Source organism: Malus sylvestris, chromosome 3, assembly GCF_916048215.2.
Source record: "Malus sylvestris chromosome 3, drMalSylv7.2, whole genome shotgun sequence".
Taxonomy (NCBI): Eukaryota; Viridiplantae; Streptophyta; class Magnoliopsida; order Rosales; family Rosaceae; genus Malus; species Malus sylvestris.
In genome coordinates, this window is record NC_062262.1 from 34,399,095 (window position 1) to 34,538,175 (window position 139,081).

Genomic DNA, 139,081 nt, shown 5'->3' on the forward strand with positions numbered 1-139,081 from the left:
ATGCAAGATCCTTCCTCCCATCAATGTGAGACTCATTCTCAACACGTCATCTCATATATGGCGAATTTTTAAGACTAACACGTGAACAACACAACGGGTTGACGTCGAGCGCATGTGGCTGTTTGACTTCTCATATGAGACAACTTGCTCTGATACCATGAAGAAAGTTTAGGTTTCACCATAAACCTAATTGGTAATATGGGGAGTAGCCCAACCTCTTAACAATGGTATCGGGCTTCACAAATTTCAACAACAGAAAATCAACATATATGTAGGATTGCCCCACTCTAACAACACTAACATTGTATTCAACTTTACCGCATGCCCAATTCGTCAAGTGTAGAGTTTTATCACAAAATGTCTCGGTATTAGTTAGAATGGGATAATTTTATTTAAAATCATTGCTTTTCTTTACCTCCACGAATGTGGGATTCTAATAGAAAGGGTGAAAGACAATAGCTCGGTGGAGGACATCGCTTCAGCTTGGACGATGTAAGCCTCAGTTTCCTTACTTTTATGTGCCTCCAAATGCACATGTCACAATCAAAATTTATTCTACATGTGATTAAAATATGTGTAATCTGTATTGAAATACAAAATTAAAAAAAAAAAGTGATCACGCTATGAACGGGTTGGATTTGGATGATTCATTAACTTAACAACCTGAATATTGAATGACCCGTTAGCTTAACAAGTTCGTTTAAAGTCGACCCTGACCCAATAAAACTGATCCGTTTATAGGTCTAGTTGTATGTAGATCCCTATGCTTTTATCGAAACCCAACCTGGTGGCAAGAGTGGGCTGTACCTTTTGGAATTTTTCATTAGTTTGGATTGAAAATTCCTACCCAAGTTATCGTCACAAAAAAAGGTTTCGGCCACTTGCATCAATCCACAGCCTTAATCTTAACCCACTAGGCCTAAAACAAGCTATGTGAAGCAAGTCCGTGCATTGCCATTGGGAGGGTGCATTTGGTACACACAAACCCTCGGTACACACAAACCCTCCCAATGCACTTTGGAAATCCGATTCATAGCTCAACATACTCCGTCAATAAGGGGCTAGCTTCTTCATCACCTCCGCTCGAAAACAATCCACATCATTGAGCCTGGCTTGCATATATTTTTCGTTTTAAGAAATGCTGGGCCTTGAGAACAATTTTTCAGTTTTCAAGCATAAGGGTATTGGGTACTAAATTGCAGGAGGAATGGCTAAAAGGCATGATCAAGGGCGAGACAGATAGTTGGCCAGCAAGATGTGGTCCTCCAAATAAAGGTTCATATGACATAAAATACCAAGCAAACTTGCACATCTTGATGCCCCTCTTTAAGTTTTAACCTTCATGTCTAGGGTCATGTGGTCCTTTGCGACAACCAAACCCATTTGCATAGAATTAATGTGTATTCAATTGACTATAATAAGTTCCTCTTCCTACAAGAAAGAACTCCATTGAAACGCATATTTCATTTATGCGCTGTATATCTCAAGTTACCATGAAGAACTTAGGTATGGACATTCCAGCCACATCATCAGTAGTGAACCTCTCATGAAAGTATGAGAATTCCCTTCCATTTTGGTCTCACCCGACCCCAAGCTGATCCCACCAATATATCGAATAGTGTAGCCCTACCGAAAAATTTTCTCCGAAGTATTCACTCATTGCCACGTGAGCCATGCATAGCGGCATCTCCAATTTAGCTAACTCTAAACCATATTGCGCAATTGACTTGAAATAGGTTCAATACAATCCTCAACCCTACTAGTTAAACTTTAAAACTTATTGTGTGATTGACTTAAAATACCTTTATGCAAAATAGTACCTTTAGGGTGCGTTTGTTGTACCGGACTGTCTCGGACTGGACTAGACTAGCCTCAGGAACTAAGTTTGACTAGCTTAGACTAGACTAAGCTGGACTAGCTTAGTGAAGCGTTTGGTGCAGTGTCGGACTAACAAGTAGGATAATTAACAAACTCTAATATTATATTATTTAATCCATAATTATTAATATTTTATTTTTATCCTATTTTTTATCCCTCTATTCCTCCCTTACAGTCCCATTTTGTCCCTCTTTTTCTCCTCTTTTTTTCTCCCTTTTTCGTTCCAATCTTTTCCTCCTAAATTAAACATCTCAATTCCAGCCTCTCTATCCTCCCTCCTTCTCGATTTCAGTCTATATATATATATATATCTCTCTCTCCTCCCTTTCTCTCTCTCTCTCTCTCTAGCTCTGCGCTAATCGAATGGAACCCTCACGGCTCCATTTTTTTCGATGAGTTGCAGGTTTCCCGACAAGTTTTCTGGCTAAACCTCGTCGGATTAGATGAGGTTTGCACCACTAACAAACTCTTCCCCATCTCTGGTCCCAGATTCGAGCTTTGCATGCTCGAATCTGTCATGGATTCGATAAAACCCAAACCGCCCGAGACTTCCAGGCCATTTTTCGGTCACCTCCGACCACCTTTTGGCCTCGATTCAGGTAGAATCGTAATCCCCTCACTCCCATCTTCAATTTGGTATTTTATATGAAAATTGGTTGTGAAAAGCATCTAGTCCAATGGTTTTCGAGGGTGAGTGGTCGAGGAGCAAGGCGAGGAGGAGAGAGGGGACAGTCTTAGCTAGTCTCATGATTTTCGAGGGGTCTCACTAAGACCAGCTAGTCCCTGATTTAGTCCAAGCGAGTGAGACTTAGTCTCATTAAATTTAGTCCCTGTCAGGAACAAACATGGGACTGGACTAACCCTTAGTCCAGTCCAGTCCAGTACACTTTAGTGAAGACAAACAAGCGCCCCCTCAGTGTACATATCCAAGTTTTTCTCTGTGCAAAGGAAGAAAGTCTTGGGTGTGGCATCCAGAGTGAGTGTGGTGAATGAGGGGGTGGAGACCAAAGTGAGGTACATGAGTATGTGAGTTTTATTATGTCTGGGGCCGCACAAACACGGTGTCATAATTTCTCGTGCGAATTGAAGCTTTATTTAACGTTTGAGCACGTTCAACTACCTACTCCATACTCCAATAATGGCCACTTCACTTATAATCATCCATCACGGTCATCATTGCAATCCTTATTTTTTTTCATTCCGTCTTTGGTATTTGACCAGGCTAGATTAGCTAGTTGTGACGTTGGTAGGAGCCAGCCACCGCCCCACAGCAAATAATTTGCAGTTGCGGATAGGCCATTTTCAACTCGATATCTCGCCGCATTCAACTTTGTTTTTTCTTTTCTTTGCACAGCTGAAATTATTGAAACGAAATCATAATTATAATTTATAAAAGCTTTTTCTGACTTTGATTTTATGTGAACACTCAACAGATCGATCGATGGGATGTCAATTTGATCGATGCAACAGTATCTGTACATGGAATCGAACTAATAAAGTTATATAGAAAGGTTTCTCATCCATGATGATTAAAAAGCTTTGCTTTTTTTTTTCAACTTCATCTCATCAACCCATTCCCAGCTGGCCGCGTGATCTGATTTACACCATTTTGGTACTCTTCGATGTGAAATGAGTACATGACATGTAAGATGTTCACACCCCTATATGATTGATCACATATATATCAATAATGAGTTGGGGGAGTTCATGCGCAGGTGTACAACTCTCAACCACTAATGCATGCGTAACTCACATGACTGATAATCGATTGCCCTAAACTCTAACCTCTAAACATTAAGCTCCAAATAGAATTCATATCACTTGCACGTACATGAATGATTGTTAGTGACAATATTCCTAATTTATTTAGTGCATATGATTGACCTATATTTCATATAAGGTTTATTAGTTGAAATGCCCCCTAAAACTGCAGTGAGTCTTAGTTTACCCTCTGAAACGGGTTTTGTCTCATTTTGACCTCTGAAATTGACATTTTCAACTTTTTTGTCTCATTTTACCCACTTCTGTTAATGGACTGTTAAACTTAAGGGTAGTTTAGACCTTTCAATTTTTACACATTTATTTACCTCTAGCATGCGCACTAAACAAATCTCAGTTTTATTTTTGACAACTCTAATTCAAACACATAAATTTTGGGCACTTTTAAAAATAAATTATTCAATCAATAGAAAATTTCCGAGCAGCAAAATCATTGTATCAACCAAAATACAGGTTACATTTGTTCGTAGAGTCATTTCACTTGCAAGACATCCATGTATTGGCTCGAAACTTTGCAAATGAAAAATATTCATTACAACAAAATCATTATACCACTAAGCTATCCTATCCAAATTAAGTACTCCCAAACCAAAAAAAAATCATTTAAAGCAAATGTGCATAGTTTGAACAAGCTCATGCCTAGTGGAATTAGTGTTCAACAATGTGAATTTTTTTTGTTTCAAACTATGCACATTTTGCTTTAAATGATTTTTTTGGTTTGGGAAATATTTTGGATAAGATAGCTTAATGGTATAATGATTTTGTTGTAATAAATAGTTTTCAATTGCAAAGTTTCGAGCCAATACATGGATGTCTTGCAAATGAAATGACTCTACAAACAAATGTAACCCTTATTTTGGTTGATACAATGATTTTGTTGCTTGAAATTTTTCTATTGATTGAATAATTTATTTTTAAAAATACCCAAAATTTATGCGTTTGAATTAGAGTTGTCAAAAATAAAATTGAGACTTATTTAGTGTGGGCACTAAATGTAAATAAAGGTGTAAAAACTGAAATGTCTAAAATACCCTTAAATTTAACAGTCCATTAATGGAAGTGGGTAAAGTGAGACAAAAGAGTTGAAAATGTCAGTTTTAGGGGGCAAAGTGAGACAAAATCAGTTTCAAGGGGTAAGCTGAGATGCAACCGCAATTTTAGGGGGCATTTCGACTAATAAGCCATCATATAATGATGAGTTGAGAGTCCATACGCAAGTTGAGAGTCCATATGCGAGTTGAGAAAAAAAAATTGTCCATACACGAGTGAACGACTTCAAGCCATTAATGCATGCGTAACACACATGACTAGAAATTGGGTTAAATAACCTAAATCCTAAGATCATCTCCAACCTATGGGATAAAACTTAAATTATAAACTTTAAAACCTCCCCCAAACCATCTCCAACCATGGCCTAAAATAAGCCATGGGGAGAAAATATATCTCTAGGCTAGATTTCCCCAAGGATTTAAGTCTGGCTTAAATTATGCTGGACCCACCAAACTGTCATATTTCAAAAAAAAAAATTCTGTTTTCACTTATAATCTAACGGCTATGATCAAATCTAATAGTAAAAAAAAAAGATTTTACGGTCCAAAATTAAATCTAATGTCTAAAATAATTTAAATTTAAGAAAATTATTTAAATCAAATTTAACATAAACTTTATAAATACCTATGTATTTGTATGATTTTTAATTACTTATCAGAATTTAAATATTTTTAGACTATAATGTTCATCAAAATAAATTAGGATAATCTATATAAATTTTATTTTCAAAAAAGTTACCGAAAAAATAAAGTTAGGCTAAAATCATTGTTTAATAATCTCGGACTAAAATTTTAAGCCATAATGGTTGGAAAAGAAAAACAGTTTCTAGGATATGGCGTAAATTGTATGGCTTAAATTTTTAAACTTTATCCCCAAGGGTTGAAGATGGTCTAAACTGTGAATACAATTCAGATCACTTGTGCGTGAATGATTATCCGTGACATTATTTCTCTTTATAATTATATTAGTCGATTTCTAGTGATTAAACTGTTATTGGCCTGTACTAATCAAGCATGACATAACCCAAAAATTCCATACCAAATCGTTTTCAGTTTCTCTTAGTGGAAACCAATCTAGCAAACCCTATCCTATATACTGATCATATATATGATTAGACAAATCATTTGAAATGCATGCCAAAGATCATAATTATCCTCACTAAACTTATCCTCACTATCCTGCAATCTGTTCATGTATATATGTTACATCATAATTAGAAAGTTCTACTAATCAAACATTCTACATGGCGAACCAAGTTAACAAGACTTTTTGTTTTTTGAGACTAAAGAGGGATCAAAACGCTCTAAACAGAATTTATTTAATGGAACCTAATGATCAATTAGCTACCCTTGTAATATTATATTTAACTTTTACAAGTTACTTTGTGATCGAAATACGACCAAGCTAGGTAGATTCAGTGGAGTCCCAAGAAAATTTTACAGAATAAAGTGAGTTATTCTATTACATCCCGAATGAGAAAAGTGACCATTGATTTGACCATCACTAAAACGACACTCTGATATTGGAAAACTTATTTAATTTAATTTGGTTCTTTTTATTCCGTTGTCAAATAAAATTCTTCCTTTCCTGTATATAATACATATATTTAATTAATTTTTAGGTGCCATATAAACCTAATTAGTAAGCCTTTGGGATTTAATCACATTGAAAATTACATTAGGTTTATTTTATTTTATTTTTCTATATTCGGATTCAAGGTGTTTTGTCAAATCCACTGTATGCGAAGAATCAGATCTTGCTTATTAAATTGCAAGCATTTACAGTTGAGTCCAATTAGCGTAACTATCAGATGTCGTTTTAAGAATCAAAATCTTGCTGCAATTGCAATGTCATGCAAGAACATTTTCAAGTTGAGGTTGAAATTTGAGGTGGTACTTACCTTACAGTACTACTACTACTACTCATGCACAAAACCATGGATCATGTTTGTTTTGTTTTTTGTTTTTTGTTTTGGCACAAACTGTTTTAATCAATAAAAGTGGCATCAAAGTCGGATATAAAGACATTGTTCGCACTATTTTATTCAACTAGCCTAACTCGTATATGCAACTCAATTATGCTTTCGTTATTGTTTGTTGTTTTCTTTCATGACTTTGATTACTATATATTCAACTCGAAAGCTATATTATATATGCAGCTAGCAATCAAATCAAATAAATAAATATATCAAACTTTTGTGGAGGGAATATATTGCAAGACCACTTCTTTTAATTTCCTTTTTTTTCTACCTCCACAGGTTTAAAGTTGACTACTTGTAATTCCAAATGCATAACCAATTGACCAACTTGCCAATTTTCCCAGGTATATAAACATTGAAAACCTCCCCTTTCCTACACGAGGTGTGAAGAAGTTGCTTCAACTTTTTGAGAAATTTTTTATTTCCTCGTAACTTTGGTTACTTATGACATCAGTTCTCTCTCTAGCTAGCTAGTTATATCAAAAGAGCCAAATAAGCGTGTGCCGTATTACCGTCTGCCAACTTTCCTCTAGCTTCTTCGTCTAGCTGCATCTCATAAACCAATTTACAGGTAAATATATTAAAACCAGACTCAAAAATTGGATCAAATTTGATTTGTTTTAAGTTTTGATTTCATAATTTTATGTTTTGCTTATGTTTCGTAACTTTTTGCAGATAAAGTATTTGATCATCACCAGCATGATGCCAATGTGCAAACAAATACAAACATTACTACATGTTCCATCTAGTGGCCATAATCATAAAATGGACGTGTTCAATCCTCACCGGCAGAAGGAGAAGGTGGTGATCGTAATGGGAGCAACAGGGACCGGAAAGTCAAGGCTCTCCATCGACCTAGCCACCTGTTTCCCGGCAGAAATCATAAACTCCGACAAAATGCAAGTCTACGAAGGCCTTGACATAGTCACCAACAAAATAACCAAAGAAGAGCAACGTGGTGTACCGCACCATTTGCTAGGGATGCTAGATCCTCATGAAGATTTTACTGCCAGGGATTTTTGTGACCTAACCTCAATTGCCATTGAATCCATTTTAGGCCGTGATCGGCTTCCAATCATCGTTGGAGGTTCCAACTCTTACATCGAGGCGTTGATCGATGATTATGACTATAAATTTCGGTCCAAGTATGACTGTTGCTTTTTATGGGTAGATGTGTCTACACCCGTTCTGCACTCTTTTGTGTCAAAACGGGTAGACCACATGGTTCAAAACGGAATGGTGGATGAGGCGAGAGAGTACTTTGATCCCAATGCAGATTACACGAAAGGGATTCGAAGAGCAATAGGGGTCCCTGAATTCGATAAGTACTTCAGGTATGGGCCATTTTTGGAAGAAGAAACTCGTGCTCGGTTACTACGACAAGCAGTGGACGAAATTAAGGACAATACGTGCAAATTGGCATGTCGACAACTGGAGAAGATTCATAGACTTAGAAATATCAAAGGGTGGAATCTGCACCCGTTGGATGCCACGGAGGTGTTCCGAAAGCGCGGCGAAGAGGCCGACGAGGCCTGGAAAAAGCTTGTGTCGGGGACAAGTGCTATGATCGTTGGCCAGTTTCTTTACAATATGACAGCTGAGGTTCCTCCACATCTTGGAAGCCTTAGGGTTCTTGAAGCACTTGCAGCTGCAACTCACTAGAAGCTTAGACATTAAAATTTTCTTATGCAGTAAGTTCTGGTTATCTAATTTATTCAGTGTAAAATAAAGAAATTAAGTCATGACACTTCTTAAGCATTAATTTATTGTATCGAATAATTCCATCTCATGCTTGATATGATTATATAGCTTTTTTAGCTTTGAGCACTTCCACCCCTAAGAAATATGCTAGCCCAAAGTCTATTTTTTAGGCCAGTCCTCTCAAAATCCCACTCCACCCCACCCAATAGGCTGGCCCAAAGTGGAGGGTAGCTTTGAGCCCAGCACATAATGGACTGAGCAAGGGATCGGCTTACATGATGTCAGTTATGTGAATTTCTTTTTTTTGTCGCTGGCACATGAGATACATGCGTGGTGAGCGCGCGTTCCAGCATAAAAAAAAAAGTTAGAATCTTACTGTGGACCACATATCCACTTTTGGACTATTAGATTTCATTATTTTGATATCCAACGGTCTAGATTAATTAACTTAATAAAAATTTATTTAAAAATACAGAAAAAAATAAAAGATTTATATATATAAATACCTAACCATCTTTCGCAAAAATTGTACTTTCGGAAAATGATACGTACCGTAACAAAATTGGTTAAAATTTTTATCTGAAATTAAAAATAAAATTATTTTTTATTATTTTATTAAAAAAATTAATAATATTTTAATACAAATTGACTAAACTCTTGTTCAACTTATCTTTTAGAGGTAGAGATGCACTTGATCAATTACTATTCATTTGAATGGATTAAATGGATATTGAGCCAATTCATTTTTTAGGAATTGAGTTGCTGGTATTGGTTCCATGAAAAAGTAGAGTTAATTATGATGATGATGATGGTGATGATGGTGATGAAGACAAGATAAAGTTTTTTATTTTCTAGTACAAAATAAGTGTGTGCTCCGTACATTCATGTCATACCATATCTCTGTAGTTTTTGTCATGCATTGCGTATGAATTTACTTTAAAGAATCAGAATCTTGAAATGATAAGGATATGGTTGAGATGGAGGGACCTGGCTTCTTTGACATTCCAGTTCTTATACTCTTATTTTCTTTTATTTGTGCGGTCATAATTAGGTTACGTTAATATTTTATATCATTATTTCTTTTTGTCTTATTATCTCTATAAAAAAATCAATAGAAAATGTTGACGTGGCTTAACCATAACCGTACAAAATAGAAAGGAATAAGAGTGTATGAGAACTGGGAGGGCAGAGAAGCCGGGTCCGAGATGGAGATGGATTAAGATAATTAAGTTTTTGATGCAAAACGGTAGTATTTATATTAGGGTAATGTTACGTAAATCAAATTTATAAATCATGTGATGTGTTACCAGTAGCCAGTAGGAATAAACACATTAATCAACACTTAAGTAATAATTTAATCGTTCACAACCAAGTCATATGGTTTAACAAATTTAATCTCTTTAGTAATACTCATCTTATTAATAATCAAAATTAAACAACATATTCATCAACTGATTAACGTGTTACGAATAATATATCATTCGGAGGCTCATCAAGCCAAGATAATTAAGTTATTATAATGGGTTTTTGGATATGATCATTGCTTAATAAGAAGTCAAAAGCATGGCTAGTTGGATGCGAATAGACGATATTTCTTCTCATAAAAAGCAACTATAGAAAAGAATTGAAACACTAATTGAAGTTTGTGATATGCAATCACCATGTATTATTAATATGCTTTGCTTTCTTTTCACGCATCACACACACACAAAACCCTTTTGTTGATTAATTTGCAAATATGCAATTAATGTGGAGCATGATATACAATGTCCAAATGATAAGACAGATGCAGCACCCCCATCCTCCACTTAATACATGTTCCAAATAAATAAGAAAGATGCTAGCAACCTTTTCATTTATATTTTCTCATTTTACTTTCTCGACTTTTTTTATTCTTAATATTGTTTGAGGATCGAAACCACCTAAATGTTAGGTTAGTCTTTATGATCAACTTTGCAAAAAATCATTCAAATTAGAAGTTGTCTAACTGTTCAATTAACATTATCAAAATTTAATATAAAATATATGGTTAAAAGGATCGAAGAACATGTGGGGAAAACATAGCAGGAGCAAGACCCAAATATTGTAGATTTAGACTTCAGTGTCCCATTTGAGCTCGGAGGCAGATTGTCTGCCCTCATGTTTGAATGTCTTTCTCATCTCTTCATATTTTGTGCGGTTACGGTTAAGTCACGTTAACATTTTATATTATTTTTTTATAGAGATAATAGGACAAAAAGTAATAAGAATATAAAATATTAACGTGGCTTAACCGTGATCGCACAAATAAGAATGGATGAGAAAAGCACCCAAACAGAAGAGCAGACAATCTGCCTCCTTTTGAGCTCATGACTCGCCGTAACAGCGAGACGAACCAAACTAAATGCTTTCCCCAAGCGTATGCCCCTTTTTTGCCAAATTTGTTTGTTTACTAGCTCAAATGAGATTTTGTAGATATGATATCTTTAAAGGCTTTTCTACACACAAAAAAAAAAAGAAAAAAAAAGAAAAAAGTTTTCAATCTTCTTGTGAAATTGCATGATGAAAATGAAATGAAAGTTGAAGATAAAATGAGGAAGTTATTTGAGAAGATGACTAGCATTCCCTAATAAATATGTAAAAATCTTATTCTGCAAACTAGTAGTTTGAAGTGAACGAGTCCAATTAAATTAAATGAAAACTAATAAAAAATGTTTGAAAATTTTGAGTTTTAATGATAAGAACAAAATAAAAGGTAAAATAAATAGTACCATGATTGACTTTTTAATGTAAAAAAATGATTTTTCGTTAAAATAAACAGTACCAAAAATTTTTCATTTAAATTCCCTTGAATTAAACAATAGTCATGGACGTCGGTGTTTGGTGCTTATCTAAAATAGGAGGGATACACATCACACACTGACTCAAGTTCGTACATAGATCATTACTGGATAATGACTCAATGCTAGCTCAATCTTGTTAGTTACCCTATTATTTACCCCCCCCCCCCCACCCCCAAAAAAAAAAAAAAATCCTCTATTCATTTCGGTCCAATACTCAAAACCCTAATGGATTGCTTTGGTAGACTTACTGTTTTTTTCCAAGACTCAAAGACCCTAATCTGGTTAATTAGTTCTCATTACTTACAGTTTTTGGTGAACGTCACGTACATAATACCTAACTAATTTACACAAAAACCCTAACAAAAGCAACTTAAAAAAGCTAATAACCAAAAGAGAAGATAACCTAAAATTCTTTTTCTGTGGCTTCATGCCGCTGCGCCAAAAGGCACATATCTGGGCAAGTGGGCAAATGGGCGAGCCTGTTGTGTTCTACAGTGAAGGTGCAAGAAGCATCAGAACAAAGTCCCACAAAGTGGCTTTGGGTTTTTTAGCTTTTCTTTTTGTGTGCCTATAGATACGATACAAGAGGAATGGGTTGTTAAGAGCATCAATCTCATTGTTGAGAGCATAACTATATCAAAGAAAAAAATGGATTTTACATGCATATAAGTAGTTGAGCTGCTCGCTATATTTGTAATGAATTTTATAGTGAAACCTCAACTTTTTTCAATTATATTATGTGTGTATACTGTTATTGTGACGTTCTATACCAATGATATAAATACATATAAAAAAATTATAAATATCGTTGTATTAACTTGTTGCCCTATATTTTTCCTAGGTTTCTGACCCAAAAAGGAAACCAAAAAACAACGAAAATGGAAACAAATTGTAGATGTTCGGAAACCACTCACTATGTACTGTTGTCATTTTCATGCACGGTGCATGATGCTATACATTATTCTGGTTCCTATTCATCTTCTCTTTTCTAGGATTTTTGTACCCTAATTTGAGAATGAAATCCATGAAGCATATCCAACCACCTGGAAAATGAAATGCTTAGGACCCACTTAGGAAAATACCCACAATCTATCACCCAAACCAAAAAATAAAAATAAAAACTGCATCGATCTATTTGTGAAGAAAACCTGCCATATAGCGGTGGTATATAATTAAGTGTTTATCTTTCTTATGCCGGTAACATCCATCATCCCCGTATTTCAGCCATAATAACTAGCTAGGTCCAATCGAAGTTAAAATGCCTATCACCAGTTTTATTTAAAGAAAACTAATGAAAATTGTTTCAAAAGTTTGCATTTTAACCAAAAACCACTCTATAATTTTATTTAATGATACTGACAACAAAAAGAAAATAATAAAAAAAAAAAAATAACCTCACAAAAGCGCGTGCATTGCAAATTCTGTGAACTTATCATATATATTGCAGCAACCCACACCTTTTATTATTATTTTCTTTAGTAGCTTCAAATCCTAACCTCATAGCCCCACGTGCCTCCTTTGTCTTTCTTTATTTCATGTTTAGGAGCTTTAATGATGATAGTTAGTACTTTCAATGCTCCCCTCATGTTCCCGCTCTCACCATTTTCAACAAAATTGTAATAAACTATCTCCCATAATAATCTTAACTGATGATTTCCTATTTGAACTTTTTGTGAGAATGTAATAGGCTCTCATCTTTCCTAAAATTAGAGAAAGACCTGCTCTCTTCAAACTTAAATGACTAATTGCTTTGGATTACACTTCATGAAGATATTCTACCATCATAATACTTTTGACGACATTCTCATGTATAGAATAATTATTTGGGTTTGCTATTCATTGTTAGAATCTTCACCACTCATCCATTAATCAGTATAACAACTAATCAGAAAACACAACTAATCATTTGTATCTAGTTAATGTTAAGGACATGCCTTTTCCAAGTTTATTTTTCAAACCATTGGCCACTAATTTCTTGGCCCCCAAAACCATAGATGCTAGTGTGCATTTTCCAGTTGAGCTTTGTCTGTTGTCCATTGTTTTCTATGCCATGGTTAATGAAATAGTGATAGTACTAGTGTTCAGTTTAAGAAATAGTGACACATCCCGACCCGGAATGTCCATTAGGACTTCAAATTGAGCTGTGCTGGCCGACACTTGGAAGGTGACGAAGCCATAAAGTGTAGTAATGTGGAAAATGTGAATAAATTTAAACCTAAAAGTGCCTAATCAAAAGAGTGCGCAGGTGAGCGGGATTGAACCCATTTCACACATGATGTCAGAGTATAAGACAATATAGTAAATAGGATGAAGGTTATACCACTAGAAATAACCATCTCCTGAGATTTTCCAGAATCCTCGTTTACACTTAAGCACAGCTACTAAACCTGGAGAGACAAAAAACAAAGTTGAGTGGGTCAGCAAAACAACGCTTGTAAGAAAACCCTTACTTTCGAACGTACTAACCCCTTACTATAAAACAAGTATAGTTTCCTTAAAATCATACTACGTATACGCATGAAGATTTAATGTATGCCAACAATATATATCAGAAATATGCCACAACAGGAATAATTCAACAACAATAAAAATATAGGCATGTGCTTGACAATATATTAGCACCCAAGTTGGAGTCACCTAATGTGACTTGTACAACTGCACCTATGGCTCATCAATCTATACTATCACACAAGTCGGAGTCACCTAATGTGACCTGTATGACAGGCTAGGTGTAATAATAATATACGCTATAGTGCTACGATCATGTGAAGCTTGCGCTAAGCGCAGTCACGTACAAGTCAAAGTCGCCTAACACGACATGTACGACAGGCTAGCACCTACTTGGATCCAAGACGAGCATGCGGTGCGAGAGGTGAACATACACGTGAAGGCTGGCCTTGGCCCCATGCAGGAGCACTAACACCGGGGTGTAGTAATGATGAGCCAACTATATGAATATATGTATGCCATACAATTCAATCAATATACTAAACTCACCTAAATTTACCTGCGCTTCCTATAGAATCATTTTAGGGGGGTGTATTCAATTGAGAACTTGAGAGACTTTAATGGATTTATAAATCCATGGACTTTTATGGAGTTTAATTGATTTGTAGATATTCCATATAAAATTTTGATTAAATTCCCTCGAAATCTCATGGGAAGAAGTGAGATTTGTAGATGCTTAAAATACACTACAAAATCTCTCCAATTCCCTCTAATTCCTCAACCTTCTCAAATTCTTTAAAATCAATTACTAATTGAATACACCTGGAATGTTATAAACTTCTTTAAAATCCTAATTGAATACACGTAGATTTCTAAGGATTTTAATAAACTATCTTAAAATTCTAATTGAATACACCTTGAATTTCAGAGAATCACTTAAAATCCTGATTGAATACCCCTAGATTCATTAAAAGAATTAAAATCCCTCAAAATCTCAATTGAATACACCCCCTTATTATTCTACCATTGTACTATATTATAAGCAGGTAAATCTGTGTATGAACATTCCATAGCCATTTTATAATTCCATACACAAGGCAATATTTACCAAACTAAATTAAAATTGTGGCATAATAGGCATAAATCCATTTAAACGCATTTGTGGAAACTATAAGCCATATAAATATATATATATATATATAAACTGCCCACTCACAGATACGCAGTTGAAACAAAGCCTCCGAGCCTTGCTTGACCCCGTACGTCCTCGGGATATGTTTATCCTATATGTGAAATTACTAATTAACTTAGTTTAATAACACATAAACAGAAATTTAAATAAAACCTCTGTAGATTGCTCAAACATAGAGTTTGAATATACGAAATCGATCTACTCGATGTCATGGACCTACAAAAAATTTCAGAATAATTTTTTGACACCGGACGCGCCCTCACGCACCGGCCACGTGCATGCAGAGCTGACAGAGGCATAACGGCCATTAGGAATATTCCTTTAAAAGGTAACAGAAGTTAATGGCGTTACCTGACGCCATTATAATATTTCGTCAGAGTTGAAAGAATATTCCGTCATCTTCTCCGGTGGTCCTCGCCGGCCGCCGCCATCTGAACTCGCTGGAATCTGGAAAATTTCACCGGTTTCTAGGTAAAATTTCAAACCTTCGTATCTTCTTCATTTATCAACCATTTTTCACAAAATTTATATGGAAATGAAGCTTATGAAGAATAGAATCGCGTTATACCTTTTTGAAGTCCAAAAAATGGACGGAGGTGGCTTGAAAAAAAGCATTGAAAGGTACGGCTAAACCTAGGACTTCTTGAAACCTTGCATTTCGAGGTTGTTTCTTCACCAAACATTTACTAAAGACCTCGGGGAGTTGTAAGAAAGCTTCCCCGACCTTTAAAACTCCTCGACTCAGCCTGAAAATGTCGATCCAAAACTCACCGAGTCGAAGCTTCCAAGTTGGTGAGTCAAACCTCAACCAAATCGAGATTTGGTTACACGGTTGTGATGATGGGGTTGAAGGGAGTTCAAAGGTGTAGGTTACAAGTCACGTTTGTAGGGTTTGGATGTCGTTAGAGAGAGTTAAAAAGAAAAGGTGAGAGAAAGGCCTTCGGGGAGAAAGAGAAGAAAGAGAGAAATAATGCTTTCTGATTGAGTGATGGGTTTGATGGTGATGATTTGATTGGTTGCTTTCAAAGGAAGGAAAGCAATTGATTGGTGAAGGAGAAAGTAGGGAAAAAGGAATGGTGGTGAAGGATTGGTGGAAAAAGTCAAATTGAATAATTTGATTGGTTGAAAGTGAGGGGACTGGATCCACTTTTAAGAATTGGATGGATTTTGAATTTCAGATTTTGTACAATTTTAAATGCACAAAATCAGCCTATTTGATAGTGTTTCCAACACTGTAAATTTGTACGCACATGTACAAAATTACCCATGATTAACGTACTTTAACGGAGCGTAACTTTGTCATTACAGATTTGATTCGAGTTTAACATGCGTTCACGCATTCGTAGCGACGAGTACTAATTAATTACGAAACCAGGAAAAAGAAACTGAAAGCCGAAAACCACATCCACGGCAGATTCCACTTTTATCCAAAAAGGGTAAAATCATCAACTCACACCAATGGAAAAGAAATTACAGTGAAAAATAGGGACGGGTTGTCACAAATAGTTAGTGTTTAGTTTATGAAATAATGATAATATTAGTATTTAGTTTAAGAAATAGTCAATGTCAGTTTACAAAATAGTGATAGTATTAGTGTTCAGTTTAAGAAGTAGCTAATTTTCAGTTTAAGAAATATTGATAATACTAGTGTTTGGTTTAAGAAATAGTTAAGAAATAGTGATAATACTAGTGTTTGGTTTAAGAAATAGTTAGTGTTTTGTTTACGAAATAGTGATAGTATAAGTGTTTGGTTTAAGAAATAGTTAGTGTTTAATTTATGAATTAGTGATAGCAAAAGTGTTCGGTTTAAGAAATAGTCAATGTTTAGTTTACGAAATAGTGATAGTATTAATGTTCAGTTTCAGAAATAGTCAGTATTCAATTTACGAAATAATCATCGTTCATTTTAAGAAATAATGATAGTACTAGTGTTCGGTTTAAGAGTTAGTCATTATTTGGTTTGAGAAATAGTTAGGGTTAAGTTCTAAATATAATCAGTGTTCGATTCTAGAAATAATCAATGTTCAATTGTAAAAATAACTAGTGTTAACATGACATGACACAAACTTAAAAAATTGTCCAAATTAAAGATAAAATCACACTATTTTGAAATTAAAATAAACATTGTTTATCAAATTGAAAAATGAAAATTTTTCTTTATTTTTTTTGTCTTATAATATTATTACTTAGTTTGTTCCAAACAAATTATGAAATAATGGTCAAATAAACATACAATAAAATAAAAAGTAAAAATTGTAATATTTATGAAGTGAGAGTAGAGTGATATGAGAGATGAGAGAAAAGAAAAAAAGTTGATGTGAATGGGTGAGATGAGAGGAGAGAGAAATTTGATGGGAATATGTGAAAGAGGGGAGAGGGAGAGAGGAGTTAATAATGGTGGAGGGAGAAAGCGGGAGGGAGGGAAAGTGTGTATGACTCAGTAATGTGACGCGCGCATCAGATTTTGTTTTTGATTTTTTTAATTATTATGTTAAACTTTTGCTATTTTTATTAAAACTTAAGTCATTTTTATTAAAATTTAAGTTTTTTTATTAAATAAAGTTAGTGGATGATTTTTTGTTAATAAAAAGTTTAAAGAAACTATTTTCATTAGTTTTCCTTTTATATAACCATATATGTATTATATATCTCAAGTCTCATCACGTAATTATACATCGGTGACATCTAAGCAAGTCTTTTATTTGAGATATAATACACGTAGCATCATATACTTGTGAACCTTTTTACAAATAAAAAAAAATAGTCTGTTCTTTCATATACCAAAATTATATCTTTGAGAACAATTTCAACTTTTTAATTACTATAAGAAAAATATATACATATATATGGGCAGGATTCGTGGCACCGCTTTTCTTAAACAGTTATTGACACACGTTTTTGTAGGGCCCATTTAGTATTATATTATAACGATTTGAACCATCTATATTTTAGAACATCATTCCTAATATTTGCAAAAAATTAGACAAATCTAAAACTATTAAAACATTCATTTGTAGAAAACAAAAAATGTTAAATACATTTCTACAAAGAAACACTAAACCCTTAATACAATGGTTATATAATTTCGAAGACTTAAAAGATAGACAATTTGAATAATTGAAATTATTACGAATGAGCTCTATTAAAACGTGTGTCAAATTGTATAAAAAATAGTGCCATAAATTCGTCTATATCTTTAGGTTCGCAAGGGGTCCTCCTCGTACGGAAGTTTTAAGTTTGTAAACTGTGGGTACATGGTCAAGATATAGATTTCAGTATTTAAGGGCAGAGAATAAATTCATAGCAAACAAAACAAAGAAATTAAAAACAGGGCAAATATCGAATAAAGTTTTGGGTGAAATGGGAGGATACCGATTGACCTGTACAACCAATTAGTTTATAGTCAATTATTCCTTTTGGAAAAAGTAAAGGTAAATTTCGATTAAACTCTCTTCAATCAAGTCACCATCTTTTAGATTGGAACATATTATTATTGGGGGTGTTATCAGCATATATACAATCTCCATTTTCCATTCATGTCGCATTTGCGGACACTTGGAAACTTATCATTCATGGAGCCAAAGATGTACGATAATATTATCTTACATTCTACCATACATTTTTCAATACCGAACATAAGGACACCTTATGTTATTGTACCATTTGAGAGACATTTGAAAAAAAAAATTCCTCCAATTAAATAATGACATGTAATATCCTACTCTGTATTTTGGTCAGAATGAAAAATCTCTCACGTTCTATAATTCTATGAGCAAGAAGATAACCCTAATTTTCTATACTTCAATGGGTGAACCACAGATATTACTTTATTTATAAACTCTTTGATTCATGATTATGTTACTATATGTATTGATAAATTATCAATCATCTATTCCAACAAAAAGAAAAAAAAATGCTAACGAGGATTGAGTTGGTAAGGATTGTTCTCTTCGCTATATCAAGACTGAAATCTGCTATTAACAATTTCTCTTGGTGAGAGATCTGTAAAAATAAAAAAAGGGGCTAAAATAAAAAAAGGGGCTAAGACCCTTCTGTGAGTCTTTAAAGAACCTAGTGGCATGCTCTGACCCTGGGATAGAGTAGTCTCTCCTCCCCTGAACTCTTTGCAAACAAACAAAAAGAAAAATAAACTGACAAGTAACCCTAGCTATCTTATGCAATGTGTAAAAGTTATGTAATGTGGCGAGTACGCATGAATCTGATATATCATGTTAAATTAGAAGCTTTATTTTCTTAGCGTAGGATTCATTTTTTAAACATGGAAAATTGTTGCATCACATCCCGTACAAAATATGTACGGTTTAGAAAAATCTAGCCATTCAAGATATGTACGGTTTTAATAAATGTTGCTTTGCATGGAGACGCTCAAAATCATTTAAACTGGCATGCGAAGCTTTACTTTCTTGGCATGAGATTTACGTTCTCAATGTAAAACATCATATTCAACACAGAAACTAAATCGATTACGAGTGCTCGTCGGTTTATAAAATCTAACGAATCCACATTTGATCCAATATATATTTTGGATTGTTGATTTTCAATCCAAACCAACCCAATTCCTTTTATTGGTTTGGATTGGATCTCCATTTTTAATAGTATGAAACATAAATACATCAAATGTGAAACAACTTTCGTCGAGTCTAATTCAATCACAAGTTCTAAAGAACAGTGTATTCGTTTCACATTATATTAAATATAGTTCTATCAAATAGTTTAAATTGTTCATTATTTATTAAATTTAATAAACATATAAGAGAAAATTTCATTGGATTCGATTGGATTCTCACAAAGCAAATGCGCCATCGGATCCAATTACGTTGGTTTGTTTTGGATTTGATTGGATTTGATCTCTTCGTTGAATTTATTTGATCACCTGGTTTCTTATTGTGGATTAGAATAACAACTTCGTCAAATGCAGTTCATATGAACATGTTTATCAAGAAGAAAAGCAAGTTATTGATTCTTTAGCTTCATTTCGAGCAGATAGTTAGACTATTTCCAACTGAAGGCTGGCCAGATAACTTGTTTTAGTCCTCTGACCCTTCAAGATATTAATATTTTAATGAACAGTACATGGTCATATTGGCCTCCATCTTCAACCGAGGGCCATAGGGCTTGTTTTAGTCGTGTCACAAAAAAACGTCTCCAACCGAGGGCTATAAGGCCAAACATAATTTATTATTTAAAAACTACAACTTAAATTCAAATCCAACGGCTAAGTGACGTCAGTATGATTTTTATGTTGTTAAATGTTTTAAAAAATATTGTTTAAGTTTCATGTTGTTAAATGTTTTTTTTTATGTTGTATAATTTTTATGTTGGTTAATGTTATTTAATGTTATTTCATAATGTTTAATGTTGTTTCATGTTACTTAATTTAATTTAATGTTGTATAATGGCTTAGGAAGTTATAGGAAAAAAATAGAATTTAAAAAATATATGAAACAAATTTTGTAAAATAAAAGTTATAGGAAAAAAAATATAATTTAGAAAAAATATAAAAGAAATTTTGTAAAATAGAAGTTATAGGAAAAAATATAAAAGAAATTTTGTAAAATAGAAGTTATAGAAAGAAAAAAATAGAAGTTATAGGAAAAAAATTGTGTAAAATAAATAAATAAAACTGTAAAAAAAAATAAAAAATAACGGCTAGCTGACGTCAGTTAGTCGTTGCATTTGAAATTTGGCCTAGAATTCCTGTCGGTTATATCTAATAGGAATGCTAGAATTTCTAGCCCAGCCGGTTGGCCCTTTGGCCCATTCAAATTTCGTGGGGCCCATGAGTCCTCTGGCCTAGCCCTCGGTTGAAGACTGTTTTCAGGTTATTTTCGGTCTTCTGGACCCTTCGGTTGGAGATGGCCTTATGCCTATTATTGGTTTTTTACGGTTCTAGATTTTCTTATCTCTACCCATGCTTGTGATATTTCACTTTGTCTTAATTATCAGTTTTGTTGATCATTTGGTCATTATAGAATTTAACTTAGTCCCCCGCTTGTATTTTTTTTTGTTTACTTTCCTTTGTCTTTAGAAAAATGATGGAGGAGGGACCCAGGGGGTTTGGGCATAATAGTCCTCATCCCTACATGTGAGAGGGTCGGTGCCTCATATGCGACCATTGCTGAAAAGCTAATCTCGTATAATCTTAGCTAATCTAGTCTAATATTTTTCGATTGAATTTTTATTTTTAAAAAAAAAAACAACCCTAAAAGTTGCAATCTGGGTAGGAAAAAAGTTGAATTTCAGGGTCAAAATCAAATATTATTAGAAATTATATTGATAGGTAAAGATCCTCGTCTCTTGTCCGTGCATAAACTTCAATTCTTTTACGTTGAAAGCTCGAAATTATTAGAAATATAATAAGCAGTTAAATAAACAACGCCAAATTTTAACAAGATTTTAAGTATTACAGTCATGCCACGAAAACCTCATATAACACCAAATATAAGCAAGCAGTGCAAATAAATTAATTTTCCGTACGTTGATGAGCAAGTAAATATGCTTTATTCTTCATATCTTTATCCTGATCGGAGTTCCGCACGTGTAGCTAACGGTGCAAGTTTCTCCGACAGCCACGGAGTACGCATGAGCAGGCCTAATGAGGAAGTTGGGCAGGTGAACCAGCAGCTCACACACACATTCATTGTCCAGCTGGTTCAACCACTTACAACAATTATCTTCGGCAGGAATGGCTTGATGATCATGATGCCTGTGCCTGTGATGGACATGTCTATGTCCGTGATTGTGTCCATGTCCGTGACTGTGTCCATGGTCGTGACCATGGTCCTCTTCCTGTCCTTCATCATCATCGGGGGGTGAAGGGGGAGGGGAGGGGGGTGTTGGTGGGGGTGTCGGAGTAAAGGGTAGCATCGAGCAAGCATAGTTAGCAAGTGCAAATTGCGATGCACAGAGGGGGCGCGCAGGCGGGAATAGATGCTGCGCCTTCATCTTCGGCAGGAAGAGCAGGGAAGCTGCAAACAAGGTTAAAGTAAGAATCTTGACTCTCTCCATGACCATTTCAGCTATCTTCTTCTTCGGCTAATTCGTCTATTTATACTCTGTTGTGGTTTCATAAGCTTTGTGTTTTCTTAGTTGTTAGGCTCTCTTTGTGGGTAATAATTATAAATAAAAGACTAATTAAAAAAGTAATGGAGATTACCAAGGGAATGAGGTTTAGGTTCCCATTCATTTGGTGTGATGACTCTGTTTGTGTTAGGTGACGTGCAAACTCTCCCAAATAGTGTTTCCACAACCGACCTTGCTCCTACCAAACTGCAAGAACAGAAATTACATTATATGTGTCATTTCCCTGTCAATTTAGCAGACATTACAAACACTACCATCCTGTCTGGTCACAACATAGAGATAATGAAATACACATGAATCCGATGCATGCCCCGTTTCCAGGATTGTTCAAAGAAATGAAACGGTTACAGCTAAAGCTCAAATGAAGATTGAGGGAGGTAGAACTTCCGGTTCATTACGGAAGGCTATACAGAAATGCAGAATAGGAAAGCTGAAAAGAGATGAATTCAGTTACGATTGGTAAATAGAATAGCATTCACTTCCAACGCAGTATAAACTAACTGATGCTCTAAACAGAAGCAAATTCATCATAACCATTTTCAGTGGATATTCCCTTTAGAAGTCAGAATGTGTTCATTGTCTAAGAAATCAATCGCCAGCATTAATACATCGATACTTAGTTGCACTTTGACCGCACAATAACAAGATCAAAATTTGCTAAAATTGTGTCATATTGCGAATACAATAAGTGTTGGGACGGAACTGAATGTGAGAAACACATTGAGCATGATTACAACAACTCCATGACAATGTCGCATCACATAGGTGAGCATGCATCCCAAAATGTCATAGTGCTTCCGTCAATAATTTCCATTTTCATGAACTTGTAGAATCAAATAAAAACAAACACGAATTTAATATGGCACCCCAAAAAAGCAGTTACATCCTCCATCAAAGATATTCAGGTACACCAAGAATCACTACAATATTTGAGACGAAATTGGTTAATTAAAAACAATAATCCGTCACAACCAAGATCATCCAATACTTTCAACACTATTTGCAGCTCAATGTCAATACATATGATTAAGAACTAATTCCTCGTTACCTGTCATCTAGTTGCAAATTTCACCGCTTCTGGATCACCAACCATGCACTTATCCTATTCTTCGTTCCTCATAGCAATCATTTCCTTGTTCTTCTCAACCTCTTCCCTTTGCAACCGCAAATGCTCTCGTCTCTCCCTCCATCCCTCCTCCAATAGCTCCGCAAACTTGTACTTTATCTCTAGCAGTGGATCCCGGTCAATCAACTGATCATCCTTGTACGCTTCCCTCAGCACCGCCGTCTTAATCCCTCCCTTCAACGACAGATAGAATATCCCAGCATGCCTTGTGAACACATTCGAGAACGCATTTGAAAACCTATACTCATCACTAAATTTACCCAATATCGGCACAGGAATCCTTTTAAACAAAGACAACGATAACAGTTCATGAAAAACTCCAACCGTCCTCTTCTCCATTTCCTGCGAAGCTTGATCCAATTTCGACGCATCTTCATACGGAGAAATATAATCCATTTCCACCCAATCCCTTACCCACTCTCTCATTTCCTTCTTCAAGAAAAACCCTGATGGCAGCCTATAGTTAAAATTAGGCCGAACCCGAATCCCTGTCAAATTCGACTCCTCTTCTGCCCTCCTCTCAATCACTGATTTCGCAAACTCGGGGTTCCATGAAACCAATTCCAGATAACAATTCTCCTCTCCGGGGCACCCAAGTATCCGAAAAGACTGCGGATACTTGGGCACCAAGCTAACCAAGAAATCGTTCGGAAACCCGAATTCCCTATTCACATGAACCAATTTATCAACACTAACAACCCTATCCTTACACATCATCAGCAATTTACACAATTTAGACACAATCAACGGCTCATTTTCCTTAAAAATCCTCTCTTCCTCCTCCAGAAACATCCTTAATCTATCGCTAAATCGAAGAAACTGAACCGGTTCCGATTTGGGTTTAATTCTATCATAGTAAACATCGAACAAACCTGGGTTTCTGCTAAGAAAGGTTTCGACTTTGATGTTGAGCCGCAGCCTTTCGCGCCGTTTTTGGAGGTATCGAAGCGGGATCACCCGACCCGGTTCGTTGTGCACCTCCTTGACGACGCGGGCGCAGAGCTTGTACGACTTGTCGTTTTCGATTGCCCGGTCGAGCTTCTGGTCCTTGCGCCAGACGACTTTGAGGCTCGAGATTGATTGGGATTGGAGGTGGGTCGCTGGGCGCGTGCTGGGTGTGAGAGCGGGCTTGTGGGTGCGCATATAGGAGGAGATTGGTCGGGTTTTGGAGAGCATAGCCGGAATCGGAGACCGAGCTGATTCAGTCACTGGGACACAGTGAGAGTGCGAGGAGAGAGAAGCAATTTCAGGGTTTCTGTGTAGCGGCAAAATTAAATTGGGCCTTGTTCACCAAAAAAAGTTAAATTGGGCTTGCAAAGCAACAAAGTTGAATGGGCTTGAACTGTGTGACTATTTATGGATTTGGGCTTGGAAGCTGGTCCATATGAATTACCTTGGGCTTGGCTGCTTGGCCCATATAAAGTCTATTAATATATAATAGCATTTGCCTACATACTTTGTATGTATGAACACATTTTTTTAGAAAATGAGAAGGAGAGAGAGAGAGAGAGAGAGAGAGAGAGAGAGAGAGAGATAGAACATGGGGGAGTGGAAGGTTTTTGTTTTTGTTTTTGTTTTTTCAATTTTTTATATATAAATATTGGAGGTATTTTAACATCACAAGTAGGTGAGATTTCAATAAAAAACAGTAAAATTTGGCCCTATGAAATTACATTATTGCCCATCATTTTTTTTTTGTGATAGAAGATTAATTTGTCTTTTCATCATCTTTTGTTTGACAAAGATAATTTTATTAATTAGTAGAGATTATAATGGTTAGGAAAATTTTTAAATTGCATCCTAAAAAAAATTAATATCAAACTCATCATCTATAAAATTTAAACTTTATATCTTTTACATATAAATATAAATAAAGAAAAATAACACTAAACCATACTAAGTTCTTCGTTTTTTAGTAACAAATTGCAACTTGAGCAAAAGTTAATGTGCTCATTTGAGAATATATACATAACGGGTTTGAATTCATGGACATTATTTTACACAGAGTTTTCAGGGGCTAGTCGATTCAAATCGATTATTTTTTATGTTTTCCTCAAATAGAGTAAATTGTAGTAATGATCCATCAACTTTAACTCAATTGAAGCAATGATCCTTCTACTAAAAATCAATTACCTTTGGTCCCTCAACTCATCAAAATGTGCAACTATAATTGTTCAACTAAAAATCCATTACCAATAGTCCTTTAACTTTAATCCAACTGGAGAAATGGTCCATCAACTTTAACCTAATTAAAAAAATGGTCCATCAACTTTAACCAAATTGTAGCAATAGTCTTTACAACATAACTTATTTTGACAAAATTCTAACGAAGTTGACGAAAAAGATTATAACTACACGTTTTGATGAGTTCAGAGACTAATGGTAATGAATTTTTAGTTGAGAGACCATTGCTTGAATTTGATTAAAATTGAGGGACCATTGCTACAATTTACTCTTTTGCTTTCCCTTCGGATAAAAAAAAAACTAATGAAATGACTTGAAAACTTTGAGTTTTTATTAAAATGACAAAAATGTGGTGTAAATGAATAATATCAGGAATGACTTTTTAGAGTAAAAATGAATTTTTTGTTGAAAGTGAACAGTACCGTAAGTGTTTGTTAAAACGGAGGCAGATTTTCTACCCTCCCACTTCCCGTGCCCTCTTGTTTTGTGTGGTCACGGTTAAGTCACGTCAACATTTTATATTACTATTTCAATATAAAATGTTGACGTGGCTTAACCGTGACCACACAAAACAGGAAGGCACATGAGGGCACGTGAAGTGGGAGGGCAGAGAATTTGCCTCTTGTTAAAACTCCCTATAAAAACAGATCTCCCGGATCCACATTTGGCACAACCTCGACCGTAGATCCTTTACGACTCCACTCTCTACGTCAACATTTTATATTACTATTTTAATATAAAATGTTGACATAATTTAACCGTGACCACACAAAACAAGGGCAGACACGTGAAGTGAGAGGGCAGAGAATCTGCCTCCTGTTAAAACTCCCTATAAAAACAGATCTGCCGGATCCACATTTGGCACAACCTCGACCGTAGATCCTTTACGCTCCACTCTCCACGTTTACATCACTCGCATCGTCAACGTCCTCATCACCTTCCCGCACTGCGACGAGTCAGGACACTCGAAAAAACGGCGTGCCACACTCTCTCACTCCCTCCCGATGCCGCTTCCGCCGACCGCCCAAACCAGCGCCCTAATCTCGCCGCCGAATACGACGTCGAAAATGATGTCGTGGAACGGCGCCAAGGACCTGGTGATGACGTTGGACGACATTCCTTTCGGGACGGGGTCGTGGTATCTCTACGCCGGCGTCTCGTGCCTGCTCGTCCTCTTCGCCGGGATCATGTCCGGCCTCACCTTGGGGTTGATGTCACTCAACCTCGTCGACCTCGAAATCCTCCAGCGCAGCGGTAGCCCCACTGAGAAGAAGCAAGCCGGTCTGTTTTTTGGAAAATTGAAATTTGATTAACGAATTTGTGTTTAATTATACTTAATTGAGCTTAATTATGTGATTAATTTTAGTGGTTTGATGTTGATCCGTCTGTGTTCGCAGCTAAGATACTGCCTGTTGTGCAAAAGCAGCACCAACTTTTGGTCACGTTGCTTCTCTGTAATGCTTGTGCCATGGAGGTACTTTTGACGATTAACGTTGAATTTTGAGATTTGTGTAATAGATTAAACATTGATTTTCGTTAGATAAGTTTAAATTTCGAGGTTTGTGAAATAGATGGATTAAATCACACTCATCTAACAGCAATTGATGCGGTTGTGATGCTGAACATTGATATGAACATGTTAATTGTTGTTACCAAAAAAAAAAAAGATATGAAAATGTTTAATTTACTTGTCTTGTTTTGTGTGTTGAATTTTGCTTGTGCAGGCGCTTCCTTTATACCTTGATAAACTCTTTCACCCAGTTGTTGCTGTTGTGCTGTCTGTAACTTTTGTTCTGTTATTCGGAGAGGTGCGGCATTTTCCGGGTTATAACTTATTATTGAAATGCAGCTGGATAGAGTGTTAGTATTAATGAAATCATGGGACTGTGACTGACTTGTGCCTTTCCATGTTGGATTAGATTATTCCGCAATCTATTTGCTCAAGATATGGGATTTCGGTGGGTGCCAATTTCGTTTGGCTTGTTCGCATTCTGATGATCATTTGTTATCCGATTGCATACCCAATTGGAAGGGTATGTACTTATAGTTTGTACTGGATCACTGAATTTCATTTTTTTTTTCTTCAAGTTATTGGCTTTTGTTAGTTTATAGCTCAGTCATCTGCTTAATGAGTTGCTTTTTGCGGCTATGAGACATTGAAGATATCACATCAACACTGAGATGAGTTCTTATTCGGCAGTGATGTTTTAATATTACACTCGTTATAATATTCATATTTGGATCACAAAGTATGTTTCCTGTTTTAGTAAAACATAGTATGGATGGAAGTCTAATATGTTTCAGATTCGGAAAGTGATATTATAGTGTAACCCATGGTTTCAGGTTCTTGATAAGGTACTTGGACATAGTGATGATTTGTTTAGGCGAGCTCAATTGAAGGCCCTAGTCTCTATTCATGGCCAAGAGGTAAGCTGCTTAGATTGGAAGTGTGTACGACTTCACTTGCATATGTCCAAAGTTTGTTCCTGACTACTAATTTATTTTGTTGAACAACGGTAGTGATAAATGATGCAACTAGTTCTGGGTGTTGAATGTGACTTTATGATTTGTGAATGGCTGCTGAAAATTCCAGAACAGTTACAGTTGTGCTGAATTCGGATTGTTTTCTGTTTTCCTTGACTTGCTATTTCTATCCATTTTAGGCTGGTAAGGGAGGTGAACTCACACATGATGAGACAACGATCATCAGTGGAGCCCTAGATTTAACTGAAAAGGTACCCAATTTTTTCAGATGTATTTAAGCTTTGCATTTGTCGTCGCAGCATATGACACAGGAAATTTAAGAGACATTACAGAGCAATTTGAGGGAAGATAATTTTACTATATACGGGCATTTCCAATATTTTATAGTGTTGCTTCATGTACATGTTCCTCAGTTCTATAATATATACCAATTTTCTCACTTTCTATGTGCATTCTTGATCTTCTTGCTATATTTCTGATGCTGGTTCCCAATCTATTTTGGTCCTTGTCTTCCTGGGTGTTTCATTTTAGTTGCAATTTTCAGGCTTCTGCATGCCTTCTAAGTATTGAGATAACATCACAATCCACTTCTGCGGGTTGCATTTTCTCTTTTCTTTGAAGGATTCATAATAGTAAAGTTTCTTTTGATGTCCAGACCGCAGAGGAGGCTATGACACCTATTGAATCAACATTTTCCTTGGATGTTAATTCAAACTTAGACTGGTGTGTTTGCCTTGGACTCTTCAACATATTCTTTATTTTGTGCTCTTTTTGTGTGGTTATATGGAAATAGCAGTTACATCTCTTGATCGTACTTTTTTTTGTTGTATCTGCTGCTATATTGAGCAGAATAGGGTAGAAACTAGATATTGAGAAGAACTTATGAGGATCATCTGGTAGTAATTGAGATGGGTCTTGGTCTTCTTTTTGTTTTCTGTTGTAGAGGGAAAGATTCGTTTTTAAACTGATATCTGTTTCCTCAGGGAAGCAATTGGGAAAATTCTTGCGCGAGGTCATAGTCGAGTCCCCATCTATTCTGAAAATCCAAAAAACATTATTGGCCTCCTTCTGGTGAGTGAAAACTTCTGGCCGTTGATTTCCTACCATTGATAACAGTTAATTGTAGAATTGGTATGTCACAGCTGATTGTAGGATTCGCAAGTCATTTTTTTAGTTATTTATTTATTTTGTAATGGACTTAGGTGAAAAGTCTTCTCACAGTACGAGCAGAAGCAGAGATTCCAGTTAGTGCTGTTTCGATTCGAAGAATGCCTAGGTGCGTCACTTCTTTCTCCGTATTATCCTTTATGTATATATCTACTTCTGTTGTACGTGGGAAAACTTTAAATACTTATGCATGGATTTCCCAGGGTTCCGGCAGATATGCCGCTGTATGATATACTTAATGAGTTTCAAAAAGGAAGCAGTCACCTGGCAGCTGTAGTGAGGAGCAAAGGAAAGAGCAACCTTCTGACAATTCCTAACGTAGAGAATTTCAAGGAGGATAAACTGGCACAGTTAAAATCTCAACTAGCTGCGTCCTTGCCAATCAAGCAAGATGACAAATCAGGGAGTGTTGCTCTCGACATAGATAAAGCTCCAAAGTCTCTGACAAACAAGCCAACTGTTCAATCGAATGGTGCTATAAATCCAAATTCATCAGAGGACATTGAAGACGGGGAGGTCATAGGAATCATCACCCTGGAGGATGTTTTTGAAGAACTTCTGCAAGTATGCTCTGCTTCTATCAATCTCCTACCCTTAAGTTCAATTTATATGGTTCAGTCAGTTTAATATTATGTGTTCAACGACAAAAAAAATGCCAATACTATTTATTTCTTTTCACGTGCGCTCTGTTTAATGATGAATTTTCCTAATCCTCTTTTCAATGCAGGAGGAAATTGTAGATGAGACAGATGTATATATCGATGTACATAGGAGGTATGATGGGATCTGAACTCTCTCTCTCTCTCTCTCTCTCTCTCTCTCACGGTCAAGTTCCTTGATTATATTGGAATGTGTGATTTGTATAGGATACGTGTGGCTGCTGCAGCAGCTGCTTCATCCATGGCACGAGCTCCATCAACTCGGAAGTTGCTTGTAGTAAGTTAACATCATTTACTTGTCAGTCTTTCGCTAAGTCATTGGAACATGAAGTCATCAACCAATATATCTTAAAAAGCACAAGCTTTTCCAGTAACTGAAGCTTTCACCAAATCTGTGATTTTCAAACATGCATCTCGCTGTAGTTCAACAGAGTTTATGTAAAAATACCCGCAAAGCTCTTCCAAGTCCTCGTTCTCTTGATGTGCATTCCTCATGCTTTAAGAAAAAGTTACAAATAGTGATAGAAGCATCAAACATTTTTGCTTCTTCCCCGAGTACGTATTTTGGATTGAGTAACAAGCTGTGTGTCATTTGTATGGCTGTTCTGAAGTTGAAAAGTTGTTTTGCCTAATTATATACTCGTTATCCTTCAGGGCGCTCTAAGTAAGCACGGGCAAACCCCGAAGAAGTCTGCGGAAGATGATGGACATTCGGTGAGGTTTTCAGGGTCTCCACGGGAGCCTCTTCTAGGCAGTAAGAGATGACAGACTTGAAAGTTGTTCCAGACTTCCGGTTGGAAAAACTAGCTACGAACTCCGGTGGCTCGATTCCTTCGTTACTTGTCATGCCACGGAGTTGCGATCAGCCGCGTGCGAATGTTACGGTTTTATGTATAAGCTAGGGTTTGTAGATTACAGTGCGTGCGTGTAATTTCTGTTTGTGTTTTGTCAAATCCATGTCCATTTCTAGAGCTAGAAAACTAGGTGTGTCCTACGACTACATTAAACCCAATTTGGGTTTAGTAAAGTATCATGAGGATTTAGATTTAATTATTGTAAATATATTACGATTATTCCCAAACCCCCCCCAACCTACCACCACCACCACCCCCCTCCAAAAAAGTAAATTGTAGCAATGGTTCTTTAACTTTAACTCAATTAGAGCAATGATCCCTCAACTAACAATTCATTACCATTGTTCCCTTAACTCATCAAAACGTGCAGCTATGATCCCTTAACTAAAAATTTATTACCATTGGTCTCTCAACTTTAATTCAACTGGAGAAATGACCCCTTAACTTTAACCTAATTGGAGAAATTGTCCCTCAAATTTAACTCAACAATAGTCCTTCCAACATAACTAATTTTGACAAAATTATGACGAAGTTGACGAAAATGGCCATATCTATACGTTTTGATGAGTTGAGGGACCCCAATTGTAGTAATGGTCATTCCAATATAACTTATTTTGACAAAATTCTAACGAAGTTGACGAAAATGACTATAACTACACATTTTGATGAGTTGAGGGACCAATAGTAATGAATTTTTAGTTGAATGATCATTACTCTAATTTGATTAAAAATAAGAGATCATTGTTACAATTTACTCAAAAAAAAAAAAAAAACTTGAGAGAAATCTCTCTTTTTTTACGTTGTTTGAAAATTTGAAGCCTCTTGCATTTTATTAAAAAAAAATTGGAAAGAATTTATTTCATATTTTCTTGATAAATGCGCTTTTCCATATGATAAGGAAGAATCTGAACTTGGATACAAGTGCGGATGTGTATTTTTAGGTCAGCTGCTTTTTTCCATGTCATGATGCCCAACCATTTGACAAGTCCAACCGATCAACATCTACAAGCGCATCGATTTTTGACATATTATTCATATTATCGATATTGTTAACCTTTAAATTAATATTCGTTGAAATTGTGTCAATATGCTTGCCGGCTTAAAAAAAAAAAAAAAAAAAAAAAAAAAAAAAAAGGAAAATTGATGGGGTGGCATCATTTTGTTCGTGTCAGTATGCTTATTAATGAAGTCTAAATAAAAAGTAACCGATGATGTGATATTATCTGGTGGGCTGGTTAGATTGTACGATCCGAAATTTTTCTCATTTTCCAAAAATTACCTACGCCCCAAAATGTGAATGTGACATCCATCCAGATCATAACGCGGTTACACTAAAGCAAATGTTAGCACATAACATCACATCATTAGTCTCAGCCGTCCATGCATCTACTGAATAGGTTTGTCTTTTTCTCCGTTTTCACTTTTCAGACATTGATTTTCACCATTTGGGGGCCACGCCCCAGGTGAACGAGGATCCTCTTTGCAAGATTTTTAAATCGTGATCGTGATCGTTCATTACATATTATGTGATTAAAAATTAATTTAAATATTTTTATTTAAAAAATTAAATATAAATAATATCTGACGAAAACTGACAGCACGATTTACAATAAACGAATACGAACGAAAGATTCTTAAGATTTCAGAAAGACGATCCTCAATTCCTCATGGACCCCAGGTCGCAAAACAAGTTGGCTAGTAAAAGCAGCGGGAAACTTCCCATATTCCACGTCAGCTAACCGTTCTAAACCCGGGCCCATCACAACGAGTAAAAACTCGTCTGGCAAGATTACCATTGGATGAATTGACGAAATTACCCTCGCACACCAGCTCGATTAACGAGTGTACCCGTTTCCTTAGCTGCATGGGTCAAGAGTCAAGACGACGCGGCCGAGTCATTGTTTTTCCCGAGAATCGAACACTACAAATACCGCACAAAAAACCACAAACCCTCTCCTCCTCCTCCTTCTACCTTTCCGAACGGTCAGTCTTTTCATCTTCCTCTTTTTTTTTTTTTTTTTTTTTTCTGTTTGGCTGCCGAGAAAAGGACGAGAAAGTGTTCAATTTTCGCAAATTTTGATCTTCATAATTCAAGGTTCTGAATTGTTAGTGAAAAAAATTGATCTTTTAGTTTTTAGTTTTTTTTTTTTTTTTTTTTTTTTTGGTGATTTTCTCGGCATCCAAACGCAGCGATTGTGATTTTCATTTCATCACATTTGTGTTTTTTGTATTGTGATTAATTTTGTATCATTGGCTCCGAATTTTTCGATGAAGATTCTGATTTTTAAGTTTGATCCGCGGCAGAGTGTTGGGTTTAGAATGTGAAGAAAAAATTTAATCTTAGAACTTGACCTAATTTTTCGTTTGAATTTTGCAATATAATTCTAGTTGCAGCTTTGGGGCTCTCAAATGGATGAATTTTTTTTTTTCTGTAATTTTGTATTCTGTTTTAAATATGCAGAATCGTAGCTCCTGGAGATGGGTTTCAATGCGGTTTTTGGTTGCTTAAAGGAAGTTTTTCCACAGGTATGATTCTTTAACATTTTGGGATTCAATTATAAATTGTTATCCTATATTATTATTGTGTAATTATGTTTCCATTTAAATCTTTCGGCTTTATAGTTTTTCTATGTATAAGTCTTGTCAAACTTGTATGGTATGAAGCTTAACAATTTGTCAAATGAGTGCATGTTTGTTTTCTTAAGTTATTATTCCAGTAGATTCTAATGATTCTGAGACTTCTAGTTTGCTTTTATGGAATATGCATTAATTGTCTTGCCTAAGATCATAGGTGAGAACATAGCCTTCTTTGATTTTCCATAAAGGTAAAAGCTGCAACTTAATTGAATCTGTACATTCTAGGGTGCTTGGGTTTTGTATTCGGTTAAAATGTTAATTTTTTGCTCTAACTGACCGTCCATATTCTTTCTTCTGATTCGCCTCAGGTTGATTTTCGCATTCTGAAGGCTATTGCTATTGAACATCCCTTCGATGCCGATGCAGCTGTGCTTGATGTTATTAATGAGTTCCCTAACTTGGCTACACAGTCATTTTTGTCGGCTGTCAGTCCCACTCAGGTTCAGAGTCCCAAGGCTCTCCCAGTTGCAGGTATTCTGTAGCTTCTCGCGAGAACCTTCTTTTGTTCCTGAAATTGTTCTGTTATTGCTGCTACATACTTTTGCCTCTTTCATGTCATTGCATATTGATAATTACCTGTAATACTAAAATGTTCCATTTTTTCAGTTTATTTTTTTATTTATTTCATCTGAGTATTTAATTCTATGCTGAACTTGCAGCTCAACACAAGGATAAGGGTAAATTATTGATGCACCAGCAGGTAATTAAGGAAGCAGAGTTTGAACCTCTTCCAGAACCAGAAAAGGCAGCTGTTGATGATGACAGCAAAAATGATCATACAAGTGGCATCTCTCATGACAATCCCACACTGCTAGAGCAAGTGAACTCATTGCCAAATGGTCCTGTTCCATCAGATGCTGATATAAGTACTGGAAGTGAAGAAGTGATTTCTGATGGAAAGGGTATGAATTTTGATGTCCAAGTTGGGCTGCAGCAGTCTGCATCTGGCATTACGACTCTTTCGATGCCTGGAAAGGATGTGATGAATGGCACCTTGGTTGATGCATTTCCTGAATGGAAAAGTTTTTATCTCCCTGTGAATTGTGATTCTGATTTGGTTCTCCATGACACACCTGATAAAGTGGAACCATTTGCAGTTGATTCTTCTATCATAGAACATTCACTAGATGCTCCTCAGTGTGACATTCCTTGTTCAGACCCTCTTCTTGCTGATGACAACTTACAGGCAACTGATCCTTCAGATCATACTTCTGAGAAAGAATGTTCTCCAAGGGAAATGGTTGATATTGAGGAGACCACCACAGACAGCGTATGCAATACTGATGTTCTTGAAGAGATCATTGAAGATGCTAAAAATAACAAGGTACTAATAGGTTTACGACTTGTTAGCTTTGGGGTTGCAATTCGCAATTCAGAAGTAGATGCCCTTCCTATAAAATTGAAATTTCACAGTTAGTCTTTTCCAATACTCTCAGACTCTAAATAAACCTGGCCCCATCTTGTCAGAGTAGTTATATCATCTTAAATCTTTTTTATGTGATGATATTCTGTATTTCATGGATGTTTTGAAGTGTGTTAATTCCTCTGTTTGATACAAGTACTATCCGATTTTGGGTTAGGATCCAATGATAGCATGTTTATGGATTTGGACCCTTGGTTTATGTGCTTCGTTTCAATTTTTTTTTACCTATAATATGCATTATCTTGGGATAATAAATCTTGTCTGATATTTGGGAGTGTATTCTTAATGTTTTGCATGTGTTCTTTTGCTGAACCACTATCGCCATGGAGTTATTTTTTCTTCTTTCTAATGATAAGCAAATTACAACCAAATAGGATATCGGGATGGCAGTGGAGACCGGCCATAGTGGGTCTCCTAAATCGGGTCTTCACAGAGTTCCTAATCGTTTAACAATGTTGCAGAAAACCCTGTTTTCAGCCATGCAGTCAGTCATCAGCATGATGAGAGAAGTGGAAGTGCAGGAGAAAGAAGTGGATATTGTTCAAGAGGAAGCTTCTAGGGGAGGTTTGGATATAATGGTCAAGGTGGAGGAATTTAAACAGATGTTGGCACATGCAAAAGACGGAAATGACATGGTAGTATTTTGCGAGATGTGATTAAAGTTCGAAGTTAATGGATTCTGAGTTGCTATTTTTAGTTAAGGGTGCATCATAACTGAGGTTATATTCTTTTTTCTGCAGCATGCTGGAGAAGTCTACGGGGAGAAAGCAATTTTAGCAACTGAAGCGAGGGAGCTTCAGTCTCGATTGCTCAACTTATCGGATGAGAGAGATAAATCACTAGCGATTCTTAATGAGGTTTTGACTCCACTTCATCAAGTTGCTTATTGCACTGCATTACTGTTGGTGCATGCTTTATTTCACTAATTTTATCTTTTGATTGCCTCATTTTTATGCTGTCTTTTTGATATTGTATTCTTCAAAAGCAACAATGGTATGATCTGTTTCACTATATGTGTTTATCAAACAATATCATCACAAAAGATGTTAAGTATTTGCACAGTAAAGATATTGGAAAATTTTATTCGTGACTACTTGCAACAATTATATTTGTCTTTGGTTGATGTAGGGCAAAGATGATCCTTTTTCTTGGCTCATTATTTGTTCTGTCACTGCAGATGCGAGAAACCCTTGAGGAACGGCTGGATGCGGCAGCAGAGGCAAGGAGACTGGCCGAGCAGGACAAGCTGGAAAAGGAAGAGTGTGCCTGGAAAGCTCTTGCTGAACAAGAAGCGGAGATGGAGAAAGTTGTTCAGGAATCGAAAATATTGCAACAAGAGGCGGGGGAAAATTCGAAGGTAACAACTATCTTCAGTGATCATGGACATACTAAAGTAAGCTAACAGATAAAATAATTCATTCAAATTTTTCTTTTTGCAGTTGCGGGAGTTTCTGATGGACCGTGGTCGCATTGTTGATATGCTACAGTAAGTAATTTTGTCTCCATTGTTTTAATATATAAGCTCTACAGTTTGGTTTACAGTTTATAGACCATCGAGGTCTCTATTACCTATGTAAAGTGGCTGATGCCAAGCAACTTCATTACCAATTGTGCATCCTCTCGATCCTCGTTTTGCATATTAGACTTGGAATTTGTGTCTGAGGAACTTCAGTTATGTTTTGAGATTGTTTTTGCAGTTTACCCTGGATAAAGTAAAGTTACCGCTTATATTTCATCTCGTCTTTTACATTTATTTCATAGGTCATTTGTCTCCTCCAGCAATAGTTTAAATCATCTATTTCTAAAATCAATTAGGTCCCCTTTCAAGCATTATCAATATAATCTCATCCGCTGGTTGTCTGTTACGTCACATTCTAGTTCGAACCTCAAATTCTTCGCTATCTGGTATTCTTTTTTTTGTTTTACTACAATTTTATTTCTTCCTCCAAACTTTTGTTTCCTTTCAATGCTTTTATTTGCAGTACGTATTTTTATGAGTTTGAGGAGATGATAATACAGTAATTTTCATACATGTGCAGAGGAGAAATTTCCGTCATTTGTCAGGACGTCAGGCTTCTGAAAGAGAAATTTGATGAGCGGGTTCCACTAAGCCAGTCAGTATCTTCGAGCCAGACAACCTGCATCCTAGCTTCTTCAGGCTCATCCATGAAAAGCATGGCACTCGATTTAGTTTCAGAACGACTCAAGTTACTGAAGTCGCCGGAGAAGGTAAGCCCCGCTTCTTCAGTTGACGGCCTATCACCAAAAAGCATACTCGAACAGGAAAGAAGCAAGGTCGATCGAAAGGAGCTTATGGACGACGGATGGGATGTCTTAGACAAAGAATTTGGTGTCTAAGCCTTGTACTACATTTCATAAGCTGTGAATATGAACAGTATCAACTTCGAAGACGGATGCAATTTTTGTTTCAAATTAAGTAGGATTTATATATTTTGATACAGAATTTTGTACAGTGGAGATTCAAAACAATAATAATTTAGACTTGCCGAATTTTGAATATATATATGTGTGTGTGTCAGATCTAATCCCTGGCCAGAAGTGTGCCGACAAGGACGTCGGGTCACTAAGGGAGGTGGATTGTTAGATCCTATATCGCTCAGGAGAGTGAATCCTTTATGGCTTATATGTATATGCCCACCTCCATATAACACGAGGCCTTTTGGGAGCTCATTGGCTTCGGGTTCCGTAGGAACTTCGAAGTTAAGTGAGAAAGGGGCCAAAACATTCCCAGGATAGGTGACCCACTGGAAAGTTCTGCTCGAGTGAGCTCCTAGAAACAAAACCGTGAGGGCGTAGTCGGGGCTCAAAGCGGATAATATCGTGCTACGGCAGAGTCGAGCCAGGATTGGGATGTGACAATTTGATATCAGAGCCAATCTCTGGCCGGAAGTGTGCCGAAGAGGACGTCGGACCCCTAAGGGAGTTGGATTGTTAGATCTCACATCATCCAGGGAAGTGGATCCTTTGTGCCTTATATGTACATGCCCACCTAATTTAGCACGAGACCTTGTGAGAACTCACTGACTTCGAATTCCATCGGAACTCCGAAATTAAGCGAGATCCCGCGAGAGCAATTCCAGGATGGGTGATTTATTGGAAAGTTCTCGTGTGAGTTCCAAAACCGTGAGGGTGTGGTCGGAGTCCAAAGCGGACAATATCGTGTTACGGTGAAGTTGAGACTGGGATGTGCCAGTGTTTGTGTGTGTGTATGTATATATTTGTTCTGTCATATTATATAATCCTGTGACAGTAAAAATGTTTCTGTACATGTTGCGTCTCGGTTTTAGGCTGTTCTTTATCCTATTGAGAGAATTTTGCTTCTAAAGCACCCAGTTTTAAAACTTACTAGCCAATGATATATATAGGTGTGTATTGTGTATGAGTTAGGATTCAAGGACACAATCTGACACGTTTTTATGGCTCACATCTGTAACTTTTTTTTAAGGATTTGAACAGTATATTTCAATAATTTTTTATAGATTAATCTTGCAAAAAAATTAGATAATTTCGAAAATCATAATATTTATTTGTAATGAAGAAAATATAAGAACATGGTTCTACGAATAATCACTAAATTCACAATCTAACACGTTTTTACAGCTCACATTTGTAACTTTTTTTAAGGATTCGAACTGTCTATATTTCAATTATTATTTTTTTATATAGATTATTCTTGCTAAAAAATTAGATGACTTCGAAATCATGATATTCATTTATAGTGAAGAAAATATAAGAACACTGTTCTACGAAGAAACACTAAATTCACAATCTAACACGTTTTTATAGCTCACATCTATAATTTTTTTCAACGATTCGAACTGTCTATATTTTAATTAATTTTTTATAGATTATTCTTGCAAAAAAAAATAGATAATTCTGAAATCATGATATTCATTTGTAATGAAGAAAATATAAGAACACGGTTCTATGAAAAACACTAAATTTAATCCAACGGTTATATAGCTTAGTGGTTGGGTGATTTTTGGTACAGCTGATATTTGAGGGAAGACATAAAAAATAAATAATTTGAATCGATAAAATATATTACATAGTTAGCTCTAAAAACTCTATAAAAAACATGTCCACGAATTCAAACCTGTTATGTATATAATTTTTTTGGTCATGTATATTCGAAATGTTATAAGCGATTTGGAGTTGTACAACCACTTATTGAGTCTGATACAGAATTTTATCCATTTTTCAGAAAATTTAAAATCAATAAAATAGGGTTAAAGAATCTTCTAAAACATATTAAAAATCGTGTGTAATAGCTCACAATTTGTACGAAAATGCGGTTATTTAATTTTTGCAGAATCTTTTACGTCCGCAACAGGTAAAATGTTACAGGCCCCCATTTGAAAATGGTCTTACTAGCAGTTTGAGTCATACACGAGAACATAGAAAAACTGGACTATTGTCAATGCGTTTATATCCAAAATATCCTACATGAATTTTAAGAAGCGCAACGCGAAAATGACACGAAAAATCTGTGTCCTAGTTCCCTTGACTATTTCTGTCATTGTGATTCTGGCGAACTCGATTCAGCCAAATGGTGGATGATGATGATGGTGAGCTAGTTGTTCAAAAACACGAGAGCTGGAAATCAAAATGTCCTGATGGTTTGGTTATTGACTAATGAATATACATGCATCCACTTAACCTTAAAAAATTGTCGAAGTCAAATGGCTTTTTCGGATAAGCCAATCAGTAAGTTTCTTACACGTTGAGCAAGCAGAAACATTTGCCAGACTGGTCAGTTTTGACCCAAGGCAAAGGCAGCAAGTTTAACATTTCAATTTGGGCACACGTAAGTAACATGGTTGTATTATCTATTTGTAAGTTTCAAGTTCGGCTGACATGGATGACCAGTTCAATACCGAGCATATTTTCTGAAGGAAAAATTCAAGCACAATGGCTTGTGTTTTTTGTGAAGGGTAATGTTAGAGAGACAATCTATTTGAACTACATTTTGTGAATCGCATTATATGGCGATTGACGATGGACTCTTTTAAATCATTAAAGAAAGAATTCAACCATCAATCTGTACATCATGTGGTCTATTGATTATGGTCTATAAACAGTCTCCCTAACATTTTGTTTTTGTAAAACTCTTGAATTTGGACTCAATTATTTGTGCTAGTAGTGGAAATTTAAGTAGAACATTGTTTGTCCCTTACCCTTATTAGTCCTTACATATAATTCGCACATGCTCAAACTTTCATTAAGGATACAAGTGCCACTTAGTATTACATTTTAATAGTATTTTGTTTCACTTGTAAATTATAAGTGAAATGTCTTAGTTTTATATTCAAATTTCATGAATGAAGAGTTTGTAACACATTTTATTCCCTCAACCTTTTAGCCTTTTAGTGCAAATATATCTTTGTATCAAAAACAATAAACCAAGTATATTTTTCACGCAAATGTATAGAATTTATTTCACTACTATAAGCAAACTAAGAAAACAAGAGTTACATTAAATTATCAGATATTTACAACGTCAAACAGACAGTTGGAGCTGTCACCTTTGCCTAATTAATTACTATACAGAGAAAACCACAGTACCCGTATGGTTAATTAGTCACCCTAGCTAATACTGATCAGTCTCAAACTTGATCAACCAGTGCTAATTAGGATGGTATTTAACCTCTTAATCACTCATGCCAGCATAAGAGCATCACGCTACATCTCCAGATGATGTAAAGCCGCGCCCGCTGCTCTCGTATGTGTTTCGAACACCGTCCCCATGACCGAAACTTCAAACTAGTACTCCTCCTCGTCCTCGTTGGGATCGCTTTGGCTTCCATTTCCATACAGAAAACGAAGAATAATATTGAAAAATAAAAACGAGATGGTTATCAATCAGACTCTTAAAGCGGTCGAGACTGAGAGAGTGGGAGTGATTGAAATTTGAAGAGACTTGGAAGAAGTTTGGAAGAGTTGTTGTGGTGGTGGGTCTGAATTTGATGGGGGTGGGTGGATGATTAGGGACAAAGGGTGTTTAAATAGAGAAAATGTAGAGGAGGAAGGAGGAAGGAGGAAGAAGAATATATGAGAGAGAGGGAACAAAAATATGAACAAAAATATGTGGTGGTGGTTGACAAATGTTGGACCCTGGTTGGGCCAATTAGACAGGGGGTGGGGTCCACCAATAGCTTGTCTGCTCGTTGCTTACAGCCTCTTCGAAAGGGACCTCTCATCGACTCTTCCTTCTATTGGAGGGTCATCCGACTCATCCCTGTCTGACCTTCATAAACCTGCATGCATGCATGTTCGTTTCAAATACCTAAAAAGATTATCAGAATCGTGATTAAGTTTATTAAAATATTAGAGAAAATTTACAAGAAATTGCAAATAAAAACAAAGAGATTTGATTTGAGATTATATATTGTTTCAAGACTCTATTAATTGTCTATTATATCCGAAAATAATACGCTTTAACAGTAGTTAAGGGGGCATATATCCTAAATTTTCATTGGTAAATTAGGGTTCCAGTGGTTAAGACTAAACATAGATTTCTATATTTTTATGGTGTAAAAGTCAACTAATAGAGAATTAGATATAAACATCTAAAAACCAAACGGATTTGGATCATCTCCTGAGCCAGGGTCGGCCCTGAGAGTAGCCCAAGTAGGTGCCCGCCTAAAGCCCCCACTTCGGAAGGGTCCCCAAAAAAATTTTATATCCTGTAATTAACATATAAATATAAAAAAAGTTAGAAATATCATAATTCATTTGTTAGTGCAGAGGAAATGTTGCATTTATTTTTTGTTGGGGTGTTGAGTTCGAAACACGAAGCTGCCTTTCCGTCACTAGATTTTTCTTAATTTTTCTTGTTTTTCAAATTTACTGTCATCTATCTGTCCAAATGCATATAAAGTTATAAAACTCAAGTCTCTTTGCAATCTTTTTTCTTTCAACTTCTTATTCTCTCTATTTCTATCGAATGTTTAAACGAACTTCTCATTCTCTCTATTTCTATTGAATGTTTAAACCAACTATCATATGATCTTAAAGATTGTACTTTAAGGTAATCAAAACTTTGAATTTTATATTTTTCTTTTCAATAACTTTTTATTCAATGGATTATTTTAATATTCAATTCGTTAGTGTGATGTTGATTTTAGAAGAAACAAAAAACACAAGATAAACAATTGGCGTTGAATTTATTATACTCATCAATCAAGTTTTATTGTTATTTACTCTCTTGATCATCAAATTTTATTGTTCTTCACTCTCAATCTTAAACTTTTGACTGCAAATATTTAGTACATTTGTGTCTAAAAACGTGAATTGTGTAATGTTTAAATAATGTTTGTATATTTATCTTCTTTTGATATTAATCATTAATGATATTTGATGTGAAAATAGAACTTTTTATATATTTAGCGAATTCTTTTTTATACAAATCAATATACAAAGAATCAGGGATAAGAGAATTTTAGGGCCCCTTCAAAGGATCGCCTAGGGCCCCCAAATTCTCAGGGCCGGCCCTGTCCTGAGCCTCCTGAGCAAATCACATGGGCCGTTGAATTTTAATCTAATAGCTACAATTATTATAACTTTTAGGGGGCCCCCTGTTTGTAGCCGTTTGATCAAAATCCAACGGCACATGTGCTTTGCTTAGGAGGCTTAGCCTCCGTTCAAGAGAGGATCCAAATCCAAACCAAACAAGCCTAAAAGCTGTCATGTTTGTTATTCGTAGGGGTGAATTTTTTTTGCCAAATTGTCAACCGTGCCATACCGATTTTGTGCTAACCAGTAATGGTACGGTATTGTACCGTACCAAAATTTCATGGTACGGTATTGATAATGGATACCATTATCACAATATTACTGTTCATAGCTTTGTGGGGGTGATGAGAACAAACTTGAAATGAAGGAGCTTATATAAGAAATGAGGGAGCAACGCTTTTTGGAGATATCCAATAAAGTTGATAAGTACTTCACCGCTCCTTATATTAGCATTATTGTTGACAGCTTTGATCTCTTGAGTTGGTGGAAATCAAACACAAAAGAGTTCCCAATTCTTTCACAAATAACCAAGGATATCTATGCAATCCTCACTTCTACCATTGCTAGTAAAAATGCATTCAGCCTAGGGAGGAGGGTTGTGGACCCTTTTAGGGCATCTTTGACTCCTAAAATGGTGAGGCACTAGTCTGTACTAGTGATTAGTTTATGACGGATGAAGTAAACTTCCACAAGGAACCTATGGAATATATGCTTCAATTTTACAAGGAAATGGAAGAAGTAGAAACAAATAAGATATACTTAATTTTTTTAGTAAATTTGTTATTAAATGCTTTTCAACTTTAATTCTTTTTACTACTAATATGTTTTCTTTGTTTGTAATGTAGACTTGACACAAGCTCAATCTTCTACAAGTTCAATGCCTCCTCCAAATGCTTCGACATCTCAAACTTGAAGAATTGATCAATGGATTTTACTTTTTGAAGTTTAGTTCCAATTTTCATTTGGTTTGAAACTTTTAAATTCTATTTGTTTTGGTTCGTAACTTCTATTTGGATTGTAAGCTTAATTTTCATCATGAATTTTGATGCATCATTTGAATTATTGTGTGTGTGAATTGTGAATTATGAATAATAGATGAATTTAGGCTACAATGCATGAGATAAAAGTACAAAAAAAAAAATTTGCCCTTGAATTGGGTTTAAAAAAAAAAAAAATAGATTTTGTCCCAAAACAAAGTGACAATTATATTGTCATACCATGTTAACCGAACTATTTGGCAATACCGAACTTCCGTATACCAAAAGTTTGGTACGGTAATGGTTATAAATTTTGCCAAACAAAAAATTTGGTATAATAATTGGTACAAGAATTTTGATATAATAACCGTACACTAACCCCACTTATTCATATCGATATTTCTTGCAACTAATCTATATTGCTGTTTTCTCATATTTTATTACATGAGCACTATTATTCTTTTAAAATCAATATTATATGGTTTTCCTTAAGAAATGGTCCAAATTAAAAAAAATATATATATAAATAATAATAATAATACCGCAATGGATAACGTTGATTACGAAAATATTGGACACGTGTTATACCTTGGTTAGTGGCATAAGAACTAATCTATTTACATGGTCAGATCATCACAATAACAATTCAATTTTTTGGTCGACTGGACAATATTTTTGTGGTGGGCTATCCATCCACTCATTTTTTTCTCATACATTTCTTTCAATTTTTAGTTTTTGAACAGAATGATTGGAAGAAAATCAATGAACAAAAATTAATAAGAATGTGGGAGTTAACATGAAGTGTTTGAATAGTACTACCCTATTTTTATTCATATAGAGATTTAAACGTCAAGGTAAGATGTTTTGCTTAATTTTTTGTCAAGGTAAGATGTTTAATATCATTTCAAATTATAATGTTTAAGGAAGTTTTAATGTATTCTAAGAGTATCAATTGCTTAGTTATGCTTTCTTTCTTTTTATTTTGACGATAAATCTTCATTGTAACTCCATATTCTCGAGTAACTCTTATGATTTGTTTGAAAGTGTTTTTAAAATAACTAAAAGTATTTTTGATGAAAATATTTTTGAATCTCAATACAATTTCTTTAAAATTACTTTCAGTCATTTTAAAAACACTTTCAAATGAATGTCGGCATCCAACATGAAAGTAATTGAAGGTGAGAGGAAACACTCCAAAATCGCTTAAACTATGTACCAGCACATGACATTCCAAAAATGCCAACGCCTGGCCTGGAGTGACGGAGTACTCGACGTCGGCGATGATATTGGTGTAGGGGAGGAAAACGGCGGCGAGCTTTGAGTAGAGCATCTCACTTCGTAGCTTGTTGGTGTTGGCGTCGTTAAGGACGGGCTTGTCGGCGAGGTCTTCGGTGAGATGGTCTAGGTGATTGCTATGCCGACGGTTCCAGTGCCGATGACAAAGATATTGGTCTGGCGTTTGGTGGTGGAGGGAGCGGCCGGGCTGAAGGAGTTTTGAGCATTGTGGAGTTGTTGAGTTGTGGGTATATGGCGGTTTCCTTCCTTTGCTTGTTGCAAAGAAGAGGAGGAGGAGGATGCAGTGCAGGTTTTCAGAAATTTTTATTTTATTTTTAAGTTTTAGTTAATTCCTTTAATTTGGATAGATTTTTCAATGTGCTGAAAAATGGGAGGTACGTCACTTATTTTATAAACGAAAAGTTCTTAATACTGTTCACTTTAACGAAAAAACACATTTTTTTACTAAAAAATCAATCATGATATTATTCATTTTACTCTTTATTTTTTCTTTATCGTTAAAACTCAAAGTTTTCAAACACTTTTTATTAGTTTTTCTACCAGAATACAAACTCCAAATCTCTGCCTCCCTAACTTGTCCCTGTCGCAAATTAGCAGAAAATCCCCTAGCCAATATAAGTAAAGGGACTTTTTTTATTTTCAAGTGTCATCCACTTGCATAATAACACATATAACGTATGTGCCGGTATTCTGGAGACACTAAAAATCTCTCCTTAACTTGCTGTTGAGTGATAGAACAGCTGTCGAAAAACCATGGTTGTCGCAAGCTGAACTCACAATAGCAGCATCCACATTTTACAACTACTACCAAAAGTCCACGTGTGGAATTACGACAAGTACAATGGGCCAGCCACACCCCACAGGGCTAAATATCACGTGCACCATGTCGTGCTATGTTCAACCCCAACTTGTTTTGGTCAAACCGACATGCCGTCCACTGTATCATTACCAGCCGTGGCAAAATCCATATACAAATACGTTCACATGTCACATTGTCTTCATTGATTTCGAGCTGGTTTGGTATTATTATGTTTTTAAAAAAAATTACTTCTGTTATACTATGAGAATAAGCTGTTGTGAAATAAAGTTATATTGATAAACTTTTTTGTAAAAATGTTTTTGAAAAAAAAAACAATATTATAGTGTTTGGTAAATTTTTATGTAAAACAGATGTGAAAAAAGCCGGTTTTTCAAAGCTGGGTTTTGCAGCCTCTTGTTTTTGGCTTTTTTTTCACCCAAAACTGTGAAAAAAAGCTGAAGCTGAATGTTTATCAAACACAAGCTTTTGTTTATACCAGTTTTTTTCAGAATCACATCAGTACCAAACCAGACCTTCATCTCATCAACAAGTTTTTAAACTTTTCACGAATATTGTTTTCACATATTTTTCGAGAGTTAGAGGGAGAGAGATTTGAGCCGTTCAAGGGTTTGATGTTATGTAAAATAAGCCTGTGAGATAAGCTATTGGGGTCGCGTGATTTAAATTAAATGGTCCGAATTCCTAAGTTCGTCAGCTCCGAATACGGAAATTAAAAAAAAATCTCAATTCATCAGCAACCACCACCTTACAAAACCTGCACTCCAAGTGTGAATGTGAACCCTGCAAATGGACAACTTGGGGGGCACCCCTTTGAATTAGTGGCTTTGGAGCACCAAACGTCGGTCTGAGAGAGATCCTTATTTTCTCAGGGAACATTCCTGCAGTGAGAGCTAACAAATCTAATGCCATAAAACATTTGCAATCTTATCTCTCAAAGGATGAAAAAAATCAAAGGGATAAGTATTGATACTTGACAACATTCCACATTAGGTTTTTATTATTTGACATGTTTTACTTATTTGAAATGGCAGAAACTATGAATCATGGAAGCGAAAAAATGAATGACTATGAGATCAACTAAGACAGACGATTAATTGATCCGATTCCTAATTTTCTAGCACCCATCGAGTGCAAGTGAACAAGTCACCAAAATCTTTCTCCACAGTTGGGATGATTCTTGCGTGCCACCAACGGTATATCAGTACACGAGTGCTAATACCCGCATGCGAGCATTAGCACTCGCACCGGGATACCGCCAGTCACACCCAAATCCTTTTTCCATAATATGATAAGTAGGAGACACGCGTGGGAAGGATCAAAGGGTCCTCAGAAGTCAGAACTATTGTACAAAACCTATGAGAATGTTTTTGCTCCCACAAAAACTTGAATAAAAATCCAACTTGTCGGATGAAGAAACGAAAGAACCTAAGCAAGTACATTATCAGCATTGTGATATTTTCCGACCAAAAAGACAAGAATCACACTTCCACAGTTCCACTCCAAGACACCTGATGGAACAACTCATACTGTTCATCTGGAGTGTACTCTGATTTCATATGATCTCTACAAAAAACACGAATTATACGGAAAAATAAACAGAAACACGAGAAGGGTTCTTACCGAAAACCAAAAAACGGAGAATGGTTACACAGACGGGAAGGAAGAGCTAGAGAAGACCGTAATATAGACACCGGGAATAAAGATAATTAAACATAAGAACTCCTATGCTCTTTCACTAATGTCTGGAGATGAACTGCCTGATAATGTCACACTTCCCCGAGCGCTTTCTTGATATCGGCCTGTGTCATAGATAAGGAAGTATAATTATTTCAGTTCATGATCAAAGTAAAGCTTCTCTGTGAATGCGTCCAGAGAGAGAGAGTACCTCAATGTTCAACGGGGAGGTGGTTGGGCCGTACCGTTCAATGACATGGCCATCCTTGTCAACTAAGAACTTGGTGAAGTTCCACTTTATCCTACTCCCCAGAAATCCAGATTTACTTGCTTTGAGGAATTTGTAAACAGGTTCGGTATCTGGCCCATTGACACGTACCTGGATACAGAAGAGTACAGAATTCCGTTGTAAGATATACTGCTCGGAAAGCAATCGACAAGATTAACGTTAGTATAGATATAGAATAAAGCAAACCACAATCGACTTCCGCTACTTTCTCCTGGGTGTAGGACAAGCCAAATTTAACACTGTTTCAGTTATTCTAGTTACTGGTTATATCTTACCATCACCAATTAGCTTGTTTGATTTCCGTACTTTTATTTCAAGTCAAGGGTTGCTCCTCGGTTTTTTACTCGGCTTCAAGCACATCGTCTTAGCACTCAAGAAATGAATCAAAGAAATAGGAACAAAAGGTTACCTAAGTTCCACAAAACTGAAGAACGAGAAAAATTGTTCCAGAAATCGTGAGCTTGAAGGGTGGTTTTTTCCCCTGTAATCTAATTAGTGCTAATTTTATACTTGTTTGAACCATACTTGACCAATCCCGAAACTACAAAGCACTGGTCAACGTTATACTGTAAAGGACCCAGAAGAGTTTCCCTCCAACCAGGAGGCCAATCACAGCGCAACACGTGTCAACACCAAGAGGCCAATCACAGGGCGACACGTGTCAACATCAAAGGCCAACCACAGCATGACACGTGTCAAGGCCAGAACAAAGCTAGAAACTCTCTTCTATAAAAGGAGATCATTCTCCCACAATAATCCCTAACGTCATTTGTACCAAGTCATTCACTAGTACACTAAAGGAGAGTTTGAACCTATGTACTTGTGTAAACCCTTCACAATTAATGAGAACTCCTATACTCCGTAGACGTAGCCAATCTGGGTGAACCACATACATCTTGTGTTTGCTTCCTTGTCTCTATCCATTTACATACTTATTCACACTAGTGACCGGAGCAATCTAGCGAAGGTCACAAACTTGACACTTTATGTTGTATCAAAGTCCTCACTGATTTTGTGCATCAACAATACTAAAAGAATGACGGCTTTTGGCTAGCCAACTGCAGCCTGGTCTATGACTTATGGGAAAAGGCAAAAGCCGCTATACTTTCATTCTCTCACAAATTGAAATAAGTGTGGATTAGCACCCAGCATGAGCAAGAGAATTATATATCACTATCAAGTTATCAATCATGCCATACTCGAACGGCTCTTAAAGTTAGAGAGCAGCTTCGATTACCCAATCTCTGCTAATTAGTAATTAACCATCCAGAATTCCAAAACGGACCTTTTTGAGGCTCAAAGAAAGCTTAGGACATCACGATTCACAAGGACCATATACGATTAAGATAATCTGATTGATTAGTAGATAGTAATGGTAAAAGTTACTCAGTTACCTTCTTGAATATTGGATATTCAGCCTTGTATCTTGTGCATGCGAATTGTTCAGCATCCTGGCTTGTGCCGGGCTCTTGCCTCAGAAACTGATTGCACGGAAATGCCAAGATCTCAAAACCTGCAATCACTCATGTCCAAACCAAATCAAAGACAAAACTAAACGAATATTTACTCACAGTCTTAACGGGCAAATGGCATCACCTAAACTTATAAGTACAAGGACAGCATGACGGGCGCAAATCACACGAACAATTTCAATGCAAAGATTTCTACAAGGACTTGACACTAGAAACACAAACAAAATATAACAGTGGGTTTACAAAACAGAAATACTTCCCAGAACCTCATTCAAGATTAAAGCTTCATCCCAAAACTCAATTCTAAAATGATTATCCCAACAATTTCGATACACAGATTTCGCACCAAAGTTGGAAATTAGCAATGGAATCATAACATTTAGTTTATGGAAAATTTACTGCCTCTTTGCAAAGCACCAAAGTTTCGATACACAGATAAAACACAGTTTTTTCCGTATAATTCGTAGGTCACAGATTCGAGTCGTGGAAACAGTGCAAAACAAAGCTAAAGATGCATACTCCAGAAGTTCACCCACAACCCTTGCAAAGCAGAGAGCCTTGTTGACTTGGGGTCGCCCCTTTTATTTAACCATAACTCAAACTCAATTCTAAATAACAAGTTCATACATATAGAGCTGTAGCAGTGAAAAAAGTAAATAAGGAAGGAAAAAAATTAACCTTTCTCCTTGTATTTGCTGTAAAGCTCAGTCAACTGGGTATAATTCGTATCAGTAAACCCACTGAAGAACAAAAATACGATAATTAATCAATTGAAATTAAACCAGAAATTAAAAACAAAAGAAAAAGAAGGAAAAAGGGAAGAAGAAGAAGAAGAACCATTTGGAAGCAACGTTGACAACGAGGACAACCTTCCCTTTGTAAACGCTGAGGTCCACCTCCTTCCCTCTGGTATCCTGCCACCATCACCAAATAAAAAATAAAAAAGAAGCAAAAAACCAAACTTTCTCAAGATTTTCTGAACCAAATGATTGGCTTGGAAGAGAAAAGCTATCATCTTTGAGATGGGGTTTTTACCTTTACAGTGAATTCATGGATGGATTTCTCAGAGACAGATTGGGAACCACCCATTTTCTCTGTTTCTCTCTCTAGACTCTCTCTCCAGCTGACTTTACAAGGAAAAAATTCTCTGTTTCTCTCTCTAGACTCTCTCTCTAGCTGACTTTATAAGGAAAAATACTAAACTGAGAAACTCTGGGAGGAAGAAGGAGGAGGAAAGGGTTGGACAGTTGCCTTATTTGTCATCAATCAATCACATGGAAGGAGGGTAAGAGTCTCAAAAGTTTCTTAATCCAGAGGCAATATAAATTTCAGTTTCCAGTTTCTTGTTGGGTGATGAATGATGAGTGGGTTCAGAGGTGGTCTGCTCTGTTTGCTGGCCCAGGCAGTAATGTCTTGTCTTTCTAGAATTCCCAGGAGGTTCTTCCTCGGATCATCTTTGTGAAGATTATAGGGATCTTTAAATTATATTCGTTCATCGTATATTGTGTGATCAGTTTTTATCAAATGCTATTCATATTTAATTTAAAATAATTTTTTACCACATAATATATATGATAAATGACATAATTTGAGAATCTTCAAATTCCTCACAAAAGGATCCTCATTCCTAGAATTCTAACCAGTTTTTTCTTCTCTAGGGGTCCACTCCTAGACTCTTGGTCATGTCATGCGTGTAATAATGCGTTTTTTGTTATTTGAAAAGCAATTTACGTCTTGTTTTGAACTGTTTTTGTAAGAAATGTCTTTTGGTTATAAACAAAATCGATTCTTTTTTCTTCAAATATGTTGGATTTTACTGAAAATTGGGAACTAGTTAAAATTAAATAGCGACGATATGTGAATCAAAAATCAAAGATGATGACATAGGATCACATATCGACAACAACATACTAAACACCGGTCATTTCAACAATTGAGATTAAAAAAATGATCTGATGAAAGTATTCAAAAAATGTTTTTATTAGTTATAAACATTTTTAATTTTATTTCGAAACACAATTAGAAACGTTGTTAACCATTCTCTAAGCAATCTCAATTTTTTTTAATTCATTTCATGTGATATTTATTTATTTTTTTTAATTCATTTCGAAATCATTTTGTCTATTTATCTCTATCCAACAAAGAGCAAATCTTTTTTTTTTCTTTTTGAAAGACAACAGCACATGAGACCAAAAACAGGTCATGAATGTCGGTGAGGGTCACACTTTAAACACGTAATTGGGAATTTATGCCGCATTCAGTTGCATAAATGAGATTTCAACCACCTTCCCTCATCAGTCACACAAAAAACGCCTAAACAACTATTTGGTTACTTCGAGGTTCTCTTTGTTCCGAACTACTGAACTATGGAATAGAATTCTATCCAAATTCTGTGGATTACTTCATCGTGTCATTTTATCTGTCATTCTGCGATCAGAAATCATTTGATTTTTTTTTAATTTAAAATTGAACATAAACATTGATCACATAATGTACGATAAACAAACACTATTAAGTGATCCCGGGAATCCTTACAAAGAAGATCCGAAGAGGATCCTCATCCCTATAATTGTATTTAGATGTGCAGGCACAGGAGAAGAGACATTATTTAGAAAGAAGATATCTGAAATAAAGTAGAAGTAACTGAAATTGAAGATAAGATGAAGAAAATCGGTTAAAGTAGTTTAAATATGTGAACCAGAAACTTACAGATGCTCTAGTTAAAAATGTGATTATGAGACAAAAACTCAGAGCAAAAGAGATAAAGGAAAACATAGGAAGACTTAGAAAGAGACTCCATGATAGAAAGTCCTTAAAGCGAAAGAAAAACTTGGGCATAAAATTGAGCGCAATTGCGTTCTAAAACTCCACTTAGCGAGATAGAGACTTTGTTGTACTAAGCTAGAAATACTATTAGAACAATCGAGCAAGAAGAAAGTTAACCGACGAGTTTATGTTAATAAAACAAACGTCCCATGCATATGTCACAAAATTCCTATGAAGGGCTATCAAGAAATAAATTATTCTAACATTTCGAGATAAAATTGGCAAAAAATGAAGGAAAATGGTACAATGCGAACCCTAGAGATAGTCACTCACGGCCTCTCATCGATTCAATCATCTCTACAAATGACCGTCTTCCCTGCTCTGCGTTTGCAGGAGGAAGGCTAATAGAATTACATATGTACAAAACTGAACGAAAGCATTATATTCCAACAGTCGATCTTCGGTGCCTTATCCTCCTCCTCATCTAAAGGTCTGTGCCTCGCGGCGTCAGGATGACCTGACGCTCTTGAATATGCGGGGCAGGACCAAGATCAAAAATGGATCATACCTAAAATTCATCAACTGTGGTAGAATTAGCATGAGTGTTTACTAACCACAATTAAAGAAAGGAAAATTGGAGTAAATTGGAGCTGCAACACACCAGTCCTGACGACAATGTGCTACATTTCGGTCATCTTGGCCGCCAATAGCTTGGACCTGAAGCACAAACAAGAGTTGCTTAGCCTACGATTTTAAAGTCCCCTATATTAGCATGAAAACTTTTAAACAGCAACTTTTCCCAGCCTAAAACCGATGAACACGAAAGTATGAATTAAATCATTTTTTCACGGCACAAGGAGACTTGTTACAGAAAATTCACGCACCTCTGCCTGTGATGGGTATGGGACCTTCAAAAGGTGGTCTAAAGGGCATAGAGTCTCTGTGGCTCATCGAGCGGGGAGGATATCTCCAATCTTGGCCAGGTCCTCTTGTTGGTTCACATGGAGGGCCACCATATGGACCAGTTCCATAAGACATCTTGCCTTTATCAGGATATCGAGGACCTATTGCAAAAAGAAAGCCAATAATTCTGAAATCAAAATATTGCAATAAAATACAAAGCGTGGCTATCTTAAAATTATTTTTACTCTAAAAACTTACCTGAAAAATAATGTGAAGGAAATCTCCAGCTATCGTGGGGCTCATACGGGCCAGGTTTCATTCTTTCATGATTATTGTAATAGCTTTCTCTGTCCCCATAGTCAAATCTGTTGTGATAGGGAGGCGGAGCCTCGTGTTGAGGATTTCCTTGTTGGTCTCCTTGAACATAAGAGAACTGATTGGAGGGTGCAGCATGAGGTGGTCGTAAAGAGTAACCTTCATTATGGAAGGTAGCACCATCAGAGTGTGGCACATTTCTTTCTAAATATGTAGGAAAACTACTATAAGAGCACGATGTAGAATCGGGCATCTCTCTCTGATGATCTCTGCATTCAGGGGCACGATAGTGCACGGCATCGGGAATTGTATGGTTGACTCTTGGTGAATTCAACTGCTGAGGTGGAGGTTGAACTCTGTTGCCGTGCACATTCTGCAAATGCACATCCAAAAGTTAGAAGAAAAGCAATATTAGGACAATTTTTTTTACAGATTTAAAGAAACAAGTAGAAAATACGCACATGTGCATCAGTGTAGGACTTTGAATCAACACCGCTCATATAGGCATCGGGCATAGCGCATGGAGGATGCACAACATGAGGTGGAGGCAGTGGTGGTGGAGGGGGCGGAGGTGGAGGTGGAGGAGAAGATGGTAGTGGAGGAGATGACGGTGGCACATCTCGAGGTAGTGGAGGGGCAAAGTACGGTTGACAATTCTGTTCAAACTGATTATGTGAAGCCTGCACACCATTGGCTCCGGCAACACCACAAGATGAACTCACGTCAACATCACAGGAAGGAGCCACATCCTCCATTTCAAGCTCTCCATCCACATCTTCCAAGATATGCCTATGTCTTTCAGTGGCAGGTGTGGTTTCTTGTTCTTCATGGGCCTGAGGATTGTGCTCAGGAGTGACAGCCTCAAAACTTTCCCCATCAGAATCACATCCATCATCTTCATCCTTGAGCATGCGGGGCATACAAAATCCCGGAAGTTGAAAACTTGAATTGCTGTAGCAAAAAAGAACTAAATAAACAATTTTTTTTTTTTTTTGAGAAGAAAGTAAACAATTTTATATGAGAACATGAGAAAATCTACAGGTGAGGTCCAGCCAATTCAAACCTTCCATATTCGTCAACAAGCATGCCCTCCATTTCTCTAAGAGGATCATCCAAAGACCTTTCCGTTCTCGCAGAGCGCCTACCATATGCACCAGAAGAAGACACACCATGAGTATCTAATTCTCGCATATGGCGATGAATTATGGACTCTGGAACAATCCTTCTCTCCGACCAAAGTTTCAAAACCTTATACAAAAGAAGAGGAACAGGTAAGGCATAGCACAATGCAGATAACACTGTAGTGTCAGAAATTTACGGAATACTAAACAATAATGAAGAGTGGCAAGAGGATGCTATTACAAAAAAAAAAAACCCTACATGGAAATAATAACTTGGCTTACCTTTAAACACTGTCTACGATTTTCATGTGCAGAACTTCCAGGAGGAGCAGCAGCTGACAATAACCGTGGCAGGATTGCTTGGATTGCAGAAGGGTACATACCACAACCATCACCTATTATTCAAAATCAATATCAACACAACAAAATCCAACACATGGTACAATCATAATTCCAACACCTTCAACCCCCTCCAACACCTTCAACACAGTATATTCATAATATCAAGACAAGCACCAACGATATTCTATTTGTGTGAGACAACTAGCTCTGATAAACAAAATAGATGTATTACCCTTCAACCCTCGGGTGCATTGAGCAATTGAATCCACCAGGAAGAACAAGTCCACTCTCCGGTGTAAGCTTGACTCAGTTTCCAAATAACGGGCAAGAATTTCCAACACCTGAGTTTTAAAGAAGAGAAATTATAAAAGGATGCAACCTTATTTTAAGTACTATGAGAAATAGCAAAATAAGTGTATATAACATTTACAACTACAAGAGTGATATTCCCGGTCTCCATCTAATCATCAAGAAAGCATTCATATATCTAGAATAGTTTACATAAATTTTTCCTCAAACCAAAGAATTTCTAACACCCGAGCTTTAAAGAATACAACTACAATGACGAGTTATTACCGGTCTCCATTTAGTTATTGCGAAAGCATTCATATATCTAAAAGGTTTTACAAAAAATTGATATAGAAATTTTTGTAACTTAAAAAAAAAAAGATCCAGGAGGGGAAATAAGGTACCATGTTTCGAACCTACATTAGAGGATAGATTTCACCTACCTTAGCAGCTACACCAAGCTTTCCACAGTCCATAGCAACACGAGTTGCTCGACCAATGCTCTCCTTGGTCCTTGTCAATGTTCCAAGCATTGTATCAAATGATAACAGAGTTGCATGTATTTCTGAGTACTTGCTCACAGATTTTGGTCTTTGACTGACAACTGATTCGGACTTTCCGTCCTCACCAAGTTGAATAGATGAAGTTCTCTTGTTCTGCAAATCACCATCTGGACTACAACTGCCATTGTTCTGAAGAATATTACTACTATCTGAAGTCGACATGCGACAGCCTGACGTATTGAGAGGTGATGCGTGTGCAATAGAATCTCCTCCATCTGTTAGGGATGGACTTGACCGGATGCCAGAGACATTTTTATCACCCAGGTATTCATTTGGATATGAAATTGAACTTGGATCATTCTCTGTTTGTTTATTTTGAACCTCTTTCACCACTTTCACCACATCAAAGCTAGACAAAGAAATACAAGGCAACAGAGATTTAGAAAAAGCACTTGCCTAAAAGTTCTTCAAGTAAAGTATAACAATGGGAGCAAAAATAATTACCAAAACGCCTCTGATAATGGAAGGGAAAAAAAGAGTACACAAATTAAGAACCAAGGCATTAACTTACATTAATTGGAAAGGTAGAGGGGACTTGTGAAATATGAACAAGAAAATAATGAACTATCAAATTCTATTGTAAAACTATACTACTGAACAGAAGCTTACATGTCATTGACTTCTCTGATATCTTGAACGTGGGATTCCAAACCCTCAACTTTCTCACCGGGGCCCTCTCCACCATAATGAAGTGGACTAGCCACATTTAAAGGTGGAAATTCAGAAATTCCATGGTTGGTGCCTGATACGGGAGGATCTATGCTCTTCAAAGTATGCTCTGAAGTATCACATTCAATATCAGGATTTTCTGCTTCACAATGGCTCAATTCATCTTTGTCTTTGTTTTTGTCCTTCATAGGCAACTCGTCAATTGAACTTTCATTAAGCCCAGTACCAGCCTCGCCTCTGTCCATATTAGGCAACAAATGCCCTAGACTTCCCATAATGTGACAATCAGAAGAACCACCACTAAGATCTTTACCACCAACATGGTCTCCAGAATCTGGTAACTCATTAATAGAGCATTCATGACTTTGGGTGTTCAGACTCTCAGTTTTTTTATCGGCATTCACTTCCACAACTGATTTACCATTTTCCTCCAAGACTACAGGGTTTAAACTGGTAGAGAATCCGAAAGCATCAACCCCTGAAGCATTAATGCCCAAAGAGTCTTCACTCTGCAGTCCCAATCCAGTCCCTGTATTACTTTCTACAGTCGTAGCAGGGCATGTGCTTGTGGAAGAATGATGACAACCAATAGTAGACGTCTTTGTGACTGAAGAATCATAATTACATCTATCATCTTCAGCAGCATTAGCTGACATGGCTTCTAGAGCGCGATGAAGACGCTTAGATGGAGGTAAAACAGCTTCACCATCAACCGAGCAACCAAATGATTGGTCTTTCTTGGTGTTCCAAAGCTGAGGTCTGTTTCCCAAAATGCTAGTGCAACCTCCGGATGGTGTAATATTATCCAAAACCTCATTTACCACAGACAGGTCCCTACCAGAAGGGCAATTTTCGTCACAATTTGATGATGTGCTGACTGGCCCCAATGGATTGAGTACAACTTCCTTGTGACTTTCTTCAGTGTGTGCAAAGCTATCTACTTCCTCGTGAGCAGAACATGGTTTGCCCATTCGCACCCTGGCTCGTTTCACCAATGGCAGGTGCTCATCTCCATCTTCCTTGGAGGAATTTCCATTCATCTTCCCACAATCATTCTGCATAGTTTGATTACTACTTTGCTTTACCTCCAAAACTGTCTCCTTGTCCACCATAGCAATAGGCTCAGCTGCATCATTAGTAATTCGCTTTCTGTTTGGCTTCCTTTTCTTCTTGATAACAACAGCCTTTATTTGGAGATCAAGTCCTTTGACCAACTCAGCATTGCCATCCAAGCATTCGGCAACAGCCTCTGAGTGTTCACCTTTACAACCAGAATCAACAGCACTGCCTTCATTCAGACTAAATGTGTCAGAATCAACTGTCGCAACTTCAGAACCGTTATCTTCAATACAACCATTTGAAACAAAAGCAGCTGAATTCACATCATCACACTCAGAGGCATCAGGTGATTTCCGTATTCGTTTATTCCTTCTTAGACATCTATTCCGAACTACATTACCAGATACTTCCCCAGCATTCTTGTCATCATCATCACATGACATTCTTGAGTTGCGTACTCTACGTGATTCCATCCTGGATGAACTTCTCGACCTACGAGCTGGTGCTTCCTCTTTCTGTGATCGCAAGTCTCTTGATCTCTTTCTTGAAGAGGAGGTCACTGGAAGAGGTGTTTCAGTAACTGTTGCTGTAGCACCAGGTTCCTCAATTAAGGCCTCCTTATCGTGCATAGCATCCACTTGTGCAGTTGCTGAAGCATCCTCGACAGAAACACTTGGCTCATTTCTATCAATTGTTGAATGTGAAGATTTAGAATGTGAATCCAGAATTGCTTCAGGAGCTTCTGACTGATCCTCTGAACGCAAGTTGGACAAAGAATCCACTGTATTCCTTCCATTTGCGGTGGATTTGAAGTCATCAACTTGGTCCTCTTTCTTCAGCTTATCATAACTATCAATAATCTCCTTGACTGCACGAACAAAATCAGCGCCTTTTCCATGACGCTTGCCCAGAAGAGACTGTTTTTTCTCCTCGGTAAATGCCTCAACGTCTGCAGGGTTGCAGAACGCTCTGCATAACAAGAATACACAATAGAATTAAGACAAACAGCGAGATAATATCCAATCGGACTCCTAGTGCACAGGTACAAAATCAGTTGGATTAGGTAGTCAATATCAACACAATCAAAGGGGCAAGTGATGCAATATAACAAAATAGAGATGTTTTTACACATTAGTATTGAAGATGATAGGACAAGAACTCGAAGGTGAATATATATCTATATTGGTGATGCACCCTCATATTAATCAATTATGTATTAGCTTATGATATTTATATTTCATTCTTGATTGGTTTAGCATTTATTAAAGCCTCATTCACAATTTCCATGTTTTAAAGATAATTTCCATCATTTCCATAATCTTTACTAGTATTCCCCTTTATATGTGACCAGATCATACGGGAGTTTTCAGGATCCACAACTTTAAAGGCCAGAATCTGGGCTTACAATCCTTCACCCACAATTCACAAAGCCCTCTGGGATGAAAAAAATATGCACACACGTACACAAATGTAAGGACACTCCTGTGCACATCCACATGAACAATACAAGTAAGGGGAAAGAAGAGATACTATTTTAGTGTGTCAAATATAATTCTATGCAACAAGTAGATAAGACAAACTAACTTGGCCTTCATCAACAAAGGCTATGGAAACATATTTAGGCAAGTCTTGCATGTTAAGCCGCAATTCAGATAGGAGAAAATGCACCAGTCTCAAAAATGCTTCAGAATTTATTACCAGAAGCCCAAGAGTGAACCCCGAATAGAGTATGTCTTAATACTCAAAACAGAACAGCATTCATCCTAACATCTCCCACAGATCAACCCACCCAAGTTATATACCTATAAACACATACAGGGAAATGTCCTCTTTCCAGAATGTCCGGCATGTTAGGCTGCTAGATTGTCAACAGGGACAACTGATCAGGTTGTTACTTGAATGTGTGGTTCAGATTAACAATCTTGCAACATAGGATATTTGGCACAATTACAATAGAAGAAAATACACCAGTCTCAAACATGCTTTACAATTTATTACCAGAAGTCCAAGAGTGAACCCTGGATAGAGTATGTCTTTATACCCAAAATGGAACAGCATTCATCCCTAACATCTCCCATAGATCAACCCACCCAAGTTATATACCTATAAACATATGGAGGAAAATGTCCTCTTTCCAGAATGTCCGGCATGTTAGGCTCCCAGATTGTCATCAGGGATAACTGATCAGGTTGTTACTTGAATATGCGGTTCAGATTAACAGTCTTGCAACATAGGATATTTGACAAGAGAACATTACCCTATATATGATGGAATAAAAATATATAAATTCTTCCTCCTTTATAAATTCAACTCAAAGCAAAGACAAATAAAACAATCAGGTCCCAAACCAATCCTCACTTATACTCTAATAAAGGGTACAGAATAATCACACCCACCATTCATCATTCAGTACCAAACAATAAAACTTACTACAGTTTTCAATTAAACCAATCAGAAACTAACAAGCATTCACAATGGAGAGCATCTTTCCCTAATCATAATGTAATAATTACTAGTAGATTCATTACGTTAGGCAGAGACAGCAATTTCAAGTGTGGTCCTTGTAACTGCTATTCAACCAATTCTACATGCATATTTCTACATTTGTGGAAAAATATGAAGTTTATCCCTTCAAAAGAACCCTTCAGTCAACTTCCCGAAAACCAAAACATAGTTCTCAGGAGCTTCTTTACCCCCATCACTTTAATTATAGTTCAATATACACAAAATGACCAGAAATAAGTTGTTAAAAAACTGTGTCATCCAAGAAACAAAAATTGTAAACAGAATGAAAAATTCTCAGTGGGAGAACTAAAACCAGTTAAGTAGATTCCTCAGTATTGATGCAACCTATATTGGAGTCCATCCAATAAAATATCACAATCAAATCTAGAATTCAACTCACAGCCTTGGACTATTCTCATAAGAACTATACTACTCATTTTAACTGACAAAATATATCCATAACCCACAATGTCAGTAAATAATATAGTCCTCCAAAAGCTTTGTTTCCCCAATGAGGGACTACTGAGTAAAGGTTTCTGCCTTTGGAGGGTGAAGATGAAACTTCCTCATTTTAGTCCCATATTTGCAAGTTTACCAGCTATTTGTATGATTCAGCATAGGGTACAAAAGACAAAGAAACTAGTAAGTTTCAGAAACTCTTCAACTTATTGGGGAGTAAACCAGCATAAGCAACCCGTCTTTGGATTTTGGCATAACTATAAAACTTTAGATCGCGAATAAAACCAACTACTAAATCCATCCCCATTCTATTGATATCTGTTAAATAATTCTTATTTTTAAGGTTTAAATATGATATGAAACCAAATGAAAACAAGAGAAAGAAACTATATGCTAAAGAGAGGAAGAGAGCAAATTCGAATCAAATAAATCACTTTACATATAATGTGTCAGCTTGATTAAATAATTATACTCTCTTCTCTTTTGCACAGCATTGTTGGTGCATTTAAAGGAATGAAGAACTAAAAGTTGCATATTGACATTGCCACTGTCCCTATCCAAATGGCCATGTTTGATCCCAACGTAATGGAATAGGATAAGGGCCATAACTAATAACAACAAATCATCAGTAACAGACAAGTTTTGGCTGTTATTACTTGCCACTACACTTTTGTAGTGCCATCCCTATTTTTCAGAGGCAATCTATAGAAAAATATCCACAACTAGAGTTTGGTGTACCATCTTCATGTACAGACAAGGAGGAACAAAATGAAGGACAGACGCAATAACAGTGGTAGCAATTTTAAATTGACCAAATACATATATACAGTCTAGTCTAGCAACACAAGTTAAGATACCAATTTTAAAAGACAAGAACGATGTAATCAGCTTCATTCTTCAAAACTCAGTACAATCATAGTAATCATACCTTACTCAAACAACATGACATCATATTATCATAAAGTACAAAGTTAACTTCCGTCAGTAAGTCTGATCTGAAAGGAAAGCCATAACTAATCAATTGTTGACTTGCACAACAGTGGAAACCACCACCGTTGATCTTAGTTAAAGTTAATCAAGAAAGCAATAAGTACTTACATCTGTTGGGTTCCAAAGAAGAAGACTAGTACTTTCTTCCAATCAGCAGGGTAGCCCCACTTCTCTGGTTCACTTACCTGCAGCCAGAAAACCAACTTAATAATCACTCACACTGAACATAAAAAGAGACAATTTTCTGCATTCACCGTTGGGAATCACGGAAAGCAAGTCTAGTACCAAAAGCATGTGAAGAATAAAAAATCAATGCAGTGGCTGCACTTTCATAGCCACTGTGCACGAGAATCACAAGTAAATAAGATTGGGAGTTTCAACCTCCTCGTAGGAAAAAAATAATCTATTTCCCTATCTAATTGCAGAAAAAGGAAGAGTCACATCGGACTCCCATTTCCACATGCATCGAAAAAGATTACGAGAATCCTAATTTCAAAAGGATAATACAGATATCTGAGGCACCTATGCATTTCCACTTTCATTTAACACTTCCAAATACCAAGATTAAAGTAAAATAACAAAATCTCAAACAACAGAAATTGCAAAGCCGAAATATTTACTCAATGAAATTAACCAAAGAAAGAAATTCAAAATTTCAGATCTAGAAAACCAAACCAACACAGTAACAAACTAACTAAGCTTGCAGAAAAACACAAAAACCCTAATTACAGCATATTCCTCAACTGGGTAGCCATCTTCACTCGGCATACAGCCTAAACAAACCGATAACAGTTCAATTTTCGGAGAAGAAGACTTACGGTAGCCGGCCATGCGGGGAAGCCTTTGACTTTAGCAAGAACAAGATCGCCGACCTTCCATTGGCGGCGAGCAGCGGCGGCCTGAGCGGCCTTGCTAACTCCCTTCCTCCGGCTGGGCGCCATCAAACAGCCACCGGACGCCGCTCCAATTCAATCGGAATCCGCTATTTAAACTGAAACGAATACACGACGAACTCCGGGCCGGCGTGCCGCAATCGCCCAAGGAATTGAACAATCTGGCACTTCGAGGAAAATCTCAGCCGGAGATTGGCAGGCATTGAAGCACGAAGATCGATCGGCAACTGAGAGAGAGAGAGGGAGTGACTGAGTCGAAACCCTAATTCTAGAGAGAGAAAGATGGGGTGGGGGAGGAGAGAGAAAGAGGTGGGGGGATGAGTATGATAGAGGAGAGTTTTTATGTGGAAGAAGCGCACACACAGAGATGATGCGTTGGTTAGGTGAAGCGGAGACTAATATGCGCTAGGGGTGCGTAGGGTAGTGCAAGTTTTGTTTGGGCCTAGTGGTGGTGTGTACGTACGCTGGGGTGGGCGATATCCAAAATCCAGGCCATGTTTCAAGTGGAAACTCGGAACTCGAAACTACAATTCTGTTCGGAAATGGGCCGTGGCCCAATATGTACGCAAAGGCCCAGTTCATATTTTTGTTTCAACAATATTGGGCTTGTTTAGAAAGTATTTTTAAAATTACTGAAAACGTTTTTTGTGAAAATATTTTTTTAACGAATTCTTAGTAAAAACGCAAGTGAATTCTAGGAAATCACTTAATTCAAATGCTTTTGGAAGAAAAAACATTCTATGTAAAAGCGCTTTTAGTCATTTTAAAAACACTTTCAAACGAGTCCATTATCTTTTATTTTATATGAATAAAAACTACAAAATAGTAATCTTCTCATATTCACCTTTAATGTGTCTAGTATTATTAGAGGGAAAAAAACTGAATCGAACTAAATTTTATTGGTTCAATTTTAAGAGTTCGGAAACCAAATTGAACCCAACCAAAACCCTTCAAAACGACGATGTTTTATGTTTAATATTTGACCTTAAGGTCTCTAACAAACCCTCCTCAGCTGCTCTCACTCATACCTCACCCCCGCGCCATCTAACTGACTCCTAATTCTTTCAAAACTTCTAAACGTGGTGAGAGTTATTGAATAAAGAGTTGTTTTAATCTACTTGGTTTAGTATTTTATTTGGACCGTGACTTTCATTTGATAATGAGATCAATAAAAAAGATGCACATCCGATGATATATCAAAGCTTTTGCAACCCCACATCAGTAGTCATAACTTCGTCCTTCTAAAAGGGCAACCCCAAGTCAATAAAGCTCTCCGGTTTGTTAGAGTTGGGGAAAATAGGAGAATGCTCATTATACGCATCATTACTCTTACTTTGCAAAGAGGTTGTTTCCACTGGTTTAACATCGTCCTTCTATGCTTTAAAAAATAAATGCTTTTATACACGTCTTTCATGCCTCTAGAGAGTAAACAAATAACGAAGCAATACTTTTTGCAAGCAAGGATCATGCATTCGCGAGCAAAGGATAGTAAACATAGATCTATCCTCGATTTCTAAATACCTGAACAAAAAATGCCACTCGAAAGACCTGAGAATATATAGCTACAACGCACTAGTCGCATTACTATGAACAGTAACGACAATCATATGGAGCATATTAACAACTAACAGGCAATGACATTGCTCAATAGAACAAAAAAAATCTTACCCACTAACATCAGGAACAACCCTAGAAATGTTCATCTTTTTGGTGGTTCTATTATACAAATCCTCCAAAAATCTTACATATTATATCATCTCTCTATTAAAGACAGAACCGACCAATACACACACGTAGTACCATTTCTACGTGATAAAATAGCATTTTTGAACTGAAGTACAGACACAGTTACATGCCGTTTTTGGAATGGACAAGGATTGTCTGCTCTCCTAGTTGTGGTGCCCTTCCATGCCCTCCTATTTTGTGCGGTCACGGTTAAGCCACGTTAATATTTTATATTTTTATTGTTTTTTGTCTTATTATCTCATTAAAAATTTAATATAAAATGTTGACGTGGCTTAACCGTGACCGTACAAAATAGAAGGGCATGAAAGGGCACCACAACTAGGAGGGCAGACAATCCTGGTCCTTTTGGAATACCATTTTAAGTCGTGCCCCTGACAAAGTGAATGGTAATTTTTGGTACTTTCCTCCGTAACTTGACCGCGTCACGACAAAAATATGGAACCGAAAGCCAAACAAACTTTAGGTAAATCGATTGAATCACACGTGGAAGCATATTATCCCAACACGTGTGAGGGAACGGGATAATCTAGTGGACTCGTGTTCGACATCCCGCGACAATCGACCAGGAAGAACACTCTCAGATATTTTTCGCCACCAAAAAGATATTTCCGATTCCGAAATACAAGCTGGTACGTGGCAGCTCCTCAATTATTCCCAATTCCTGGACTCGCTATCGCAATGATCTACGCAATCGCAAACCACCACGCGTCCGTACGCGAATAAATAGTCGACACGTACCCCCGACTGGCCAACCACTAAGAATAGGACGCGTGTCCAGATACTGTACTCACGGCGCCACTATATATCAGCTCGCGGCCCTAGCTGCATCTTGAAAGGGAGACGAAATTCAGTCCGGAATTTTTCGCGATGAATGCGAACCGGCGACTGAGACCGAACCCGCCGAGCGAGCGGTCCGACTCGGACGACAACGGGATCCTGAATGAGCGGATACTCTTCCTCGTCTTCCAGTCCATGGACTGGGACATCCAAGCGCTCTCCTCGACCGCGTCGGTGAACCACAAGCTCCGGGCGATCGTGAAGCGGCTGCTGTGGCGGGAGCTCTGCAAGTACCGCGCCCCGCGCATGGCGGCGGCGCTGGAGAACTGTGCGCCCAACGGCCGGATCGGCGGAGGATGGCACACGCTTGCGAAGCTCATGTTCTTCTGCGGCGGATGCGAGCCGACTCGGAATTTCAAGGTGAGTCAACCCACCCCGGGTCACCTAGTCAAATCGTCGCGATTCTCAAAGACGTCGGGGCAGAGCTTCCTCACGAAGAAGTGCCGCGGCGATCTGCTGTACGTCAGCGACCCCTGCGAGCATCCGATGGGGGAGAAGGAGGACGATCTGGGGATTTACAGAGGGGTATTTAAGGGATTTGACAAGTCGCGGACGAGGGCGTATTTGATTGGACGGCGGGTGAAGCTCGAGGAGCGGGTAAGGTGTCCTTATTGCGGGGCCCCCGTCTGGAGCATGACTACGGCTGGGCTCGTCCCGAAGAGCGCGGCGCGGCGGCTCGGCTCGCACCACGGCGCTTTGGAGTATTTTGTTTGTGTGAGCGGGCACATGCACGGCATGTGCTGGCTCGTGCCGCTGTCGGACGATGAGAATGGATTGAGCGAGATGAACGGCTGTGATGAATCGGATTTTGATGATGATCATTACGGTGGGGTCCGCAGAATCAGCTACGACGATCGGACGGCCACGAACGGAAGCATTGGGTCGATGGGGGAGGAAGTTGTGGTGGACGGGCCCGCAAAGTGACAGCCTGTCAGTCTGTTGCTTTTTCGTATTCCCGGTGATTCGCACCCTTGCGGTGTCGTTTTGCTGATGTGGAGATTTTTTGTTAGGTGTGTGATGATGTGGAGGTTTGGATAACATTAAGTTAGGCTGACGTGTAATTTCTTACTTGTTCGTTGGAATTATATTTGTGGAAAGTAGTGATGGGGGAATATGGGATTTTGTATCGCCACTTGGGTTTGTCGATTCTATCGAATATTCCACAAGTTCATGTTCTTTTGTTTCTTTCGTTGTACTGTTGAATCCCCTTTGTTTATTTTGTGGGTTTGATATTTATTAGTAAAAACCTACTATTGTGTAGTACACTACGCTATTTTTTATATAAAAGCGATGTCAGGATTTCGAGCGTGAAGTAAATATTCGTAACTATTTAAGTTATATTATTTTAAAATCGGACATAATATAGCTTATGTTAAATTAATAGGTCCATGGATGTTCATCAATAATATCATTGATCAATATTGTTTTAACTTAATCATAGATGTTGAGTTTTATTACAAAAGATATTGGTGATATTAAGAGGGGAAACTCACATATTAATTGTGTATTATTTTGCCATAAGATAAATAACATATTCTCCAATACACGCCCTTATAAATCGCCCAACACGAGGTCACAAGGGACGGGAATTGGTCAAGTCATTATGTCAGAATTAATGCCGATCTTTTCGAGAACCGGTTTAATTGGTTTCAATCTTTGGAGCCAACGCCAATCTTTTTGAATGTATATTCATTCAGTTGTCTTAAGTTGGAGCTAGCTCATTTTTTAAAAGCCCAACTTTAGGGGAAGCATGTTTGAGCCCAATAACTCAGGCACAAGATGTGCCGAAAGAATAGCCTGGTCTAATACTATGATAAACTTACATGCCTAAAAGGGTCAACCACCAATATCATTAATATTTTATCAACTTAACCAATTGTTACTAGTTGTTGAGTGTTATAACAAAATATCTCGGTGATATAAAGATCGATCGCAAATTAGATTGGTCTCATTTGAATGTGATTTATTACAAGTAGATTGTTTAGATTATCAAATTGAAAAGTATCTATTCTTTATTATACATTTACAATGTAATCAAGCAAATAACATCAAACACAAACAAAATAATTTTTTTTTTAACAAACTAATATTTGATGGAAGAAGAAAAACCACGAATAAGTAAGAGTATGTAGAAGAAGAAAAATTGTGTTCGATCAATCGGATGCGGATTGTTGTTTGGAATACACACTAAGGCTGCCACTTAGTAATACGATGTAATGGTATTCATCTTAACTTGCAAATGAGAAGTCTTAAGATATATATTGTATTCTTAGCATTACCATTTTTTCGATGTGCTTGGTTTGGCGAAAAACAGGAGGCAATGTTGAAGGATACAGTCGAGCGCGCAACGGAACCAAACCTGAACTTGATGACCTATCTGAAGGACGCTTACGTGCACCCCCTTCTTCAAGAGAGGGCAGATGCAGAAGCAGGAAGTAGAAGTTGATGAAGAAGAGAGCAGTCCTCTTGTTCGTACAAAGAGAACGCCTCAAATGGGTAGTAAACACGAATCTGATGCCAGTCCAGAAATTCGCAGTTAGTTTTTCCTTCCGGCAGACACATCTTTTTAGGATCAAAGCCTTCTTCTCGTTCTTGTAAATGCATAAGGATCATTGATTAGTACTATTTATTCTGTGGATATATAATAGGAGCCTAATTTGTAATATTAGAAAGCCAATGTAGTGATGGGTTCTAATTTCTAGGCCTGTGACAATTTTTTTTAATGATCCGTTAATACGACACGAAATGACATGAAAATAACAGATTTCGGATTAACCGGCTAACGAAATCGTTCTTGTAAATGGATTGAGGATCATACAAAATCGTTCTGTGGATATATAATAGGGGCTTAATTTGTAATATTAGAATGCCAATGTGGTGATGGGTTCTAATTTCTAGGCGTGACAATTTATTTTATTTTATTTTTATGACCATTAATACGACACGAAACAACATGAAAATAACAGGTTTCAAGATAATTAGTTAACGAGTCAGGTTATTATCGTGTCACCCCTTAAGAACACGTGAACGAATCGAATCGTTGCTGGATCACCTGTTAAGATAATGGATATGATATGTAATTGACGCAAACGCGATTGTTTGCAAGTTCTAGACATTAGACCAGACAACTTCTTGCATTACCGATTATCCTGACATGAAACGACACGATCAGTTAACGAGTCGGGCCATTATCGGATCCCCTGTTAAAAACCCATTAAGATAACGAGGTTAACACGATAGATTTATTAAGATAAAACGATACGAATTCGACAAACATGAGCCATTTGTCAGGTCTACTCATTTGTATATTTTAACATGAGTTTATTTTTTATTAACAAGTGTAATCAAGAATATGTTGAAATTTTAAAGACGGGCATGCAACCTACTACTAATTACATTAATATTATCCCTATTTAACATCTTGCATAACTCGACATGTGTTAAGTTTTATCAGAACTCGGCACAATTAATAGTAGAACGATTCAACATAAAGACGATTTAACTCTATAACTTTTTGACATGTATAGGTAATTTAGATAATTTCGTTAGAACTTTTGTCCTTTATTTTTCTCTCAAAATATTTTATTTTAGACGAAAGTTTTAACGGTATCAGTCAAAATGGTCATTTGCTATAATTTTTTTTTGTTAAAATATTATTATCTTTACAAAGTTTAAATTTTAGCAAAAATCGAACGGTCGAGCAATTTCATAGGAACAATTCAAGTTCACTCTTACCCATCTCGATCTCGATCGGCTTTGCTGCGCTCTGCGGTCAATAAAATCCTGACAACTTTCCAAAAACCGAAATCCCACGCCTCTCTGCTCTCTTGTCCTCTCTCTCTCACTCCCCTTCCTGCTGCTTCTGCATGAGTACGATGCTCACTGAGCAAGTCTAATTGTGTAAGTTAGTTCATATCTCCCGCTTTGTTGTAATCAAATCTCTCAATTTGTTAATGCTTATGATCTTCTTTCTGGTTGATTAGCTGCTGATGCAATTAATTATGAACACCCTTCTGGATTTTTTTATTGTTTTTACTTGAATTATGACCAACCCATCTTAGATTATCTCAAACCAAAATCTGGGTTTAGCTTCTTTTCTTGATTCACACAGTTTTTTTTTATTTTATTTTTTATCATTTGATAGTTTTTGATCATTTGTGACCACTCTCATGGATCCTGTTCTTTTTTATTTATCTGTAAAATGTTGTCATTGCAATTTGCAATTTCATGTTGCAGCATGAAAAATTGGAAATTATGCTTCTTTATCGAATGCCGGTGATTTAAGAAGTTTGTTCAGGAGATGATGATTTGCTAGGGTCCAAAATATTAGGGAGATTTGGAAAAAAATTGTTTGTTTTTAATGAAAAATTAATATGCTTTCTTTTGAACAGAATGCCTGTGCACATTTGACTAGGGAGACCTTCGTGTTTGAGGCTCTAGGATGGCAACTCTTCCGCTGTCAATCGCAATACAGGCCTCCTGTTGTTTGAATTGTGGAACCACTGAATTGCCTAAGCTGACAGCTACTGATCGTTATGGACACAGGAACAACGGTGTTCATGGTTATGTGAAATTGGGTACAGAAAGAAATCTAGTTTTACGAGAAGTTGTGCAAATTTTGAAGGAAAGGCCTCTAAGGGACCGTGAATGGAAAGTGTATGCTACATCCAGAGTTTCTGTTGAGCCAGTGGAGCAAAGAGTCTCCACCGGTACTGAAACTGAAGAAGTAGGCAAGGTATCAACTTATCTATTTAGGACAGACACTGGGGATCCGGTAAATGTCTTTGTTAGAAAGAGAAATGCCAAATACGCTGTGAATATCGAAGTTTCATTGTTGCACCTGTCCAGAAGTGATAGGAGACTAGTACTGAGTTGGGGAATGTATAGAGCTGATTCATCTAGTTTCGTGCCTTCGAATTTCAGAAGTTCGACCCCAGCTGACAGAACTACTGCCCTTGAAACTCCATTCACTGGGACTTCTTCTGGCAAGTTTACTCTCGAATTGGAGTTTGAGGCTAAACAAATCCCCTTCTACCTCTCGTTTGTTCTGAAATCTCCCGCAGACGCTGATTTGAGTGACTTGGAAATAAGAAGCCATAGGAAGACAAATTTCTGTTTTCCAGTTGGTTTTGGTCGAGGCTGTCCTGCTCCATTGGGTGTCTCTTTCTCTAATGACGGTTCTATGAACTTTGCCATCTTTTCAAGAAACGCAGAAAGTGTAGTTTTATGCTTGTATGCTGAGACCACAGCTGAAAAACCTGTGTTGGAGCTCGATCTAGATCCATATGTCAATCGATCAGGTGACATCTGGCATGCGTCATTTGAAAATGCATGGGATTTTGTGAGCTATGGTTATAGATTTGATGAAGGGAATGTCTTGCTGGATCCATATGCTAAGATCATTGCGAAATCAGTTCCACATGGGACAGGGTCGAAGTATCTTGGAAGACTATGTGAGGAACCTGCTTTTGAGTGGGCTGGTGATGTTCGGCCTGACTTAACGCTGGAAAAACTAGTGGTTTATCGGTTGAATGTGAAACGTTTCACCAAACACAAGTCTAGTAAGCTACCAACTAACATAGCAGGCACATTTTCGGGTTTGACAGAGAAGTTGGAGCATTTTAAAGCTCTCGGTGTGAATGCAGTTTTGTTAGAGCCGATTTTCCCATTTGATGAGCAAAAGGGTCCATATTTTCCTGTCCATTTCTTTTCACCAATGAATTGTTTCGGACCTCCTAGAGGGCCTGTATCAGCTGTCATTTCTATGAAAGAGATGGTGAAATTTTTTCATGCCGACGGAATAGAGGTCCTACTGGAAGTTGTTTTCACCCACACCTCTGAGGGTGAAGCTATGCAAGGAATTGATATCTCATCGTATTATCACGTAAACGGGGTTGAGGATTTGGAAGCCAGAAATGCTTTGAATTGTAACTATCCTGTTGTGCAACAAATGGTATTGGATAGTCTTCGGTACTGGGTGACTGAGTTTCACGTTGATGGCTTTTGTTTTATAAATGCATCATCTCTGTTGCGAGGGTCTAATGGTGAATACTTATCTCGTCCGCCTTTGGTCGAAGCAATTGCTTTTGATCCTCTACTCTCGAAGACCAAGATCATCGCAGACTGTTGGGATCCCCGTGGCTTGGTACCAAAGGAAACTCGCTTTCCTCACTGGAAGAGGTGGGCAGAAGTGAATACGAAATTCTCTAATGATGTGAGAAACTTTCTGAGGGGTGAGGGTCTTCTCAGTGACCTTGCTACACGGCTTTGTGGGAACGGGGACATCTTCTCAGATGGACGAGGGCCAGCATCCTCTTTCAACTTTATTTCCAGGAACTCCGGACTTTCTCTCGTGGACCTCGTTAGTTTCAGTGGTGTTGAGCTAGCTGCAGAACTGAGTTGCAATTGTGGGGAAGAAGGGCCTACAAATAAAACCGCTGTACTTGAAAGGCGACTTAAACAAATTCGGAACTTTCTCTTTATCTTGTTTGTTTCACTCGGCGTTCCTGTTCTTAACATGGGAGATGAGTACGGACAATCTGCAGGTGGTTCCCCTGCATACAGCGACAGAAAAGCTTTCGACTGGAACGCACTGGGAACAGGTTTTGCTACTCAAACCACACAATTCATCGCATTTTTAAGTTCGTTTAGGATAAGGCGGAGCGACCTACTTCAGAAGAGGAACTTCTTGAAAGAAGAAAATATAGACTGGTACGGGAGTGATCAATCTTCTCCCAAATGGGAAGATCCATCCAGCAAATTCCTTGCCATGAAGTTGAAAGCAGACGAAGAGGAAGCGTACAAATCAGCAGACGATTCTTCCCTTTCATGGGGTGACTTATTTGTTGCCTTCAGTGCAGCTGATCTTTCAGAAACTGTTATTCTGCCTCCACTGCCGGAAGGTATGGGATGGTTCCGTTTGGTCGACACGGCTCTTCCATTTCCAGGTTTTTTCTCAACTGACGGCGAGCCAGTTGCCGAACAACCGGCGGGTTTATTTGCTTACGAAATGAAGTCTCATAGTTGTGCTCTGTTTGAAGCCAGAAGCTTGTAGCTCCAGTATAGTAGCACATACGGCACTGCTGTAAATTCCATGTAAATTCAAGAGCCTTTTCCTGTAAGTTCGATGCCATTAATTTTCGATTAAAGCAATAAAATCATTAATTTTCATTGAATAATCTTTGATCTTTCTAGGCAACCAAAAACCCCTTCCCCTTCAGCAAGAAAAAAGAAAAGGCTACAAACTCCCCCCCCCCCCCTCTCCCTCTCTCTCTCTCTCTCTCTCTCTCTCTCTCTCTCTCTCTCTCTCTTTCTATATATATATATATATATATATATATAACATAATTTTGCTACCACTGCAAATTAATGGCCAGGTCTAGTATGGATTCTACTAAGCGTATGGCACGTTGCTTCTCCTGTTGCTTCAACCGACTAGCAATGGCTTCAGGATCAAGCCCTTGTGCATTTTGTACTTCACTTTGCTCAGCCCGAACCTCTTGCAGCAATGCATCGACCTCTCTAACAAAGTCCACCCTCAACAGAGCATCGTCAGCTTCAACTGGTAGCCTGAGTGGTCCTTCGTGCTGATAGAGGAAAAAGACAATCAAATAAAAAATGACGTAACAGTTACAAATTCGTTAGCATCACCATCTGTTATGAGTTGATCAATAATCTGATAATACTTAAAACTTGTTTTGGGACAAAAATTTGTTTCCAACAATGTTCATTTGCATTTTGAAGTGTAAACTGTCTTGTCCGTTTACAAGTTTCGATATTTTTCTTCACAGATTAAAACTTTTCTGCTGGAAATCTGGAAACAATCAATCATAATAAGTCTGCAATCTGCAAATTCGAATCATACCTTATCAATGTCAAATCCTGCTGGAACAAGAATGCTAAATGGATCCTCTCGTGGAAAAGTATCAATCATGCGCTTTTTGCATTCCTTCAGCCACCCTTCACCATCGAACCCATCATGCATATTCAAAAGATCGTTGAGCAGTCTCATGGCAGGAGTAGCCTCCCTTTTCAAAATCTCAGCCTAAAATGTTAAGTAGAACTCAAATTTTCTGATTGCCTTTGAAGAATATAAAATTGTACACAACGAGTTAGGGTGTATTATCGCTAATCTATACTAATTATGTAAGATATTCCACGCTGAAATCATTGAGTGATTGCAATAGCTCCAATTCTCCCACTTGGAATGGAATCAAAGTATAAAAAGGTTAACAGCTGATTCCAAAATACTAAAATCAACATTTCATGGCTAGAACATAGAATAGGATGAGAGCAGCTCGTACCTCGACCCTTCTGTATAGCAAATCGAGACTTCTAATAACATCCTTTTCATCCTGTAAAGAGATCATAAATACCCAAAATCAATAAGCTGGCGAGCGTGAGAGATAGAGAGAGATGACGACAGTTGAAGAGTCGCGAGGAAAATGTGATAGGTTATCTATAACATTAGACTGATCCAAGCTACTTATTAGGTTGAGTATGTTGATCTCAAGCAATCAGTAACCATTGCCCGTTTGTAGAGGGCAGCCACTGACTTTTAGGTTACAGAAAACTTCATTTCTATAGCTCTGAATCAGTTTATTTCAGAATCATATTCTACCAAGTTATGAAAAAATTAAAGGAAAAAAATTAAATTTTCTTGACCACAATTCTGATATCATGTCACCGCAAAAGTTTGAAATTTGAGCTAATGAAACCTTACAATTACAAATACTACTAAAGATAGGTCACTGTGTTGGTCATCAACAAACATCAGCACAACCACGAAATTGTCATAGTCCCATCAACTTACATCACGTCGAGCGAGATCAAGGCGATTCCATATGACCATCAAAACAAGTTCAGTCAGTTCCCCTTTCTCAGCAGCTTCCTCAATTTTCTGCATATAAATCATGAACATCAATTAAACATCAATTAACTCACAGTCCGAGTACAAGTACAAAACGCAATAAAACAAACTTAAGAAACTGAAAGTGATCACAGTGAAAACTGAATGTCTTCCTAAAAGACTAAAGCCAATTTTAGCACAACGGGTTTTCTGAAATCACCTCTTCCACTTCTTCAGCCGCTCTGATAAAGCTCGAAATCAGCTTCCGAGCATTTCGGACATCTTCTTCAGGATAATCCTTCAATCTCATGCCAATCTCCCTATACTCTTCAACCTTCCTCTCCTCCTCTTCGTCTTCCTCTTGGCGCCTTCGATTGAGCTCCTTCGTCTTCTCCCTTTGCTGAGCTTGCCATTCCTAATTCAGAAAAAGCTTACTTCCACTTCCAGCTTCCAAAACTAGAAAACATGCTAACAAATACCGCTACTGAATTCGGCAAAACCCATAAATAAAATACAAAACTTTACACGTACAATCACAGAAAAACAGGAAATTTGAGCACCCATTTGGCTAAATTAAAGGATAAAGGGCACTCACATCGTCGTAGTACTCTTTTGGAAGACCTTCTAATACTGGTTCTTCCTTTTTCACGCTCTTCCTCAAAACTGACCATCAAAAACCCAGAAAAAGCATACAAATTCAGAAAAGAAAAGGTTCAAAACTGCCATAAAAATCCAGAAAAGCATAAAAATTCAGAGAGAAAAGGTTCAAAAGCTCCAATTAAAACCCAGAAAGCGTACAAATTTAATAGAAAGAAAAAGTTCAAATTTCAAAAACCAACTGATGTGAGTAAATAGTGAGAGGTTGTGTTATGCACCTGAAACATATTTTGGCTTCAACTGAGAGGACCAGAGCCTTGCATGCGAGGAAGATGACGATGGCGTCGGCGAAAGTGGAGGCGCTGCGCACGTTAGCGGGAACACCCTCGCTTCCATTTCTCTTGTTTTCACTCGATGAGTGTTTACAGGACGAGACTGACTGTCAACTCTAAAAGTACTGATATTTTTTCATGTTAAGATTGTTCAATGATAAAATGATAAATTTATCCATAATTTTTTTTTAAAATTATTTTGCCCTCTTTTTTTATTTATTAACAATTTATATTATCTACACTAAAGAGCTGAAAAGTAAGTTAAGCTTCAGAATGGACGAGCCATAATAATATGGTTCTAATTCGATTTTGGCGAGAATCGAACTTAAGATATCTCGTTCATCGCTATTAGCCTCGACAATAGTTTCGCTTTTAAATTATTCCGAAATAGTAGGCAAAGTGTTGGCAAAATGTACATAAAAAAAAAAGATCTAGGAAAGAGTAGACCTTGGAACCTTAAATTTTTTTTTTTTGGAAATTACTACAACATAGTGGGCAATTATATAAAGGGTTCTTATCAGTAAGAACGCTTTCATTTATTGAGCTGAAAATTTACAAAGGTTATTACCGGTAATAACGCTTGTAAATTTTCAGTTCTACAAATGAACGTGTTCTTACCAATAAGAACACATGTAAATTCTCAACTCCATTAATGAATGTGTTCTCACTGGTAAGAACAAGTTCATATATGACTAGTGTCCTGTTTTGTACTAATTTATGAAGAAAAAACAATTTAGGCCCCATAATCTGCTTTCCTAGATCCTTTAAAAAAAAATTATTCCGAAATAATAGGTAAAGTGTTAGAAAAATGCATGTCATAACAAGTATCTCAAGTTATCGTTAGAATGCAGGGCATGACATGTCTTGACAAGCCATGACTTGTCTTAACACGCTAACCCTCCCATTGTGACACGTCATAATAAGCATTGTGAATTGTCAACAGAATGCATGGTGTGTCATGAAATGCATTCTGTCGACAATTTGCGATGCTTGTCATGTTGGGGTCACCAACGATGTTTTTGGCGTGCCACGATGTTAAGGTTAGCATGTCATGCCATGTATTTTTCTAACACTTTGACACACTAACTCTCGCATTGTGGCATGCCAAAACATCGATGTTGGCATACGATGACATGTCACATGTCTTTACAAGCCATGACTTGTCTTGACACGCCATAACAAGTGTCATGAATTATTGACAGAATGCATGGCGTGTCATGACATACATTATGCCTACAATTTGCGACGCTTGTCATGTTGAGACAAAGAACGACATTTTGGTGTGCCACGATGCAAGGGTTAGTGTGTCATACCATGTATTTTTCTAACGTTTTGATACGCTAATCTTCGCATCGTGGCACGCCAAAACATCACTATTAGCCCCGACACTAGCCTCGCTTCAAATGATTCCGAAATAGTAGGCAAAGTGTTAGCAAAATACATGTAAAAAAAAAGGATCTAGGAAATAGTAGACCCCGGAGCCTTAAATTATTTTTTTGGAAATTAGTACAACATAGTAGGCAATTATATATTAAGAGTTCTAACCTGTAAGAACACGTTAACTGATTGAGCTAAAAATTTACAAAGGTTATTACTGGTAAGAACACTTGTAAATTTTCAGCCAATAAACGTGTTCTTACTGGTAAGAACACGTTCATTATATGACTAGCGTCCTGTTTTGTTATTAATTTAAAAAATAATAATTTTAGGCCCAGTGTCTACTCATTCCTAGATTTTTTTTTTAAATTATTCCTAAATAGTAGACTAAGTGTTGCAAAAATGCATATCATAACAAGCCTCGTGAGTTGTGGCCAGAATGCAGAGCATTACATGTCTTAACAAGCCATGAATTGTCTGGAGTCACAAATGAAGAGGAATACTACTAAATCTAAGTTGATATTACTTTGCCTCCTATATACTAATTTATGTTTTTTTAATTATTTTTATATGAAAGCTAAAAATTAAATGTAAAAAGTAAAAAGAGTTGTGTGTAAATTGAACGTCTACCATATATTGAACTGAATACAACAACAAAGCCTTTTCCAACTAAGTGGGAACAATTATATGAATCCTAGAATGTCATTGCTCTCAGTTCTGTGTCACATCTTCTGTTAGATCCAAGTACTCTAAATCTTTTCTTAGAGTCTCTTCCAAAGTCTTTCTAGGTCTTCCTCTACCCCTTCGACCATGAATCTCTGTCACGTAATCGCATTTTCTAACCGGAGCGTCAGTAAGCCTTTGTTTCACATGTCCAAACCACCGTAACCGATTTTCTCTCATCTTTCCTTCAATTTCGGCTACTCATACTTTACCTCGGATATCCTCTTTCCTAATCTTATCCTTTCTTGTGTATCTATCCGTAAAACGAAGCATTTTCATCTCTGCTACACCCATTTTATGTACATGTTGATGTTTCACCACCCAACATTTCGTGCCATAAAGCATTGCCGGCCTTATTACCGTCCTATAAAAAATTTCCTTAAGCTTTAGTGACATACGACTGTCACACAACACATCGGATGCACTATTCCACTTCATCCATCCAGCTTGCATTCTATGGTTGAGATCTCCATCCAACTCTCCGTAAATTGAATTGAATAAATAAATAAAAACTCCTATCACTTTTTTTTCTTCCCAAATTATAGGATCAATTACATTTATAGAATAGATTATAGAACCGATGATACTTTTGCTATTCTATCGATCTTGTATTTGGTTGAGTAATTTTATTTCGTTATGACTTGTAAGGGCATGTTCAAAATAGATATCAAATATAATATGTCAAAATTTTATTTAATTGTTGATGTGACTCATTGAATATAAATGTTAAATCTTCTTTTTTCCTATAGGCGTGTCAAATATTTTTTTTATTAATATATCGGGCTCCATACTTAGTTACATTAACTATTAAAAATTAATTAAAAATGATTTAATTTTCATTCTATAGGTTGTCAATCAGACTCATACATTAAAAAATTAAATTAAAGGCATCTGACTCCATCTCGCTCTATAAAAGAACAACAACAAAAATAGGGTCAAATGACTGATCCACTACATCATATGTGACATCTCCCATTCGAGAACACTTTTGATGTCTTTTTGATCCACATGATAATGGGATATTAGAGGATCCTTTCTGCAATGTAGTTTAATCTTTTAAAAAGAAAATGCATCAGGTAAAATTGAGTTAAATAGTTTCCTTGTCATATTATTAACAGTCCAAAATCGTCATGTACTAATTACTTCACCTAATTCATTCATTTGGTTATTTTTCGCTTCAGAGTGTTAAATGTTGTTTTATTTTTTATTTTTGAAGAAAAAATACGATACTATTCTATTACAATCTCATTTCTTTTATAATATATTTGACTATCGGGTAATTCTCACTTTACTACTTGAAGTTCTGTTGTTTTTTAAATTGCATACATAAAGTTTTTTTCATTCTAGTTTCATAACTAAAGTGAGGATTGTGACACTTTTATACTTCTGTTACGCTTTTCGTCAAAAGAACCTCCATTAACATGTGACACGACCTCAACGCGGACAATGACTGTGAACCACGTGTCACTGTGACCCCAAAAAAATTAAAAAAACTTGATGAGAATTGCCCTTGTCTATTTTATTACAATCTCATTTTCCTTCAATCAAAATGTTGAACACAAAAACATTTTATTATTAAATAAAAGAATCACCTTTGTAATTTTCATGAATCTTCAGCACTCACTTGGTGTGTGGTCTCTCTGTCGTTTTTATCATTAATTGATACATGTTAAATTTATGATAACAAAATGGTGTAAAGATATGATTGTCAGTTATTTGGTCCAATTAGTATAAGAAAGCCTTATAGGAAGATGAATGTGAGTTCTTGTTGATAGAGGCATCTGTCATGGAGAAGAACCAACATACACTAGGAAACGTGAGTTGTTTCCTAATCGGATTGTAATAGGAAATCCTCATTGGTTTAGGAGAGGTATATGTATATATATATATGCTGTAATCTCTGCTCTCATGGACACGCTCAGTCAAGAACTAAGTCCTATTCTTAGTTAGAGCATTAAGAGTTCTACTAGAGAGGAGAAGAATTGCAGCATACAGAATTTGGACAGCTGCTGCAATGGCATATTCCAATGGAGGTTCATCAGGTTAGTGTAAATACATTAGTTCATATGTAAAAGGTTTTATGCTTTCTTGATTGTGTTTTCTATGGCTTAAATCTTGATCTTGGCTAATTGATTCTAACATGTGGTATCAGAGCCTTAGATTTAAGTTCTTAAAATCAATCAAGCACGGGTCAATGAAAATAGCCATTATCAGGTTTCGAAACCGGTTCTAAATCTCAAAATAATTTTCCTAAAAGGTGCGTTTTTGATAAAATTAGGTTAGATTAATATAACTGTTGGTATTCGAAATCGGCGCGGTTTTTCTTTTTGGGGTTTTCTGGGTTTTAAACTTCTGCAAAAGAGGACTTTAACTCGTCCCTCTTATTTTGACCCATTCACTTGCAATCCGAGTAAACCAAATCTTGTTATTGAGTGTTCAATACCTGTCCAAAATTGTTTCCGCTGCGCGGTATTGATGGTTGTCCCTTTAAAAGGTATGTGATCTTCAAAACTCGGATCAGAAAAATAAATATCATGAATCTTGCATAGAGATTTGTATAATGATTTTGATGAACATAAAAGCAGTCATTCTTAGCATATGATTTAGTTTCTTAAAATAATGCATATTAATGGTCTGTATAATGAAAGAAGCCATTCGTAAGATGATTATATCTGGTTAAATTTATGCAAATTTATTGTCATTATTAAGATCATAAACTGAGATATATGGAACAAATCAGTGTGATGGTTGATTCTTATTATACGGTGATCAGTTCATGATCTATTCTGAAATCAATAATCCTATATGCGCCTATCAACTGGTTGTTGTTAAGATTGTATATATGAATATTGGTTATAAAGCTTTGATGTGCAATAAACTGTGAAACGAAATCAGAACTTTGAATGTTCATATGGTGATTTCAGGTTCATCGATGTCTGCAAGATCAATGAAGACCTTAAACTTAGCAAACATTCCGATCCTTACTGGTGGTAGCAATTACAAGAAGTGGAGGAGGGATATCAACTTGTTATTGACTCTCAATGAGTTTGATATAGCAATTGAAAATCCCAAGCCTGTAATTAGTGATCAAAGCACCAGAGCTGAGAAGTCAGATTTTGAGAGGTGGTCAAGAGCTAACAAGGTAGCATTTTCCATCATAGAAGCTGGAATGACTGACACTATCAGGGGAGGAATTAAGAAACCAGAGCTTGCTATGGATTATTTGGCTGCAATTGAAAAGAAATTTAAGGAGTCCGAGAAGGCAGAAGTAAGCCAGTATATGTCTGTGTTGACTCAATACAAGATTGAAGATACTGGTTCAATAAGGGATCATATAATGAAAATGTCAGATGCTGCCGAGAAGCTAAACTCCATGGAGATAAACATTGGAGAGAAGCAGGTTGTGTTCATGATTTTTCAAGCCCTCCCTACCAAGTATAGTCAGTTAAAAGTCTCTTACAACACTCAGGACAAGAACTGGGGCATAGATGAATTGATTGCACAATGTGTGCAAGAGGAAACTCGGCAAAAGCAAGAGAAAGGCAAGGAGATCGAAGAAGCAAATTATGTGCAACCTGGACGAGAGAAGAGAGCATTCAATAAAGGCAGCTCTTCAGGTCCTGGTAAGAATTCTAAATTCACTAAGAATTCTAACAAATTCAATATATCTGCTAAAGTAAATGACTCCCCTAGAAAATCTATCAAATTTAAAGCTAAACCGAAAGATGTGTCTAAACTTAAGTGTTTTTGGTGCAAAACTAAAGGGCATTTAAAAGTTGATTGTGAGATTTTTAAAGATTTTGTGAAGAGCAAAGAAAAGGAACAAGTACTTGTCTGTGTTGAGTCAAATCTTTGTGAAGTACCTGTTGATTCTTGGTGGTTTGACACTGGATGCTCGGTTCACATAACTAATTCTTTGAAAGGTTTTCAAAAACAAAAGGAAATTGGAAATACTATGTATCATGTCTATGTGGGGGAAGGGACTAAGGTTGCAATGCATTCCATTGGAGTAGTAAACTTAAAACTGAATTCTGGTTTTGTGTTACAACTGAAAGATGTGCTATATGTGCCTAAAATGAGAAGAAACTTGCTCTCTGCTTCTAAAATAATAAAAGATGGTTATGCATTCTCTGCTGATGATGTATGTTTGAAAATTTTTAAGAAAAACAGTTTTCATAAAATTTTGGGCATTGCCCTCTTGTCTGAAAATCTCTGGAGACTAGAGTGTATAGTTGAGTTTGTTGATCAGTCTGTGTTTAATGTCAATTCAAAAAGAATGTTAGAACATAATTCATCTTATATTCTTTGGCATAAAAGGTTAGGGCACATCTCTAAAGAAAGGATTCTTCAACTTTGCAAAGCTGAACTAATTCCCAAACTAGATTCTGTCACTGTAACAGAATGTGTTGATTGTTTGAAAGGAAAAATGACCAACTTTAGAAAACTAGATGCCAAAAGAAGCAAAGGTTTACTTGAAATTATACACACTGACATCTGTGGTCCTTTTCCAGTCAAAACCATATGTGGAAACAAGTATTTTGTTAACTTTATCGATGACTTCTCTAGACTGGGATATACTTTTCTGATTAAAGAAAAATCTGATGCCCTTAAATGTTTTATTGTTTACAAAACTGAGGTTGAAAAACAGTTAGGTAAAGTTATTAAAATTGTTAGATCGGATAGGGGAGGAGAATACTTTGGCAGGTACACTGAATCAGGACAGCAAAAGGGACCATTTGCACTATATTTAGAGCAAAATGGTATTGTAGCTCAGTATACAACACCAGGGACACCTCAACAAAATGGAGTCTCGAAACGAAGGAATCGAACTCTTATAGGTATGGTGAGGAGCATGATGTCAAGATCCAAATTGCCTGGTTTCTTGTGGGGAGAAGCCTTGAAGACAGCAAATCATATTTTGAACAGAGTACTGAGCAAATCTGTTATCTCAACACCTTTTGAGTTATGGCATGGCAGAACACCTAATTTTGAATACTTTCACGTTTGGGGTTGCAAATCAGAAGCAAGGTTCTATAATCCTAATGAAAGAAAATTAGATTCAAGGACTCAATCTTGTTACTTCATTGGGTATCCTGAAAAGTCAAAGGGCTACAGATTCTATATTCCTCAACATCACACTCGGATCCAAGAAACGCATAATGCAGTATTCTTAGAGGATCAAGATGTTACAGATCTGTCGCGGGAAAATTTCATTTTTGAAGAGATGGATCAGCTACATGACATCCCAGAAGCCCTCAACTACTCTCAGGTTCCATTATTCAGTCAGCCATCAATTAATGAAAGAGAAGAAACACTTGCAGATTCGGATTCTCCCACTGACCACACCATGGAAATCGATGATCAACTTCCTGCACCTGCACCTGCACCTGCACCTGCTTCAAATTCTGACCAACCAGTGTTAAATGAACCCATAAAGTCCACAAGAGTCAGGAAATCAACTGCTACGAGTGATTATGTTTACTTGCAAGAAGCAGATTTTGACATTGGTGATTTGGATGACCCTATCTCTTACTTTCAGGCCATTGAAAGTTCACAGTCAACTCTATGGCAGAATGCTATGAAAGAAGAACTAGATTCCATGTATAAAAATAATGTATGGACACTTATGGAGTCTAGCCCTCAAATCAAGCCTATAGGTTGTAAGTGGGTGTACAAGACCAAAAGAGATGCTCTTGGTAAAATTGAGAGACACAAAGCACGATTAGTTGCAAAGGGCTTCACTCAACGAGAAGGTATTGATTACAACGATACTTTTTCCCCAGTCTCTTCTAAAGATTCAATGCGAGTTGTCATGGCATTGGTTGCATATTTTGACTTAGAGCTGCATCAAATGGATGTCAAAACAGCCTTTCTTAATGGCGACTTAGAGGAATGCATCTATATGAAACAACCACCTGGATTTGTTGAAAGGGGGAAGGAAAACATGGTTTGCCAGCTCTATAAGTCCATCTATGGGTTAAAACAAACCTCTAGACAATGGTATTTAAAGTTTGATCAGATTGTCTCTTCTCAGGGATTTGAAGAAAACAAATTGGACGATTGCATTTATCTTAAATTTTCTGGTTCTCAATTCATTTTTTTGGTACTTTACGTTGATGACATTCTTCTAGCAAGTTCTTGTCCACAGTTATTACAAAGAACTAAGAGGATGCTCAGTGAAAGTTTTGATATGAAGGATCTAGGAGAGGCACACTATGTGTTGGGGATTGAGATTGTACGCAATAGACAGAAAAGACTACTTGGCTTATCGCAAAAGGGTTACATTGATAGAGTATTACACCGGTTCAATATGGAGAATTGTAGTTGTGGACAAGTTCCAGTTAATAAAGGGGATAAGTTCTCCAAGAGTCAATGTCCGAGGACTGACTTGGAGACAGAGAAAATGCAGGGTAAGCCTTATGCTTCTCTGGTGGGAAGTCTCATGTATGCAACTATATGTACACGGCCTGACTTTGCTTTTATAACTGGAATGTTGGGAAGGTTTCAATCAAATCCAGGTGAAGCACATTGGATATCTGCCAAAAAGGTTCTAAGATATTTACAAAGAACCAAGAATTTCATGTTGGTTTATGGAAATGGCGAATCTTTGGAACTTGAAGGATATACTGACTCTGATTTGGCTGGTGATATAGATGATAGAAAATCGACCGGTGGCTATATCTTCATGTTAAATGGTGGTGCAGTTTCTTGGAAGAGTGCTAAGCAAACTGTGATAGCCACATCCACTATGGAGGCTGAGTTCGTAGCTTGTTTTGAAGGGATGAAACAAGCTGTGTGGTTGAAGAATTTTCTGACTGATTTAAAAATTGTAAAATTGATTCAGAAACCAGTAAGGATGTTTTGTGATAACAATTCTGCTGTGTTCTTTGCTAAAAATAATAGAAGAACTTCTGCCTCAAGGTTAATGGATGTAAAATTTCTTAAAGTAAGAGAGGAAGTGAAGAAGGGGATGATTGAAGTTCAGCACATCAGCACTGTTTTGATGGTTGCAGATCCTCTGACTAAAGCACTGCCTATTGGAGAGTTTCAGAAACATGTATCTCGGATGAGAGTGTTGGAAACTCTAGATCAGTGAGAGTAATTGATCTGTTTCAGAAAGTTTGAAGGTTGCTGCTATGTGAGTAATTCAATTTGGGACCTTGTTTACATTTTAGTCTGAGCTAGCTTACTTAGTTATGTTTAGTTTGTTAGTTTGTTTTATATTTTAATAAGAGTCTTTGCTTCGAAACCTAAGGCTTCCGTTTTGGAGTATTGTGGTTTTGATAATAGACTTGTTGGATTCATATGGTACTTTGCAAGGACAATTTGTTTGTTTTAAAAGTTTATATGTTTCATGAATTTTATTCAGTTATTGAAATGCTGTTTTTCATTGAAGATTGATATAGATTGTGATCTTTTGAAAAGTGGGAGCATGTTCTGGATTAGTGTTGTTAATCATGTGTCATAATTGCAGATTGGATACATGTGAGTCTTGAATCAATGATTGTTTTGGTAGTAATATGAGATTCTTGGCTTCTGTATTTTGAAATGCAATGGGACGTTGGTCATGATGATAAAATCTTGAATAAGGCTATGTGATCACTTCTTATAATTGGTAAAGGCTGTGCTTGTTCATGTCTCATGTTCAAGTGGGAGAATGTAAAGATATGAACATGAGTATTCGGTGAACAATTGTCAGTTATTTGGTCCAATTAGTATAAGAAAGCCTTATAGGAAGATGAATGTGAGTTCTTGTTGATAGAGGCATCTGTCATGGAGAAGAACCAACATACACTAGGAAACGTGAGTTGTTTCCTAATCGGATTGTAATAGGAAATCCTTGTTGGTTTAGGAGAGGTATATGTATATATATATATATGCTGTAATCTCTGCTCTCATGGACATGCTCAGTCAAGAACTAAGTCCTATTCTTAGTTAGAGCATTAAGAGTTCTACTAGAGAGGAGAAGAATTGCAGCATACAGAATTTGGACAGCTGCTGCAATGGCATATTCCAATGGAGGTTCATCAGGTTAGTGTAAATACATTAGTTCATATGTAAAAGGTTTTATGCTTTCTTGATTGTGTTTTCTATGGCTTAAATCTTGATCTTGGCTAATTGATTCTAACAAATGGATGCAAAAGGTTTGAACTCCCAATCTCTACCTCGCAACAAGGAATATCGTACAAGACATACATGGCCGTTAGTCGCCTTTTCAACGAGAAAGAACTTCTCTGCAACGGACAATGGCATCCCTGCTGTACGTAAGTTTCTCTCTGATGGATGCCTACATGCCTCCACGACGTTCAGACCTCACATTCACATGTCCGTAAGTTGCCTTTTCACCGGAAAGAACTTCTCTGCAACGGACAATGGCATCCCCGCTGTATGTAAGTTTCTCACTGATGGATGCCTACACGCGTCCACGACGTTCAGACCCCACATTCAACGACTAGTTCAGCTGCTGCGCCCATGGCCTCAACGCCACCGAGTCCCAGCAGGGCCAGAGCCAGTTCTTCCTCATTCCACCGTCTAAGTCCCTTGCTCAGCATCTTCAATATTTCCACATCAACTTCCAGCACCCACTTCTGCGTGCATGACACCATCAAACTGATAAATCCTGACACATATGCCCGCCACATAGCCCAATCACAACCCAGTGATATTTTCCCGTCCAACGCGCCTGCAATAAATCCCAAATGCCGCCCGAGAACCATTGGTCGCCGCTTTGATGCTGGTGATACTGAATCCACACCCCAAGCAAACGTCCCACAAAGTACTGCAAAGTATGCAAGGGCATAACCTCCCAACATGGCAACCATACCTCCAGGTTCTCTGCCTTCCTGATCCAAACCACGGGTCGATATAAACCAAGAAGGTAAAGTTTCTTTGATCAAGGATTGAACTAAACTCGATCCGCCAGATATCCAAACTAAAGTGGCCCCAAGTGTAGCTGCAATCTTGACGCGTGCCATTGCGGCAGCAAGAGAAACCTGTCCATACCTCGTCCCATGCTTGGTCTTCCTCAATTTCTCCACCCTCTCTCTTGGAAACCCGCAATTTGCAATATCTCTAACAGAATACATTAGAAGAGAGAGTACCTCTTCTGTCAGGAACATTACATCTCTGACAGACCGGTGCACACGCAAGTAAAGAATTCCGGGGGCAACAGGAGAAATCCCACCAGACAAATGGGAACCAAAGCCATGACCAAGGAGGGCACCCACACTGCCGTTGCTGTAAGCACGAGAGGAACTTAACCCGAGAGTAGATGTAAAGCAACTCTTAAGAAGCTGGACCACAGCATCACTGTTGTGGTGGAAGACAGTTTGAGAAGCAGAAAACACCAGGAAGTCACTCCAGCGCTTTACCTTCTGGGCCCACAATGAGGCTAGGATCGGCATGCATGGCCATGGGCAACCAGCAGCTAGGGAGTTCATGGCCGGTCCAATCAGATGAAGGGCACGTTCAGAGGCTCTATCAAGTTTATAAGTTATTGTGAGACTTATGAGGGCTGCAAATGGTAAGGGAAGCGTAGCTGGGGCGCTCCCACCTGCAAGCAATAAATTTATGGCCTAAAGTGTTAACATTACAACTATTAGAAGTTTACAGCATGAACTCAAAGCTCCAATTTCCCTAGTCTAAAATTTGTTGGTCAACTGAAATATTGACAGAACACATTCACTTTCAATCATGAGTGTACAACCGACAACAAGTTGGTCAATTGAACTATTAGAAGTTATCATGATTTTTTATATTACAACAATATAAGGCTTCTTGAAAAACAGAAACGTTCTTTCACAAAGCTATAGAATATAAAGGACATACCAACTGAGAGGCTAGGGACATCAACACCAGTGGCAGCTAGGATTTTCTTTATTTGCTGCTCAACAAGTAGTAAATTTGCGGCAGGGCTTGGCCAATCAGTTCCGTTCATACAAGCTGGCTTCCATATTCCCCGTGTTACTTCAGCTGAAAAATAGCTTACCATGGTTCCCAAAGTCGCTGGAAGATAATCAGCGAGATCTTTCAGTCCTGAGATGAAGCATGCAACAAAGTTAACAAACCTTAAACTACACCTTTCTCACAGGCGAGCTTTCAGTTCGGCTTTTCTATCAATGCATAAAGGGTATTCAACAAACCTGTAGCCAGTTCACGGGGAGATAGTCTTCCATGGGCGCATGCAGTAAGAGCAGCATCAAGGACAAATGGAGTTGCTTCAAGGATATCCCAGGCTGGTACCTTGAGTCTAATACAGGACTCATCAGTTCCCGATGCAGATGAATTACTATTACCTGACGTTGCTGGAGTCAACTGCTGACTACTATTTATTTTTCTAAACATCATGGTCAGGAGTGCATCAACAAGTTGATGAACGGGAGTCCCAGGTACAAGCCCAGACAGGGTAGAGCAAATACATTTTTGATGTTGCTGGTACCAGAGTTTCAGTCTCGGAAAGCAATCCATGGTAATGGTACCTGAAGGGAAGGTGATGAATTTTGAAACTCTTCTGCTTTTTATTCGATCCCTGACTGAATTACCCATGGATGCTAATCGACAGTTTCGCAGCAACAAGAGGTATTCTGGACCAGTTTGGATTCCCACAGTTGGGTAGTCGCCCATCATGTGTTCAAGAGGTGGATGATCAAATCTCCACAACCTCAATAGAAGTGTAAAAGCATTTGAGAACACTGCGTGGCATGAGAGTTCTTCCCCCGTTGTAGGAGTCCATGAGAAATTGGGAACACTTGAGCCAAAAACTTCACAAATAGGCATCAATGCAGCTGCAAGTAGTGGAACCTAGAAGTGAATGACAAATAACATTAGTTTTTGGAAAAGATGAAGGCCTCGAGAAACTTTCTTCATAACACAAGAACTTTTGCAATCTTAACTATTTCCATAAGGGATCCAACATACCAATCCCAATAAGGAGAAAATCTGTACAGTATCTATAGATGATATGCCAACCAGAAGGACATTAAAGAATGAAGCATAGCCGATCAAATGGCTATCACTCCCCGAGTAATCTGCAGGAACCGGAGGTGACAGCAATCTTATAATAAAAAGACAGGTGTGTTCCTGCAAAGGACAAAGAATTGAATAAGACTAACATGCGGTAGAGGCTAGCAGAAGGAGAGAGAGAGAGCCTACCTGTATATTCCATCCACGAACAAGAGAAGCCCCACAAAGAATGGTAGCAGCAGATATCTTCTCTTCATCTGAACCATTGACTGCAATCTCATATATTTTCTCAATTTCTGCTAAGCTTCCATCAAACCCATGAGCTTAAATTCAGTTGCCATACCACTGGGTAAATTTACAAAAAAGAGTATCTGATATACCTGGCTTCAGGAAAAGAAGGGGGTAACTGAAGGCCAGGTCATGATGCCAAGATAAATTATGGATGCTATAGTTATTATTTGGTACCTAAAGTTATGAGCTAAACAATGATACAAATTAAAAAAATCATTGACCCAAAATACATGATTCCCACTTAGAAATCATGTTTATGTAGTGTGACTATCACTGCCTATCAATCGCAACCCTGCTTCTTTGTTATGGCTAAACATGGTAGAATCAGATTACTTTGAAATAAGAAATAAAAAAATAAAAACACAAAAAATGTAGCAATGATACAATAGCATACCTAGAAGCTGGAGTGGCAACTAAAGCATTTCCCAGTGATGGAGTTAGAGGTGACCCCTTCATTATTGAAGACCAAGAAGGCACTTGGCTGGGCACATTGCGTAGCACTTGGTTGCTGCGTGCACTCACATAGCCTGGCCAATAATATGCTGATGTGTCTAGGATATTCCGCGCAATACAAGCTTCAACAATCAGATGCCGCAAGTTTCCCACTGGAAGAAAAATAAACAGGACCAAAAAGAGAATTATGGATGTTAAAACAGAACAAAACCCTCTTAAGCATAAGAAGGAAAAAACAATTGGTCTTGAAAGCAGAATTAGAGAAAAACCAAATAATAATGGTAGACAAATGAATACTCAAATCGAGAGCTATCTTATACCTTCTCAAAACTCCATCATAAATCAAATTGCTGGGCTGAAGGAAAAATTAATTTCTTACCACAATTTATTGGCATGTCGTTCACGCTAACAGATTCGTGGTATCCATTACTGACTGTAAGGCCTGATCTGAACATTATAGCCTTAGCTGCAGCTTGATTCACCACTGAACAAACAGACTGAGGTGGAGTCAACAAGGTCTCATAATCACCCAATCGCTGTAAGCAGCTAACTAAATCTTTGCGGCGCTTTCCAGGAGCCTGTTCCTTCCTTTGGTTAGTATGATCCCCCTCCGTTTCCTCCATCAATTCAGCTTCCTCTTCAATAATATTAGTAACTGCAAGCGTCGTAATACTCAACAACATGCATAAGCAGGTATCAAGACGAGGGACAGGTCCTTCTCTAGGATCCCTTTCCTACAAAACCAATCAAGATGGAAAATGTGATAAAAGGTCAGTTGGACTCACTATTTTGAGAATTTTCTTCCTAGCACATAACAAGATGTCAATCAATCATTAGATAGAAATTTCCAAATTGGTTCGCATCAATTCTTACCCTTTGAACCAGCCGAAGAGCTGAAATCCATAAACCTAAAAATGCATTGTGCCATGTGGTGGCATTAACTGCCTGCAGAGCCTTCACTAAACCTGCAACGTTAACTCAAATCAATATTGCTGGCTAGGAGTACTAGAATCTTATCAGCTCTAGGTATGCATGATAGAAGGATTATGATACAAAGAATTGGCCCGCACCAGTAAGGGATTCGACGGCACTAATTTCAGCTGCTTCTGATCCATCCATAGCATCTTCAAGAAACAGATCAATGGGAAGCCAAAAAGCAGATGAACTCATTCCGTGAGACTGACAGGCAGAGGACATTAAAGACCCAGAAGACAAGACTGCATGAAATTCTTGTCGTGAAATTGTTTTGCATTCCCGAGTCAGAAGTCGACGGGTATCAGATGTCAGCTGTAGAAGACCCTCTGGGTTTATATGTTTCATAGTCCTCAAAACTGATGAGTTGGCCGCAAGCACTTGCAATTTCTGAACGAAACCTCCCCAGTGTGATGGCCTGAAAAGAAGAGGTGATATGTTTGGTATCTACACCAACGATGCTTTTCAAACTCTGATATGAGATTTCAAACTAGTCAAATTGCATCACACCAGCAATTGGCCAAACTGCTGTTTTCCCACTTCTCCCTCATAAACATGGCATGACTAACAGAAATATGTGCAAGAATAAAAAAAGTAAACGGATATATTAAAAAAGAGAAAAGGTTAAGATCCTTACATATTTCGACGGGCTAAGTACAACATCCTTGAAGTTACTTTGTTCTGCAGAAACTCCACAATTATGTCAATAGCCATGGCAGTATTTGCTTTCTGCAAACCTTCATTTTGCTCACTTCTCGTCTCATTAAAGCAACCATGACCATCTATTTCCATATCTTGTGGCCTGGTAGGCCATCTAGGCTTCTTATCTGGGGCAAGTTCCAGCAAACCTTCATCATCTAAGGATGCATCAAGTAACTGCCATATGATTGAAAAGACAAACTCAACAATAAGAACTCCATGTTCAGACACTTGAAGGCCATACTGCCGGGAAAGATGTAGAACATCATCAATGGATTTTATAATCCTGCAATCGCATCAAAAGATATTATTAGAAACTATCACACAAGCATGAGACAGCAAAATGAAGAAATTACCGAGTAGACATAGACGGTGTTGAAAGACTTTGGTTGGTTTATGACATTAAGTTATACAAATAACTTCTCTACAAGTCACTGTTTCTTTCAAAGGGGCACGTGGGGGAAATGGAAAGGCAAAAGGGGCAAAATAGTTCATCAATAAAGAGCATTTCTTTAACAGAGGGAAGGAGGAATCTGAACGCCTCCGTGCAAACTGTCATGTTTAAATTACATTCTTGTACCTATCGAGAAACCAAATAAAATACACATTTTGCATTCTTATGTATAGGCAAGAGTGGAAGCACCTAAGAGTGCATACAAGATAAAATGTCAAGGAAGAACAACTAAGCACAATATTTCATTGTCACGGACTTGTTTGTTTCCCGAAAAGAAGCCTTGAATTAAGATTTTATTGTCAAGACTTTTTGCAATAATGGCTTGTAGTAACATAAGCACAAGTTCAAGGTAGGCTTATTGGGAAATAATATTGTACAACAAAAGGAGAAAATTTGAAACTTACTTCTGACTATTTGGTCCATTCAATTGAGAAGCAAATAAAAATGAATGTCTTTTAAGAAGTTCCAAGTAGAGCCTATATGCTGTAGGGTGAAGCTGTCGATTTGGAACAACCCTGTATGAAACAAGACAACACTGAAAGTAAGTTTTAACATGTAAAAGTACATTTTCATAACAACAGTTGATTAAGCATAATTGTAAGGAACATTATATTCTAAGAAAGACCATCCATCACACAAGACGGCACATGCATGAATTTCGTCCACCAACACCAACTCAATGAAGAAACTCTACGGGCATGAAGACCTTAACTACCTAAATAATTATTCATTCAATAATATCTTTCTGAACCATTATTAAAGCATTGTCCGCCATATGATGAAGCATAATTCAACCGCAAACTACCAACTGTAACGCCACAAAGCCTCATAATTTTCATTTGAACTTGTACAAAGATTACAACTTTACAAGTAACTCGGACATTTCGCACAAGCCGATCCCCTAGTGCAATCTTAGTTAGGTTAATCAATTCACATAATTTGTCAATCTACCTACCCCTGCACGCACATTTTAGTAACCATTCAAACCGAACAACCATACAGTCGAATATCGAAACTAATCAGATATTTCATCTACTAAAATCAACTTCCCACGAAAACGTAAATCGTAAATACTTCACAATCTCAGATTCTCTCACTCTCCATAAACAATAAACTAAAAATAGTAACTTTAACACAATAATTGTAATTAGAAACATAAAAACGAATGTTATGAGGGAGTGAGAGAGTACTTGGTGGAGAGCAGAGCAAGGACGAGCATGGGGGGGACGATCTTGAACGTCAGTGCCTTCTCGAGGAACTTCCACGTGATGGGCACGTGATTAGCCCAGCAGATGTGGGAGACGAGGAGGTGGGCGAGCTCGACGGAGGGCAGGGAGACGGCGGAGGAGGTGAGGCTGGAGCTGAGCTGGACCGCCCAGAGGAGCGGGTCACTGTTCTTGTCCTGGGCGGACTTGGTCAGCTGGAGCACCGAGTCCCACAGCTGACTCGGCGGCGCCTGCTGTACGGACCCGGCCATCGTCGTCATCGTCGGAGGAGGAAATTAGGGTTGCATTAAAGAGAGGGAGAATCTGAGGTTTTGCTTTATTGGATTGGAATATTTTCGGATTTTGAATTTGAGTAATATTTGGAATGAGGAAGGAGGAAAGAAAGCGGTAAAGTCAGTTTTGGAAGCAGGTAGTAATACGTTTCTCCGTTGCCTTGACTGGTAAACAATTAAACATATCAATTATGTCTTTTTTAAGGTAGGTGTTGAGAGTTAATACATTGACGAGACGAGGGATCTTGTATAGAAAGTAAGTTGTGCTATTTTTTACATTGTCGATTTATTTTTACGGTGTAATCTTAATTTTTTTTATGGTATCAGAGTAGGTTGTCGTTCAAACGACCATATGCGCACCACGTCATCTTGTTTGTGTTGTCCACGTTAGGCTTGAAAATTCTTCATATGTGACGAGTATGTTGAGAATGAATTTCACATTGATAGGAGGACGGACTTTGCATGGGTTTATAAGTAAGTTTTGCTACTTCCCATGTTACAATTGGTTTTATGGTGAAACTTCAACTTTCTAAGTGGAGTTTCTGCTTAAAATATTTCATGATATATTCACAAAATTTATGTTATGATCATAACTATTCATATTATAAATTACTCTGTAAAGTTTTTCTCAACAATAAAATCAATTGAAATTAAAATTATTTTATCAATCAATTATAACAAATAAATAAACCGTTCGTAATGCTTTCACTGAATCCTTTGGTTCATTTATGTAAGCTCTTCCTTCACTCACAGGTCTTTATCTAGTTGAAAAGCTAGAGAATGGTCCAGTTTGATTTGATTCTCTTCAGAAGATGTGTCCTTGTCTATTTGTGTTGGTCTAAGATTACCAGAAGATGTTATTCCCCACATTCAAACGCTACCTTATAACGTCACCAAACTTTATCTAACCAGGGATATGTGGAAAATCATTTAATATTTGTTTGGTACTGATATGCTTTTATAAAAAGTAGTATAAAAAAAAGCTAAGCTCAAAAATGTGTTTGATAAATACTTAAAAACAACTTATTTTCACAGTTTTGGGTGAAAAAAAGCTGAAAACGTGAAGCAGCAAAAATTAGCTTATTCGTACAACACATCAGAAGCATTTTTTTCTTCAAAACACAGCAATACCAAACCAGTTTTTCATGTTGGATTCACAAAGCTTATTAACTTATCAGTGGACCATTTCCGTCGCTTGAATGTGATCACCATAGAGGGGGTGATGCCAACATAACTGACACTTCTGGTCCTTGCTTGCAGGGCGTTAAGGCCATTACATGTCTCCAGCAATTATATTTTCTATGTGTTGTCATGAGCTCGTAGAGCAAACATGCTAAGACGGAGGCTTGGATTGTTCTAAGGCCTGATATAGCATTGCAGCTCATCTTGAAGCTTAGAGTTTAGGATTTAGGGTTTCTTGGTGTTCTCATGAGCTCATAGAGCAAATACGCTAAGGCGAAGGCTTGGATCGTTCCAGTGCCTGGTATATCATCGTTCCAAGGCCTAAATAGCACCGCAGCTCATCTTGAAGCTTAGGGGTTTTTTTTTTTTTTTTTTTTTTTTTTTTTTTTTTTTTGAGTAAGTGTAAAACATTTACCAACAAAACAAACTTACAAGAAAGAGGCCCAAAATACAATATACAAACAAAAGAGAAATGGACCCTTATAGAACAGTAAAAAAGCATAACAGAAAGCTAAGAGCCCAAAACAAACTAGCAACCAAAAAAACCCTAATAGCTTGTAGTTGCCTCCAACGTCGTCGAAAGGATCCCGACCGCTTAGCTCAAACCATTCACCAGAAACGTTGCCAAACAGAGTGCCATAAGTGGATAAAAAGAAGACGCCAACATCCTTCAAAGAGCACCACGCAGATTTGCAACATAAACTAAAAGAAGCTCGCAGGAAACAACCCATAAGCAACAGTGCCAACGAGGGCACACAGCAGGAAGAAGGTGGTGGGAACACCCGAGCAACAAGAAAACTCGAGGCTCTACGCACCTTCCCAGGAAATCGCAAAAAATCGCGGTGTTGATAAGTTGATGTAGACACAGATGGTATGTTCAATGAAGGACTGAGGCAAATGGAAAAGATTGGGAATAGAGGATGGGGAATCATGTAGGTGGAGAAAAGGGTAAAACAGAGTTGGGGCATTTGGGAAGCGAAATCAAAAGGTGGTGAAAAAGGTCGAACCAGCAAAAAGGCAGCAGAAAACGCAAGCAAGTTGAGACAAAAAGGAAAAGGAAAAAGGAAGAGAAGAAGTAAGAATCTAACACTGATCCTAGCCAGAGCTAGGATCGACGGCTGCGAAATTGACAATAGAGAAAGATGTACACTCACACCCCAACTTCGTCGAAAGGATCCTGACCGCTTAACTTAAACCATTCACCAGAAACGTTGCCAAATAGAGTCCCAGAAGTGGATAAAAAGAAGACGACAACATCCTTCAAAGATCACCACGCAGATTTGCAACATAAACTGAAAGAAGCTCGCAGGAAACAACCCATGAACAACAGTGCCAACAAGGGCACACAGCGGGAAGGAGGTGGTGGGAACACTCGAGCAACGAGAAAACTCAAGGCTCTACGCACCTTCCTAGGAAATCGCGAAAAATCGCAGTGTTGATAAGTTGATGTAGACACAGATGGTATGTTCAATGAAGGACTGAAGCAAATGGAGATGATTGGGAACAAATGATGGGGAATCATGTAGGTAGAGAAAAGGGTAAAGCAGAGTTGGGGCATCTGGGAAGCGAAATCAAAAGGTGGTGAAGAGGGTCGAACCAGCAAAATGGCAACTAAAAATGCAGGCAGGTTGAGACGGAAAGGGAAGGGAAAAAGGAAGACGAGAAGCAAGAATCTGACACCGATCCTAGTTAGAGCTAGGATCGACGGATGCGAGATTGACAACAGAGAAGGATGTACACTCACACCCCAGTGAGAAAGCTCTCAAGAAGAGACAAAGTCTCACACCCCGGTGAGAAAAAAGTTTTTGAAGCTTAGGGTTTAATGTCACATCTTAATCTTGACTCCGCCCTAACACGATATTGTCCGTTTTAGGCCCCGGGCACACCCTCACGGTTTTAATTCTGGGAACTCAAACGAGAACTTCCCCATGGGTCACCCATCCTAGGATTGCTCTCGCCTGAACTCGCTTAACTTCGGAGTTCCAATGTAACCCGAAGCCAGTGAGTTCCCAAAAGGCCTTGTGCTTTTGAAAATGTTATTTTCAGGCTCACCTACCCTTGTTTTTCGTCTTTCCAGGTTTTAGTAGCAGAGTTTTTGCACTGATGAGGATTATTGGCAAATGTTGGTGTAGACGATTACCATCGATCGATGATATAATTCTCACCATATTTTACTGTACTATACTTATACTCTATCATCACATGTGAAATGGGTTCATTCCTGCTCACCGCGCACTTTTGTATTTAGGCACTTTTAGGTTTAAATTTATTCACATTTTCCACATCACTACACTTTATGGTTTCGTCACCTTCTAGGTGTTGGCCATCACAACTCGATTCAGAGTTCTAGTGGACATCCCGAGTCGGGGTGTGTCATTTAAGGTTAGGGTTTTTAGAAGTTTTTTCTACCTCGTGTTTTGTCTAATTTAATGCATAAACAAGACGTCCACATAATAAACATGAAGACGTTGAGGTTCTACCATAAAATTAATTGGAATATGAAACGTAATTCATTTCCCTAGTGTGGGATTTACTATCAACCAGGGTCAGTCTAGAGATTTTGGAGGCCCTGTGTGAGACTCAAATTGTCACATCCCAGTCTCGACTCCGTCGTAGCACAATATTGTCCACTTTAGGCCCTGGCCACACCATCACGATTTTGTTTATAGAAACTCACACGAGAACTTCCCAGTGGGTCACCCATCCTGGGAATGCTCTCGCTCGAACTCGCTTAACTTCGGAGTTCCGATGGAATCCGAAGCCAGTGAGTTCTCAAAAAACCTCGTGCTAGAGAGAGGGGAATATGTACATATAAGGCACATCACCCCCTCTTCGTTGGTCAATGTGGGATCTTACAATCCATCCCACTTAAGGGGAACCCGCCATCCTCACTGGCACATTCGTACCGAACGACAGAGTGGCTCTGATACCATTTTGTCACATCCCAGTCTCGACTCCGCCGTAGCACGATATTGTTCGCTTTGGGCCCCGGCCACGCCCTCACGATTTTCTAGGAACTCACACGAGAACTTCCCAGTGGGTCACCCATCCTGGGAATGCTCTCGCCTGAACTTACTTAACTTCAGAGTTCCGATGGAATCCAAAACCAATGAGTTCCCAAAAGGCCTCGTGCTATAGGGAGGGGAACATGTACATATAAGGCACATCACCCCCTCTCCGTTGGTCGATGTAGAATCTTACACAAATGGAGGCCCTTGCATGGTCTAAAATTTTGTTTGCTCTATTTTCTTTTATATTTTATATTTTATATTGTGTGAAAATTGATATAATGCAAAAGAAAATAAATAAATAAATAAAAATGAAGCATAGTGTGGTAGTCATGTACCTATTTGCGTTCTCTATGCTTTTGGTTAGAATCTCCATACTTCTTAAATACAAAAAGCATGGTGATATGACTATGTACCTATCATATCACCGTACAAATACCATAATCAAAACCATTCATGCTCTTCTTATCATTTAGAGTTCATCTCAAGAAAATTTTTATGTGTTAAACGAATCACTGGTTATGATATTAATAGCATCTTATAATGAACCTTTTTCATTGCATTTTTCGTAACACCCTAAAGTGAGGATGGTTCTCACTCCCCCTCTCCCGTTGATTGCCATTAGATTAGTTAAAATTTTGAGATTCATGTCTTAAACAATTAAACCAACTTAATCTAACAATATAGGTGTAGTTGTACTATAATTTTCTTTTTGATATGGATGACTCAATAATCTTCAAATGGAACAAAAAATAGATGACTTTTAAACTGTGACCAAAAGAATAAACGATTCTAATTATGAAATGTATTTTATTAAATGATATCATATAAGGAATGGGGGCTTTTAAAGATTATATCAAATTTAAGAATTTTAATCTATTATGATATTCCTAACTACAAATTTATTAGCAAAATTATCTTGTATAATGAAAGAAATTAAACTACAAATATTTAAAAATAGAAAAAATAGTGTAGCTCAAAAATCCCAAAATAGAAAATAACAAATATGAGAAAGTAAGGAGTCAAACATGTGCACTACCACATGAAGGTACTAGCGCTTGACAACCATGCTAGGTAAACATCAGTAAATTATTTCCCTGCTTTTTTATATATAGAGAGTATTAAGAAGGATTTTAGAATTTGGGGGCCCTAGAAAATAGGGGGCCATGTGCAGTCGCACTCCTCGCACCCCCATCAAGATTGGCCCTGTTGTCAACACGTCATCTCACGTGTCACGAATTTTCAAGCCTAGCATGTGGACAACACAAATCAGATGACATGGAGTATGTATGCCTGATCGGCTTCACACATGGCCAACCTACTCCCAATAGCAATATAAGAAATAATCTAACTACTTATAAGCACATACAAAGTTCCTCCGTGAGATCCACTCTAACAAAACGTGCTATTTTACATACAAAGTTTATCTCTGCCATTCGATTCATCATTTCCTTGTTTTTATATGCAAATATTGTCTTTTGTATATGGATTTTTGGTCGACTTTATCAAAGTCCTTTTGACAAACTAAAGAACGTGACAAATGATCAACAACAAGAGAGAGTGTTTATATTAATCTCCATGTAATAGCCAAGAAATATCCAATTGGCAATTACAATGTCCCACGTCATACCCTAAAAGGGTAATGGCCAAGAAATATCCAATTGGCAAATACAATGTTCCACGTCATATCCTAAAATGGTAATGCTTCGATCAAAATTTTAAACTAAATTTGCAAGTTAAATGATGTGTTATCAATAAAAAATAAACACGTTAACCAAAGCTAGTAATCAATCAATTATCAACAACCACATCATTAGTGCTAAGCAAAAATAACGAATTTGGTTTAAAAAATATGAAATTGTTATTTTATTTTTCTTATCATTGAAGAAAAATCCAGAAATTTTAATATCAATAATCTGTTTACTAGTTGGTAACATAATTGGCTTTTTATTTAGGAAAATTAATGAAAAGGGCTTGAAAACTTTGAGTTTTAATAATAAGAACAAAATAAAGGGTAAAGTGAATAGTACCAGGATTGGCTTTTTAGTGTAAAAATGTGGTTTTTCGTTAAAGTGAACAGTACCGGGTGCTTTTCATTAAAGTTCCCTTTTTATTTTCACATGTAATGATGTAAGTAGCTTTGATAACACTTATTTGTTTAATTTTTTTAAGCAAACTAAAAGCACTTCTCAAGTGCAGCTTTTGTACAGCTTTTTCTTCTTCAAACAGTACTTGTATTAAAAATGGTTAAAGACGAACATCAACATTAGCATCTAACATCAACGACCGATGTATACTATGATCTTGACTTAGTTATTATCTCTAATTAAATAAAATTTGAGTTTAAAATTGAGAAGAAACCATCCCTATTTAATGTTAAGCCAACATTCAAGAAAACGCACAACCCTCTCGGTCCGACCTCAAAGATTCTTGCTTTCTTAAATTTCATATGGATCTTCACAAAAATTCAAGAGCCGTTCTGGGTTGTTTTCTGATTCTCTCCGCATTTTTTTCCAATGCGTCGGCAAACTTCGTGTTCTCCGTTAGCCACAAGTTCAACGGCCGTGACGGACGGTCGTTGAGCGAGCTCAAAGCTCACGATTCCCGCCGTCACGGCCGGATTCTTGCCGGGTCTGCTTCTGCTGTGGATGTACAGCTGGGCGGCAATGGCCGTCCGTCCGGCACCGGACTGTACTTCGCCAAGCTCGGGATTGGGACGCCGTCCAAGGACTATTTTGTCCAGGTGGATACAGGGAGTGACATCATGTGGGTCAATTGCATCACCTGCACAGACTGTCCCAAGAAAAATGACATTGGCGTGAAGCTCACATTGTATGATCCGAAAGGCTCTTCGAGTTCGAATGCTGTTACTTGTGATCAGGATTTTTGCACGTCGCAATTCAAAGATCAGCCTCCAGCCTGCCAGCCGAACATGCCCTGCTCGTACGACATGACCTATGGTGACGGAAGTGAGACGATGGGAAACTTTGTGAAGGACAATGTACAATTTGATAAGGGGACTGATGGCAATGTTGTGTTTGGTTGCGGAACTGCGCAATCCGGGCAGATAAGTAAGTCATCCAGCGCGCTTGATGGGATTATCGGATTCGGGCAGGCGAATTCGTCTGTGTTTTCCCAGCTGGCTGCTTCCGGGAAGGTGAAGAAACAATTTGCACACTGTCTGGACAATGTTCGCGGAGGCGGGATTTTCGCCATGGGCGAAGTGGTGGAGCCAAAGGTGAACGACACAACGCCGTTGGTGCCGGGGCAGGCGCATTACAATGTTGTACTGGAGACAATTGAGGTAGGAGGTGAGGTCGTGCAGCTCGCCTCCGATGTTTTCGACACGGGGTCAATCACAGGGACGATCATCGACAGCGGAACAACCCTGGCCTATCTCCCACAGGAGGTTTTCGACCCTATGATGCAGAAGATTTTAGCCAAGCAGCCTGACTTGAAAATTAGCACGGTTGACAACCACTTCACATGCTTCGAATTTTCCAACAATTTAGACGATGGATTTCCATTGGTTAAGTTCAACTTCAATAATTCGGCTTCCCTGACGGTTTATCCCCATGACTATCTGTTCAAGCTGAAGGGACATGTGTGGTGTTCCGGCTGGCAGAGCAGCGGGATGAAATCGGCAAGCGGAGAGTCCCTGACGCTTCTCGGAGATTTGGTGCTGTCGAACAAGCTGGTGATATACGATGTGGAGAATCAGATGATTGGATGGACCGATTACAACTGCTCATCAAGCATCAAAGTGAGGAATGAGAAGACTGGAACAATAGATACAATTAGTGCTCACAATCTTTCTTCAGCTTCAGTTTTTACGGTTGGGAGATTATTATTGACGTTCTTCTTGTTAATTTCTGCTGTGTTTTAGATTATGTTTGCATCATAAATTTTATCAAAGAAATTGTGGATTTTACATCCATAAATGTTATGCTGTTGGAATTTTCTGTGTGTATTTGTCGACTGTTATACAAATTGTTCTTGCGCAATGCCTTGCGTTTTAAGTTTCCTACATAGTAGTGTGTATTTGATTACGAATGTCCGCAGCAACTTTCATGACACATGACAGTACGTGTTTGGTTAGAAATGCCAAAGAATTTGAACATCAGGTCGTGTATTATGTTGGGGGGGGGGGGGGAGAGAGAGAGGAACTTTCACGTTACAAGCCAACGTGGACACCAACATCCTTCTGAATTACACAAGGCTAAAAGCACTCGCAGTTATTTCTAAACCTAGAATAATCTCTCACCTTTTTCGTTTCTTTTCAATTCGTTCTTTCCTTTTTTCGTTGTCAACGGAGAAAATATCTAGAAATAGACCTCTTATCCACTGTGAGATGTGCTCTCAATACGTTTTCTTACATGTAGTGAATTTTCAAGTCTAGCATATGAACAACACAAACCAGAGAACGTGAATCACGTGTGCCGTTGGGCTTCACACATAGGTCAACCTGCTTTGATATCATGAAGAAATTGATGTTTCACTATAAACTCAATTGGCAATATAAAATGTAACTCAACTACTTATAAACACATGCGAGATCTGTCATTCTCTCGATGTTGTTCACTCTCAACAAAACATGATAATTTTGCATACAGAAGTTCATCTCTGTCATCAGATTCATCATTTTCTTGTTTTTAGACGCAAATATTTCTCTTTTCTGAATTCATATGGATTTTTGGTCGGGTCCTTTTGACATCAAACAACGTTGCCGGCCAAATAAAGAGTATCACACAAACTAAAGAACGTGACAAATGATTAACAACAAGGGAGTGAGAGAGCGTTTGTAATAAACTCCATGTAATTGCCAAGAAATATCCAATTGGCAATTCCAATGTTTCACGTCTTATCCTAAAATAAAACCAATCCAATTGTTATTTTATTTTAGAAAATTTTACATAAGTACCACCCGAACTTGTAAGCATATACGTAAATACCACATGAATTTTTAATTATTACCATCAATTGACTTTCTAGGGCTCTCGATGAAATCAATTCGTCCAAATGCAATAGGCAATTTTTTTTTTATAGGGGCGTTGGAGTCAAGTCATGAAGAGAATCGAAAAGGTTGATTTCGGGTTTGATTTTGACAAGTGTTGTTGAAGAATTGAAGTGAAAAGTATGCAACTTACAATGAAGTTTAAAGATTTTTTTATAGGTCAGCCAGTGAGTATGTGGTTTACCTTAATTTATTTAAATATTATTTTTCAAACTCTTATGGAGGGAATTGTCGAACTGGGTCTGTACAAATCCCCAAATTTGGTGCCATATTGACTCCAGCAGTATTATTTTGGAGTCAATTTGATCCTAGTCAATCCCACAAAGTTAATTAACGAAAATATTCCTGCAAGTGACATGTTTTAACAACAACATAGAGGAAAAGTAACTTAGGTTCAAGTCGTAAAAAATAAAACTTGAAAGTTTAGGTGATATTATCTCACATGCTTACAAATTCAAGTGGTATTTGCTCAAAAAACTCTTTATCTTATATTGGAAACTAATAGTAACACTCTTTATAAGTGTATTTTTCTTTCTAATTATAGAAATTTTGGAAAGTAAAATGATTTTTTTTTTAAATGTCAATAACAATTCACTCTCTTTTTCTTATTATTGGAAAAAGAGTTTTAAGTTTTAAATTCAGACATTTTAATATCAATAGTCTAGTTACGTCGGTAACATAATTTCCTTTTTATTTTCACATGTAAGCAGATTTGATAACACTTTAAAGATTGGTAAATTTTTTTTTTTACTAAAAGCGTTTTTAATCATTTAAAAGCACATTTTATTATATATATATATATATATTTATTTTATTTTATGGAAAACTAACTAAAAGTTCAATTTTTTTTTAATTTTAATGAAAAATAACAAATACAGATGTAGTGAATAGTACCCATAAAAGGTAAAAATGTGGTTTTTTGTTAAAAGTAAACAATATAGGGAATGTTTCGTTAAAACTCCATTTTTTTTTATCCACGCAATGCTTATATATTAATATTAATTAAAGACAAATTGGTACATCAACATGAACAGCTAGTGTGTTGAACAACCAATCGGTGTACATATATATATATATATATATATATATATTTTTTTTTTTTTTTGAACAAACGATATTATTTATCTTTAATCTTTAAGATTAGAAAGCCAGAAGGCCAATTTGGTGTCTCAAGGCTTTACCAAAAAGAAATGGACTATAAAGCCCCTCAAACAAAAAAATCCACAACTACCTGAAAATAATAGAATACAAAATACATGGATAATTTTGTCATAAAAACAAAAAAAAAATAACAAAACATTAGAAGCAGTTTTCTTCCCACTTTCTTGCGAGAAGAATCCGCGTGATGGAAGCAAAAGAAAGCGTCGTCGTCCCGCACAAGAACCACATCCGGAGGAACTCTTTCACTCATCTCAAGTACCACACCCGGAGGAAAATAATCAGTTTTTTTTTTTTTTTTTCTGTCAGTTAATTTGGGAATGGTGACTATCTTAGAGCTCGTTTGGATGTGCTTTTAAAATGACTGAAAGCGCTTTTGGTGAAAATATTTTTGGAACCAATTCTTAGTAAAAATGCAAGTAAATTATGGAAAAGCACTTAAGGTGCTTCCGGGAAGAAGCACATAACTGGTGCTTCTTGTAGAAAACACTTTAAGTGCTTTTGGAACCAAAAAATATTTTCTCTAAAAGCGCTTTCAGTCATTTTAAAAGCACATCCAAACGAGCCATTACTCAATGGGTGAGATTGTGTGTGTTAAAAGAGATTGGGCATCTACAGAGCCATGAAAAATCCCCAAGTCGAGTTTTGATTTTCCACTCTTTTCATTTTTTTTTCTTCCATATTCGTGAAAAGGATTGGGAGTACAAAGTGAAGCTTTTCCGTAAGTTTTCGATTTTTTTTGTCACTGATCTTGATATAATTTTTTTTTTTTTTTTGAGGTTTTCAGAATATGGGATTTGATCGAAATGTGTGATTTATATCATAAGGCTATGAAATTTTACTAAATTATGTTTCAAGCTATGGAATTTACTTAACTGTGTGTTTTACTACTATGTTTACAGACTATATACAAGAGCAGGAGATGGAAATCGAAGTGTTGGGAGAAAATTTTGGCAGATGACTTCAAGGGTATCTGCTATGTGGTGCTTCTGCAGACCAGCATTTGTTATAAAATTTGTTATCTGTTTTCAATTTTTATTATTACCTATTCATTATTAATTTGTTAGATGGTAGACAATCGCACATGTTTCATATTTACTTTGAATGCCGTCAAAGGTATCACCTTTTTATGCCTACTTTAGAATAAAACTCTAATTAATAAAAGTACAAACAAGTTGATGAGAAAATATTATTTTTGACGGATGAAACATAAAATTGACGTTTTGGGAGGCTTCACATCACATGAGATAAGACTTTACACTTTTCGTATTTGAATGATTTCAACGCCATTGTGATCAATATTAAGCATGTACTTGATTTTGCTTTCCAAACGGTGTTTCCAAATAAAAGTATCTCCAATGGTAAGTATCTCCTTCTCTTTCATTTTTAGTTTCAGTTTGGATGCAAATTTTTCTTCTTTCTGTTAGATTATGTCATGGAAGCTTTAGGTGGAGTTTTTTTTTTCACGGTAAGTAGAATATAAAAGGAAGGTCATGCCCAAAGACTTACGAACTAAGGCAAAACACTAGAAACAGAGACGGGAAAGCATAGAAATGGTACAACAAAAATAATAGCAAAACGTGACTGCATGAAGGGTAAGTGACTTGAAGTAAACTTCAGTCTCGACCCCATTTCTAAAAACCAAGCCCCAGAGAAAGATAGGATAGGGTTAACAGTGCAAGTGCTAGCGATAGAATAGGTAGAACACTATGACACGATGACACGATTATGTATTCTGCCTCACCAAATGACACTGTCTGTTTTGTCCATGCATTTTTATGTCACCCATAAATGAAATAGGGATTATAGACTTGGACTATTATAGGGATTACAGACTTTGACTATTAATCGATTGTGGGTATATAATATATGTGTTTCATTTGGTGGTTTGCATTACTAATATCAATTCCATGTCTACATTCTCCTCATTTCTTTTTGGTTAAACAGGGTTCGGTGCAGTGAATTAGTGGAGCATTCAAAGAAAAATACAAACAGAAATACTGCATTACTAAGGTATTTCCCTCATTTCATTACTGAGGTATTCCTCTATTCATTCTTAATTTTGTTAGATGGTACACAATTGCACAGCATGTTTAATATTTACTTTGAATGTCGTCAAAGGCATCACCTTTTTATGCCTACTGTCTTAACTTTGGTTAGGGTCGTATATGTTTTCCTTTCAAGGAATGTTGTGTACAAAGATATTTCGCTTCCCTCGAATTCAACATAAGGTTATATTCTTTCTTTTAATGTTTAATTCCCGTTTTCAACTTTTAATGCAATTCAATTACAAATACTACTAATATTTAATTTTAACTGAACGCATTAAATTTTCAACAGGACGGCGATATAAGTTCATGATATGTTTTGCTATCAAGCGTATCAAGGTCAATTGAAGTTCTTGGATTGTTTTTATACTTTTTATTTAGCTTTTAGTTGCAACTAAATTATGATAATCTTCTTTGTTATTTATTACTTTTTTTTATTTACAAATTCTAGATAAATACTTTAAATTACTGCTTGTATTATTAGAGATGATAATCGTCTTTATTTTATGTTTCTATACATTGAACCAATCATCGCATATAAATACATCTAAAATGTGTAAGTCACACGTAGCGCGCCGTGATGAAAAAAATGTCTTTCGCACGCGCATGAGCGCGTGCAGAAAGGCTAGTACTAATAAAGGTGAAAATGGGTTTAACCTTACAATGATAAAACAATAATGTGGCTTAAATTCATTTTTTAGGAGAATCAAAACTTTCACTTACAAATGAAGAAAAATACAAGTAGACCAAAATATTAAGTCGCAACTCGTTACATATTTATATATGATCTTGACTTATTACCTCTCCTTTTGAGTTGGGTGGTTGACAATTTTAATTTGTTGGTTAAGTAATTAATTAATTAACATTTGAGTTTAAAGTTGAGAAGAACTCATTTCTAAATTCTAATTAGTGTTAAGCCAACGTTCAAGAAAACGCGCAACTCTCTCCGTCCGACATCCCAAGTCTTTCTTCTTCCTTTCCCTCTCTCTCTCTCTCTCTCTCTCTCTCTCTACACATGCCTTTCCCTCCTCCCTCGCCGACCTCCTTGTGCCTTCCCCCACCCAACTCGCCCATGAATTCTCCACAAAACTCACCTCTCTAAATCCCCAAAATCCAATCCAGGAATCGTTTTCGAATCCGGGTATTCTCCCCAAAAAAAGCTCCTTTCCCTGCGGGGTCCATATAATCCAGATCTCAGAAGCTTCAAATTTTCGGACCACCAATCCAAATTCCAAATTTTGAATCTTTGGGTTGTTTTCAATCTCGATTCCGACCTCAAAGATTCCTCCTTTCTTTAATTCCATATGGATCTTCACAAAAATCCAAGAGCCGTTCTGGGTTGTTTTCTGATTTTCTCCACATTTTTTCCAGATGCGTCGGCAAATTTCGTGTTCTCCGTCAGCCACAAGTTCAATGGCCGTGACGGGCGGTCGTTGAGCGAGCTCAAAGCCCACGATTCCCGCCGCCACGGCCGGATTCTCGCCGACTCTGCTTCTGCGGTGGATCTACAGCTGGGCGGCAATGGCCGTCCGTCAGAGACCGGATTATACTTCGCCAAGCTCAGGATTGGGTCGCCGTCCAAGGACTATTTTGTCCAGGTGGATACAGGGAGTGACATCCTGTGGGTCAATTGCATCGACTGCACAAACTGTCCTAAGAAAAGTGACATTGGCGTGAAGCTCACATTGTATGATCCGAAAGGCTCTTCGAGTTCGAAAGCTGTTACTTGTAATCAGGAGTTTTGCACGTCGAAATACAACGGTCAGCTTCCGGGCTGCCAGCCGGACTTGCTCTGCCAATACGACGTGACTTATGGCGACGGAAGTGCGACGGCGGGATACTTTGTGAAGGACACTATTCAATTTGATAAGGGGACTAATGGCAGTGTTGTGTTTGGTTGCGGAGCTAGGCAATCCGGGCAGCTGGACAAATCATCCGAGGCGCTTGATGGGATTCTAGGATTCGGGCAGGCGAATTCGTCTGTGTTTTCCCAGCTGGCTGCTTCCGGGAAGGTGAAGAAACAATTTGCACATTGTTTGGACAATGTTCGCGGAGGCGGGATTTTCGCCATTGGCCAAGTTGTGGAGCCAAAAGTGAAGAACACAACTCCGTTGGTGCGGGGGCAGGCGCATTACAATGTTGTAATGGAGGCAATTGAGGTGGGAGGTAATGTCCTGCAGCTCCCCTCTGATGTTTTCGACACGGGGTCAAACGCAGGGACGATCATCGACAGCGGAACAACCCTGGGCTATCTCCCAGAGGAGGTTTTCAACGCAGTGATGAAGAAGATTTTAGCCAAGCAGCCTGACTTGAAATTGCACACAGTTGACGACCAGTTCACATGCTTCCAATTTTCCAACAATGTTGACAATGGATTTCCATTGGTGAAGCTCCACTTCAAGAATTCGGCTTCCCTGACGGTTTATCCCCATGACTATCTGTTCCAGCTGAAGGAAGATGTGTGGTGTTCCGGCTGGCAGAGCAGCGGGATGAAATCGAAAAGCGGTGACTCCATGACGCTTCTCGGTGATTTGGTGCTGTCGAACAAGCTGGTGATTTATGATCTGGAGAATCAGATGATCGGATGGACCGACTACAACTGCTCATCAAGCATCAAGGTGCGGAATGAGAAGACAGGAGGGGTAGATACAATTGGTGCTCACAATCTTTCTTCAGCTTCCACTTTTACAACTGGGAGATTATTATTGACATTCTTCTTGTTAATATCTGCTGTGTTTTAGATTTTTACTGCAACAAAGTGGCCGGCATTCATTATTTTTTGTTGCATCATAAATTTTATCAATGAAATTGTGGGATTTTACATCCATATATGTAAAACACTGTTGGATTTTTTCTGTGTGTATTTGTTACTGTTATACAATTTGTACTCGCCGCAGTCCTTGCTCTTTAAGTTTTCCCAAATGGCACATGACAGTACGTGTTTGGCTGGGGATGTCATCGTAGTAACGTGGCATCCCTTTTTACTTAATTGCACCACTTTAAGAAGTCAAGGAATTTGACACATCAGGTCATATACTATGCAGGGGGGGGGGAGAGAGAGAGAGAGAGAGAGAGAGAGAGAGAGAGAGAGAGAGAGAGAGAGAGAGAGAGAGAGAGAGTTACAAAGCAAAAGAATTGAATTTTCATTCGATCAATCAAAACAGTAAGTACTACAACTTTCACATTACAAGCCAACGTCGACATCGACATCTTTCTGACTTACACAAGGCTAAAAACACTAGCAGTTATTTCTAAATCTAGAAATAATCTCTCCTTGCATTTTTTTTTTGTTTCTTTTCAATTCGTTCTTTCCTTTTATCGTTGTCTACAGAGAAAAGGTTTAGAAAGTTCACTTGCCTATAGCCTTTGCTTCACCCGCCTGCCATGGATGTCACTGCCATCGGGAATAGCTTCATTCCCTTGCCTGCATAAGGACGCAGAATGCTCATTAACACTAGCTACGTATTCCAAGAGATCGGTCAGAATGGACGGGCAGCTTTCCTTCAAGTGTTTGTAACCATCTGTTTGCATAACACCTGCAAAACAAAAACAGTATAACTAAGTATCAATTAATGAGTTACATAGCATTTCTATTCAGAACCCAATGATTAAACAAAGACTACACAAGGACCAAAGCGACATGAGAAGTAACACGAAAACATAAATTACATTTAATACCCTACTTTTACCAACTAATTTCAAAGGCTTACGTACGAAATTCACACGTAAAATAATTAACAAATGATGAATATGAATTTCTCCTACCAATTATCATCCACATATAACCAAATTATCATCCATAATCATCATCAACAATTCTACTTTCCAGAGTTTTGTGAAATAAAGCCTCAGAGAGAAATGGGTTACCTAGTAGATTTCCGGGAGTTGCAATGAATCTGAGACACACAGGTTTCAGCTGGGAGCAGTGATGTTGTTCTGCCAAAGCTAATGTCGTTGCCACATTGTTTATAGTGACATCCTGGCAAAGATTTGCCTCACACATCAACCTGAGCCTGTCTAAGCCATAGCGATCCGCTGCTGCAAGCAGATGCTGAGCCATCAAAGTGGAAGCCCCATTGGAGTTGATTCCAGTAAGCTCTTCCATGTCAGGCAGTGAATCCCAGTATATAAAATGAAGTAACGCCTGCACACGGACAAGATGAATCCCAAATTGGGATTTTTCCATGAAAACGAATCTTATTACTTCTTGCTAGGCCACATTATACCACTTAATACCAAACGACAAAAAATCACTACTGCAATACATATCAGAGTACCGACATCAATGATGCAATCTGCTAGTGACATTGCAGCTAAAGTAAATACGAGATCAAAGTCATGGATACCAAACAAATACCGTAATCAACTTATAACGTTAAGTGCAAAAGTTTATCGGCATCAGCAACCAAAGAAAAGAGGAAATGCAACAAACCTTGAAGACTGGAGCCTCTATGTCCTCAACTTTTATGCAACGAGTGTTCTGATCTTTCATGGGACCAAATAGTTGGGCCCGGAATACAGGTGATCGAGCTGCTAGGACCAACTTGTGAGCACAGAAAATTTCCTCGTCCACTTCGAAACTTACATCAGTTCCCTTTCCGGTTTCCAGTAGCTTGCCAAACTGATGAGCCATGCTGGATGGCGGTATCGGTATAGAGTAAATTTTTGGTCCCTGTGTATGTGACTTGACAACACCAACCATACAGTTAACTGATAGGCAATCATCTTTAAGGTAGTCTGATGTCTCCAAAGAAGTTCTTTTGAAAAAGCGTTTGTAACCCCTGCATTAAATAAAGCAATACACTTTCATCACAAAAGAAAGATACCCACGAATACGCAATCAATCAAAAACCCGAAAAAATTCGGAAACCCACCACATGCTTCCGCGATACTTGAGCGTGTAAGGGCCGCTATCCAATGTCCTCCCGAAATGGCTATGCACCTTGTGCCTCTCGTTCCCGCTCTGGTCCAAAAGCGTCAATTCGAACAGCGCTCTCACATCGGTTCCTTCGCTGGCGAGCGCGATGAAGAGCGAGACGTAGGCGGCATTGTCCTCAACGCTCTTGCCGTCCGGGTAGAAATAGATGGCCCACGAAAACCCACCCACATTAAACGTATCGGAAGCTATGTACTTGCCAATCCCAATCCCCTTGGACAGCGAATAGCCGTTGATCTTGAAATGGTGGGTCCCGTTGACGGTCTCGGTGATCGACGTCGACGCAGTGGTGGTCGGAGGCGGCGAAGAGGCTGGAGAAGACGAAGACGAGGAGGGCCTGGAGGTTTCTCTGAGAACTTTACCCATCACCCAAATGAATTACTCGGATTTGGGATCTAGGGTTTAATCGGAATGTTGGAATTCGGACAAAATTGGATGGGGAAATGAGGAAGTTAGGACCTTCGGAAAGAGAAAGATTCAATCTTTTCCTGGAGATTTTCTCGGGAAAGTGATAGAGAATCTAGGGTTTCGTTTCTCGAAGGTGAATTTGCAGGGCTTCAGAATGAGAGCGTAGAGAGAGAGAGAGAGAGGAGAGAGAGGGAACGGGAAGTGAAAGACGATGACTTGTGAAGGTGTATTTTTATAGTTGCCTTTTCTGACATGTGAATTATTGAAGGCGGAATGAATCCCCTCTGGACCTAAACGAACCGTGTTCACACCTGTTTGTAATTGTGGAATCAATCATTTCTGGACCTAAATCAACCGAGTCCATTCCTATTTGTAATCGTTGAATCAAATTCTAATAGTTCAAAACATTTGATGAGTAGGCTCAGTTTTTTTTTATTCGGAAAGTATCCGGTTCCATTGAAAGGAAAATGAATTAAGCAGCCCTTGCCGACCTACATAATCGTTAACCCACTCACGCTCCCATTAACCTACGTAACAAATAGAGTTTTCATCGTGGCTGTCCCTTTTTTTTATTTTTTTTATTCATGAATGATTACAACTTCTCTAAATTAATTGTTTCTTCGCATATATAATTTTTAAGTGATAAAAAAAATAAATGGTTGTGATTTTTGTACAAGTGAAATATGTTAATCGTAAATGAGATATAAATAAGTTTCTCATAGAAAAGATACAAGTATTGTCCTTCTTTTATTACACTTGATTCGTAGGACTTTAAAAGTTTATCTTTCTATGTATAAAAAACATGTAGCCTATTTGGAACACCAAGTTCACTTGGTATGACTTGATAAAAAAAAAAATGATGCAAATACAAATTTTAATTGCTACAATGATTACTCTTTTATGTTCAATATTATGAGAAACTATTAGATTTGACATTTCAATATTTGATCGTTTAAGTGATAAAGATTTGTAAAATTTCAATTGAACTCAGTTTTCATCTCAATTATTTTCAAAAAAAAAAAAAAATTACAAAAAGTGATTTAGCTATAATTATACATATTTAATATAATCATCATTTCGACAATCATATGATAATTATATCAGGTACACATTTTCATATGAATTATATTGGAGGGTCAGATAGTAGTTATATTAAATATATGCAACAATTGTAGCCATTTTATACAATTTGCTATTTGTTTTTTTCATTTATTTGTTGAGGTGAAAAGGCAACAAAACACAAAGATTAAATAGCCGTTGGTTTCTTGCTCAAATGGTGCGGGGGATTATGTTTGTCGTAACGCGCCACTTGGCGATGTGCCTCTCTGGAATCTGGATGATGGGCAGACAGGCAGCTGAGGGAGGTCACTCTACCGAGGACGGAGATTCTCGGATCAAATTATTCGGATCTTTTAAATTTCATCTAATAACTCATTTGTTTTGATTCTTTTAAAGTTATGATAATTTTTTATTGTTTGATGAAATTTGAAAAGTTTGAATCATTTGATCTGATATTCTTGGTAAAATATCCGAAAAGAATCTCTTTCCCTCTACGGAAAGGACCACGCTACGTCCTGGTGAGACCATGTCATTATGCCACGTGTTTAATAAGATAAACCTGATAGATTTCCTATCATCAGTTGTTCTCTGTCAGGTACAATAAGCTAGAAAAACAATAAAATGTGCTAAGATGTGTTGTGAGTGTTGTCACATGAGAAAAACTTAATGCTACATATTAAACAACATTGTGTCACAACTATCGTAATTCAGTTAGTTAAGAATATTTAATTTCATTAAATTTGATTTCGCTATTTTCATGCCACGTGAGAAAAGACAAGAAGATTTTGTTTTTAATTGTTTGTTAAGGGAGCTTTCATTGGCAAGTGTTTCATCACAATATGTATGTATCATGTATGAATGAACCAACTGGTAGGGAAGAGATCTCTTCCAAATTTCTTCCACCAAAGTCACACAATCAATTGATTCGGACCCTTGAAATTTAATCAAACGACTACAAACAGAAGATCTATTTAAAAGTTATAATAATTTTAACCGTTTAATCAAATTTTATGAATCCGAATTAATTGATTGTGTGGCATTGGTGGAAGAGATCCGGAAGGGATCTCTTCCCCAACTGGTAAGACGGTCTGCCACAAAATTGCCTAGTGCGACTATATGCTACGAACAAATATTTGTCCTTGTGGTTTAATATACAGTAGGTCGATGTTTGGTAGTCATATTTATTTCCTCCTACAAGTCAATTCTTCTTATTTTGTTGACCATATGATTATGTATGCATGCATGCAGCTGCAGCATACAGTTATGCATTTACTATAACAAGATAATCGATTAATGCCTTTACTATAAAGGAGGTTTCTTACCTAAAATGGTTTTTCGACATGATTCTTTTTTTTTGGTTTTTGACAAGTGGAAATTGTAGAAATGGTCCATCAACTTTAATTTAATTGGAGTAATGGTCATTCAACTAAAAATTCATGATCATTGGTCCCTTAACTTTTCAAAACGTGGAGTCATTTTCATCAACTCCGTTAGAAGTTCCATCACAATAAGTTATGCGCCACACACGTGAGGCTGAATCAAAGGGCAAACATAGAAAACGAAATGAGAAAATTTTCAGCAACAGTCTCTCAACTTTAACCCAATTTGAGAAATGATCCCTCAACTTTAATCCAATTGGAGCAATGATCCTTTAACCTTAACTTAATTGAAGCAATGATCCTTCCAACATAATTAATTTTGAAGGAATTATGACTGAGTTGTTGAAAATGACCATAATTGCACGTTTTGATGAGTTAAGGGACCAATGATCATGAATTTTTAGTTGATGTATCATTGCTCCAATTGGGTTAAAATTGAGGGATCACTACTACAATTTTCTCTTTTGACAATGAAAATTGATACAAGTGGTCCTTGTGTTTGTTCATTGTAAATTATTTTGGTCAATCTATAATAAATTTGTAATATCCTCGTTAAATTCTCACGTGAACGGTCATGTGACCCCCTTAAGGGTATTTTTGTCAAACCAACCCGTCCACTTAACAAGGATGTTGACAAATGTTTTACAAAATTACCAAAATGATTACAGTGAACAAATTCAGGAACCATTCTATCGATTTTCATTGTTAAGGACTAAAATAAGGAGTTATGTCAATCTTAGAGACAATTTTAGCTAAAAAGCTCTTTAAAGGTTTTAATCATCTTCCATTCTTAATAGCTTCTCCCTAATGGTGGAAAAATTATTGTCCAGGGTTGCTACATGGGGCAGAAGATTTTATGTTTGAGTTGGTAGAGTCAAGTGACCACAATAGTCGGGGGTCAAATATGTAGTAAATTTGAAGGTTGGCACCATTAATTCAGTAATCAAGATTCATCTCTCCATTTGATGAGTCTACCTGAATTTTATCATTACTTGATTGGAAGGTCAAATAAATGGAGTGGTGGGGAATGCCACTATAAATATAGACAACTAAGACAAGTCTAACACCACCACAAATACTAGAACATTGACTCACCTTATTTTATTTTATTTTTTCTTGAAAATGTACCGGTTGTTAGCTTCGTTATGGTAGTTCAACATTTTGAAAGTCAAAAAGACTCATAAAGGCGTTTCTTTGGCCATTTTCGTGTGATTCACCGGCCAATAATCAAATCTCGAACGATAAAATACGGGCATAAAATTCGTCTTTAACCACTGGATTACCTCATGGTTCTTGACTCACCTAATTTGATATACAAGTTCCAGCTTCAAATTGTGAAAATTTTCGAGTACACCTATCTATAGCATGCATTGTTGAGTTTAATGCATGCTACAAATATCAAGAAAAAATTAAAAAAATATCAATGTTTAGTTATCTGTAGTATAATGTCTTCTCAAACGAGAAAGATTTTTCAATATTTCTGGAACATGGAACGGAGCACTGAAAATTTTCTTACATTGTGGGTCAATTGTGAAGCAAAGATGTTTTTTTTTTGTCAAATTCGATTCTGGTACGTGTTATCACACGCTACAACATTCCTCATCACTCATCAGCAGTTACTTCTAATCAAAGGTCCAAAATATCCTAATCAACAAAAGGCCCTCAAACTCAATGGGATGCAAAACGAACGGCCAAGATGAAGAGAAAATTTTCATTGTGACAGCAACATAAATGGTACATTACGTGTTTTTATGTAAATGACGAAATTTTTTATTTTTTAAGTTATTAACTTTTTAACACACATATTTTACAATTTGTACAATGACACACGTTGTCGTGTGTACAATGAAAAATCTGTCCAAGATGACAACCAGAAAAACAAGAAACATATTGGTACGGTGCGTAAATTCACAAACAATGAAACCCAATATGTCAGAGAGTCCAAGTTGGCAGAAACAGACAACATTTTTATGTCCGATGTGAGAAATCCAACCTGGATTCTCAAGAGATCAGAAACCTCTCGATCAATCAAACAACTGGACGGCATAAATCCCACTTTGTTTTTTTGGTTTTTCGATTTAAATTATGTGGCTGCCACGCAAACAGAACAAAAAAAGACTCACCGGTTTCTGAAATCTTGGGTTTTTGAGGGTCGAGAGATGGATCAGTTTGTGGTGGTGTGAGGAGGCCACGACCCCAAATTAGCAGAGAAATTTGGTTTCCTGGAACTTGGTTTCTCTCGGCTATGGCGGATAAGGTTTGCCTGATGGCGTTTCATGTTTACCCTCACGGCCTCGTTCTGAACCAGGAGCAACCCATGAGCTCTATCAAGGTAAAAGCAGAAGGCTTTGAGTTCAGCTTATGACTTCTTTTTTTCTGAAAAAAAAGGTTTCATCTTTGTGTTTATTTTGGAATAATATTCATTTGGTTTGCTTTTTCTTGATTGGTGTTATGTGATTGTTTGTGTTCTTCTGGGATTCATGTTTGATTTGTGATTTGGGTTTGTTCATGTATTAATCAGTTCAGTTTATCCGAATGTTTTGGCTTTTGACTTGCAGATAGAAGTTTCCATTTTTGCTTTTGTTTTATAAGGAGATTCATTGGGTTTGTTTTTCTTGCTTGATATCATGTTGTTGTTTGGGGTTCTTTTGGAATTCATTTTTGATTTGTGATTTGGGTTTGTTCATGTATTAATCAGTTCAGTTTGTCCGAAAGTTTTAGCTTTTGACTTTCAGCTAGAAGTTTCCATGTTTGCTTTTGTTTTATAAGGAGATTCATTGGGTTTGTTTTTCTTACTTGATATCATGTTGTTGTTTGGGGTTCTTTTGGGATTCATGTTTGATTTATGATTTGGGTTTGTTTGGACTCGTTCGGTTGCTTGAGGCCATGTTTGGTGTCTGGTATTGGATTCGTTTGGACTGGATGGTTCATTAGTTTTATGGTATGTTGATGGAAGCAATAGTGGCCAACTTTCAAATTTTGTCTAAGTTGAAGGTGGAGGATGGATTAGTCATGAAGGAAATTTTGTCGGAAGAGATAAGTTTCGCTCCTAACTAATCCATCTAATCTTGTGTTGACAAACAAAATTGGGAAGATTACCTTCATTTCTTACTTCAGCATACCTTGGATGTGGTGAGTTGTTCAATCATGTCTTAGGTACCAAACGTGGCTTGGTTTATCTTGCACGTTTAGCTTTACTTTCAATTTTCTTGTTTCGTTCATAACGAATCCATCTAACCCCTACAAACAACAACAACCAAGCCTTATCCCACTAAGTGGGGTCGGCTGTATGAATCCTAGAACGACACTGTGCTTGGTTTCTCCTTTCCAATCCCTGCAATGCAAGTTTTTTTTGGAAGTGGACCTTCATTTCTTCAACATACTTTCGATGTAGTGAGTTATTCAATCCAATTGCAGGTACCAAATGTGGCTTGATTTTATCTTGTAGTTTAGTTCTAATTGGGGTTTCAATTTCTTGTTTTGTTTTATTTTTCGGAAGGAATTGCATGTCTGTTGGTATTTTCCTTTTTCTTTTAAAGCTGTTGCTAGTAAGTTCATAAAGAATTTGCTGTAGTTGTTTGGTGGTTATCTGTCCTGGTCCCAGGCTCCCTGCCAGTAGTTAGTTTTTCCAAAAGAAACTAATCCTTGATTAACACAGGATTTCCAATCATTTATGCCAAGTTTTGGAGCAAAGGAGGAAATCACAAAGTTAGGATCTTTGAAATTGATGTCACAGCAATGCGAGGAGCCATGGAAACTCAAAAGTGGAGTGCCGGAGGCCAACTGGTTTGTAAAGACTGTCTCAGAAATTGAAAGACCTGCTCTGAATGTGCAAGGTATGCACCTCGTGAGCTTTTTGTTGTATGCAGCTATTGCTTGAAAATATGAGCTTAGTAATGATCAACTTATTTTGGTTCCATTTCTGTTTGTTTCGGTGAAGTTGAACTTTGGCTATCGTGTTCTATTGCATTTATAGCATGTAAAATTAAGAAATTTTGTATTTTTGCTATCTGATTTATTCTTATTCATGTGTGGTGTGACTTTCTATAAATGATGGACTCCTGCATCCTAAACAAATGCAAAATAGTTGAATAACTGTAGTGGCAATAAAGACATCGTATGCTCACCATGTTGGGGTTAGACTATTGGGCCTCGAGTGGCGTTAGCATAATTTTGTTTGTTGCATAGTTATCGCCCTCAATACATGTTCATGCGTACGTGCATGCATGATAGACCACATGCACTTGTTGAAAAAATGGCTCGATTGAGTATAAGATTGCCCATGAGAATAAAGGAGAATTATAATGGCGTGTGTTTTTATCAATTCATGCATAGTTACTGGGATGCAATGAAGGCTGAGGGGAGTGACCGAAATGCTGCTATATCCTTGTTGAATTTGTAAGACTGAAAGATTCTTTCATTGCAGTATGTTGAATTATCACTTTTTCGTGCTGATTGCAGATGTTCATCCGGACTCATTGCTGTTCAGCTGTGGAATTGCCGAACATTTCATAAGACGTGAAAAAATGTTGCAGTTCCTCAGATCAGGAGAAAGTGAAGTGGAAAGAGGCGGAGTAGATATAACCTTACTATATGACTTGATGGGGTTACATGAAATGGGCCAACAACCATCAATGCCTTCTCTTATCTACCCGAGTAGGGAGTTGAATACCCAGAAGCCCCTGTTGGACTTTGTAGGCAGCCCTCACTGGAGTTCAAAAGTTACAGTTCAGCCAGATGGTCGAGTCTTATTCACAGGTTCCGAGGCTGAGATGAAGCATCTTCTTTCTGTTGTTGCTGAATTTTACTCCTTGAGAAATACGGTTGTTTGGAAAAAGCAGTCTGTGTTGGTTCCGCACTTTAAGAGGTACGCATGGACTTGAACCTGTTTTCACTCAAATATGGCACTACCTGTTTTACAGGATCAAATACGTATATTACTGCTCAAAATGAATATTTTCTTAAAATGAAGGTGTTTGGATATACAATTATACATACATGGGTTTCTCTTACCAGTACGGCATAGGTAGATCTCGTGGGCCGAGTTTAAAATGAATATTTCCTTAATAATTCTTGCTTAGAAAATTACTCACCGATTTGATGAATACTCTACTTTCCAACTATAATCTAAATGTTCTCGATTTTTCTGTTCCTATTCTTTTCTCCTATAACACACACAACCTGACAATGAATTTATGGACCAGTGTGGGGAGCCGGGAAGCAGGAGTTATTATTGATGGAACTTCGTTCAATATGCAAGCGACTACCCTTGCTCCCTTAAAGAGGTATTTTTTTTTTCATTTTCTGGCTCTTGCTTTGATACTGTATTCCCTTTCTTTCTCCTTTTTAATGACATCAACTTATATCTTTCAATATCTTCGTATCTACCTGCTTTAAGTGATATCAGTTTCAATACCGAACGAGATATTATCGGTTTCTGCACTTGTACGCCTATTATTCCACCAAATGTTCGATCAGGGCATGATTCTTATTGAATTTACGTCTGTTTTACTTAACAGTCCTGAAAAAGTTAAGACAAAGGCGAAGCCAAAGCAGAAGAGTGGTAAAAAAGCGGGCAAAGATAGAGATCTCTACAAGAGGAACTATTTCCACGCCTGTGAGAGCCTTCTATCCATAATGATGAGCAGAAAGCAGAATGGGAAATTGGCAATCCTCTCACTTAAAAGATCTGGCCCCGAGCTTCCGGATCTCCTGACCCAGTTTTCTGCCGCTATTGCTGGAACTGGCTTGGCTGTCCTCTTCTCTGTCCTCTGTAAAGTAGCTTCTGGGAGGGTACCCTTTTGTGCGTCCAAACTCTTGAATACTGGAGTTGCATTGGCATTAGTTTGGCTCTCTTGGGGGGTGCACAAACTGAGGGACACAATCGTTGAAACCAGCAAGAATTCAAAGAAGCGGGCTTTAAAAGAAGAGGAAATCATGGAAAGGGTAGATAGAAGCGTGAAGGAGATTTACTTGAGAGCGGGAACATTGATGGCAGTGGCGGTGTTGAGGCTTGCTTGAGCATGAAATGAGAAGAGGAAAGAGAAAACGTAAAGATGGTTTGAAGAGCATCTGACCGGATGGTGAGTATAAATGTACATATGGTGTCCGATTTGGGTGATCGTCGGACAGATGAAGCTTGATGGGCATGAGGTGAAGGATCCTTCTTCGAAAGACATTGAATTCTGATTCCGAATCACTCCACTCCACGGCTGACGGGAACCGGAGCTCCCCTGAGCTCTGGCTAATGACCAGTCTGCCGGTAATAGTAGTTTAGTAGCAATAGTTAATGTAGAATGTAAATTCATATGAGGGTAACATTGTGGTCTGTAACACAATACAATTTTGTGCATCCAATGTAGGTTCAACTTTTTATTCATTCGTGTTATCCAGGCGGTCCGGGAGGGACCACCACGGCTCCTCTCTTCTTGAGAATCCATAGATCCTTTATCAGTTATGGACTATCTCTCGAGCATAGGTTTAGGTTCGGCCTCAATGGGAAAATAAAACGGAGGATCTAACAACGTATCTTCATAGACCAAGAACTACGACATCGCCCCTTTCATTCTTGGGTGACAGACGAATCGTACCATTCGAGTCTGTTTTTTCATGCTTTTCCCGGAGGTCTGGAGAAAGCTGCAATCCCACTTGTTCAACTGTTGCTGAGCAATTTTTGGATCAACAGACCTCCCCAAAAGGTAATTTTAATGTGGCCAATTTCTTCTCTTTTGCAATCAGTTTTGCAACAGCACATGCTGCTTTAGCTAATTGTCCACCCTTTTCAAGTATGATTTGTATGTTATGTATGGCCGTGCCTCACCATATTGGTTGAAGTAGATTCTTTTTTTTGATCAATCAAAACCCCTTTCCAAACTGTACAAGCTTCTTCGAAAGCATACAGCTTTCTAGATGTAGATGATGATATCTATGCAGATGGATCTTATATATGTCTTATAATTCTTATCTATAGCATATAATGAAGTACCACAAGAGTGGATATATAGGAATCAAAATCTGCCGAATAACTCATGTTATGTTCTACATCTTAGGTCTTCTGGTTCCTGCATTTGGCTTATGTTTTTCATGTAGCATTCAGACCAAATGACTATGAAATTATGTCGATACTTCCCTATATTACGGGTAACGTAGGAGACCTCTATCTTTCCATGGAGAGAATCCTTAGAATTACCACTGCTTGACTTTCAATTCGCCTCTGACCATCAAATGAAATGTGAATAACTCGTCCTTCTCTTTTGAAACAAGGGGCGCTTCTGGTTTTGTAGGTGCTTGAAACAATTGTCTTCCCCATATTACTATATCTCTAGAGTTTTTATTTTCTCGAAATATTTTCGGTGAGCATTAAGGAAATCTTTAAAGTGTACTAGTAAGCTGATTTTACAATTTATTGAGTAACAAATGTATATTTAGTAGAATATTTAAGCCGAAAAGTAAAAAAAAAAAAAGTTAAAATCACCTGTAGGTGAGGCTTAAACAAAAAATAACAAAATTTTCTTTGGTTAAATAGTCTTTCATCATCTTTTGGTTGACAAAGAGGGTTTTATTAATATGTAGTTTAGATTTTGATAAAAGAAAAATTAGCAAAAAAAAGGGTTCAAATACCTTTAAATTTAGGTTTTAAATCATTGATTACAAGTGTTTAAACACGAATTATAATAGATTTTGCGCGGAAAAGTAAATTGAGAAGAGTATGAATATGATAGTTTGTTGTAGTGGGAAGAAATAAAAAAAGTAAAAATTGACAAAAGTAATTCAAATTCTTAGGGTGGCATAAAGTAACGCGTGACTTTCTGCCACCCCAAGAATTTGAATCATTTTTGTCAATTTTTTTTTTATTTTTCTTCCCATTACAACAAACTATCATATTCATGTTCTTCAAAATATTTTATCCGTGCGTGGAGCTCGACTTTTTTTTTGAGCATCCGAGAGTTCACATTGTTCTGTATGCGTAGAGCCCACCTCGTCTTGTGTGGGTTCGCCGTGCGTGGAGCTCGACTTTTTTTTTCGTGTGCGAGCTCGTCTCGTTTTGCGTGCCAAAAACCCATCCCATTTTCTATGAACAGAGCCCGCCTTGTATTATTGCGTGCCATGTTTCACCCCGTTTTTCATGTGCAAAGTCCACCTCATTTTGCGTGCATTGAGCTCACCTAACACCCATGTTTTTTTGACAAAAATGCAAATTTTTTACTTTCGAAAAATAATTTTCCTGAGCATTAACTTTTTAAGAAATTTGGAAGCAGTTTTACAGTTTATTGACCAACAAATGTATATTTAGTAGAATATTTTGGCCGAAAACTAAAAAAAAAGTAAAAAACATAGTAGTGAGTCCCAGAACACTGTCAAATGGGGTTTGTCACTCAAGAATCTTAATGGAAAGTCTCAGCTTAATTTTCAAAACTTCACAATGAGGCAAAGGTGAAAATAAATAGATTGAATGGTGATTTATGTACGAATTTGCAAAACCGACTAAAAACTATGAGTATTAATCCACGTTTTTTTTTGTAAAATATTCAATTTTTTTATTTTCTCGAAATATTTTACATGAGCATTAAGGAAATCTTTATAATGTATTTGAATGTTGATTTGTCCAAAACTCTCTCGCTTTCTGTCTTTTCCCCTGTATTGTTATCCCTATTCTAAAAATCCCATATTTTCCTAAATCTCCTTTAACAGAAGAAATAGAAGCTTGAGAAGGAATACTTGGCGCTAGGTGGTTAGCCACAACATCGATTAATGCCGAGGCGTTTGAAAATTAAGAAAGGGCGCCTAAACCTGCTCAGGCACCTACCTAAACTACCTAGGCACCCGCCTAGCCCGCCCAAACCAGCCTAGGCCCCGACTAGGTTGCGACTCATTTAGACATAAAATAGATAGCTTTCATTTTACTTTTTTTTTTCTTTTCAATAAATTGTAAAGACTTGTTGAATACTTAAATGAGTACACATTATATGCTTGTTCCCCATGTTTTCATATGTCCAATACTTCATAATATATATGTTATTCTATTTTGTAATTTATGATGAAATTATATATATTTTAAGTATAAACAGACACTTATTTATACGAAATATTTGTAATTTATGATGAAATTATGTATATTTTAAGTATAAATAGACACTTATTTACACGAAATATAATAAATTTACTTGAATCCGCCTAGTCCACCTAGGCGCCTAGCTACGCCAGGCCCCAGCTTGCCGCCCAACTAACTCCTAGCAGCTTTTAAAACCCTGATTGTTATCGTCTCTATGACTAAATATGACTAAATAAGCTATTTGCATTGGTTACTTGTATTCTTGTTTCAATTTAACACCTCTGATACCAACGGGAGCAATTTCTTCGGTCAAGGAGCGAACCAGAAAACAAACCATACAAAACAATTAGGTCTTTGGCTCCGAGGAAGGCGAAATGGAATAGCGAGGAATGGGAAAATGCCGTATTGTACATAGGAAAGAATGTAAACTGCTTGAACAAACTAACCCTGTTGAAATTATTGCCAGCCTTGGGAACAAAGAAACTAATGGGAAATCTTCATTCTCAAAGTACCTTGGAAACAACTCCTGCACCAACTGTTCTTCCTCCCTCCCTCAAGGCAAATCTTTGTCCTGCCAAATGAATATAGGGAATCTTTATCCTTAAAAAATTCACAATTCAAACTCGGACAACTAGTCACAAGTCGTATTAACTATTTAGCAATAACAAGCAAATTCTTAGTTTTCTGTCACACAGAAGATGTGAACAAACCTTGTTCAAGAGGAACCGGCTGAATCAGCTCAAAAACTGCAGTCACGTTGTCTCCTGGCATAACCATCTTAACATTTTCGGGCAATTCTACCTTTCCAGTAATATCTGCTGTCCTCAAATAAAACTGAGGCCTGTAGTTTGAGAAAAAGGCAGTGTGGCGTCCACCTTCATCCTTTGTGAGGACGTATATCTCTGCTTCAAACCTCTTGTGTGTCTTCACGGTTCCTGGCTTGGCAATTACCTGTGCAATGGGAACAAATAAGTGAGGCGGAGTCATCCCACATTTACAGCAGTTGGTGCCGAAACATAGTTGCCAGAATAAAGATAAAGATTTATGGCATTCCCATAAACAATAACCAATAGAAGAATAGCTTCCACATGGTATAACCTATAGTTATGCAATCTACAAGGGTTAAATATGTGTTTTAATAGAATTTCCACACGTTGTATAAAGTAATATGAAACCAAGACCTCTACAATTGAAACCACATACCTGTCCTCGTTGGATATCTTCCCTCTTTAGACCTCTAAGAAGAAGACCGACATTATCACCAGCCTAGTCAAGTGCACAAACCCATCAATGAGATATATTTCCTGCTATTAAGAGCCGTGGTATCTTGAAGAGTATTCAGAATAAGTCACTTACTTGCCCATGATCCAAGATTTTCTTGAACATCTCAACACCGGTCACCACTGTTTTCAAAGGAGCACCCTGAAAAAGAACACAAACTTAGGACCAGCCATTCGTACACTGGTATTTTGCCCTCAAGCTATCAAAGACACCTATATTCAAGGTCCACCTAAGGCCAATGGCAACTCATAGAATGAGTTACATACACTAAATCATCAGCTAAAGATGTAAAAGGGGAAGAAGTGCATAAGGAAGCTCTGCAGCACAATAAAACATAAAAAACTTGTGTCACACGGACCTGATGTAACCCCAGAATCTCAACTTCCTCACCAACTTTAATGGTCCCTTGTTCAACACGGCCAGTGGCAACAGTTCCACGACCCTTTAAGGCATAAAAAGAGATTAATAAATAAATTGACTGCTGCAATGAGGCTACTGTAACACCGAAAGAGAAAAAAGGAGAAAATCAAGTGAAAATAAGGAGCAGAACAAAGCAAGGCAAAAATAACCGTGCAACATGAGAATATGGATGATTCAAATAAAGCACGTCATATTTCTACAAAAGCTTATAACAATAGTTTCGTGATCAATACAATAGTAATAGGATATTACAGTGGAACTGTACTTAGATATTATGAAACAAAATTACATGCCAAATTTAAGACAATTCTTGCAATGAAATAACAAATGTCTGAGTGTACCTAAATGCATGGCCAACTTACTTGAATTGAGAAAACATCTTCAATTGGCATCAGGAAGGGTTTGTCAAGCTGGCGTACAGGGTCAGGAATGTACTCATCCACAGATTCCATTAATTTTAAGATTGCTTTTTTGCCAATCTCATCATTTGTGCCTTGTAAAGCTGATAGAGCCGAACCCCGGACGATAGGGATTTCATCCCCAGGGAACTTGTAGAAGCTAAGAAGCTCTGCCAGAAATATAAAGCAAATTTATAAGAACTTATATTGAATATAAAGCTATCTGCTAATAATATGATCTCTTAAATCTACTAACCACGGAGCTCCATTTCAACCAGCTCTATCAACTCTGGATCATCAACAGCATCAACTTTATTGAGAAAACAAACAAGTGATGGCACGCCAACCTGGGCAATACACCCAACAAGAAAAATATACACATCATTATACACCGCAAATGCGCAAGAAAAAACACATAAGTTTGAATTTCTTAAAATCTAACAACAATAAAATACCCACTTGGCGGGCGAGTAGAATGTGTTCCTTAGTTTGTGGCATAGGCCCATCAGGAGCAGATACGACCAGAATACCTCCATCCATTTGGGCAGCTCCAGTAATCATGTTCTACATATTAACCATTCGTATTAGACGACAATCCATGCACGAAACTACTTAATAATTTTCCCTCGAATTCAAAGCTTACTTTGACATAATCTGCATGTCCGGGGCAGTCCACGTGTGCATAATGGCGCTTAACAGTCTCGTATTCTACATGAGCCTACAAAATGAAGGCAAACCTAAGTTAGGCAGAATAATATTTTGGAGAATGAGTCAGAAACAAATGGAAGATAAACCATTCCAAGAATATAAAATGCAAAGCTGATCATAAAGAAAAACATCTAACCGTTGCAATTGTAATTCCTCTCTTTTTCTCCTCAGGGGCCTTATCAATTTCGTCAAAGGCCACGGCCTTAGCTTTCCCTTCTTCTGCCAGTACCTGAGAAAAACTCGAAAAGTTATATTATGATAAAAAAAATTCCATTTTCCCCCTTTCTGTCATATGAACTGGGTCCATCACATGGACCGGACTAGAGTTGGGAAAGCAGTTATCTTTAGCAACATCCTTTCATGCTACATTGTATGAAGCAAATACAGAGATCCAAATACAGCACACAAATTATGCACATAGAAATGCAATCAATACATTGAAATGACCGACCTTTGTAATTGCTGCAGTCAGCGTCGTTTTTCCATGATCTACGTGTCCAATTGTTCCAACATTTACATGAGGTTTTCTACGTATGCATAAACAATGCGATTACAATTCACAAACCAAAAAACTCACATCACATCCATAGATATTCAACTTCAATGACGCAACACCCAATTCAGATAAAAGCAATTAAACAGGCCAATTAAATCCAGCACCAAAAAAAAAAACTAAAACGGTGCAAATCTCTCAATTAATTCGCTTCTAAAAATCCTAATTTTTTATGAAAACTGAAATATTCAAACTTTAAAGCAACACAGAGGCAACGAGTGAATACTAACGTGCGTGTGAAGGTGGCCATGGATCGCCACCAAGGACAAGGGCTACAAGATCGGTCATTTCCGAAGGCGGAGTCGGAGATTGGAGAACCGGCGGCGGCGATCGATCCTCGGCTGCACAAGTAGACTTGCGAGGAGTAGGGGAGGATGCGCTTGGAGCTAGGGTTTCTGAGAGCGACCGCAGCCATTGAAATGCAGAGGAGGAAGAAGAAGAAGAAAGAGATCAGAGGCCTTCACTACTCGCAGTGTGGCGGGGAGACCTGAGCGTTGGGGTTTTAGGCTTTTTTTAGGGCTTTTGGGATTTCTCGAGGGTTTTTGCTGACGGGCTTTAGCCAAAACGCACCGTTTCAATCAAACCCGGCCCGTCTTTTCAACACCTTGGTTTAACAACACGAGTGGTTTAAATGAGGGTTCATACTATGCCACGTAGGCACTCACTACATAGGGAGAATTTTCGTGCCGATAACACGGTCCGGTATAGTAAAGTGTAATAATAATACAGTTGGTTGTACACTTGAGAAACAAATTTCCAACCAATTATATTATGACATTTAGTGTACTGAGCTGTGTTTCCGGCATACTAAAAATTTTCTTAACTACAACATGTATGCTCATTTCAAACTCACAAAGTACATCATAACAATAATTTACGTTAGTGTGATGCCAATATTGTTACATTTCTATATGTTACTATTGTTCTTTTAATTTCACCAATTTCTTTGAAGCGAACTTTTAAGTTTCTATAATTTTCATATTGTTATACTAAAATAAAATTAGAGTTAGTTTCAATATCCTTTAATTTTATATAACAATGTGACGGTCACATACAAAATCTCTCGTCCAAGTGGACGTAAACGAACTGATATGAGCGGATCGAGTATTAGAATATTCAAACTTGACACACAAGGCAGGGATTGTTGTGGTGCAAAACGGGAAAAAAAGTTTGAAGGGAAAGGACTTGGATTCTTCCCCAAGAACGAGCTATAACATGCTGCAAACACTATATAACCCTAAATCAAGTGGAACTTGGATTATCTCCCAAACAAGAACTCCTTTATAACTAGAGGGCCTCTTGTTGCGTAAATAATCATCAGTTGAATTACAATAAGAGAGAGAGAGAGAGAGAGAGAGAGAGGAGAAAAGAAGATGGTTTGGAAGGGATTAGGATATTGCTTGGGCGGAGCTGTTCTTTCCTCCACCGGCTGGTTCCTCAACGAGTAATTCTTTTGCTCCATTTTTCGATTTCGCCTCCTTTCGGAGAAAGAAGAATTGCAGTTTTGGTACATTTTAGAAGTTAAATTTCTTTTGGGGGAGTTGGTTCTTAATTTAGTTTTGTTTTTGTATTATTGCAGTGATGCAGATAAGCTTGACTCAGTCCCTCGGATCAGCCAGTTGAAGGATTTGGGTGCGTTCCTCTTTCGAAATCTGTCTCTTTTCGATTTCCACAGTGCCGTCACACGCACGTTATAACGCTTGTATCAACTTTTTCTAATTTTATCTGTCCATAACATATCAATCTTGTTGTCTTTCCTAAATAATAATATATGTCTTCTTTCGCTTTGCAGAAAATCATGGATCGGGCACGGTGGTTGCGATTTCGGGGGAAGTTGGCTCTGAAACACCCATCGACTGTGAGCTTGGTGGTTTGCAAGGGGTAATTGTTCGAAAGGTACCGAAATCATAACTCCATACTGACGCAGCGGAATGTATAGGTTAGGACTTAGGGTTCACAAACGATTCCTAAAAAGGTTCCTGTAACTCCGGTAACTCTTACAAGCTTTGCTTATATATTTCCACAAAACCTAAGGACAAAGAAAAGAAATGCGAAACAGCAAAAAAAATGCAAAATTAACAAAACAACCCAAAACTAAAAAAACCGTGGTTTTGACCCTCTAAACGACTCCGACCGCCCCTAAACTGCCAACATCGTCAAGCAACTTTTTTATTCCTAAGTCACACACATATATACAAAGGCCGGGATTCCATTTTAGTGTTCATGGAATGAGATGCTCATTATGTATGTGGTCGATGTGTCTTCTATATTATTAATATCATGTCGATATTGTGTTGGTAACTTGATATGAAATATTGATATAGAAAATGTTGATTTAGGAATGGAGTACATGTCCTTACGACATGTTCTCAATATATTGTCAATATGTTGTAGTATAAGTCTCTCCTATTTTTATTTAGTGTTGAAAAGGTTCATGTAACTTCATCGAGCCGTTTCTGACCTCAACCCCCTAAATAGGAAGAGGGGTACTTTACAAAGAGGGGGTAATTGCTTCGCACTTGACTGTGATAGCCCTCTCGATTTTACAGATGACTTGAAATTACATGTCTGATATAGTAATTAATTTGGCAGAACTTTAATTTTATGGTTCGTTCTAATTTGGCAAAAGTTTAATTCGATGGTCCTATAGGACCGTGGAAAAGCATTAATCGAACGCGTACTTCCAATTGGTACTTCATTCAATGTTGTTGGTGATGTACGCAAGTACATCTATGCTTCTGCATACATTGTAGAAAGGTCATATTTTGTATAAGGATACTTAAGGCCTAAAGGATTCTTAATTGTTCTGTATTGAAACTTGTTTGCTTTAAAATGCCTTTTGCTTTTGTGGGTGGAACGATGTTATTAACTCGGAACTCATGCATTAACGGTCAGAAATCGTTGACACAATTACTAACTGCAACACAGTTTTTGTATATGATGTTACACTTCCATGATGTTAACCATCCCTTTTCATTATCATTGTTGTTAAAAAGAAAATTTATGGTTTGTCGGAAACACGGCTTAGTACATCAAGTGTCATAATACAAGCGGTTGATATTTTTTTTTTAAAGTATCTAACCACTTGCTATGACACATGTGTACTAGACCGTGTTCTCTGCTCACTGAAAACCCTCTTGCTATTAAGGGTTTTTATCCTTCCAATGTTTTATGCTCAGTTTTTCAGCTCAAGCAAAAGTATGATGACCATAAACCTTTTTGCCATTACATTTTCTATGTAGTTTAAAAAGGCTCCAAGAAGGAGCCGAGCATGCTCGAGTCAAACTCAAACTGTATTATAATGAGATTTACGTGAATTGGTAATGAGTTAGGATTAAGATAAATAAGTTATGCATCATTATCATTTGACACGAGAGCAAAAATTAGGCAACCACAATTGATAAGCGAGGATTAGTTCGCGTTTTGGACCAAAAACCTAGTCTTGATGAAAATAGTGTTTGGACTCGAAATGGTTCGGCTTAAACCCAACCTGAACTTGTAAATCTACGACTAGGTAGTCATAGCCGCTTAGTACTACAGTTTAGTGATATTTTTCTTCACTTGTAAGTGAGAGGTCTGAGGTTCGATTCTCGCCAAATGTGAATTTGGACCATATTATTGCTAGCTCATTGTGAGGTTTAGCCTACTTCGCCACCTTTTTAGCGTAGATAATATCTTTTGTTAAAAAAAAAAATAGCAACACAAATCATCTTTTCACGCAACTATTGAAGAGAAACTTTTTAGTGTGCCGGGAATACAGCCTAATACATTGAGTATCATAATACAATTAATTAAATTTTTTTTAACTTTCAATTAATTATATTATTACACTTAATATACCGAATTGCCCGCGCTAAAAAATCGCTTGATGTTAGAAGATGCAGTAGAAGTTTAGAACGACTTACATCTAAAGAGGACGCTCAATGTCGCCGTATCTCAACCGAATAATGTCGTAGGCACCAACTAACATTAACTGACGTAGGACCGACCAATTACTCCTCTCTTTGCACACCATTCCTATCCCCAAGCCGAAAACTGTGTCACCCTCTCTCTCTCTCTCTCTCTCCACACACTCTTCCTCCCTCCACTTCCTCCGCTCTTTCCAACACTCCTTGTATCCGATTCCGTCCCCCCTAATCCCCCTTCCCAATTTCCTTCCTTTTCAACTTTCCCGGAAAACAAACAGAAAATTTCGACAACCCTTTTCTCTGCGACTTCCTATTTCCCTAGAATCTCCCTCCTCTCTTTCCCTTCTCTCTCTCTCTCTCTCCCAAAATCCCTAATTTCCATTCGGTTCGATATCTTTCCATCAAATTCGCCTTAAAGGATCAGTCTTTCGTGTATGATTTCTGTCTGGGTCCCCTTTTTGAGCTCTGACGCTTCCGGTATTGGCGTAACAATGGCGGAGAGCAATAGCGCAAGGGTTTGGAATTAGGATATCGATCTTTGCGGTGGTTAAAAATGCTACCTTGGGGTGGATTGAGTTGTTGTCTGAGTGGAGCTGCTCTTTACCTTCTTGGCAGGAGCAGTGGCAGGTCAGTGTGTGCTCCGTTTTTTCGAAATCGAATCGGCTTTAATGATGACCAAATTACAGATTTTTCAATCGTGAATCACCTTTTTTTTGTTGGTAATTTGAAATTTGGTCTTTTGTGATTACACAGGGATGCAGAGATTCTTAAATCCGCCACTCGAATTAATCAGTTGAAGGAATTGGGTATGCGCCTTTTTTCGAAAGCGAAAGATTAGTTTTTGCTTCAATTTTTTGTTTTGGTGCCTTGTTTGAATCAAATGCATTTTCATGTGGTACATCTTCTGGAAAAGATTTACTTATTTTTATTTTTCGGGTGATGACGTTAGTGTGCCTGGATTTGTTCCCTGAATTAGAGTTCTTGTGTTCTTTCACTTTTCAGCAAAATTGTTGGATTCCGAATATGTATTGCCATTGGTGGTTGCGGTCTCGGGGAGAGTTAGCTCTGAAACCCCCATCAGCTGTGAGTTTACTGGTTTACGAGGCGTAGTTGTGGAGGAAACGGTACACAAATTTATAACTCTAAAGAACATATTTTGACGCCTTCGCTGGTGTTGTTTTTGTTTTCTTACGTGTGATTGGTAATTAACCATGTTATTGATCTTCTTCAGGCAGAACAACATTTTTTGAAGCACAATGATGCTGGCTCATGGATACAGGATTCTGCTTTGATGCTTTCAATGAGTAAAGAAGTCCCCTGGTACTTGGTGAGAATTTGTGCTCTCCCCCCCCCCCCCCAAAAAAAAAAAACAAACAAACGCTTTTTCCTCTCTCTACATGTCCAGTCTGGTGCTTATTGAGTAAAAAAAAATTTGGTTCACTTGGAGCTGAAAGTTGGCCAACCCCACGTAGTGGGATAAGGCTTTGTTGTTGTTGTTGTTTGTTGGATTTGAAAGTTGACTAACTGGATATGATGGTGGTTCCTGGATTCTTTATATCAGGATGATGGAACTGGTCGCGTGTTTGTGGTGGGAGCTCGAGCTGCCACAGGATTTGTATTGCCGGTTGCAAGCGAGGTATTTGAAGAGTCAGGACGATCCCTCGTACGTGGGACATTAGATTATCTCCAAGGCCTCAAGGTTTGCTTAGTTTAGTAAATGTTGGATCGTATCTGGAAAACTTCAATGGTTGAACTAATACAATGGCTATTTTGTCTTAGATGCTTGGAGTCAAACGAATTGAGAGGGTACTTCCAACTGGTACTTCTATGAGTGTTGTTGGTGAGGTATGTTCAAGTTTAATATGATACTGTGTCCTGTTTAATACAAATACTCATATGACTTAAAGCTAAAATATAGAAAGTAATAATCCGATACTCAAATAGACTTAAAGCTAAAATATAGAAAATAATAATCCGATACTCAAATAGACTTAAAGCTAAAATATAGAAAGTAATAATCCGATAATATACACGTTATAAAATTACGGGTTATGCATAGTGATTAGTTTAGTATGGTCTCAAAATATACTGAAGTTGGATGATCCTTGTTCCAAAAAATGATCTGTGTCCCATAGAAGAACTTGCATTCGTTTCATAATTAGCATTTTATTTGCAGGATGTTATTTTATGGAAACATTTGTGCATTGCAATGTTATGATGTACACACTCATTTGATGCTCTCTCTTGTTGCTTGACTTCTGTCAGGCTGTCAAAGATGACATTGGTACAATTCGGATTCAACGACCTCAGAAAGGGCCATTTTATGTCTCTCCCAAAACCATTGATCAGCTTATTTCAAACCTTGGAAAATGGGCAAGGTTGTTTATAACTTAATAGGAATGCCACGATGTATATTGACATTTTGTGTGCATGTGTATGTCATGCGCTGGTGTTTCTGCACTCATGCGCTGCTCATTTGCTTTAATGGTGTGCTTTTTCTGTTGTCTAATTAATATAGACGTCTTTTTCAGGTGGTACAAATATGCATCTATGGGTTTGACCGTGTTTGGTGTTTATTTGGTTGCAAAGCATTCTATCCAATACTTCATGGAGAGAAAGCGGCGTAGGGAATTGCAGAAAAGGTATGTAGCCAAGTTTGTCTGTTCATTTGGAACTTGCAAGTGAAAGTCGCTGCTTGTATGATTAATTAAAAGGAAAAACAGCATGTTTTGATATTGGCTTTATATATATATTTTTCCCGTTGTTTCTTCTGTCTATCTGAGACAAATGGATACTGAAATTCATGTGCATGCAGGGTTCTTGCTGCAGCTGCTAAAAGATCTGGGGAAGATAGTGAAGGTATACTGCTGAGCGACCCCATTACAATATTATTTGCAATATACGCTCGAAAATGTACTAAGGGGCTTTACGTTTTTCTCCCAGGTTCAAACGAAAAAGATGACAATGCATCAGATGGAAGCAAGAGAGACCGTATGATGCCAAATTTATGTGTGATATGCCTTGAGCAGGAGTACAATGCGGTTTTTGTCCCGTAAGAACTGCCTTTTCAGTGTATGGTACATTAGCAGTCTAATTCATCGCCTTACGAATTTAGCACATCACTGATTCATTTATTTTATCAGGTGCGGTCATATGTGCTGTTGTACAACTTGCTCCTTACACCTGACCAGTTGCCCTCTCTGCCGGAGACGAATTGATCAGGCTGTGAAGACTTTCCGTCATTAAGGTTCTGCTTCAAATGTATTGAGCTGCTGTACTCGATGAAGAAATCTGGATGCTTTGAGCACAAGTGCTATCCAGAGAAGCACTTCCAAACAAGCCCGCGATTAAACGAAGACTTTGTTATCCGGTGCAAACCTGCCAATGCCCCCCCGTAAACTTTCGCTTATGAGTAAATTTGCAGTTTTTATATATTTTTCTTTCCGGAAATCTTACTGGCATGGTGATTTCTATCCAATTACTGAAATTTCTCTTTGTATCGAAAATTGTAAATGATTTAAGCGGTAGACATTCTTGTAAATTGATGCGATCTGTAAATGTTATGGCCTTTTTTTCTTGTCAGGTTTCGGTCTGCCTTTACATTTTTTTGACCGAGTGTTTATTTGTCGGGTGATGCTGTCCATACGCTCCTTTTAACTTTCGACACAACACTCTTAATTTTTGGTCGTCAGGATGAGGATCCTCTCCGGATTCTCTTTGTGAGGATCATTTTATTGTGTCCGTTCATTTTACATTATGCGATCAATTTTTGTCAGGGATCCTCACAAAGAGAATCAGGATAGGATCCTATTCCGTATGGAATGAATTAAAGAGGATAAAAGAAAAGAAATTAACATGGGGTGTAAAAGGTAAAAACGGGTGTATGGATAGCATCATCATATTTATCTTCTTATTTTGGTTTTTTAGCCAGAAAGATATTTGAGAATTGCATAACTTCTCACTTTGGTCCTTAAGATTTAAAATTAATAGAAGTTGTCCTTGTGCATCATAAAATAATGAAAATACTCTCAATTTTTGTCAAATCATTTTACTCATTGTTTATTAAATAGAGGGTATATTTGTCATTTTGGTCCTTATTTAATATAATTTTTCAAAGAACGATAAAAATGATTGATGATGGATAAATTCATGGATCACTTCTATTAATTTCAAATCCCATGAACCAAAGTGACTAGTTATGCAAATCTTAGGGACCACTTCTATTTAGCTGAAAAACCTCTTATTTTTGGTGGAACAATTTTCATGCTCGAACTATGAGATGAGAATAGAAATTAACAGGGACGTGTGGAAACAAAAGGATCCCCTCTATGTCCTTCGAATGTGATGAGAATAGAGATGTAGATACAAAAGGATATGGATCGAAACTTTTAAATCCATGATTCAATTAGATAATCTGATTATAAATAGATTCAAATATTTTGTCAAAAAAAAAAAAGATTCAAATATAAAATAAGAGTTGATACGATCTGATATAATCTTATTCGACTTAATAAAAAATATTATTATTTTATAATATTATAATTTATACTTGTGTGTAATATTAATTTAAATTTTTTAACTTAGAATTTACACTGTTTTCTTTGGATACAACACGAAAATTTCTAATTACAAGTAGATAAATAAATTAAATTAAGGAAGTTACTAATGATATTTCAATCATTTTTAGGTTTTAAATTAGAATCAATAACTCAGCCTACTTCATCACTCTCTTAGTGTAAATAATATTGTTTGTTAAAAAAAATTAGAATCAATAATCTGATTTGAATTCGAATCCCACGCTTATAGGATATGGATCAACAAGTCAAATCCAAAACTGGATCTGAGGGAAGCCGAAGTAGGCGTTCTCCTAGGCCCCTAATTTTATTTTTTTAATATATATTTAAATTTTTACAATTTAAACGTAATAATTTCCACATAATTTTTTTTTCTTTTCCCTCACCCACATATAAATATTGTTTTACCCTTTCAAATCTAATTAAAATTTAAAAACAAAAAGGCAGTTTTTTTTCCTCTATACAACCCTACTCAGTTTCTTTCTTTGTTTTAATAATAACTATCGCTCCTCTCTTTCAGTTTTCACATGGTGAGCATTTTGATATTGATGGGAAAGACTTATTTCTAAAACTAAGAATCTTAAGAGAAACTTTACCAAAGGAAATAAATTGGGCAATGAAATTGTTGAAACATGAGACAAATGGATGGTTGATTCCCGAATGCATAAGTTGCTTATAGAATTTTGTTTGCCTTTGCAAAAAGAAGTTTTTCAAAATTAAAGTTGATCAAATCCTATCTTCAATCAACCATGTCACCAAAAAGATTGCATGGGTTAACTATTTTCAAAATTGAAAAAGAATTGGTTGAAAAATTAGACTATGTAAACTTAATTAATACATACATCTAAAAACGAGATATGTGTAATATTTAAGTAATGTTTGTATATATTTCTTCTTTGATTTTAATTTTTAATTGTATTTGAGATAGAAATAGACTTTTTCATGTATTTAGTTATTTTTTTTATACATATCAATGTACAAAGTGTCGGAGGTCAAAAAACTCTAGGTCCTCACTTTGAAAGCTCGCCTAAGGCTTCCAAATTCTTAGAGCCGGTCCTGGTCAGATCCAATGCTTATTGAATATGGATACAAATCCGATCAGTCTACAAGTCTAGTTGACTGCTAGTCTTCATTGGCTGGCTTAACCACCAATTAGAGCATAAACATAAAACTTTCCTAGAAGTTAGATGACATAAGCATGCTGACCCCATGGGAAAAGGATAACAAAAAGGAAGTAATTTTTTCTTCCTTTGTATAACTTGATTCTTACATCTAGATGGAATACAATCGGAACGAATATAACCCTACAACCCTAGCCTTTCATTCCATGTTGTCCCCACATAACACGTCAAATGTGAAGAGGAAGTTCGTTCACATTAACGAAACTACAAACTTTATAGGTCCTTCTCAATAAACTACTTAATCCCGAAATATTCGTAAATTTTGTTTCAACAATTGGTGTTAAGTTTATCCGTGATCTGGTTTGTCACCTCTCACGGCTCACGAGGCAGAAAACAATATGATTCCTATAGTTACAGAGGGTTAGTTTCTTCATTGGTCATATTTCGACACTCAAATCGAATCCAATCCCACATATACTCTGATGTTTGTGTTTTCGGATGTCTCATTTTCTTCTCAGAGTCTTTAATAACTTTTTGGTGTCTTCATCTATCACTACGTCGATGTTACAAATTCACTATGGTTGAACACATAAGTACCATTCATAGTGCCCACCGTATCATAACATGAGGGACGCGGTGTGACGAGTTTCTCCGGAATCTCAAACTAATTTGTCAAAAGTTGCTGTGGAAACCAGATACAAGTTTATACATTGGTCGCTTGCTATATCCATACGCTTTGTTATAGTGGTACTTTTTAGATTCTAATTTCCTCATAACATAGGGTGCCTAAAAAGGACGCCAACAAGACTCTCATCTTTGCAAAGGTCGGGGAGGGGAGACGCCTATCGTACGCAGTCTTACTTTTGCTTTGTAAAGAGGTTGTTTCCACGACTCGAATCCGTGACCTTTCTGTCACAAATGAAGAAATTTTTCGTTGCGCCAAGACTCGTCCTCATAGAGTACCTAAAATGATCCCTTAAAAAAGTACCTAAAGTGATTGAGAATATGATCCCAAAATTTGACAAAGTAGTTTTCTCTTTAGATAAAAAAAGACGGAACAATAGGGTAAAGATGTCTGAAAAATGACTAGGTATCTAGGATTCTTACTCCAACCATGACTCCTTTATAGAATGCATATAAATACCACCTTCTATGTTCTTTAGAAAATCGCTCTCAATTTTCAAAACTTGATCACGTATTCATATTACTTGATGGAAAAGAATGGAAATAATTCTGCTGCATCAGATTCAAAGGGAGTGTATGAGAAAATCTTCAGCGCCATCGCAGTTTCTCCTTCATTTCAAGCAATTCGCCAAGCCAAGCATTTTCCACAAGAACCTAAAGCTGCCTCCACTGCTAGAAGCGGGGATGCTCCACAACCACAACCCAAGAAGTCAGCTGAATTAGCACCGGTAGTGATTCAGATTCCAATCACGTCTGCAAAACAGAACTCTCAAGTTAAGGAGGAAAAGCATGAAGCACAGAACTCTGAAGTTAGGAATATTGAAATTCAAGGAGGATTGGATATTAACGACATATTTTCGGAGTATATTCGTCGTACGAAGAAGAAGTTCAATTCGACGCAATCGAATCCTGGTAGTTGAAAGAATGCTTCCTTTAAGCGTGAGCAGGTTTCCCAAATGTGTGTGCATGATGCATGCATTAGGATTTTGCTAGTTTCACGACTTAAGTTAGCATTTCTCTTAATTTTAATGTCCAACAAACTTACTTTGTTTAAGTTGTCCTCTCTATGTGCTCTCTTTATCTATCATTAAATCTGATCACATATGTAATGCTTGAGTTGGTGTCGTTTGCCATTGAATAAGATTGCAAGTTGCTGTTTCTGTTTGATTACTCCGCACGTTTGCTTTGGCTATCAATACGAATTGTAGTTGGAAAGCGATGATGAAGCTTGTAGTGTTAGCCTTATAAGGTTATACAATTAAAACACAAACGAAGGAGTGACTGACCTGATTCCAATGGTAGTTATCGAAGATGCAATAGCCATGCAAGCAAGACGTGATCGATAAAACTCCAATCTTTATGTTTGCCATGACAAACAGAAAACACCAACTCTTCTGTAAACTCCTAGCTTTATGACAATGCTCTGTGGGAAGCCTTAGTTGTCGTTTTTAGGGTTAGCAGGGACCAGTGTTTATATACTAGCCAAAAAGTCTTAGATTCCGTCTATAAGGGAAAACTAAAACTCTCCTTTCTTGGCTCTCAAGTAAAATATCATAATCATATATTATTAAGGATTCCATCAATCCTATTTCCAATATAAGACACCTTATATAGAATTAATATCTTTATGAGATTAAATCACAATTAACATTATTCTCCAATATTACATTCCTATTACATGTAGTAGACCACTTAAGGTTGATTTATATTGGATAAATCCAACATTCTCCCACTTGGTCTACAAAATGTAATATTCACGTTTATACTTGAGATTGAAGACTAATGTCACTTTAGTGGCCATGTAATAGTGATTACATCTCGTCCTTAATGTAGCTTCTGTCAAATGCATTTCTTAACATGGAACTAACAAGGTTGTAGGATTGACACAACCCAAAACCTTCATAATCACACATGCTAAGATCCTCATTCACATGAAACACAAATTATGATCAAGAGATGAAACTTTAAATAAACTTTAAATTAACTTAAATGTCTTACTTTATATTATCTCAGGTCCACCTTATTGTAACTCACAAGTTACATTTTATGCTTCTTCGAAGCCTTAAATCTGCCAATGCAGATATCCTTCATCTAATGAAACCACCATAACCTGCAGGTGTGAATACATCTCCAAAACAATCATGCATCAGTTTCATTAGACCGATAACAATACAAACAATGTTTGTAACCAACGGACACAACTGAAAATACCAAATAGGCACATGTCCAAGTAAAATATCCCAAAACTTCATAAAACAAATTAATTCAACACTTGTGAGCAAGATGAATTAATATGTTTTTGACACTGATCTATGCACCATACCAGTTACTTTCATAGTGATTTCCAACACCTGCGGGCAAGATGGAAATCCTCACAATTGAGCCAGTGCACAAATCATGCCATGCCATTTAATATGTAATTTGATAACAACTTGATATCTGATATATTTTATCAGATTATTGACTAGCACACGAAAAATGTGACTTAATGAATCCAACTGGAGATTAAAATGAATACAAGGATTATATTCATACCTTATAGGTCATCTGCAACTGTAAGGCATTACTAACACGAAACTCAAACTCCCACTGATCTGCAACATCGTTACTTAATTTGCAAATCAATACTTAAATCATACTTTTGAAAATATGCCTTTGGGAGTAGCCTTACTTAGTCAATGAATGCATATTACCTCAATGAAAGGTACAACTAAGCTTGAAAGCATTCACCACTGTTACACAAAACTTGCATCCAACAACCATCTTATATGTATTAATAAGTCCACATTTATGCTAAGTCCTTATGAGCCTCAAAACAAATGATCAACCAAAAAATCCAAATGATTGCAAATAACAGGAAAAACGTACGCATATACCAAGTATCCATTCGTGCAACTTAAACATAGTTTATCCATGATCTCGTTTGTCACCACTCGCGGCTCACGAGGCAGAAAACAGTATGATTCCTATAGTTACAGAGGCTTAGTTTCTTCATTGGTCATCTTTCGACACTCAAATCGAATCCAATCCCACATATACTCTGATGTTCGTGTTTTCGGATGTCTCGTTTTCTTCTCAGAGTCTTTAATAACTTTTTGGTGTCTCCGTCTATCACTACGTCGATGTTACAAATTTACTATGGTTGAACACATAAATCCGTAAAGTACCATTCATGTTGCCCACCGTATCATAACATGAGGGTTAGTGCACGCGGTGTGACAAGTTTCTCCGGAATCTCAATCTAATTTGTCAAAAGTTGCTGTGGAAACCAGATACAAGTTTATACATTGGTCGCTTGCTATATCCATACGCTTTGTTATAGTGGTACTTTTTAGATTCTAATTTCCTCATAACATAGGGTGCCTAAAAAGGACACCAACAAGATTCCCATCTTTGCAAAGGTCGGGGGGGGGGGGGGAGACGTCTATCGTACGCAGTCTTACTTTTGCTTTGTAAAGAGATTGTTTCCACGACTCGAATTTGTAAATTTTGGAAGGTAGTAATTCACTGATTCTTATTGAATGAATAATCTCTTTACAATACTACTATATGTAGTCATATATTTACAATCAATTCCTACAAACTAGCTACTAATAGACAGCTCATAATACAAAATAGGAATATAATTAATTACAATATATGGCAAGTATCTTGATGATGATCCTTGACTTTCTCAACACTCCCCCTCAAGTTGGTGAGTGAATGTTTCGAACTCCCAACTTGCCTAGCAAAGAATGAAATCTTTCCTTCCCAAGAGCTTTAGTGAACAAATCAGCAAGTTGTGATATGGAAGGAACAAATCCCGTCACAATTTTTCCTTCCATAATCTTATCTCGAACAAAATGACAATCAATCTCAATGTGCCTTGTTCGCTCGTGAAATACCGGGTTTGCCGCAATATGAAGAGCGGCTTGATTGTCGCATAATAAGGTAGTCGGCCCTTGGTCTTGAACTTGAAGATCTCGAAAAAGGCTTTGGAGCCATGCAAGCTCACAACATGCTGCTGCCATGGATCTATATTCTGCTTCAGCAGAAGATAAGGATACAGTTTTATGTCGTTTGCTTTTCCATGAAATAAGGCTATTTCCAAGGAAAACGCAATAACCAGTAGTGGAACGTCGAGTGGTAGGACATCCTGCCCAATCGGAATCACAATATGCCTTTAACTTCAATGAATTTTGAGATGGAAACATCATGCCTTGCCCTGGTGTGCCTTTCAAATACTTCAAGATGCGTAAAGCAGCTTCATAATGAGACTTTTGAGGTGATTGCATGAATCTACTCAATAAATGAACTGAATATGTAATATCCGGTCGGGTTATAGTGAGATATATCAACCGACCAATCAATCTTCTGTACTTGACTGGATCATCCAATGCATGCCCATCATCAGGGAGTAATTTGAGATTTTGTTCCATAGGAAAGCTTGCAGGCCGTGATCCTAGAAAACCAACATCATTTAGGATATCCAATAAATACTTTCTTTGTGAAATGAAAATACCTTGTTTCGATCGTGCCACCTCAATTCCCAAAAAATATTTCAAATTACCAAGATCTTTGATACGAAACTTGGTATTCAAAAAAGATTTGAGATCATCAATTGCTTTCAAGTCATTCCCCGTTATCAGTATGTCATCCACATAGATGAGAAGCACAGTAAATGACTTCCCTCTTCTCTTAGTGAAAAGTGAGTAGTCTGCTTTAGATTGAACATAACCAGCTGATCGAATAGCTTGTGAGAACTTGAAAAACCATTGCCGAGAAGCTTGCTTCAACCCATAAATTGACTTATGAAGGCGACACACCAAATTCTCCCCCTGTCGCCGAAGACCAGGCGGGGGAAGCATGTAGATTTCTTCCATGAGATCACCATGAAGGAATGCGTTATGGACATCAAGTTGATGAAGTGACCAGGAGTGAGTAGCAGCAAGAGCAAGTAAGCAGCGGAAAGTGACAAGTTTAGCAGTGGGAGAAAAGG

General features: G+C 37.3%; 18 protein-coding genes and 1 long non-coding RNA gene across 27 annotated transcripts; 10 read left to right on the forward strand and 9 right to left on the reverse strand.

The window, feature by feature from the left end:
* Positions 1–6,896: 6,896 nt before the first annotated feature.
* LOC126614325 (adenylate isopentenyltransferase 3, chloroplastic-like) lies at positions 6,897–8,502 on the forward strand. The gene is made up of 2 exons (XM_050281918.1): positions 6,897–7,256; positions 7,361–8,502. The coding sequence occupies exon 2, from the start codon at positions 7,385–7,387 to the stop codon at positions 8,345–8,347; it is 963 nt and encodes a 320-aa protein (XP_050137875.1). The 5' UTR covers positions 6,897–7,256; positions 7,361–7,384; the 3' UTR covers positions 8,348–8,502.
* Positions 8,503–10,873: 2,371 nt separating this feature from the next.
* Positions 10,874–15,828, reverse strand: LOC126614326 (uncharacterized). Of its 3 annotated transcripts, none has more exons than XR_007620344.1 (5): positions 15,417–15,828; positions 15,200–15,295; positions 13,529–13,595; positions 12,123–12,251; positions 10,874–11,776 (listed from the first exon to the last, which is right to left on the reverse strand). It is a non-coding gene; the product is annotated as an uncharacterized LOC126614326 (long non-coding RNA). The 3 variants fall into 3 exon arrangements; XR_007620345.1 differs by lacking the exon at positions 10,874–11,776 and adding an exon at positions 14,873–14,939 and having other exon boundaries at positions 11,995–12,251; XR_007620343.1 differs by lacking the exon at positions 10,874–11,776 and having other exon boundaries at positions 11,995–12,251.
* A 5,405-nt stretch (positions 15,829–21,233) lies between these two features.
* On the reverse strand, positions 21,234–21,998 carry LOC126614191 (uncharacterized). Its single transcript, XM_050281771.1, has one exon. The coding sequence runs from the start codon at positions 21,881–21,883 to the stop codon at positions 21,377–21,379; it is 507 nt and encodes a 168-aa protein (XP_050137728.1). The 5' UTR covers positions 21,884–21,998; the 3' UTR covers positions 21,234–21,376.
* Positions 21,999–22,025: 27 nt separating this feature from the next.
* On the reverse strand, positions 22,026–24,338 carry LOC126614190 (protein WHAT'S THIS FACTOR 1 homolog, chloroplastic-like). Of its 2 annotated transcripts, none has more exons than XM_050281769.1 (2): positions 23,001–24,337; positions 22,026–22,138 (listed from the first exon to the last, which is right to left on the reverse strand). In XM_050281769.1, exon 1 carries the CDS (start codon positions 24,252–24,254, stop codon positions 23,055–23,057), a length of 1,200 nt encoding a protein of 399 aa, XP_050137726.1. In that variant the 5' UTR covers positions 24,255–24,337; the 3' UTR covers positions 22,026–22,138; positions 23,001–23,054. The 2 variants fall into 2 exon arrangements, with proteins under 2 accessions (XP_050137726.1, XP_050137727.1); XM_050281770.1 differs by lacking the exon at positions 22,026–22,138 and adding an exon at positions 22,476–22,872 and having other exon boundaries at positions 23,001–24,338.
* Positions 24,339–26,133: 1,795 nt separating this feature from the next.
* Positions 26,134–30,653, forward strand: LOC126617299 (DUF21 domain-containing protein At4g14240-like). Its single transcript, XM_050285322.1, has 13 exons — positions 26,134–26,543; positions 26,660–26,736; positions 26,987–27,070; positions 27,182–27,295; positions 27,606–27,689; positions 27,926–27,997; positions 28,402–28,469; positions 28,730–28,817; positions 28,949–29,022; positions 29,117–29,477; positions 29,641–29,687; positions 29,780–29,849; positions 30,227–30,653. Exons 1-13 carry the CDS (start codon positions 26,267–26,269, stop codon positions 30,335–30,337), a joined length of 1,527 nt encoding a protein of 508 aa, XP_050141279.1. The 5' UTR covers positions 26,134–26,266; the 3' UTR covers positions 30,338–30,653.
* A 1,658-nt stretch (positions 30,654–32,311) lies between these two features.
* LOC126615621 (uncharacterized) lies at positions 32,312–36,997 on the forward strand. 2 transcript variants are annotated; one of them, XM_050283473.1, is made up of 10 exons: positions 32,312–32,409; positions 32,888–32,952; positions 33,372–33,534; positions 33,723–34,387; positions 34,948–35,121; positions 35,227–35,343; positions 35,664–35,843; positions 35,926–35,972; positions 36,302–36,391; positions 36,526–36,776. In XM_050283473.1, coding segments are annotated over exons 2-10 (1,485 nt in total). In that variant the 5' UTR covers positions 32,312–32,409; positions 32,888–32,904; the 3' UTR covers positions 36,527–36,776. The 2 variants fall into 2 exon arrangements, with proteins under 2 accessions (XP_050139430.1, XP_050139429.1); XM_050283472.1 differs by lacking the exon at positions 36,302–36,391 and having other exon boundaries at positions 32,313–32,409; positions 36,526–36,997.
* A 2,921-nt stretch (positions 36,998–39,918) lies between these two features.
* On the reverse strand, positions 39,919–40,870 carry LOC126615845 (small polypeptide DEVIL 14-like). Its single transcript, XM_050283757.1, has one exon. The coding sequence runs from the start codon at positions 40,318–40,320 to the stop codon at positions 40,162–40,164; it is 159 nt and encodes a 52-aa protein (XP_050139714.1). The 5' UTR covers positions 40,321–40,870; the 3' UTR covers positions 39,919–40,161.
* Positions 40,871–46,523: 5,653 nt separating this feature from the next.
* On the reverse strand, positions 46,524–61,778 carry LOC126614960 (protein HUA2-LIKE 3-like). 4 transcript variants are annotated; one of them, XM_050282670.1, is made up of 17 exons: positions 61,349–61,772; positions 60,639–60,715; positions 55,458–57,545; positions 54,729–55,197; positions 54,230–54,338; positions 53,938–54,050; positions 53,598–53,782; positions 52,996–53,485; positions 52,478–52,907; positions 52,201–52,380; positions 51,417–51,436; positions 49,586–49,642; positions 49,388–49,464; positions 49,229–49,290; positions 48,473–48,591; positions 47,001–47,168; positions 46,524–46,914 (listed from the first exon to the last, which is right to left on the reverse strand). In XM_050282670.1, the coding sequence occupies exons 1-17, from the start codon at positions 61,469–61,471 to the stop codon at positions 46,882–46,884; spliced, it is 4,800 nt and encodes a 1,599-aa protein (XP_050138627.1). In that variant the 5' UTR covers positions 61,472–61,772; the 3' UTR covers positions 46,524–46,881. The 4 variants fall into 4 exon arrangements, 3 of the variants coding, with proteins under 3 accessions (XP_050138627.1, XP_050138626.1, XP_050138625.1); XM_050282669.1 differs by lacking the exons at positions 46,524–46,914; positions 47,001–47,168; positions 48,473–48,591; ... (2 more) ...; positions 49,586–49,642; positions 51,417–51,436 and adding exons at positions 51,485–51,884; positions 51,978–52,033 and having other exon boundaries at positions 61,349–61,778; XM_050282668.1 differs by lacking the exons at positions 46,524–46,914; positions 47,001–47,168; positions 48,473–48,591; ... (2 more) ...; positions 49,586–49,642; positions 51,417–51,436 and adding exons at positions 51,485–51,898; positions 51,978–52,033 and having other exon boundaries at positions 61,349–61,778.
* Positions 61,779–63,833: 2,055 nt separating this feature from the next.
* LOC126616439 (EID1-like F-box protein 3) lies at positions 63,834–65,269 on the forward strand. The gene has a single exon (XM_050284494.1). It carries the CDS (start codon positions 64,037–64,039, stop codon positions 64,928–64,930), a length of 894 nt encoding a protein of 297 aa, XP_050140451.1. The 5' UTR covers positions 63,834–64,036; the 3' UTR covers positions 64,931–65,269.
* Positions 65,270–67,708: 2,439 nt separating this feature from the next.
* Positions 67,709–71,184, forward strand: LOC126616020 (isoamylase 2, chloroplastic-like). The gene is made up of 2 exons (XM_050283969.1): positions 67,709–67,906; positions 68,398–71,184. The coding sequence occupies exon 2, from the start codon at positions 68,448–68,450 to the stop codon at positions 71,058–71,060; it is 2,613 nt and encodes an 870-aa protein (XP_050139926.1). The 5' UTR covers positions 67,709–67,906; positions 68,398–68,447; the 3' UTR covers positions 71,061–71,184.
* LOC126616021 (protein PALE CRESS, chloroplastic-like) lies at positions 71,117–73,912 on the reverse strand. The gene is made up of 7 exons (XM_050283970.1): positions 73,730–73,912; positions 73,450–73,517; positions 73,075–73,269; positions 72,819–72,905; positions 72,310–72,360; positions 71,871–72,050; positions 71,117–71,592 (listed from the first exon to the last, which is right to left on the reverse strand). Exons 1-7 carry the CDS (start codon positions 73,845–73,847, stop codon positions 71,359–71,361), a joined length of 933 nt encoding a protein of 310 aa, XP_050139927.1. The 5' UTR covers positions 73,848–73,912; the 3' UTR covers positions 71,117–71,358.
* A 9,933-nt stretch (positions 73,913–83,845) lies between these two features.
* LOC126615805 (mediator of RNA polymerase II transcription subunit 33B-like) lies at positions 83,846–91,376 on the reverse strand. Its single transcript, XM_050283707.1, has 12 exons — positions 90,905–91,376; positions 90,119–90,229; positions 89,199–89,546; positions 88,660–88,979; positions 88,463–88,554; positions 87,969–88,323; positions 87,531–87,741; positions 87,035–87,149; positions 86,801–86,962; positions 86,026–86,683; positions 85,712–85,918; positions 83,846–85,436 (listed from the first exon to the last, which is right to left on the reverse strand). Exons 1-12 carry the CDS (start codon positions 91,198–91,200, stop codon positions 84,316–84,318), a joined length of 3,996 nt encoding a protein of 1,331 aa, XP_050139664.1. The 5' UTR covers positions 91,201–91,376; the 3' UTR covers positions 83,846–84,315.
* A 6,454-nt stretch (positions 91,377–97,830) lies between these two features.
* Positions 97,831–99,520, forward strand: LOC126614657 (aspartic proteinase 36-like). The gene has a single exon (XM_050282305.1). It carries the CDS (start codon positions 97,852–97,854, stop codon positions 99,286–99,288), a length of 1,437 nt encoding a protein of 478 aa, XP_050138262.1. The 5' UTR covers positions 97,831–97,851; the 3' UTR covers positions 99,289–99,520.
* A 4,989-nt stretch (positions 99,521–104,509) lies between these two features.
* On the forward strand, positions 104,510–106,518 carry LOC126614656 (aspartic proteinase 36-like). The gene has a single exon (XM_050282304.1). The coding sequence runs from the start codon at positions 104,927–104,929 to the stop codon at positions 106,361–106,363; it is 1,437 nt and encodes a 478-aa protein (XP_050138261.1). The 5' UTR covers positions 104,510–104,926; the 3' UTR covers positions 106,364–106,518.
* A 223-nt stretch (positions 106,519–106,741) lies between these two features.
* On the reverse strand, positions 106,742–109,200 carry LOC126614660 (BTB/POZ and MATH domain-containing protein 2-like). Its single transcript, XM_050282308.1, has 4 exons — positions 108,497–109,200; positions 108,055–108,403; positions 107,490–107,766; positions 106,742–107,158 (listed from the first exon to the last, which is right to left on the reverse strand). Exons 1-4 carry the CDS (start codon positions 108,922–108,924, stop codon positions 106,980–106,982), a joined length of 1,233 nt encoding a protein of 410 aa, XP_050138265.1. The 5' UTR covers positions 108,925–109,200; the 3' UTR covers positions 106,742–106,979.
* Positions 109,201–113,421: 4,221 nt separating this feature from the next.
* On the forward strand, positions 113,422–118,351 carry LOC126614659 (uncharacterized). Of its 2 annotated transcripts, XR_007620474.1 has the most exons (6): positions 113,422–113,736; positions 115,063–115,240; positions 115,866–116,271; positions 116,609–116,689; positions 116,924–117,666; positions 117,767–118,351. XR_007620474.1 is itself a non-coding variant. In XM_050282307.1 (5 exons), the coding sequence occupies exons 1-5, from the start codon at positions 113,650–113,652 to the stop codon at positions 117,423–117,425; spliced, it is 1,254 nt and encodes a 417-aa protein (XP_050138264.1). In that variant the 5' UTR covers positions 113,422–113,649; the 3' UTR covers positions 117,426–117,783. The 2 variants fall into 2 exon arrangements, 1 of the variants encoding a protein (XP_050138264.1); XM_050282307.1 differs by having other exon boundaries at positions 116,924–117,783.
* A 2,458-nt stretch (positions 118,352–120,809) lies between these two features.
* LOC126614658 (elongation factor Tu, mitochondrial) lies at positions 120,810–124,332 on the reverse strand. Its single transcript, XM_050282306.1, has 12 exons — positions 124,047–124,332; positions 123,715–123,790; positions 123,400–123,492; positions 123,199–123,273; positions 123,015–123,119; positions 122,812–122,902; positions 122,520–122,725; positions 122,096–122,179; positions 121,813–121,878; positions 121,660–121,722; positions 121,167–121,407; positions 120,810–121,027 (listed from the first exon to the last, which is right to left on the reverse strand). The coding sequence occupies exons 1-12, from the start codon at positions 124,229–124,231 to the stop codon at positions 120,960–120,962; spliced, it is 1,353 nt and encodes a 450-aa protein (XP_050138263.1). The 5' UTR covers positions 124,232–124,332; the 3' UTR covers positions 120,810–120,959.
* Positions 124,333–127,751: 3,419 nt separating this feature from the next.
* On the forward strand, positions 127,752–131,306 carry LOC126616735 (E3 ubiquitin-protein ligase SP1-like). Its single transcript, XM_050284834.1, has 11 exons — positions 127,752–128,351; positions 128,478–128,530; positions 128,727–128,848; positions 128,956–129,051; positions 129,286–129,423; positions 129,504–129,569; positions 129,990–130,102; positions 130,256–130,366; positions 130,540–130,583; positions 130,668–130,776; positions 130,868–131,306. The coding sequence occupies exons 1-11, from the start codon at positions 128,278–128,280 to the stop codon at positions 130,968–130,970; spliced, it is 1,029 nt and encodes a 342-aa protein (XP_050140791.1). The 5' UTR covers positions 127,752–128,277; the 3' UTR covers positions 130,971–131,306.
* Positions 131,307–134,569: 3,263 nt separating this feature from the next.
* LOC126616381 (uncharacterized) lies at positions 134,570–135,270 on the forward strand. The gene has a single exon (XM_050284435.1). It carries the CDS (start codon positions 134,631–134,633, stop codon positions 135,021–135,023), a length of 393 nt encoding a protein of 130 aa, XP_050140392.1. The 5' UTR covers positions 134,570–134,630; the 3' UTR covers positions 135,024–135,270.
* Positions 135,271–139,081: the final 3,811 nt, after the last annotated feature.

Bases quoted from the DNA above. Each gene is read 5' to 3' on its own strand.
- LOC126614325 (XM_050281918.1), top strand. From the start codon at position 7,385: ATGATGCCAATGTGCAAACAAATACAAACATTACTACATGTTCCATCT.
- LOC126614191 (XM_050281771.1), bottom strand. From the start codon at position 21,883: ATGGTCATGGAGAGAGTCAAGATTCTTACTTTAACCTTGTTTGCAGCT.
- LOC126614190 (XM_050281769.1), bottom strand. From the start codon at position 24,254: ATGCTCTCCAAAACCCGACCAATCTCCTCCTATATGCGCACCCACAAG.
- LOC126617299 (XM_050285322.1), top strand. From the start codon at position 26,267: ATGCCGCTTCCGCCGACCGCCCAAACCAGCGCCCTAATCTCGCCGCCG. The intron at 27,071-27,181 runs GTGCGGCATTTT...ATGTTGGATTAG, and splicing joins TTGTTCTGTTATTCGGAGAG to ATTATTCCGCAATCTATTTG. The intron at 29,850-30,226 runs GTAAGTTAACAT...GTTATCCTTCAG, and splicing joins CAACTCGGAAGTTGCTTGTA to GGCGCTCTAAGTAAGCACGG.
- LOC126615621 (XM_050283472.1), top strand. From the start codon at position 32,905: ATGGGTTTCAATGCGGTTTTTGGTTGCTTAAAGGAAGTTTTTCCACAG. The intron at 33,535-33,722 runs GTATTCTGTAGC...CTGAACTTGCAG, and splicing joins CAAGGCTCTCCCAGTTGCAG to CTCAACACAAGGATAAGGGT. The intron at 35,344-35,663 runs GTTTTGACTCCA...CTGTCACTGCAG, and splicing joins CACTAGCGATTCTTAATGAG to ATGCGAGAAACCCTTGAGGA.
- LOC126615845 (XM_050283757.1), bottom strand. From the start codon at position 40,320: ATGGAAATGGAAGCCAAAGCGATCCCAACGAGGACGAGGAGGAGTACT.
- LOC126614960 (XM_050282670.1), bottom strand. From the start codon at position 61,471: ATGGCGCCCAGCCGGAGGAAGGGAGTTAGCAAGGCCGCTCAGGCCGCC. The intron at 49,643-51,416 runs GTTTTAGAACGC...AGAGAAACAGAG, and splicing joins TCTCTATCTCGCTAAGTGGA to AAAATGGGTGGTTCCCAATC. The intron at 46,915-47,000 runs GTACTCTCTCTC...TCTATGACACAG, and splicing joins CCTCCCCGTTGAACATTGAG to GCCGATATCAAGAAAGCGCT.
- LOC126616439 (XM_050284494.1), top strand. From the start codon at position 64,037: ATGAATGCGAACCGGCGACTGAGACCGAACCCGCCGAGCGAGCGGTCC.
- LOC126616020 (XM_050283969.1), top strand. From the start codon at position 68,448: ATGGCAACTCTTCCGCTGTCAATCGCAATACAGGCCTCCTGTTGTTTG.
- LOC126616021 (XM_050283970.1), bottom strand. From the start codon at position 73,847: ATGGAAGCGAGGGTGTTCCCGCTAACGTGCGCAGCGCCTCCACTTTCG. The intron at 72,906-73,074 runs GTGATTTCAGAA...ATTTATATGCAG, and splicing joins CGGCTGAAGAAGTGGAAGAG to AAAATTGAGGAAGCTGCTGA. The intron at 72,361-72,818 runs GTAAGTTGATGG...ATCTCTTTACAG, and splicing joins TTGATCTCGCTCGACGTGAT to GATGAAAAGGATGTTATTAG.
- LOC126615805 (XM_050283707.1), bottom strand. From the start codon at position 91,200: ATGACGACGATGGCCGGGTCCGTACAGCAGGCGCCGCCGAGTCAGCTG. The intron at 89,547-90,118 runs GTAAGTTTCAAA...ATGCGATTGCAG, and splicing joins AATGGACCAAATAGTCAGAA to GATTATAAAATCCATTGATG. The intron at 87,742-87,968 runs GTAAGAAATTAA...TTTTTCTTCCAG, and splicing joins CGACATGCCAATAAATTGTG to TGGGAAACTTGCGGCATCTG.
- LOC126614657 (XM_050282305.1), top strand. From the start codon at position 97,852: ATGGATCTTCACAAAAATTCAAGAGCCGTTCTGGGTTGTTTTCTGATT.
- LOC126614656 (XM_050282304.1), top strand. From the start codon at position 104,927: ATGGATCTTCACAAAAATCCAAGAGCCGTTCTGGGTTGTTTTCTGATT.
- LOC126614660 (XM_050282308.1), bottom strand. From the start codon at position 108,924: ATGGGTAAAGTTCTCAGAGAAACCTCCAGGCCCTCCTCGTCTTCGTCT. The intron at 108,404-108,496 runs GTGGGTTTCCGA...TATTTAATGCAG, and splicing joins AAGTATCGCGGAAGCATGTG to GGGTTACAAACGCTTTTTCA. The intron at 107,767-108,054 runs GTTTGTTGCATT...GTCCGTGTGCAG, and splicing joins TAGAGGCTCCAGTCTTCAAG to GCGTTACTTCATTTTATATA.
- LOC126614659 (XM_050282307.1), top strand. From the start codon at position 113,650: ATGGCGGATAAGGTTTGCCTGATGGCGTTTCATGTTTACCCTCACGGC. The intron at 115,241-115,865 runs GTATGCACCTCG...TGCTGATTGCAG, and splicing joins ACCTGCTCTGAATGTGCAAG to ATGTTCATCCGGACTCATTG. The intron at 116,690-116,923 runs GTATTTTTTTTT...TTTACTTAACAG, and splicing joins ACCCTTGCTCCCTTAAAGAG to TCCTGAAAAAGTTAAGACAA.
- LOC126614658 (XM_050282306.1), bottom strand. From the start codon at position 124,231: ATGGCTGCGGTCGCTCTCAGAAACCCTAGCTCCAAGCGCATCCTCCCC. The intron at 123,274-123,399 runs GTTAGATGTTTT...TTCATTTTGTAG, and splicing joins GAGGAATTACAATTGCAACG to GCTCATGTAGAATACGAGAC. The intron at 121,028-121,166 runs GTTTGTTCACAT...TTCATTTGGCAG, and splicing joins GCCGGTTCCTCTTGAACAAG to GACAAAGATTTGCCTTGAGG.
- LOC126616735 (XM_050284834.1), top strand. From the start codon at position 128,278: ATGCTACCTTGGGGTGGATTGAGTTGTTGTCTGAGTGGAGCTGCTCTT. The intron at 129,052-129,285 runs GTGAGAATTTGT...TCTTTATATCAG, and splicing joins AAGAAGTCCCCTGGTACTTG to GATGATGGAACTGGTCGCGT. The intron at 130,367-130,539 runs GTATGTAGCCAA...ATGTGCATGCAG, and splicing joins CGTAGGGAATTGCAGAAAAG to GGTTCTTGCTGCAGCTGCTA.
- LOC126616381 (XM_050284435.1), top strand. From the start codon at position 134,631: ATGGAAAAGAATGGAAATAATTCTGCTGCATCAGATTCAAAGGGAGTG.